The 143,458-nt window shown below is 46.0% G+C and overlaps 3 protein-coding genes and 1 pseudogene across 13 annotated transcripts; 2 read left to right on the top strand and 2 right to left on the bottom strand.

Annotated features, from left to right (window-relative positions):
• The window catches only part of LOC134382473 (small ribosomal subunit protein eS24-like), a 9,619-nt pseudogene extending 6,224 nt beyond the window's left edge, over positions 1 to 3,395 (bottom strand).
• An 18,836-nt stretch (positions 3,396 to 22,231) lies between these two features.
• Positions 22,232 to 39,203, top strand: NAXD (NAD(P)HX dehydratase). Of its 3 annotated transcripts, none has more exons than XM_063102579.1 (10): positions 22,232 to 22,289; positions 24,733 to 24,883; positions 28,877 to 28,922; positions 29,591 to 29,679; positions 31,593 to 31,701; positions 34,491 to 34,541; positions 34,622 to 34,726; positions 35,590 to 35,710; positions 37,176 to 37,296; positions 38,332 to 39,203. In XM_063102579.1, exons 1-10 carry the CDS (start codon positions 22,247 to 22,249, stop codon positions 38,480 to 38,482), a joined length of 987 nt encoding a protein of 328 aa, XP_062958649.1. In that variant the 5' UTR covers positions 22,232 to 22,246; the 3' UTR covers positions 38,483 to 39,203. The 3 variants fall into 3 exon arrangements, with proteins under 3 accessions (XP_062958649.1, XP_062958648.1, XP_062958650.1); XM_063102578.1 differs by having other exon boundaries at positions 22,242 to 22,415; XM_063102580.1 differs by lacking the exon at positions 37,176 to 37,296 and having other exon boundaries at positions 22,242 to 22,415.
• Positions 39,204 to 40,693: 1,490 nt separating this feature from the next.
• Positions 40,694 to 91,671, bottom strand: CARS2 (cysteinyl-tRNA synthetase 2, mitochondrial). Of its 6 annotated transcripts, none has more exons than XM_063102656.1 (16): positions 91,436 to 91,671; positions 91,130 to 91,180; positions 86,538 to 86,655; positions 78,146 to 78,217; positions 77,934 to 78,039; positions 74,987 to 75,070; positions 70,506 to 70,635; positions 66,825 to 66,958; positions 63,320 to 63,387; positions 53,601 to 53,667; positions 46,591 to 46,729; positions 46,091 to 46,214; positions 44,311 to 44,409; positions 41,336 to 41,542; positions 40,998 to 41,076; positions 40,694 to 40,916 (listed from the first exon to the last, which is right to left on the bottom strand). In XM_063102656.1, exons 1-16 carry the CDS (start codon positions 91,639 to 91,641, stop codon positions 40,828 to 40,830), a joined length of 1,773 nt encoding a protein of 590 aa, XP_062958726.1. In that variant the 5' UTR covers positions 91,642 to 91,671; the 3' UTR covers positions 40,694 to 40,827. The 6 variants fall into 6 exon arrangements, with proteins under 6 accessions (XP_062958726.1, XP_062958727.1, XP_062958731.1 ...); XM_063102659.1 differs by having other exon boundaries at positions 40,820 to 40,899; XM_063102658.1 differs by having other exon boundaries at positions 40,880 to 40,920.
• A 4,057-nt stretch (positions 91,672 to 95,728) lies between these two features.
• On the top strand, positions 95,729 to 101,679 carry ING1 (inhibitor of growth family member 1). Of its 4 annotated transcripts, none has more exons than XM_063102615.1 (2): positions 95,729 to 95,764; positions 100,715 to 101,679. In XM_063102615.1, the coding sequence occupies exon 2, from the start codon at positions 100,861 to 100,863 to the stop codon at positions 101,416 to 101,418; it is 558 nt and encodes a 185-aa protein (XP_062958685.1). In that variant the 5' UTR covers positions 95,729 to 95,764; positions 100,715 to 100,860; the 3' UTR covers positions 101,419 to 101,679. The 4 variants fall into 4 exon arrangements, with proteins under 4 accessions (XP_062958685.1, XP_062958682.1, XP_062958684.1 ...); XM_063102612.1 differs by lacking the exon at positions 95,729 to 95,764 and adding an exon at positions 96,660 to 96,862; XM_063102614.1 differs by lacking the exon at positions 95,729 to 95,764 and adding an exon at positions 98,363 to 98,501.
• Positions 101,680 to 143,458: the final 41,779 nt, after the last annotated feature.

The following is a 143,458-nucleotide window of genomic DNA, read 5'->3' as shown; positions in this document are numbered from 1 at the left end:
GAGCTGGGGCTGTGAGGAGAGCGGCTTTTAACTACTGGAAGGGAGAATGAATGGGCTTTGTGGGATCTAAAGGAATGGCAGGGTCCCCTTTGGCTGCCCCATAAAAAGGCTTTGCTACAACACCAAAGTTGGAGATCCACACACGGAGAAATTCTGCAAGCCAGGAAAGAGAGAATTTTACTCTTTGTGGTAGGAGTTGGGAGTTCAGAAACTAGACTTTTGTGACCCACCATTATTTCTCTGGTGTTGGGGATGAGGTGGACTCCCAAATATGTGACTGAAGGAGAAATTTGGGCCTTACTGAGGGACACTCAATATCCCCTGGAGGCCAGCAGGAAAGTAAGGAGAGCAACAGTGTGGGCCTGTGTATCCTCCTAGGAGGGGCTACAAAGGAGGAGGTCATCCACATATTGTATTAAAGTGCTAGAGGTTAGGGGAAGTTCAGATAAGTCTTGAGCTAAGGCCTGGCCAGAAAGTGGGGGCTATCCCAAAACCCCTGAGGTAGTACTGTCCAAGTAAGTTGTTGGGAACAAGGCATGTCAAGATTAGTCCTGTACTAGATGGTGTGTGAGCCATTAGGCTTTATAACCAGAAGGATGAGTGTATTAAAAGGTGAGTGGGTAGGCCGCAAGAGATGACAAGAAAGGAGTTTGTGTACGACAGGTTTTAAGCCTATTATTTGTTTGTTAGCGATGGGTTACTGTGGGACATTAGGGAACAAAGAGGGGTTCAGCAGTTTAACAAGGATGGGAGAATGGTGTGTAGCAATGGAGAGAGAAGAAGCATCCCATACTAGGGATTAATCTTGTCCGAGGGGGAGGGAAGGTGGAAGTCTTAGGGGGCAGGTCTGGGTGTGGACCATAACAGGAGTATTTTAGCTGGAGTTAAAGTGTTTAGGGTAAGATTAGCTTTGAATTTGAAAAGAATGTCCCATCCCAGTAAGGGGGTTGGGCATTGAGGTCTTATTAAAAATTTGTGTGTGAATTGGGTGTGATGTAGGATGCAGGAAAGGGGTTGAGTGATCCATGGGTGGTATTCTGATCCCATGACCCCTATTATTATGATAGAGGACAGGGTTGTTGGTCCTGCATATTAAGGAAGGATAGAGTAAATGGCCCCTGTATCGATGACAAAAGAGATCACCTTACCTGCCTCAAGGTGAGTTACCGTGGGCTCGTGCGTGGTGATCTCTGTGGGGGCCTCAGGCCCTGGGCATCATCAGTCCTCCTCCTGGGCAAAGCCAAGAAGCTCTGGTAGGGATGGCTATGAAGCCAAATGCTGTAGGTTGGGGACTGGGCCACTCCCTCTCTGGTCAGTGGCACAGTCAATCCCCCACTGACCTGGCAGTTTGTAGTGAGGACAGGTTACGACAGGCCCATGCTGAGTGGCACAGTTGACTCCATTTGAAGCAGTTCCTCGGTGGCTCACCCCTAGAGGCAGCTGGCTTTGGAGTATGTGAGCCTTGGATGGCATTAGCCAGGAGCTGGTATTTGGCCTGATCTCTTTTACAGTTTTTTCGAATATCAGGGGCTGATTGGGTAATGAAATGAGAGTGTAAGAGGGCCTTGCCTGCAGGGGAGTGTGGGTCTATATGTGTGTATTTATGTAAAGCCTCAGAGAGGTGGGTTAGGAACTCACTGGGATTTTCAGTGGATCTCTGTGTGATCTCTCTAAGCTTGTTATAACTGACTGACTTGTGAGTAGCCTTTTGGAGGCCATGGAGTAGGTGTGTGATCATATTATCCAGGAGATCCCGATTCCTGTGGCTGGCATGGTAGTCCCAATTTGGGTCCGTGCAAGGAACAGCAATGGCTTCCACAGGCCAACTATTATCTTGAGCATGTACCTGAGCCACCATCCAGACCTGCTCCCTATACATGGACTCTGACAATTCCTTCCATCCCAGCCACTTCATGGAAGGGTTATAAAAAGCCAGAGCTGAGGCGGGATTGTTACCTGACACAGGGGGAGGAGACAGGTTGAGCTGAGGATGAGCATCTGGAGGCCAGGTGCGGGCAAGAGAGAGAAATGTGGAGGGGCTGGTGAAGGATTTGGAGCATATAAAGGTAGTCAAGGTGGCCTGTATGGGTAGCAGACTGAGTAGTCTTACAGATCAGAGGATTGATCCAAGTTTAGAAGGGGAGGTTGAGCATGAGCTAGGAGGATTTGAGATATAGGACAGTTTTGACAGAGAGAAGAATGCGTTCAGAGATAGGAGAGGGCCTGAACATAAAGGAATCTCTACAGCTTTTGTCGTTCCAGTAAGTGTCTAAATTGAGAGTGCCATCTTGTGTCCACTGGGATCCATTGTAATGAGGTGTTCAAGTTTTAATGTCTCCCTGGAGGCTGAGAAATTGGCAAGGAGATGGCTGAGAGGCATAGAGCATGGAGTACAGTAGAAAACCAGAGGTGTATGGAAATTTGGATTGTGAGGATCCCATTTAGAGGGTGAGAAAGGGCAGTCAGTCCTGGTAGCAGAAGCATGCCAACAAAGAGTGTCCTCTTTGGTGTCCACCTTCTTTTTGAGAGGAAAGCCACGATCAGCTAATGAAGCATCCTTCAATAGCTGGGGTGCATGAGAAAAGTTCCTTTGGCCAGGTGCCTGGGCTTCGTAGAGACTGGAGCTGTAGAGAGTAGTCAGGGGAACTCGTAGAGGCAGGACAGACCCACTGACTCACCCTGAATTGAGGCAGGCCGGTGTTGGATGCATTGGTCTGAAATGGCAAAAGTAGAGTCCCAGAGGCACTCAATTTCAGCAGGTCTGGGAAGGGTGGCTGGGAGGCAGCCAATCAACCCAAGACAGAGGAGATCATCTGATGGTCCAGCCAAGACCCATCCTGGGTTTCAGCACCACAATGAAAGAAAGTGAGCTGAGACATTGGGCACTGTTCAAGCTTTATTAAAGGAAAAGAATCTGCTGCGCTGTGCTGAAAGGGGTGGGGGGAGCAGCCCAGGGCTGCCCTGAAAATGGAAGGCAGCACCAGGTGTGGGGGTGGTAGAGCTTATATAGTGTGCCAAGGGCTGGCTGATATCATAAGGGTCATTATGCTCATGTGGAAACTATGCAACCAGTGTGGAGAACTGTGCTCTTGCATAAGCAAAAGGGTTTCTGTTTAAGTCACGAGGCACCTTGTAAAGGGAAGTGGGGAGGGGTTTGGTGCTGGAGTGGAAGACAAGGCCAGCGGCTATTTTGTGCTTATTGTGTGCACAATGGAGCTGGTCACATCCAAAATCCATCAGGCATTCATTTGGTGTGGCCTTGTACATTTGGCTAGTTTTCCCCAAATTTCTGTCTTAGGTAGTGTTGCCTTCCTGAGGTCAAGGACCATTCGTTTCCTCTGAAATAGTTCGTTTGTCACGAACTTCCTGGCCTGGATAGTTACTGTGCCATTCATGATGGCGGCAGATTCTCAGGAAGCCAGGGAGGAAAAGAGTGAAAACTTCAATTAAAATATAACATAGGGGAGATATTTGTCTTTGTGTCAGTTGGAACAAGCTAAAAAGTCACAAACTAAATAAAAGATTAAATATAAGCAAACATATTACTATACTGAACATGTTTCCATAGCTGAGAGAAACATTAAAGTATCTGATCCAAATATTTTATCTTTTGATGATGAAAAACTCTATGACCCAAAAAGTTTAGGTGCCTTTCTCAAATTCTCAAAGCTGAGGAATTAGAACTCTTGCATTGAACTCAAACTAGTGCTTTTTCCTTTATGTTTGGGTTACATAAGAGGTTTTTACTTAAAATGTTGGCCTTCAAAATCTTTAATTGAGATTGGAGCTATCACTTCATTTATTGTTGGTTGGTATGTAATACACAAATGCACACAAAGGCATGCACACACACTCACACACACAGCTGGGTGTTTTGCTTCCTCTCAGCCTAGCTTCCTGTATAGGGGTCAGTAAGGTAAATTCTATGATCTCATGACCATGTTAGTATGGCTTGTTTTGGTAAATGCAGGGAGAATGGGTGGAGACATACTCTCTTGACTTTTATGTAGAAAATGAATAAGAATACCCAACACAGCTCAATGTGCAAATGTAACAAACATGAGAAGTGCCTTAATCATTTAGATTTTGATAGACTTTGTTCCCCAGCCCCATCACACTGACATATGGAGCAGAGGTTGAGGTGACATTGAAGTGTGAAGTTCTCCCGGGGTCACTGCCCACCACCCCTGCATTCGTCCTGTGGTCAAGCAGATCAAAAGAGCATCAGTATTTTAATTGATTATTTTATTTCTACTTTTAAGAAAGATGCTGAGTCATAGCAATCACTTAGCAAATACATGACTTAATTTTATGGGTAACCATATGTAACTTTGTGCTTCTGCATTTCTAATAAGCCTGCAGAGAAACTAAATCTGCCTAAGCCTGACTGGTTTTTCCTTAAGTCTGAAAAAAGATTTTCTGATCTGGAAATAAATTTTATTTTTTCTTCTGGCTATATACCTTAATCAACTTCCTCTTCATTGCAAAGCTAAAAATAATGGGCAAGGTTTTGAAAGAAACTATTCTCAAAAAACGAAGTCTCTTTCTCCCAGCTATCAATGTGCATGGTAAGCAGCTGCTCCCACTAAGGTGATTAAATTAATAGGAATGCAAATTCTTTGTCAGTGTTATGTTAATTCAGTCCCTTACTCAGTGATGATTTCTTCTCTTCAGTTATTCTTCTTAATTCTGCAAATAGATTGTTGCAGCTCTAAATATTTTTCAAATGTTGTGGGTGAATACTAAAAAGCATACTTAGAGGTTTTTTGCAATGCTCTCCAAAGTCTTATTTCACTTTTGGAAGAGGGAGAGAGCTTTGTCCCAGTTGTCTTTCTTGGATCTGTTTCTTAACCTGGCTTGATGCAGATTGACCAAGACAGCTACCTTAAAGAAAATAAAAACCTGGTGGGGCAGGGCAGGAGTTTTCTCTCTTAATATGTAAGCAGCCACATAATGTTTGAAATCCTAAAATATTTTCCATCTGGTCCTCAACAAAAAAGGTTTGTGGGGCTCTGGGCTAGTGCATTGGGGAGGGTCTGGGGAAGGTCAACCCCTGGTCAGTGGAAGTTAGAGCTGATGTAGGGAAACCTGTGGAGTGACCCAGACAGAGAAGAGGCCAGAAGACTGCACAGGACATATATGCATGGGTCCTGCTTCTGGAATGGCCAGGCACTTTCCAGTAGAAGCAAGAAGCTCTTCAGAATTGGAGAACAGGGATGTGTGGGCAAGAGATGGGCTGTAACTGAACAAGGCTTGCAGCCAGATATGCAGCAAACCAGACACTGAGTAGTGGAAAAGAAGTTTTATTCAGAAGGCAGCCAAGCTAGGAGACAGGAGAATAAATCTCAAATCTGCCTCGCTGAAAGTAGGGTAGCAGGGATTTTTATGGGGAAAGGGTTAGGGGTGATGTGGGTTGTGTAGGGCAATGCTTGGACGAGGAATCTGAGGAAGTTCTTCAGTGATCTGCACAAGCACAAACTATCTGCATGCCTCTTCATGGGTCTCACATTCAAAATCTGGTGGCATTAGCATGATCTGGAGGTGGAGTTTGTAGCCCTCTGAAGCTAAAAGGCCACCTATCAGACACTCACACAGGCCCAGAAGAGAGGTCTGTGGGCACAGCCAGTTTGAACTGGCTTGGGTGGGATGAAGCCAACTCCAAGGTCCTGAAGAACATCTTAAGCAAACAACTTGTGATGTTCTTGTCAGAGAATTATCTCAGAAACAGAGCAGAAAGAAGGGTCTTGTGGTCTTGACTTAACTGTTTTGGTTACATGGGGATGAGTGGTTTTATGGGAACAATTTCTTTAATGGACTTCACTAGCAAGGTTAGAAACAAGCTAAAGGGCTGACTGAATGGGTAAAATCACCAGTTTCAGGCCAGAAAGAGGCAGGTTACACACTCATGGTCTCAGTGCAGACCCCAGAACGTACATCTTGTCTTGAGGGCGATCAAAGTCATGGAGGGGGTCATGCTACTTTCCAGTACCCATTCTTCTTGGTTTCCTTATTAGCAGACCCCCATTTAGTTTGCAGTGGCAAGGCACCTGGCAAGAATACTACATTGCCCAGCCTCCCTTGCAGCTAGGAGGTGCCATACAGAACATTTCTGTATTGGGAGATGAACAGAGGCATTGGTGAAACATTTGGAAATGCCCAAGTAGGGAGAGGTCTGAAGAGACCCCAGCTTTCACTCTCACCTTTCTCCTTTTTCCTCCTGGAATGTGGGTAATGTCAGAGTTGGCACAGCCACTTGCAATGAAGAGGAGAAAAGCCCAAAGACAGGGTAGCTGAATGTAAAACAAAGGAGCTCCAGGGCATTATGGGGTGGCAGTGCCAGCCCTGGGGTCCTTGAGGGCATTGTGGGGAGGTGGTACCAGCCCTGGGGTCCCCAAGTTCATTGTGCAGAGGTGGCACCAGCCCTGGGGTACTTAAGATGACTGTGGGGTGGCTATCCCGGTCCGATACTCGTGGTTCTGAACAAAGAATAAAACCCTACTTGGTTAAACCACTTGCATTAGTTTCCTGTGGCTGCCTTAACAAAGTGCCACAAACTTGTGGGCTTGAAAGAACAGAAATGTATTCTCTCACAGCATGGAAAAGTCTGAGATCAAAGTGTTATGGGGGCCATGCTCCCTTGGAAGGTGCCAGGGGAGAGTTTATTCCACGCCTCTCCCTGGGTTCCGGGGGCCCTGGCCATTTCTGGAGTTCCCAGACTCATAGCCGCAGCACCGCAGTCCCTGCCTCTGTCTCCACATGGACCTCTTCCCCCTGCACGTCTTCATGTGGTCTTTCCTCAGGGTGTGTTTGTATCCAAATGTCCCCCTTCTTATAAGGACATCAGTTATACTGAATTAGGGTCCACTCTAATGACCTCATCTTAACTTGGTTAAATCTGCAAAGACCCTGATTCCAAATAAGGTCACATTTGAAGTACTGGGGGTTAGGATTTCAACATATCTTTGTTTGGGGAGCACAATTCAGCCCATAACATCACTGTCATTCAGGTTCTCTGTTACATTCATCAAAAGCCAATCTCTGTCTGATAAGTATACTAACAGGGAGTCACATGGGTTTAAGAAGGCCACAGCCACCACAACCCAGAGCAGACTGTTCATCCATCTCACCTTGAGGCTCCAGACCTATAAGCCACCTGGCGTGCCGCAGGTGACCAAGCACCCTGGTGAATGAATGAATGGGAAGAATACTTGGGCCTCAGTATGGAGGAAGAGGTGGAGGGGGTGAGACTAGTGAGACAGTCCCAACAAAAGGCCATTTCCTGGGACAAGGGCTCGCATGAAGCCAGTGTGGTGCAGCTGCAGGAAGGATGCCGCCTTTCCTCAACCCCCAGGGTGCTCCAAGTCTGGGCCAGTGCCTATCCATAGCTGCTTGGTGTTCTTTGGTGTTGTCAGTTAACTCCATTTTACATGTTTGTAATAGGCACTCCCCCAATACTCCTTCACAGAGGACAGCTATGGCGCGTGGGGATAGCACATGTGTTACCTACCAAATGAAGTCCTGAACTGCAGCCCCTGCAAATTCACCCAGCAGCTCGAGGGGTTCATATTCCCCATCTCCCTCAATTCCCTGTGGCCTCCAGGCTTCAAGGTCACTGGGGGACTAGCCCTGACTGGCTGCTTTGGGTAAAAGGAGTAAAACGTTTGGGTTTTTTTCACCCAAAACTTATGGGTAAAAATTAAATGTGTGAATTAGTGTGTCACAAGGTCAACTGTTAAAATCAAATGGTACTGAGAAAATCCTGACACATGCTACAGCTGGTTACCTAGCTCACAGACCTGTGTGTGAGGGGTCTGATGACCCAGCCTGGCACGTGAGGGGTCTAGTGACCCAGTCTGGCATGTGAGGGGTCTAGGGACCCAGCCTGGAACATGAAGGGTTTGTGATTCAGTCTGGAACGGTCTTAAGGGGTCTGTGGGCTCCAGACCCAGCCCTAGCTCGACAATTTGCCCAGTCGGTGCAGAATTACCGGCAGGTGAAAGAGCCCGACAACTGGCGTGGTCGTGTAGCTTTACAACTGACCTCATGAACAGGATTGAGTGCTACAATGGGCGATGTTGGCAGGATTCCGACATTAGCCTAGGCATAGCTCTGCAGCTGTCAAATTCATAGAGGCAGAAAGTGGAACAGTGAGTGCCAGGGGCAGGGGGAATGGGGAGGTGGTGCTTAATGGGGACAGAGCTTCAGTTTGGGAAGATGAAAAGTCCTGGAGACGGATGGTCGCACCACAGTGTGAATGCACTTAATGCCTCTGGACTGTGCACTTAAAATGGTTAAAATGGTAAAATTTGTTATGCATATTTTAGAATAATAAAAAATAAACAATTAAAAAAATCAAACAATCAAATAGATTGAGTGCCTATTTTGTGCAAGAAAATGTGCTTAATCAACACAAGTCTCACTAAAGGAAACTGGGTGGGGTCTGGTGGACTTCCACCAGGCTCTAAGGGTGGGGTCGGCGTGAGTCCAGTGTGCAGGTGACTGCAGTGGCGAGCTCACACCTGCCAGGTGCAAGTGCTCCTGCAGTTCTGCTGAGTTGAACTGCAGCCAGCATTTTCCCTGCTTTGCCTTTGTGTAAACCTCACAGAAATCTGCAGGTAAAGGACATGTAAATATGCAAGCGGGGTCAGTGTGAAAGGGAGAATGCAGAGGGATTTGGCAAAGAATCAGAACGTTTGGGCAACAGGAGCAGAGCAAGGCCAGGCAGAGGCCTGACAGGGTGCCCTCTTTAGGAGCAAGCTCTTGGCATGGGATGTCTTACCACACACTCAGCCAGGGGAGAGTTATGTAGGAACTTGGACTGAACCATTTCTCATGGAGGGCATCTTCCCACAGACTGTGGGAAAATTACTGGGCACCTCAGGAAATGTGAGCACGCTGCTCTGAGAGGGGGAGGGTGTTCAGGGACTCTGAGAATGGGTCCTAGTGCTGGGAGACTGGGGAGGGATTGGGAGAAGGTTCTGGAAACAGAGCTGGACTCCCATGATAAACCTTATCCCCAGCTATCTATTCCCTGGGATCAGAAGATGCTAATTTTGCTTTTAATGTGCTGTTATGCCTGGTCACGAATGTCCTCATATTGATGATCAGATGCTAATGTTGAGTCAGTCCATGTGACTTCTGCTTGGGCACAGGGTGCTAAAGCTTTGATCACAAAGAAAATTTAAATTGTACAACCAGTTTCTGAATATTGTTTCAGGAGAATGGGATGCCGGGTCTTCCACTCCGAGAGCAGAGCTGAGGCGGTCAGCCAAGCACCAGACCTGCCTCAAAGCCCGAAGCTGGAGGTTGAGGCCCTGCGCAGGCCTGGCCCCAGAAGGAACAGTGAGACCTGGAACCACAACAGCAGAGGAAGATGGATGCGGATGTCCAATCCTCCTCCTAACGGCACACATGGGGAAAGGGAGGGACAGAGGGTTTCAATGACTTGCTTGAGGTCACACATCTTTTTCATTAGCAGAGCCTGGATCAAAACCCACGACCTGTGACTCTAGTTCAGCCTCTTTCTTCTGCCCCCTGCTTGACCTTTTGGATTTTTGTTTGGGTGCTTTCTACCTTTTTATCTATTTTCTACCCTTAGTGGGTGCATTAGTCAGGGTTCTCCAGAGACAGAGAGAGATTTATTTTAAAATATCAACTCTTGCACGTGTAGAGGCTGGCAAGTCCAAAACCCACAGGGCGGACTGCCAGAGTGGAGACCCAGGGAAGAGCAGATGTTGCAGCCCGAGTCTGAAAACAACCCAGAGGTAGAATTCCCTCTTCCTGGCGGGTGGGGCGGTGGTTGCTCTTTTCTCTTAAGACCTTCAACAGATTGGATGAGGCCCACCCCATTAAAAAGGGTCATCTGCTTTACCCAAAGCCTATTAACTTAAATGTAAACCTCATCTAAAAAATACCTTCACAGCAACATTCATATGTGTCTCACCAAATATCTGGGTGCCATATCCTGGATGAACTGACACAAAATTGTCACAGTGTGGGCTCTTCCTTTCTTCCCTCCAACCCAGTCGCAGGGCTTTTATACTTTCTAGCAACAGCTGCTTTTGCAAAGGTGAAGAAATGTTACCCCTCCTGCGAATGATTACCTTAAGAGAGAAGAGTAAGATTTTTAAGATATGATTTAAGAAATATTAGTTGTGAAATTTCAGGCACAAGTAAAAGAGTGAGGGAGGGTGTCTCCCCGGTTGTTTTGCTGCTTTAGTCTTGTTTTGTTTTGTTTTTACTTCAAAGTCAATGTGGATAAACAGCTACTGTAAAAACTAGCCTACAGTGACAACGGACATTGGCATGCCCAGAATGCTATCTCACCAGATTTGAACTAGATTTGAACTAGATTGAACTAGATTTGAAGTTCACAGCTTTCAATGTCACAGGCACTTAGAGGTGTCTGTCTGCTCTCCTGAAGCTGTGTGAAATTCCCCATATTATCTCACCGAAGGCTGCTGCACTTTCAACAGGCAACTTGCTTCTCTGAAAGCAGCCAGCCTCTCTTCTCTTGAGGTGGACTCATTGTAAAGTTACTCCTCTTAAAAGTCCCAAGGGTCTCTCTCTGGAGCTCTCTGTAACCTCCAGTAGTTACAGGTTCACGAAGGACAAACTAAATTCTTAGAGGCCAACAACAGTGTCATGCCGCCCTAGCCCTAAAACAAGAAAGAACGCACAGCCTAGACAATCGAGCAGAGCTGTGTGTGTGTGTGTGTTCTGGATTTGAGGGATGAGGGAGTGGGAACCAGCAAGGAAATAACAGTGACACATTTTAGTTACCATCAACCTTGGCTAGCTTTGAAACAGGTGAATGAGACAGTTTCCTAAGAACCTTGTCTTTTCAAATCAAGTCTAAGTCACAATAACATCAATATCATTAATCAGTGGGGTGCAGAGAGATATTTTAAAAACTTAAGTTATTCTCAGAGTTTATCTTAATCACAACTTAAAACATGTGTCATCATTCTTGAATCTAACTGAAGCTAACTTGGAAATTTTCACTGAAATCTAACAGTAGTGGCTACAGTTCTGGAGGTGGGTGGAGTTGGCATTACGTCTTATTTACCATGTAAGATAGTGAAGTCAGTGTCACCTTTTCTCTCTCTGTCCTCTTTGTCCATGTTCCTCTCATGTGTGCAGTACAAACAGAATGGAGTAATAGCAGGTTTTTATTACAGCAAGGCAGAAACTAGTGCTCATGTTAAGGGATGCCCCAACCCCTACTGACCTTAACATATGCATTCTGCTTCTGTACAAGTCGCTTGCTAAAATAAATGGGAAAATAAACAGAGTAGCATGGCCAACACCATTTTAGGCGGCTCTGCCATTTTAGCCTGAAAAGTCCCTATGGGGAATCCAGGGTGGGGAGGGGCTACAGGGCTACCCACAAAATTAGCTTATGTATCGCTGGCTTGCTTGCATTGGCTAGATTGTGTCAGGTGTGAAAAATTCCCGCCTAGCTAAAAGTAAAAGCTGCGAGAGGTTTCAACTCGGGGCTGAGCTCCTCGATTGGCCTGCATAGCCCTGGCTGCCAGAAATAAACTCTTTTCCTTTTCCTATTACCCGGTTCTCGTGGGCAAATTTCTTTTACCCATCGGATGCTGGCCTTAACATGTGGGGGCTCGTCCTGGATCCCTTAAGCCTCTCGAGAACCGTCCTTTTGGCCCTGGGACTTTTTGGATCTCTAGGGGGGAATTCCTGAAAAGACGTTCTTCAGCCCCAGAGAGACAAACCCCATGGCAGGCACCATTGAATTTGGTGAGTCAACTCCTTGGTTGGGAAAAGGCTAGGCTGGACGCAGCTGTAGACGCCTCTTTCCCTGGATCAAATGAGACGTCGTTCTGATCCGTTGGGACCTTTTTTAGGTTGTTGGGACTTTCATTTTGATTTTAAAATCTTTTATTATATGCATATCGTTTGTTAGTTTCGGTCTGTGTTTAAGTCCTTTTGTTCGTCTAATTTCGTTTTGTGTTTTCTGTTATAAGTGTCATTTTGTGTTGTCTGTTATAAGTGTAGCTTGGCCATTTCAGCTCCACAGGACGTCATGGGACAAGGATCCTCCAGACCAACTGTCCTCCAATGTTTTCTTATGAACTTTAACACCTTCCGAGAGAAGGCTGCAGACTTTGGGGCCTCCATGGACCCTGAAGTCTTGCGAGTCCTTTGTGACATTGATGGCCGACCTTCAGTGTCGCTGGCCATCAGAGGGCTCTCTTAGCCTCCCCTTAGCTCAGGCTGTCAGACGGGTCATCTTCAGAAAACCCGGACACCCTGATCAGATATCTTATATTCTCATTTGGATTGAAATTCTGTCTTACCCTCCTCCTTGGTTAAAAAGATGTTTTCCAGGGTTAAAGAAAAATGCTCAGCACCGAGATACTGCCACCATTCTCCTGATGAAGCTGCGCCCTGATTCTGCCCCTAAGCAAGTTTTATCAACCGCTCCAGAGGAGCCGGACCTGATCCGCTGCTCTCCACCTTAAGCAGAGGACCCCACCCAAGTGTCTAACCCACTTATCTCTCTCCCCCACACAGCTGCTCTGGGGCCTCTTATCATCTCCAGAGTCCCGCCCCACCAGTGTCCCCTCCTTCCTCTGCTTCCCCTTCTTCACCTTCCTCCACTGCTTTCCCTCCTGGACTCTTCCCCTTGCATGAGGCCGCAGGGGCAAACGGCCCTTTTATGGTATATGTTCCCTTTACCACCAGTGATCTTTACAACTGGAAAAACCAGAACCCTTCCTTTTCCGCTGATCCAAATGGTCTCATTTCTCTGCTTGAGTCTGTCTCTTATACTCACCAGCCCACCTGGGATGATTGTCAACAATTGTTACAGACTCTGTTCACTTGTGAGGAATGTGAATGAATCTGCCGAGAGGCCCAACGGACTGTCCTGGGCCCCAATGGTCTCCCCACGGATGACCCTGAGCAATTGGCTGCTGTTTTCCCCACCCGCCACCCCGATTGGGACCCAAATAGTAATAGAGGTAAGGAGGCTCTAGATCGGTTTCACCAGGTCCTGTTACGAGGGGTTCGAGCTGCAGCCCAAAAACCCACAAACCTATCTAAGGTTAGTGAAGTAACCCAACAGCCTGCCAAATCTCCAAGTGCATTCTTAGAGCACCTCCTAGAGACATACCGGATCTATACTCCCACAGACCCGGAAGCACCTGAAAATCAAAGGGCAATTAATTTGGCCTTTGTAACTCAGTCTGCACCCAATATAAAACGGAAGTTGCAGAGATTAGAGGGATTTGAGGGCAAGGTTCTTTCAGAGTTGGTAGAAATAGCCCAAAAGGTTTTTGCAAATTGTGACCCACCTGAAGATAAGCAGCTTAAAAGACTAACTAAGGTTCTGCTGGCCACACAAGGCCAACCCAAGAAACCTCAGGCCCCTAATGGAGCAGTCAACATGGGGGCGAAAAAATGCCCACCATTGGATAAAGCCCAATGTGCCTACTGTAAGAAAAAAGGTCATTGGAAAAAGGCTTGCCCCCGGTTACAGGAAAAGACTAATACTGTGCTTCATTTGGGTGAAGACACAGAAGACTGATGGCGTCAGGGTTCCATGCCCCTTAACCCCCAGGAACCCAGGCTAACTCTTCAAGTAGGGGGCAAACCAGTATCATTTCTGGTGGACATGGGGCTACCTACTCTGTACTGAAAAAAACAGAATTGCCTAGTAATAAGCCCCCCATTGCCATTCAAGGGGCCACAGGAAAAACTAAATTTTGTTCATGGACAGAAGGGCGACTCACTGACTTAGGCAAGAACACAGACACTCATTTGTTCATTTTAATGCCTGCCTGCCCAGTGCCTTTATTGGGCAGAGATTTACTCCGCAAACTGGGAACAACTATCACTTTTAAGTCACAGGCTGCTCCACTAAGCTTGGAGCAACCTGCCACCCTTTTGGTGACACTGCCTTTGTCCAAAGAATATAAGCTCTAGCCAGAACAATTGCAGGAGGATAAAACCTCCAACCACCAAGAATTGCTAGATTATTACATGAAACTTGTGCCCCAGGTCTGGGCTGAGTCTAATCCCCCTGGGCTAGCAAGGCACCAACCTCCAATAGTGGTCCAGCTCATGGCAACTGCCACCCCCATCAGAGTAAAACAATACTCTCTTCTGTTAAAGGCACGACAAGGGATAGAACCTCACATCAATAAATTAAAACAAGAAGGGATACTAGTGCCTTGCAAGTCTAGCTGGAATACTCCCCTGTTACCGGTCCAAAAGCCAGGGACAAATGACTACAGGCCTGTCCAGGACCTCCAGGAAGTCAATAAGAGGGTGGAAACCATCCAGGCAACTGTGCCAAATCCCTATACGTTGTTGAGCCTGGTTAATCCCCTCCATCAGGTTTATACAGTGTTGGATTTAAAGGATGCCTTCTTCAGTCTGCTTCTAGCCAAAATCAGCCAGCCTCTGTTTGCCTTCAAAAGGGAAGCCCCAGATGGAAGCTACTCTGGTCAACTAACATGGACTAGACTGCCCCAAGGATTTAAAAACTCACCTACGCTGTCTGATGAAGCACTGAGCCGAGACCTCCAAGATTTCAAGGTAAAGTGGGGATCAAATATAACACTGTTACAATATGTCAATGACTTGCTATTGGCTGCACCCACCCTGGAGATTTGTAAACAAGCCACAGGGGATTTATTAAAGACCTTACAATACCTAGGATACCGGGTGTCCACTAAAAAGGCCCAATTTTGCTCCCTGATGGTGACATATTTGGGATATATCTTAAGCACAGGGGAAAGGAAATTGTCCCCTGACCACATAACAGCCATCCTAAATATACCAGAGCCAAAGACTAAAAGGCAAATTCAAGAATTCCTAGGAGCCGCAGGATACTGTTGCTTATGGATTCTCAACTTTACTGAAATGGCCCAGCCCCTCTATGAGGCTACTAAGGGACCAGGGGATCAAATTACTTGGACTGAGAGACTCCAATTGGCATTCAACAACATAAAGGCTGCGCTTACGCAGGCTCCAGCCCTGGCACTGCCCAATCTAGAAAAACCTTTTACCTTATTTGTAGCTGAAAACAAGGGCATCGCAAAGGGGGTGCTAACCCAAGATCTAGGGCCATGGAAACGACTGGTGGCTTACCTGTCATGCAAGCTGGACCCAGTGGCCACCGGCTGGCCCACATGCTTACGAGCTACAGCTGCAACTGCACTCCTGGTAAAAGAAACTAATAAGTTAACCTTGGGCCAGCCCCTAAATATTGTTACCTCTCATGGGGTAGAGACTGTACTAAAAATGCCACCAGGAAAATGGATTTCAGATGCAAGGTTAACTCATTACCAGACCCAACTGCTTGGACCCGAACATATTACATTCTCCAACCCGGTTGCCCTAAATCCAGCCACCTTGCTCCCTGACAGTGACCCTGACCGCTGCGTAGTCACACATGATTGCCTTGAAATCTTAGTCGCCTTCCATGGCACCCAACCAGGGTTGCAAGACACTCCTCTTAAGGAGGCGTAGCTCTTTTCACAGATGGCAGCAGCTACATGGTTGACGGACTCAGGTATGCAGGTGCCGCGGTGGTTACTCCTGAACGAGTACTATGGGAAGAAGCTCTCGTGTCCCAGGCCTCAGCCCAGCGGGCAGAACTTATCGCTCTCACAAAGGCCCTTCAGCTTAGTGAAGGTAAGACTGTAAATATCTACACTGACAGTAGATATGCCTTTGCTACTGTACATGTACATGGGGCCCTCTACAAAGAAAGAGGGTTACTCATTTCAGAAGGAAAGACAATTAAAAATGTTCCTGAAATTCTTGCACTATTAGAAGCTATTTGGCTTCCAACCAAGGTTGCAGTTATTCATTGCAAGGCACACCAAAAGGGAACAACTGTAGAAACTCAAGGAAATAACTTTGCTGATAAGACTGCTAAAACAGTGGCACTCCAACCAACTGGGACATCAATCGTAGCACCTTTGCTACCACAACCTCATTTGCCACTAAAACCTGAGTACTCTCCAGAAGACAAGGAAAAGGCTGAAACATCGGGATACCAAAAAAACATAACCACTGGGTGGTATGAATCAAAAGACAAAGCCATATGGCTACCAGAAAAAATGGGTCAACGCTTGGCTAATGAAATTCACCAAGCCACCCATTTAGGGGAAAAAAAGCTATTAGAATTAATTAGACAATCATTTAATTTTAATAATGCATCAAAAATTGTTGAATCATTAACTAACCGATCCCTTGCATGTACTCAAGTAAACTCTAAACAGGTCGCTCATCGATGGTCTGGAGTTTGACAAACAGGTAATACTCCAGGAGAACATTGGGAAGTTGATTTCACTGAAGTTACGCCTGGAAGGTATGGATACAAATACCTGCTTGTATTAGTAGATACATATTCTGGATGGGTCAAGGCATTTTCTACCAAGTCTGAAACAGCCTCTATAGTAGTAAAAAAATTAATCAATGAAATTTTACCCCAGTTTGGGCTACCCACATCCCTCAGGTCAGATAATGGACCTGACTTTACGGCACAAATATCCCAACAATTGGCCAAATGTTTGGGAATAAAATGGAAATTACATTGCACCTACCGCCCTCAAAGTTCAGGACAGGTTGAGCGCATGAACAGAACTTTAAAAGAAACCTTGAGTAAGCTTCATTTAGAAACTGGCGAAAACTGGGTAGACCTCCTTCCCTTTGCACTATTAAGGGTATGAAATTCACCATATAAACAGGGATATACACCTTATGAAATTCTTTTCGGTCGCCCCCCACCCCTATTACCCAGGGTGCCAATGGAGGCTGACCCCAAAAAGCTGCCTGCCCCTATTTTGGGGGAACTTCAAACCCTACAACAGATTTGTTCACAAATCAGAAACAAACTAAATGCTAACGCTTCCCTTCCAAAGCAGGAGCCACCCGGACCCATCCCTCAACCCGGGGACTTGGTGTACATAAAGAAGTTAACTGCCTCGTCCCTCCAGCCCCGCTGGACTGGACCATACCCGGTGAGCCTCAGCACACCCACAGCTGTAAAGGTTGCCGGAAAGGACGCTTGGATACATTGGGCTCACGTCAAACCGGCACTGAACTCAAACCCCAACACCGACTGCTGGAGCGTCCAGACCACCGACCGCCCAACTAAGATAAGACTAAAGAGACTTTAACGTGCTTTTTAAAATTCAACCCCTAAGATAGCAATGATTTGCTATAACTACAACAACAGGGGGGAATGTTAAGGGACGCCCCAACCCCTACTGACCTTAACATATGCATTCTGCTTCTGTACAAGTCGCTTGCTAAAATACATGGGGGAATAAACAGAGTAGCATGGCCAATGCCATTTTAGGCGGCTCTGCCATTTTAGCCTGAAAAGTCCCTATGGGGAATCCAGGGTGGGGAGGGGCTACAGGGCTACCCACAAAATTAGCTTATGTATCGCTGGCTTGCTTACATTGGCTAGATTGTGTCAGGTGCAAAAAATTCCCACCTAGCTAAAAATAAAAGCTGCGAGAGGTTTCAACTCGGGGCTGAGCTCCTCGATTGGCCTGCGTAGCCCTGGCTGCCAGAAATAAACTCTTTTCCTTTTCCTATTACCCGGTTCTCATGGGCAAATTTCTTTTACCCGTCGGACGCTGGCCTTAACACTCACAGAGCACAGGCATTGCACAGTGAGAGTTCTGTGTATGGCATGTTCTTGACAAGTCTTGTTAAAAACTGAAATGGATTCAACAGAAGATGCCTGTTAGTTGTCATTGGCATAACAGAATCCCAGTTGATTTGTGGCTGAGGCCCCAGTGTCTGAACCCTGTGGTCGATTTTCGGGTTTTCATGAGGCCCTTTGATCTTCTGTGTGAAAACATGACCCTTGGGCAATGGTAAGAGGCAGGATACTGTCTCCCCAAGCCCAAGGAAAAATGAAGGGTTCACACTCCTTGCCTCTGCTCTGGTCTTCTCACTCACCTCACCTGGAACCAGTGCACCTGCCATAACTCGATTTGCATGGATCCCAGAGCCCCATGGGAATGAACTTGAAACTGTCCAGAGTTGAGGTTTGCACAATGTATTAGACCATTTCTGCTGTTTATAACACACTGCCTGGAATTGGGTAATTTATAAAAAAACAAACAAACAAAAAAACCACCAAAATTTATTGCTTATAGTTTCAGAGGCTTGGAAGTCCAAGGTCCTGGGAACACATCTGGTGAAGGCCTTGTTGGTGGTGACAGTGATATGGAGGTCTCACATGGCAGAATGGTGGAACTGAGAGAGAGAGAACTTCTTATGAGCTCTTTTAAAGCCCTCCGGACCATGCCCATGACCACCATTAATCCATTCACTAGGGCATTGACCTCACAATCTAATCACCTTTTCAAGGCTCCACCTTTCAATTTCCATGACACGATTTCCCATCCTCATAACAGTGTCACAATAGGGACCAAGCCTCCAACACATTAAACTTTGGGGGGACACAATTCAATCCACTGCAGACAAACACATACAAACATGTCTGATGAGTTAGAGGCAACGACATGGAAGACGCCTGTGGTAGACTGAATTACATCCCCCCAAAACTCACTGAAGCTTGAATTGCATCCCCCAACTTTTATGTATTAGAAACTTGGTCCCCACTGTGACTGTTAAGAGGGTGGGAAATCCTATTATGATAATTGGAAGGTGGAGCCTTGAAGAGGTGATTAGATAGTAGGACTGTGCTGTAGTGAATGGATTAATAATGGTGCTCAAGAGCGTGATTCTGAGGGCTTTAAAAGAAGAGGAGAATCTGTCTGTCTCCTTCTCTCTGCTTCCACCATCTCACAATGTGAGACTCCTGGGTCACTGTCGCCACCACCAGATGGACTTTGGACTTCACAGCCTCAGAAACTGTAAGCAATAAATTTTTCTTTCTTTATAAATCACCCAGTTCCATATATTTTGTTATAAGCAACAGAAACAGACTAATACAACACCAGATTACAGAGGAAAAAAAGGGCATCAGAAAGTCTAATCACCCTAAGTGTAGACAGACTTGGGCACAGTGGGCCCAAGTTCTATGAGTGAGAGGACTCATAGAAGAACCAGGGTAGGTAGTGACCCTGAAAATTCACTACTGACAGATATAGAGGCCATCATAGATTTTTTTAGGTTTACTCAGAACTTTTAATCAGTCTGATTGTTTTTTCCATACGACTTATAAATGCTGAAGTGTGGTATCATCACACGAAAGATGTCATTTCTTAGAAAGTGAAGATGGCCAAAACTTTAAAATGTTATTTTGTTATACAGTTAAAAAACTTTCATTTAACTCTTTATCTTCTCATAAAGTTCCTCTTCCAATTTAACACTTTTTTTTTTTTTCCAGCGGCTGGTCAGTGCAGGGATCCAGACCCTTGGCCTCAGTGTTGTTATTACCATTGCGCTCTAACCTAACTTCTTTTCCTCTACTACTCACACTTAATATGGGCACTCGTTTTTAATAATTTATTCAAGAGCTTTAATGTTGTATTAGTCAGTTTTCTGTTACTTATAACAGAAACCTGATACTGGGTAATTTCTTTGAAAACAAAATATATTTCTTTCAGTTTTGGAGCCTGGGAGGTCCAGCGTCCAGGGGGCACGTCTGGTGAAAGGCTTCTTCTTGATGGGGGCTCTCCACAAAGTCTGTGGTGACCCAGGGAATCACATAGCAAGGGCTGAGCAAGAATGTTTCCACATGCTTCTTCCTTTCCTTATAAAGGCCCCAGTCTACTCCCCGATAATGGGCTGATGAACCATTAACCCATTACTCCATGACTGGATTAATACATTCATGGGGGTAGTCCTCATGATCCAATCACCTCTTATAGGCTTCACCTTTCAAATCACTTTGGGAATTAAGTTCCAGCATGAGCTTTGGAGAGGACACACATTCAAACCATAGCAGATGTCTGTGGTTCATCCAGGAGACCACGTGTGTGAGGAGCTATGGAATGTTGACAGGGACCTTCAGCTGGGGGCTTCCTTGGAAGGCTCCATTCAGAGAAAGCACTGGTCTTATTCATAGATGAGCCATATGGATCCCTGTAGGGCGATTCACGGAAGTCTCAGACGAGTCTTATGTTGCCAAGGACATCCCCCACTGCCGGTCAGAGGCAAAAAGTCCACCACAGCAGAGACATGGTTGTGCACTGGCTTCAGACACTGAGCCTCTAAGTGGCTTTCACTAAAACGCATTTGCTGGAAGAGTTAAGAGGAGTTCAAGGTAACACTTTTAGATATTACCAGCTCTTAAGCACATTATGACTTATTTTATCTGGTCTGTTAGCAGCAGGTGACTTTTGAAGGAGAAACACCTCAGGTGGCCAGTGGAGAAGATCTGAAGTGTGGCTCTGTGAGCTGGTGGTTTGGTAGGGACTCCCGGAGGGAGTGTAAATAATGTCATCTTGCCCTGTAACCAAGGCTCAAAATATCAAACAACCACGGGAAAAGAGGGAACTCAGAGAAACACATGCTACGAAAAAAACCAAAACTGTCTTTTAACATTTCCCGCAACCAAGGCAGTTTTAGATACTGACATAGCTTCAGTCCTGCTCACTCCAACAAGCCAATATGAGTAGTATCTCTGTAAGAGAAAAACACCATGTGAGAACAGAGACACACAAGGACTGCCAGAAGCTAGAAAACACATGAAGGACCCTCCCAGAGCCTTCCGACAGAGCACAGCCCTGCTTACACCTTGATGCTGGGCTGCTGGCCTCCAGAACTGCAAGACGGTACATTTCTGTTGTTTAGACCACCCAGTTTGTGGCACTTTGCTATGACAGCTCTAGCAAGCTAATACAAAAGGCTATTGCCATCATTCAGGCTACCCACGAAAATGGCTTCAAATAGGGGGGTAAGGGAGGTGTGAGAGGCAGTCAGCAACAAGAGAGACATGAGTGAAGTCAGGAAGCCTTCCAGGTGTTTTGGCTTGAGCAGCTGGATTGATGGAGTTGCCACTTACTAGGATGGGGAAGATGGCGGGGAGTTGGGGTAAGTTGGTTTGGGGGTTAATCAGCTGGATATACCAGTCTGGAGTTCAGGGCATTGGAGTGAGCAGGACTGAAGCCATGTTGGGACCTAAAACCTCCTGGGCTGCAAAGGGGTGGGGGTAGGGGCGGGAGAATTTAAAAAATAACATTTTTTTCCCCCTCTCCACTCTTTCTTCCCACTCTCTGCCTTTCTTATCTTGCTTGCTAAATAGGAAAACAAGGCTGAGAAGCTAATCAGTACTTTGCAAAACTAATGTTCTTTCCTTGAGACTCAGAGTTTTGAGGAGACATCAAAGCCAGATGACTGGAAGCTGACCTTGGGTACCAGCCAAATCAACCAGAGCTCTGAGAAGCAAAACCACACAAGACTGCAGATGATTCTGCACTGGAGCAGATCAAAACCGTGCAGCGTCCTGAGATAACAGTGAAGATGAGAACAGAAAGCAGAAGCCTTGGCAAGACCTTGTGCCTGACTCACAGCTCACCCAGCTTGAACCTGTAGGGTTGGAGGAACCACCCAGACCCTGAGATAAAGACGGGAGCAGAAACCAGACGGAACTTTGACGAGACCTTGCACCTGAGACCCTGCATGAAGCCCTCGCTGCTCACGTGCCCCTCCCTTCTGCTTTCCATCTTCCCTCGTTCCATTCCCTCACGTCCCCTTCAGAAACCCCTCAGGAAATGTCAGTTTTGGAGATGGGACAGCCCGCCATCTCCTTCAGCTGAATACACCTGCTTTTCTAACACCAATCATTTGACCTAGGAGTCTTTTTTTTTTTTTTCTTTTTTTAAGAGGGCGGGCAGCCGGACCTCAGTTTGGTAACCAGGGGAGGGGTCCAGCCGGCGACCTAAGTGTTGGACGCAAGGCAGGACACGGGTATATCCGGGCTGCACAGAGCCGTCCTCAGGGCCCTGCACCTGCGCTCTGATGTCCCGCGCCAGCTCTGACAGGTGTTTTGCCAGCAACCTGCTTGCTGATTGGGCAGCGTTCTACCTCCAGCATTTTTCTGTAACACCCCATGCCCCAAAAAGGGCCAATAAAACAAACCCAACACTACACCTCAAGCCATCTTGTCTCCTTCATCCATTTTCAGCAAAACTCCCGGGCTAGAGGCGGGGCCAGGTCGGGTTGGGCATCGTGAGTGTCAATCACCTGGCGCCGAATGTGATTGGTGGAGGGCCGGACCCCGGTGCATGGAGCGCCCCCTTCCGGCGGCGGCGGCGCGGGGTCTGCCGGGAGACCGATGGCCGTCCGTGCGCGCAGCGCGGCCGGGGTCTGCGGGCGAGGTAAGCTCGGCTCCGGCAGCCCCGGGACGGTCGCCCGGGCGGGGCCCGGGGCCGCGGTCGCCGGCGCGGCCCTTGTGGCGCTGATTTCGGCCGCGCTCGCGCTCTACGGGCCGCCGCTGGACACAGGTACCGGCCGAGGGCCGCTTTTCCGGGCGGGCGAGGGCCCCACGCGCGGCCGGGGCGTCGCGGGCGGCGGGCGGACCCCAGCGCGACGCTTCTCCCCGTCGCGGGACTGAACGCCCGGTCCTTTGTCCGCTTCGTCCCCACGCGCCGGCGATCCGGGACCCGCACGGGGCGGTGACGGCTATTTCACCCTCGGTGGCCGGCGGGTTTTCTAATCACAGAGCAGAAAGCTGCTGGCAGTTACGTCACGCCTCCGAGGGAGCTTCAGGGTAACCTGCATTTACTTTCCTCGTGCGTGAATCTTAAAATCTCGTCCCGGAGGGTTCTGGTCCTCACGGGACCCGGACCCGGCCCTGGCGGTAGCACCGCAGCCCCGAAGTGGGATGTGACAGAGGCTCAGTGTGACAGCGAAGGAGGGAAGGAAGTGACTTTCACGTTGTGGGTTGGTGAAGTCGCTGTGCAGGTGATAACGTTTGCACACGTTTTGCCGCAAAATACTAGTTGTATATGAGGTGAAGAAATAGCTCAAAACAGGATTTTCCCACGTGTTTGTTTCTCGGTACTATACAGATTGCTATGTGAATGTAGTGTGAGCTTTTGCACAATCAGAGTATATTTTTCGCTTACAGTAAATGGGATAACACACGAGTATCATAAAGTGTCCAAGCGCAAGTATTACAAACCCATCATCAAAGTCCCTCTAGGCAGGTTAAATTATGGTTTTAAAATACTACGCTTGTCTTTACTAAGACATGTATAGGTATAGCTCAGAGCTGTCTTTGTTGTGGGGGCTGTCCTAGACCCTGTAGGGTACTGAGCAGCATCCCTGGCCTCTAACCCAACAGCAGTGCACATACACAGACACACAACGAATATGACAACCAGAAGTGTCTCTAGACATCGCCATGTTGAGAACCACTAGCAGAGACACATGCATGTAGTTTTAGCGTCTTTCATGAAGCTCATCACGTTTATGCTGTTCAGTAAGTGTGCATGTTGAAAAAACAGTGTATGGTCTTGAAACTCAGGGTGCTGTGTGGGCATGGGGGAAGTTTACTGAATTGATGGAAAGAAAGAGTGGGTTGCTCTGGCAGTTCTGTGCGTCTGTGGCCTGGTGCCACATCCTGAGGGAGGTAGGACTGCAGACGTGTCACCGGGAGCAAAACGTGGCATATGATGACAGACCTCTGGAGCAGAGGGATCAGCCAGCTGTACTTAGCATAGCAATTCTAGCTGTACCTTTTCTTGGCCAAAGGTTTGCAGTGATTCTGTGCCAAGTCTTCATCCTGAATTGCTTTGGAGGCAGGTGAAAAGGTGTTTGGGTTGAAGGTAATTAGTACTGTCTTTTCATCTCGAGCATCTGATATATCAGCTAAGGTAGTGACATCTACTCATTAAAGAAAATTACTTGAATAATTTTGTTGAATAAAAAGTAAAACTGGAAGAGTTAAAAGACAAAGCTGTTTTACCACAAAGAGCTGATTGAGCATTTGGTCTGTAGTGAACTTGTGACATGTCTAGTTTTTCCCAGCTGCTGACATAGTTGGAAGGGTAAAAACGTTGAGTGCCTCGTTTGAAAAAATATTGTTTATATTTGCAGAGATCCTTTAATTCTGGAGAGTATATATGCTTTATTATCTAGTCATACATTAGGCTCTATAGAATATATCAGCCATTTCTGTCCTAGTTTGAGCTGTTTTAAATATTAAGGCAAAATATACACTGCAGAAAGTTTTTCAAGAAATGCTAATTAAAATGTAGGTATTTAGAGACAACTCAGAATGATCAAATTATTTTGAATTGCCACTTTGAACCCAATTTAATATATGTGCTATATTTAGAATGCCATTTCTAAGTTATTTAATGGGTATCCAATTGAATGTTGGAAGGACAGTTGGGAATAGTATGATGAATCTGTCAGACTTTTGAATGTAACAGTATAAGGTAACAGGTGGGATGAAGAGACAAAAGACATAATAAAGAGAAATTGAAATGAAATACGTTAGTTTATTAAGTAATAATGTACTTTTTACTTGATAAATCTTTCTGGAAATTAGGTAGTCTTTTAAAATTTCTGATGCATTTCAAAAATATACTTGGTATATATAGCATGTGTTAGTATTAATGTTGTAATTTTTTTTAACATCATTTGCCTACAGAAATAAATTAAATCATTGGATAAAAATCTGTAGCATTCATATTAAGTCAACTTTGGAGAATGTTTTGGTTAGTGGGATATTTTGCTTAATTCTCTGTTCTTTATGTATATTAATAGATATTTATTTACTGTTCTGAATAATTTCATTTTTCTCTTTTTCAGTTTTAGAAAGAGCATTTTCGCTACATAAAGCACATTCTACAAAGGATATGGAAAATACTTTTCAGTTGGTGAGAAATATTATACCTCCTCTAAGTGCCAAGAAATTCAAAGGGCAAGATGGAAGAATAGGCATAGTTGGAGGATGTCAAGAGTAAGTGGCAGATAAAATGTTAGTATTTAAACAATTGTACTCTACCTACCTACCTATCATCCATTCGTCTGTCTAGTTCGTTTGACCCATTCAAGTAATCATTTCTAAATGTAGTCTGATACAGGTTGAGTATCCCTTACCCGAAGTGCTTGGGACCAGAAGTTTCGGATTCTGGATTTTATTTGATTTTGGAATGTTTGCATTATACTTGCTGGTTGAGCATCCTTAATCCAAAAATTTGAAATACTCCTATGAGCACTTCCTTTGAGTGTCATGTTGGTGTTCAGAAAGTTTTGGATTTTGGAGCATTTTGGATTTTGGAATTTTGGGTTTGGGATGCTCAACCTGTAGGACACTCAGTATTTTTTTAGTGATCAACTTTTGATTAAATTGCAAAAAACTCTGAGCCCTGATGGAATTGTTCACTGGTATGTGTCAGTGTTAAAGTTTTGCTTGTAGTTGGGAGATGACTCTTTTTTCCTATTCTGTACTTCTCTGTATTTGCTAGACTTCATATTGTGTCTTTTATAATCAGTATAAAACACTCAGTAACCTCTTGGCCTACTTTGTCAATTTAAAGATATTGCTGGAAGTCATTTATGAAATTTGATAGATCTGGTTTTATATATTTTGCTGTTGTATTTGTCACATAGAGATTTATATAGCTGGCCCTCTGTATCTGTGGGTTCCCCATCTGTGGATTGTACCAATCTCGGACTGAAAATATTTGGGGGGGAAAAAATTCCACAAAATTTGAATTTGCTGCCTGTTGTTTACTACCTGAATCCCTGAAATGAAGTGATGTGTAGGCATTATACTAGATATTATGAGTAATCTAGAGATGATTTAAAGTATACGGGAGGATATGTGTAGGTTATATGCAAATACTATGCCATTTTATATCTGGGACTTGAGTATCTGTGGATTTTGGTATCTGCGGGGGTCCTGGAACCAACCCCCGCCTTGGATACTGAGGGAAGACTAATTTGTGCTTGTGTGTAAATTATATCTTCTGCCTTTCTAACTGCCTCAATGAATTCTGAATGCATAAGGCAGCCTGTGAGAGACAGCCTGCAAGTGACTTCTGGAACCACTCTGCCCTCTTTAGGTCCTTAGGTAACAGTTGGGCTAAGCATCCCCAGATAAAATCTTAACTATTCGATTAACTGTATATCGAGAGATGTGTTGCTGTTTGTTCTCCTGCCTTCCCTCACAGTTTGTCATTGGGTAGGAATGCTTTGACTTCTTGCAGCATCTTAGGGCAGAGTACATGAGTGATATGCTCTGCGTTGTTGCAGATCCACAGTGTCTTTTGCTGTGGCAGATGTATTGAATTGTTGCATCTTGGCTGACTCTGGGGTTTGTTAGCAGCAGTCATTTTCTTTTGGTAATCTATACATGTGATCAGTTGTCTTCTGGTTTGTGTTTTGCACCTTAAAAGTCTGATGCTCATCTAGTTTGCTTGCATTTCTAAGTAACTTGTCCTTCTTGCTCAGATGTTTGTAAAATTTTCTTTTTCCTTAGAATTCCACAGTTTCTCCAGCATGTGTCCAGTTTTTGTCTTTTCATTAATTTTGCTTAAGACTTGCTGAGCCCTTTGTGTGTGTATGTCTAAGTCTCTCGGGATGAAGGAAGTTTGCCTCTGTTGCTGGTGCTTTACTTTTTGTCTGTTCTTCCCCTCCTACTACCACCCCCCCGCATGTTGGATCCCTGGATCTGTCCTCTGGGCTTTGGCATTTCCCTTTAAGGTTTCCATCTCCTTGTATTTTGCTCTGTTTTAACGTTCTTCCACTTGATCTTTTAAGCTTGAAATCTTCATTCCCACTTTTCCTGAGGTTCATCTCGTCTGTGTCGTTGTGCATCTATCCTACTGCATTGGGCACTCAGCTTGGCCTCTCTCTTTCTGCCCAAGGGTCTCCCTCTCTCCCTTTACCCTTGTTAGGTGTGGTGGGCCTTTCTCTGCTTGCTCCTGGCTTTGTCAGATCTCCAGGGTGGGTGACCCATTGGGTGGTGAAAGACAGCAGCTTCCACTTTTATGAGTCAGCTAGGAGCAACGTGTCCAGGGGACTGAACTCTCAGGCACAGAGAGGCTGCCCTTCTGCCTTTGGGACCCTGGGTTCAAGGGACAGCCTCCCCCACCAGGCCATGCAGGGCCAACAGGCTCACTGGGGCCCTTCAGTCCTTATCCGTGGAGAGAGTTGAAGGAGTCAGGGATATGATTCCTCAAATCCCTGCCTCCTGCCCTATTTTTGGGAAGTCTACATGGGAAGAATGGGCTGTCAGTTTTTCTTTTCAGATAAGTTCAGTAGTGTAGCTCCTTATCCTTTTCTAGGGTATAATTATCTAGCTTAATATGCATGAGTTAGGGGCTGGCTGGTTAGCTCAGTTGGTTGGAGCATGGTACTGGTAACACCGCAGGTCCAGGGTTCAGATCCTCATACCAGCCAGATGTAAAAAAAAAAAAAAGATATGTCAGTTAGCTTTAGGTACTGACCTTTAAAAGAAGAAACATCTTTATTCTGATTATAAGTAATATCTGCTTGTTGTAAAAATTCAACACTGCAGAAATGTGAAAAGTGAAAGTCCCATAGTACCCCACATAACAATAACAACAGCAACAATAATAATAGCAAATTATGGACATGTTTTTAGCCTTCCAGACTTTTTTATGCATGTAACTATTTTTTTTTTTATTTACAAAAACGGGACTGTGTTATATATATACTATTCGGTGATCTGACCTTTTCACTTAACACTATATCATGGATATTTCTCTGTTGGTTCATATAGACCATTTCTTTACAAGTAGATGTATGGTATTTACTATAAGGATGGGCTGTAATTTATTTAGCCAATTCCCTATTGAAGAGCAGTAGGTTACTGCTGTGCTTTTTCTTAATTAAAAATACGGCTGTGCTCAGTTAGTTAGAGCATGGTGTTATAACACCAAGGACAAGGGTTCGGATCCCCACACTGGCCATCTACGAAAAAAACTGACTGTGGATATCCCCATGCGTATATATCCTTTTGTACCAATCTGTTTATTTTCAAGGGATCGATTCGTACAAGAATTTTTATTCAATTAAAATACATATACATTTTAAATTATGGTGAACATTGCTAAGTTGCCCCCCACAGTTGCAGTAGTGTGTACCACCGCCAACACCCTCCCCCCTCGTAAGTATTAGCAGCCTTTGCTAGTCTGGTGGGCAAACTTCCTTGTTGTTTTAATGCATTGTTCTTATTGGTGAGGCTCATCTTCACTTTGTGGGGTGACAGCGTGTGTGTGTTGCCCATTTTGTCCTTTCCTTTACATTTAGGACACTTTGGTAACACCACTTTGCAGGAGAAGGTCATGTGTGTAAAGTGCTCAGTGTTTGTGCCCAGTTGGTTTTACTTTGGTTGGTAAAACCCTTCACTGTTTGGAATGGACGTAAAAGTTGCTCTTCTGATGCCAAGGGCTAGAGCGCTCCTTTCTGCGTTTGAAGTGATGTTAAACCTAGAGTCACTTAGCATGTTGACCCTAACACTGAGAGCAGCTGTTGAGTGTCTGCTGTACTCAGAGCATGCCGGTGGGTGCTGTGGAAGTGACAGTGTAGACAGCGGTGAGGTGGAAGCAGTTGGGAGGGTGCACGGTCTCTTGTTTTTCCTGGGTGGTCCTGTCTGCCTCTGGTGACAGTTCAGCTCTTTACCTGGAACCAGCGTGTTACAGGGAGACTGTGGTCACTTGAGCTGGAGTTTGACTCTCCTGAAATACTACAAAGGTTTTATGTAAAAGATTGACTTTGCTAATTCTGATTCATGGTTATTGAACACTTATTGAGCATCTGCTGGGTGTTGGGTTTGTGTTGTGTGCTTCATGTCTGTATATGTTATTGATAATTAATGTCTGTATTATGTCTCTGAATTTTTATTGATAACCTATTATTATTTATTAATCAAGGTGTGCTTGCCTTATTCTCAGAAGTTTTTGACTCTGAGTATCTTTTTTAGGTACACTGGAGCCCCATATTTTGCAGCAATCTCAGCTCTCAAAGTGGTATGTTTATTTAAAACTTCTTTATTGGGATTTTTCTAGTTGGATTATTTTAATATGATTAAAGCAAATGTTTTCTGATAGAAATCTAAATAACATTTTATGCTAATAATAGGTAATAAAAACACCATTAAATCTAACCTGACTTCCTGTGCAATGACAAAGTAACTTGAATTGAGACTTATTTTTTAAACATTTAAGTTTTATTCATATCACACTTCACCAGAATGATGCTGGGATGCCTCTTTAGGTCCTAGCTTAAGCAATTGATGCTTTTGAAAAATGGCAGTGTCTCAGACGTTTCATCAGGTCCTCATGGCTCAGCAGAGCAGTGACTGTGGAGTGGGTTTGGCTCTGGGGCCATGGCAATTCATGTGAACCATAGGGAGGATGGCCCAGTCCAGCTGGTCTGGTGTTGTGTGGCTCTGGCTCTGAGGTGGCAGCAGAAGTCTGACTTGACTTTCTGGGCATTTTCTTAGGCGCCTTTTCCTTTTCCTAAGCCACTGAGCTGTGACCTAACTACTGTACTTTATGTGTAGTAACTACTGAGTCTCTTGAGTGGTTGGACATCACGTGTCTTGTGCTAGGTGGGTGCTCTTCATGCCTGAAGCCACTGTGCTGCCTGTGGAGTGAGTCCCATGCTGAGTCAGCGTCTTGTGCTTGTTTCTCAGGGTGCAGATTTATCCCACGTGTTCTGTGCCAGGGAGGCCGCGCCTGTGATCAAGTCCTACAGCCCAGAACTGATTGTCCACCCAGTTCTGTGAGTCAGCCCGTGTGAGGGCTTCTCTTTCCTTGCAGCAACTTTGCTCAGTCATGTAGCGTTTACACTGGCACTGAGAGCATCTGTTAAGTGTCTGGGTACTCAGTGTTGGTCAGTGAGTGCTGTCAGAAGGAGTAAGAACACTGTGGTGAGTCCGTTGTTCTGTGGCCAGAATAAGATGAACATGGACAGTTGATACGGTGGGAGAAGAGACCTGGGCACCAGCCTGATGGGCTCCAGACTGGTGGCCATCTTCATGTGTACTCTGTCCCGTCAGGAGTGGCTGGAGAGTCCGAGGTCCAGAGGAGGTCTGTTGCCTTTGTGTGAACAGGGCTGCTTATGGCAGAAAACGGTGGGCCTTTCAGGCAGTAACAAGACCCTTCATGTGTTCTGGGTTTAGTGAGGTCAGCACTGAGCCGAGCAAACTTCTGCTCCTGTGGGGCTCCCCCAGAGCAGTGCTGTGCATAGAACTTCCAGCAGCACAGATAGTGCCTTTCAGGTAAAGCCCTGAGACACATGTGGGGGTGGGGGGTTTCCACACACAGGGAGGAGCCATTACCAAGCTCAGGGTGGGTGCTGTGGATATGTTGGGGTGACCAGAGAGGCTCAGGGCCACAGGCATGGGGTCACGCTAAAATGCACAGAGGAAGGGCAGGGCCCAGTTGGTGTGATAAAAGGCTCATCCCACTACTGTGGGGGATGGGCTCTTGGGGCTGGGCTAGAGGCTCTTGTAAGGATCCTGGTGTGATAGGTAAGTGGTCCAGTCAGAATGGCAAGAAGGGATCTGATTCTGGGTATATTTGGAAAGTAGAGCCCCAGGATTTGCTGGCAGATTGGATGGAAAAGGCAAGTGGACCAGATGCCACTATGAGTTTGGTCTGAGTGAGTTGTCATTTAATGTGATGGGAAGTGGGGGGTAGATTTGAGTGGGGATGAAGATCAGGATTTGGGTTTGGGGGGTGTTTTTGGTTGCCTGCTATACGCCCAAGTGGACATGGCTAGTAGGTGTTAGATAGGAGTGGAGCATCAGAGAAGGCCTCGACTTGGGAGTCATTAGGTGTGGATGGTGTTTAAAGCCAGGAGCTGAGGACGAGGTGAAGGAGTGAGAGTAGGCAGGGGTCCCACACTCAGATGGCTGGGAGCAGAGTGAAAGCAGGAGGGGTGTTCCAGAGTCGAGTGATGCAGCGATCTGCAGACAGTTCTAGAAGGGCCCAAGCCACTGTAGGTTAGCTCAAGATGAGGACTGGTGGGAGCACAGGGCACACAAGCCTTACAGAGCAGGTTCTAAGAGTCTAAGAGCAGAGGCTGGACAGCAGGGTGGGGTGGAAACCAGCAGAACTCTGTCTTACTCTGAACGAGGGCATCATCAGTGCTACGACGGGGTCAGTCGCTTGAGTCTTAGATAACTTGTCAGGTGTGTCTTTGTTTATAAGTATACAGAATATCCTTTATACCTACAAGTATATGTGGTGGAAACAAAACTGGTTAATTTTAGAGGACGAAGATAATTTTGATATTAGCCATAGTGTCTTATTGTATCTTATTTTAAATGTTGAAAGATAGGTATCCAAACTGGGACATTAAAAAAAAAGTAAACCAGTTTATGGAGATTAAGATAGATAAATGCAGTGTGGGGTCTGGATTGGATCCTAGAATGGGAAAAGGACATGGGTGGGAACCGGTGAAATCTGAGAAATTAATTAATAGTATTGAACCAGTGTTTACTTCTTACTTGTGATAATCTGGGTATGTGAGATGTTGACATGAGGAGAGGCGGGGGAAATGTATGTGAGAACTTTCTGTACTGTTTTTGCAAATTTTCTGTAAGTCTAAATTACTTTTTAAAAATAAAATGTTTTAAAAAGTAAATAAATGTTTAAGCATACCTTTCTGTTCTTCTTTTCCTTGCTTAGTGACAGCCCTGATGCCGTTCATGAGGTGGAAAAGTGGCTCCCTCGATTGCATGTCCTTGTCATAGGACCTGGCTTAGGTAGAGATGACACTCTTTTAGAAAACATCAAGGTAACGTATGTGATTTCTGAACACGCCTTTCACAAAAGACTTAACTCTTAAACATCTCATTCAGGAAATGGGAGAACTCTTGCAGATACCTCTCTTCTATGTGTCTCCCACTGCTTTGGATTTAAAAGTTTTCTTTAATAAAAATTCTCTAAACAAAGAAAAGGAGAGCACTGTGGAGACTGGGAAGGCAGTGACAAGAAAGACGCTGACTGATGTCCATGGGGAGCTGGGAGGTACCCTGCCGGGAGCTATGAGCCTCCCGACCGGAAAGCATGGGGGGTGGGCAGCTGTGGGTTCCTTTCAGAAGAGCGAGCTGAGAGAAGAGCAAGTGGTTAGGGAGCCAGCAGTGCACATTCAGGGCAGGTAATCTGAGCGACAGTCAAACACAGTGGAACAGTAGCTCCAGGTGACACAGCACACAGAGGCCTGTAGGAGTCTCATGTTTTCCAGGGGACATGGAATTAGCATGAGGGTGCAAGTCGTTTGTCAGGCAGCACTGTTCAGAACTTTGAACGTCTTTACCGCTTGCCGAGAAGAGGTGGTCAAGGTTCAGGAGTGCTATAGCCTTCACTAGTGTGTCCAGGGGGAGGAGCTGTCAGGGGAATCCCATTGTAAACAGCAGATCTGCCCAGTGGCCTGTGCTGCTCTGTGCAGGCTTTCCGTCTGGGGGTGCAGAGTGCATTGATTGGCCTCTGCACAGCAGGGGTGCAGCCTCTATATGTAACAGAAGATCTGCTGGTGGTGATCATGCCACTTTTCTGGATGGTTTGTAGAGGCCAAGGGGATTTCCTGCCAGGATGGAGCCATAATGTTTGGTCCTGAAAAGCCTCATGACGATGGCAGTTAACCTTTGGCCCCGCATGTTGATAACAGAGTGGGGCTCACAACACATCTTTTGACATCTCATACCCTCATCCTTTGACACCCTTAAGGTCCTTGATTCTTAGATCTTGGCGAATATTTATTGCTCCATATCTTGGTGTGGGTATAGATAGGTCTGACTTCTGTACTGGCAACTACAAGATTCAGGCTGGGGCATCCTCAGTAGGAGCCTGTGAGGCAGTAGGATTCAGTCAGAGCTGATCATGCCACCTGCGGTGTGATCGGGCACAGAGACGTCAGGTCCAACTGTAGTCTGCTTCAAGAAACCATTAGAGTTTTGGGGAACACAGTGGGGATGGAGGCGTCCGTAGGTCTGTAGCTGCAAGGCAACCCCGAGTTGAGGCTTGCCTGCCTGCCCCTCCTGTGAGACTACCCGACGGAGTCTGCCCTGCACAGCAGCCCTTCCCGGCAGTCCTGCTTCCTGAGGTGCTGAAATAAGAGGTGATGATTACAGGGTGGAAAAATGAAAACAAGAGGGATCAGACGAATTTAAGGTGAAAAAAGCTAGAGTTCTCTGTGCTTTAGGTACTTTTCTCCGTAAATTTAGGTTCATAATTTAAAAATTTATACCTTAGGAAAAAATACTCTCTACAATGTGGAAATGTGAGGGATGGGAAGTGAGGGTGTGCCCCACTGCTCTTCTAGCCCAGACTCCAGAGGTCACATTTGGAATTTTATTTTTGATTCTTTTCACTGCCGTGCATGTAAAATAGCATTCACAGCCACACGGCTTACTAGCGTTTATTGAGCGTTTCCCATGTTCCAGCTGGTGCAGACCTGCATTCTGCTGCCCCCTTACCAGCTCCCTGCCCAGTCCTGGCATGTAGCAGCACTTAATGGGTGTTTTCTGAGCGAGCTCATTATCTGATGTAGTCTTGAAAACAACCCTACAGAAGTCTGTTCTTGCCCTCGTTTTTCAAATGAATCCCAGAGAAATTAAATTATATCCCCAAGGTGGTCTTATAGCAAGTAAGTTGCTGAGGTGGTGTTTATCTTTTTCTTTTAAAAAACAACATTATTGAGGTACAATTTACCAGTCATGCAAATCACCCATTTAAAGTATACAATTGAGTGGTTTCTAGTATATTCATGGAGTTGTGCAACCATCAGCACAACTGATTTTAGAACATTTTCTCACCCCAAAAAGAAACCCCATACCCATTAGCATTTGCTCCCTGTTCCCCTTAATCTTCCCAGCCTCTGGCAGCCACTGATCTACTTTTGTCTGCTTGGATTTGCCTGTTCTGGACTCGTATGCGTGGGATCATACAATGTGTGCTGTGCTTGACTGTTTTATTCACTCAGCATCATTTCATATTCATAGTTCTTCCACATTGTAGCACGTATCAGACCTTCGTTCCTTTTTATGTCTGTTTAATATTCTATTGTACGGATAGACCACATTTGGTTTGAGTCATTAGATGGACAGTTGGTTTGTTTTCTCTTCTTGGCTATTACGAATAATGCTGCTGTGATCGTTCCTTTATGTTCCTTTTCATATAGACATGTGTTCTCATTTCTCTTGGGTGTATGGTGGGGAGTGGGATTCTCATTTGGAGGAACTGCCACTGTTTTCCGTGGTGGCTGCACTGTTTACCTTCCCGCTGGCAGCGTGTGGAGGTTCTGATTCTTTACATCGTCCCCAGCTCTTGTTAGTGTCTGTCATTTTAATTAGTAGCCATCCCAGTTGGTGTGCAGTGGTGTCTATTGAGGTTTTGGTTTATGTTTTCCTACTGGTTAATGACGTTGGGCATCTTTTCATGTGCCTCTTAAAGGCTCCAACTCTCACTACCCTTACATTTGGCAGTTAAATTGTAACGTGAGTTTTGGAGGTGACAGACATTTAAAATTTAAACCATGGCAGAAGTGATGGCCTTGTTGCTCAGCGTAGTTTTCTTTCCTGGCAGGGCATTTTGGAAGCATCAAAGGCCAGGGGTATCCCCATCGTTGTGGACGCAGTGAGTATGGCCTCTCCTCTTCTCACGGCTCGGGGCCCTCGGAGGCCTGTCTAGTGAGTGCACATCCTTGTTCTCTGCAGGATGGCCTGTGGCTGGTTACTCAGCAGCCAGCCCTTATCCAAGGCTACAAGAATGCTGTTCTAACTCCCAACCACGTGGAGTTTGGCAGACTGCACAAAGCTGTGGTGAGTTATGTGCCACCCAAAAGGGGGGATGCAAGCCCCTTGTCCTGAGCAGGGAGCGAGGGATGGCTCTGTGGTTCTGCCTAGCTCATTCCTGTGGACACATCTCTGCAGGGACACAGACTTGCAAGACAGTGGATACGTTTCACATAGATTCCAAGATGCACTTTTAAAAAAATTTTGGCGGTTGGCCAGTACAGGGATCTGAACACTTGACCTTGGCATTACAACACTGTGCTCTAACCAGTGGAGCTGATCATTTAGCCCCCCAAGATGCACATTTTTCACATGCTAACGTGTGACCTTACGTTTCATGGTGTATCTTTTAGATGAGTGCATCACTGATTGGATGATGTGGTGGGCTTGGAGCAGGCAGGGGCTGTGGGGTCAGCCAGCCCCTCCTGCTGTGTCCTCTGGCAGGTCACTTCCTGGTCCTGCCCTGTCTATTTCTCAAATGTGGACTGTGGTAGCATCTGCTTCATAAAGTGTGTGAGGACGAAATGAATGTAAAGCTCTGAGTCCTTACATAAGTGTCCCATAGTGTCCTGTAAGTGTCAGCTCTCACTAGTATTTGGATGTGTGTGACTTCTGCAACCCTTTTAGAACCCAGCCTGGGGTAGTATTCCTTTCCCTTTGTCTCTCCAGGTAGAGCACAGGCTCTAGAGCAAGCACCAGTGTCCGCTCCGCTTGGAGGACTTGCTACAGGTGATGCCTTGGGCCTCCTACCTTCTTTCCTTTAGCAGATGCCCAGGGGCACCTTTAGACAGATAGGACAGGGCTCTTCATCCTGTCATGTGCGTAGCGGGCTATTTTTACATGTCTAAGGCAGGCTTTGGTTTTTCTGGAGTTGTCTTGCTATGTCGTAGCTCGGAGGTCCTGTGGACAGTGCTGATCAACGTGCAACTGTGCTGAGTCTCAGCCAGGCCCTGGGGAACGTGACTGTGGTCCGGAAAGGAGAGCACGACATGATCTCTGATGGCCAACAGGGTGAGTGGTGGCTTTCTTCTGCCTCAGTCCACTCAGGGCCAGTGGGTGGGTGCCATTTCAGCCCTGGGTCAGTCATTTCCATGTGTGTCAGCGCCTATCGGTCAGCACCCGCTTGGTCAGTGTGGCCACGCCAGGTGCAGGCCCCAGATGGTCTCTGTGCACACATGCGTTCACTGTGTTCATCACAAAGGGACTTCCTGATGACCTTGTCAACCACAACTTCTTGAAAGTTCATATTTGTTTCACTTCTCACTATTTTGCACAGGGAAGTGATAGTGTTGAGAGAGATGTTTCAAGCCTTAATTCCTGGTTGTAGACCATACCCATTGGCTAGGTTTCCGTAAATGATTTATAAGCAGCAGCCCAGTGGGAACGTGCCCGCAACAACAGGAGATGCTGGTCCCGGGCCAGGGTCCCCACCTGCTGCCTCTGTTTGCCTGTGGCTTCCATACAGTTATTTGAATATTTTACTGCACTTTGTTCTATTTTATAAAAATTCTGGAAAGTGAGCTGACAGTAGTAGTGGATCACTGGGTGCTGAATGTGGTGAGTCCCATTCCCACAGGATCCTGTGGACTGCTCAGCAGGACAGTGAGAGCAGAGCCAGGTGCTGAGAGCCGGCGTCCACGCCATCCCCCCAGCAGAGGCACAGCTGAAGACACATGGAAGTCCTCCCTCCATTCAGATCTGCTCACAGCACACCACGGAGATAATACAAGGGACTCCTAACAAGAAATAGAGTTGCCTAGGAGATACCTGAAATCAGCACAAGGGAGTGTGAAGGCATATGTGGGCATGCGTGTGTACACGTGCACACTCAAATACAACCTCATCAGCACAGTCAGTGCTGTCAAGTTCACACACAGCTGGGGCCAGGAAGTGCAGCTGAGTGTCCTCGGAGGGACTCTGAGTCCTTTGAAATGAGCTTCTGTTACTACCGGAAAGCTTTCTCTGACTCTTACACCTTCACAGAAAGTAACACCTGATTTTCAAAACGTTTTCCAAAGAAAGAAAATTCTAACATGCTCGGGCATAAATGAATTTATGATGGTTAGCAGAGGCCTCTGCTCAGGGTGGTGCTGAATGCTGTTGGCAGGCCACATAAGGACAACTTCAAAGTGTGAGATATAGAATAGGGCCATCGTCCTGGGAGCTGGGCCTCAGGAGTCAGGAGGACCAAGGTGTCACTGTGACATTCTTAGCTGTGCTCCTCTGGAGCTTGTCCTCAGTGGCTCTGGTAGTTGTAGGTGGCTCCACTGGCCATCTCACACAGGCTGTCCTGGGGCTGCCTAGCCTCTGTGTGCCTGATTTTCCTCTCCCCTAAAACAGAGGCTGCCTCAAATCCTTGCTAGGACCAAGCAGGGAAGAACCGTAGGTGGTATAGAGTGCGCATTGAGGAGATGTGTAGCAGAGCACTGGTGACCATGCTCATGTCTGCCCCAACCTCTGCTCTGTCTCTGCACAGTGCTTGTATGCAGCCACAAAGGCAGCAACCGCAGGTGTGGTGGGCAAGGAGACCTCCTGTCGGGCTCCCTGGGTGTCCTGGTGCACTGGGCACTCCTGGCTGGACCTGAGAAAACAAATGGGTATGACTACATCTTCGTTTGTCCTACGAATCATTTCATTTTGTAAGCTATTTCAGTAGCTTACGCATTTGAGAAGTAGTCCCTTGAAACATTCCAAATGAACTCTCAGTGTTACATCAGAGACATCCCAGGGCAGAGGCTAGTCCTCTCCACAGAAGCTTCTATAGGCCCCGTCCCCAGCAGTTGCTGCGGATGGGGCCTGGGGCATCAGTGGTCTTCAGAGCTCTCCAGTTAATTCTCATGTGTAGCTAAGGTCGAGAACACCTTCTAGCAAATTCAGTGCTTTACCCTGTACAACAGGCTGAAGGTGTGGCTTCCTCAGACATTGGTCTTTAAAGATGTGAATTGTCTTTAAGAGGCAGTGGAATTCTAAGATACGGGCTCTAGGCCTGGTTCTGTTGTCAGAGAACTCTGTGAACTAAGGCAGTTCCTGTACCCCTGTGAGCCTCAGTTTCTCTTCTGTAGACCCATCATGGTACCTGTAAGTTATGGCCACTCATGCTGGGTTGGTACACCCCAGCCTCTAGAAGGTGAGCTTGTCCAGCAGCCTTCCCTACCACCTATTGGGACGGTGACGTCTCAGCACACCTGAACACGAGCACCAGTGCCATGGATTTAAACTGGGCGTGTCCCATGGATTTGAAAGCCACAGGGCGGAGTCTCATGTTAACTCCACTAAGAAAAGGTACAGAGGGCTGTTCCATTTTCTCCCTGTCCTCCCCAGGATATGTGGCATTGGTAGCCAGAGTCTGTGTTCTCAGACCTCAGACATCCCTCCACATCCTGGAAGGAGTGAAGAGCACTGTGACATTACACATGACCTGAAGCACGTCTGCTCTTGACCATGGCCCTCTGTCAGGCCTGTCAGTATCCGAGTGGGAGTGGTTATTACAGCTGTGATAAAGCCACCTTCTCCCCAGACATACCAGGCTTGCAATTGCCAAGTTGGGGTCCCAAGGCTAAAACAGGAGTCAGAATCAGAGCCTGCAACGGCGTGTCCCCAGCGGCTGCTTGCTGACGCCTCTTCCCTTCCAGGTTCAGCCCTCTCATGGTGGCCGCATTCGGCGCCTGCTCTCTCACAAGGCAGTGTAACCAGCAAGCCTTCCAGAAGCACGGCCGCGCCACCACCGCCACCGACATGATCGCTGAGGTGGGAGCCGCATTCAGCAAACTCTTTGAACCCTGAGCCAGCGCAAGCAGGAAGAAAAGAGGCACTAGTGAAGGAGGAAACTGCACTTGTAGTGGGAAAACCCACTTCCACACAGGGGTCTGTGAGGTTGTTTTAAGTCTAGCATAAATTGGTTGAAGCAGAGAATTTAAGAATTTGGAATATAGCACTTTTTGGGTAAACTAACATGTAGTTGGTGTTATGATGACACTAAACAAAGTATTCCTGAACTTTGTATAGTTTCTCAGCACTGACTGGTAAGAAAAAAGTGAGGAGAATCCCATGAGAATGAAAAATTCTTCCAGCAGCTCAACTGAATTTCTTGTCTTACTCCAAGATCAGCAGATTTGTTTTTAGTCTGTACTTATTTCTTCTCCTCTCTCTACTGATGTGCACATTTTTCTTTGTATGGATAGTTTTCTTAGAGTGGCCTGAGGTTTCCTTGTTCTCTGGTTGTTTCTCTGGCTTGTCTGGTTCCCTGAACAGTCTCTCACCCTTGCTCATGGCTCTTGGGGGACGTCCTGATCAGACACTGCCCCACCTGGATTCTGCTCTTTAAAACTAGTTGTCAACTTTCAAGATTGTTTAAAAAATGGTTGCTGCTGTTATTTCACATCTAACTCTAGAAGCTTCACTATCTACATGTGAACTTTTCTGCAAAACCTGTGCCATGGACATTTTTCCTTTGGAGAACTACATTTAAATCCTGGTAACTATTAAAATATTTGGTTTATTTAAATGTAGAGTTTTGTATTGTTTTCTTAAACAGCTAAAATCCACCTTTCAACTGTCCTAAGTTAGGATATTATCGGATACTAGGGATATAAAAATACATAATACTATCCACCTGTCTATCTGTTATCTATCACCAGTGCTTTCCAATATTGCTACGATGAAGTAATTTGAAAAGTAAGCCTGAAACAGCCACTTCTTTCCATAGGAAATAAAATTTAGCGAAGTCACAGGGACCATTCTTATGTTTTCTGTTAAGTTTTTGCTCTGAAGTGGTACAGAATCCCTTGCTTAAAGGAGAGATGGGGAGTACATCCAAGCAGTTGGGGACTGGTATTTTTTTAATGGTATTTAATGGTATTTATTTAATGGTATTTTTTCTTCCCTGTTCTTTTACAAACTTGCGTGTACTCACTAGCTCCAGGTGAAGACATGCTCTGTGACCAGGGTAGCAATGTGCAAGTGTTTGGGTGGTCAGGTGAGGTGGCAGGCCATCAGGGGGACAGTCTGCCTCCCCAGCACTGCACGGCCCTGTTGGCATGTCTTGTTGTAAGGAGCTCCTGGGAATCTTCCCTCTGCCCTAATTGGCGTGGAAGGTAACTTCTGGATGGGTTTTTCATTTGTGGAGCAGGATGCCAGTGGCTGCAGCGTTGTGAAGTTTGCATGATACAGTAAACCAGGCCATGCCATCATACCTGTTGCCAGCCCGACAGTAACAGAGAGGAGCAGAGGCCTGGCCCAGGATCTGCCACCTAGGAAGTCAGGGCCACCTGTGTACTGCCTGTTGGTGTGACTGCTGTGGTGCCCATCCCGTTACGAAGGTGAGGAAGTGGAGAGCAAGGCCAGGCACTTTCTGGAGGCCACTGCATGCTGCAGCCCTCCCGCCCGTTCACAGGAGTCCTGCCTGTGTCACACCTCCCTGGGTCTTGCACTCCTGACTCCTCCAGAACTAGCCTTTCTCGGCCACAGCCCAAGCCCATTGCCACCCTGCCTAGACCAAGAAAGTCGGGTGGTGCTTGTACGGCTGTCAGGGTAAGGACTGTTGCAGCTTGGCTCAGGCCATGCCCTATGCCGTTCTATGGTGAACATTACTACCTTTGCCACCAGAGAGACAAGTATAGAGGATATCATGGGATAGGGGGTCTCCACGATGAGCACTGCCGAGCATTTGCAATATGGGGCGTTACCCTGTGCTTTAGACCCAGCAGGGCCACAGCCACATCCCAGGCAACCTCCCAGGGCTACTGCCCACAGGGCCACCCTCCTGACCCTCCTCCAGGCCAGTGCAGGCGGCCTCTGTGGGCTCATGCTGTTCTCTGTTCTTCCTGTGCTGGCCGGTCCTTGGGTTCAGGGGCCACTGGTTTCCTCACTCACAAGAGTGCTGGCTGACTTGACTTCTCTGAATACTAGCCATGATTTTACCAAGCTGAACGTCGAGGCTGTGGCCATTGGTACTATAAAGAAATTAATTTGGGCATAATTATTAACAGACACCAGTGGGATAGTATTGGTTTGCTTTATTTTCACATTGACTGAACAGCCACAATAGGAAACTTTAATATAAAGTTCTTAGCATAGGAGAGCGCAGAAGCTGTGTTGTGAGCCTGGGGGTCTGTGGCGTTACTCCATCCTCAGGTCCCCAGCTTTGGGTCTTTTGTCCTTTGATCCAGCAGTTCCCACGTGGATATGGTACTGCTTCTATCCTGGAGACAGAGAGATCCTGACTGAGGGGATACCACGTTGCCCAGGGGCTGCCAGGCAAAATGGGGCAGGTTCAGAGGGTGGAGTCCAGCTTGCTGACCTGGCCCTACACGAAGCAGCTGGATGCTGAGCGGGACACTGCTACCTCTGACACAGGCCAGAGGCTGCTCCAGTGCGACCTGGGGAGGAGAGACAGGCTGCGCAGAACCCGGACCTCACTGTCCCATGCTGCTGAGCCTCAGTGTCCCTTCTGGCTCTGGCACACCCTTCCTCCATGTCCCTCCGAATCTGCCATGGGGCAGGGTTCTCTACTCAAAAGTATGGGCATATCTGGGATGCCTGGGCCTCTGGTGGCCCTGCATTTCTGCAGCACCTGTTGACTTACACAGCTGCTTGGGGTAAGGGCCCGGTGTCCCCAGCCTGGGTGGCAGTGCTCACCTTAATGCTGACACCATGGGCAGCGAGGTCCTGGCGCAGGATGTCACATGCCTCCAGCAGGGGCTGCCTCTCGGGCAGCAGCTGCCGCCGGGCCTCCCCAGTGGCCTCTGGTGTGGCCAGCGCATACTGTCGGACCTTCAGCCGGAACCGCACCAGCTCGTCCACCACGCTGTGTAGCGTGGCCGTGCTGCTGTCTCCTGCAACACACTGAACACAGGCACAGTGGCTTACTGCCCCTGGCAACAGCCCGAGATCTACCCAGCCCAAGTCTTTCCCTGACTCCCTAAAGCTGGGCCCTTTTGAGTGGAGACTGGGCAGTGGCCAGTCTCCACTGTCCTTGGCTCTATTTGTTGTCCAAGCAAAGCTGACCAGCACCCCCCCCCCCACCACAGGAGCTGGGAGGAGGGCCTGGGAGGGCACACCACCTCTTCCTCCATGCAGGTGCTCCCCGGGCCCAAGACCCAGCCCAGGTGCTGGCTGAGGGTGCAGACCCCAGGCCCCACCAAGGCCTCCAGGGCCTCTCAGAATGCTGCTCCACAGGTGTCACCATCACCAGAAGATGTTTCTTTATCGTCTGGTTCACCAAGGAAAGTATAGAAGTCAGTCTAAGCCTTATGGACTAATGAAAACAAGCACTCATATATCCACTATAGGCAAACACTTAAAACAGTGTAGATGTCCCATAGGATCTGCTGTGTGAACACGTACAAACAGACACCAAGTTTCAACTGAATAGTCTGAGGCCAGCAACCTCAGCATCCAGCTGGATGGATAACTGCCGACTAACGTGGTATCCCAGGCGACCAGGATCTGCAGGAAGCCTCCCCTCTCCAAGGGTTCTTCTTCCCACCATGGACAACGGTCCTAGTGGTGGCTCACGGGGGACAGCTGTGACTATTCGGCATGTTCACGTACATAAAATAAGCAGAACCCATGATATTTTGCAACTTTGGGGTCAAACACCTTCAACTTCACACAATCCTCAATTATTGCTTGCATAATAAAAAATAATTTTTGTTGTCACAAAAATGTGGGCCCAGACATCAACCCTTAAGGCTGGGGGAAGGTGAATGAGCTATTTTTAACAAGGGCCAACCACAACTTGGCCAAATATCTCTTTTCTTACTTAACTGCAGACTCTGGAAAGCCACATCTAAAAATTAATACACACACTGCAAAAACCCGGTCATCTCAGATCAATAAAGACTTTTGTATAAACTGGCTAAGAGATCCCAGACTGCTCAGAAAAGGAAATTAAGTCCACCAGGTAACCAACAGGTATACAAATGAGCCAAACTTGGAAACTACCATGAAGATACTGCAGTTCTCTGTTAAGAGTGAGAGAAATTCACAATAGTGAGGTCCCAAGAGATGCACTCAGCTCACGGGCACAGAGGGGCAGCCTGGGGCCAGGAGCCTGGCCACCTCGGTGCCAGGCAGCTGAGCTGAGATGGCAGCCCTGTCGAAGCAGCCACACCATGCCAAGCACCCAAGGGCAGCAGAGGAAACTCCAGTGGCTGTATAGGCATTGACACAGGTAGGCAGGGACTGCAGAGTGGCTGGGACGAGTGGGCAATTCCAGCTCACGTCGGTGGGGGACTGCATATGCACAGCCCAGGCCTTTCCATGTGAATTCAAGAAAAACATGCATATAGAATGTTTCTTTAAAATGGCTATTTGAGCCTCTCCTTACCCCTTCCTGAACGGTGCTACAGCTGTCAAGTATAGTGGAGAGAGGTGGGTGCCTGCATGGAGGACAGTCGGTGTGGAGTGAAGAGAAAGAAGAGGGGTCCCTTCGTGGGACCTCTGAGCCCCAAGAGGTGTGTGTGCAGAGAGAGGGACAGCCCAATGCAGGTGGCAGAGCCCCAGGGGGTGAGGAGTGTGCAGGCATTGAGGGTGGTAGACTCAGTCTGGCAGAGGCAGGAGGGCGTCTGCACAGGGGAGACGGCTGCACGGGAACAACCAAGTGAAGCCGGAGGATCTGGAAGGCAGGATGCTGCCTGAGACAGAGGGAGCCCCTGCCGGAAGAGGGACACGAGGATGACCCCTTGTGGGCCTGCAATTGAGGTGTCGGTGGTAACCTCTAGGTTTCCATCAGTGTAAATACAAGTGTGCGTGTGTGTGCAGGGCAGGGGTGTGCTCACACACAATGCCCCCCTCGCCAGGGCCCTGCGAGCCTGGCGCGGTCTGCACGCTGCCATCTCTGGTAACATGTTGCCTCTGACCAGTGCTGCCTCCTAGCTCCGCTCCAGAGAGCCAAGTGCCTCATGCTGGGGGTTCCACGAGGACGTCCAGAGAATGATGAGACATGTTGGGGACAAAGGGGACAGCTCCAAGGGGCTCCCACCAGCCATGGGACAATAAAGCAGTAGTGACGGGCTTAATGATTGAGTAGTGCAGGGAACTTCAAGTCCCCATGGATGCAAGTGAGGGAGACGAGCATCTGGCATGGACTGGGGTGTCCTCGGGTACAGAGGCGTCTCCCCCAAATGCTCTTCAGTTAAGAGGGAAGAAGAGGAAGGCAGAGAGAAGCTGGCGGCCTGACCTTGACTATGTGCTCCACGTGAGCATGACAGAGGTGGACAGACGGATGGCGTGCCCCGGTAGGACCCGTGGGGCAAGCACGCGCGCCTTCCAAAACTTCCCACCAGACGCAGAGCCTGACCCCAGCCACGAGGCAACACCAGACAGACCCAAACCAGCGCCTTCCACAGCGACTGGCCTGCGCCAGGCTCGGGAAGGCCAAGGGAGATGGGGCACGTCCCAGGGTGGAACGCAGGAGCAGAATCGCTCCAATTCCAGTTGATAAAGATGAGCTCCAAGTGAGTCTGTTCTTCAAGGAACATAAAATTTTTAACCACGTAAATAAATTAATTTGCCATTACACTTATCTAAATGAACATTTAAAGAGGATAAAGGCTATCATACCAAACGTGTAGGAAATTCCAGAATTAAGCATTTAAGAGAGGACGTACCTGTCGATTTGTCGGAGAAATTCCAACGGTCTCAAAAAACTCTTCAACGTAGGAGACGATGGCACCAAATACAGCTGGACTTCTCGGACCATGAGGTTCCTGGAAGAAGTTACCCGACGTCAAAGAACAAAGACGCCCGTGGATCACACCTTTTGGCCTTTTCTTTTAGCTTCTGTGGAGCAAGGACACTAGCTCTTACTGGCAAGCCTCCTGTGCCTCAGTTTACCCATCTGTAATGTGGGGACAGCAGTACCTCTGTCACCAGGCCCTTGTAGGTTGGCGTGACAACAGGATGCCGTGCGTGGGGCACGGTACGGTATGGAGGGAGCAAGCGGGAACTGGGCTGGATTTCTTTTTTTCGGGGGTGGCTGGCCGGTACGCGGAGCTGAACCCTTGACCTTGGTGGTGTAACACCATGCTCCAACCAATGGGCTGGGTTTCAGAGTCACAATAGAAAATGAAGAAATCCTGAAACGTGTGGTGCATGTCAGTCGACAAGTGCAGAGACCCTCATGTGTCACGACCTTAGTTCCTGGTGCCCCGGGAACTGCACAGGTTGGAACAGAAAACTGCAGGCGCTGGTGCCTTCCCTCGCCCTGACCTCCTCTCTAATCGCCTGAGAGCTGGGCGGGCAGCCTGGCATGTGGGTGCAGTGACCAAAGGAGGCCAGGGGACAGCGCAGGGAAGGCCACAGTGGGCGGGAAGAGCCCCTGTGCTGGAACAATCCTGGCCACCTTCGGTGCTGGACAGCACATTCCTGCATAGCTGCGACTAAAATATCCATTCCCTTCAGTTACCACCCAGGCTGGCTCAGATGAGACCGCCCCAATGGTCGTCTGCGGTATTCGGATCAAAGGCCCCTTGTCCAGGCCTGGACCCTGCTGGCCTGGCTGCCCAGAACCTCCCAGAAGGTTGTTAACAACGCAGCCTCCTGCCTCACCTGCTGGAGACCCTGAGCAGGGTCACGCCTGGGAACCCGAGCTCTAAAATCCAGAACCGATATGGTCAAGGATGGGGCCCTCACTGAGATGCTGAATAATAACAGAGGAAGGCCCTGTTCTAGAACCTACAAGTGACACTAAAGGTACGAGAGGTGCCCGGATGGCCTCAGTGAGGTCTTTGCAGCTGCCTCAGCTTCTCAGATCGTGAAGTCACATGGCGTCCCAGGATGTGGCAGGAAACCCTCAGAAGCGTGCATGGGAACAAGACTGCGCTTACCCCAGATGCCGTCGGTGACCCTTGGCTCCAGGCTCAGGCCCCTGCATGCTCAGTGATGTCAGGACACGGGCTCAGAGGGCACAATACATGCACTGGGGTAAGCAGATCTCTCTTAAAAGGTCACATATGAAACCTCTAAGAAAGGGCCACGAGGAGTGGCTAAATGAAAGTGGTTTCTCTGAGGGTCACCCTCGGCCTCTTAGAGCTACAGTGCTGCCAAGGGATCCTTCTCTGGGTGGCCCTGAGGCCCCAGACCCACAGCCTCCCCCCATCTCATGTCTCAGCAACCAACCCAGACTCCCCCAAGTTCCTCCGAGCCAACGGGAGGTCACGTAGTGTGGAGTGGCCAGCAGGCGCCCTGATGCTGCCTGGCGTGACCGCTCAGGTGCTCTGCCCTCCCCCTACCTGCCCTCCTGACGGGTCTGCCAGGCCAGCAGGGCGGGCCATGCCGCAAGAGGCAGGGCGCTCCAGGAGCTCGGGGGGCCTGTCGGCGGAGGCCCACTCCAGAGACAACACCAGCCAAGCAGCCCGACCCCTGTCTGCTGTGTGTCCTTGGAGGTACCTTGGTAGCCACTCTGAGCTGCCGGTTCCCGTGGTGCACGAGGTCCAGGATGGCACGGATCACCCTAGGTGTGTCAAAGTCATCGGCCAGTGCTGCCCTCACGGCCCCCTTGGTGTTGGTGAGTCTGGGGGAAAGTGAGGAGAGAAATGACCGCTCAGGCAAGGGGAGCTCGACAGGGAGCCACCACCAGCCTCCCATGACCCCTGCTGACCTGTGCCCCGCCCTCCCCTGCCACACTCGTTTCTTGGCAGTTCTAACGTGCCCCCCAACTTGTGAGTCTCTCTTTACCCAACACTAATGACACCAAGCCCCTCTGCTCAGTTGGCCAGCCCAGTCCAGCCACCTCCACCATTGACAACCTTCACAGCCCCCCATGAAGGCGGGGTCCCCTCAACTCCTGCCCCATGAGGCCGCTACGCGGGTGAGGGGGGAGCCCATGACCTCCGTGTAAGGTCCCCGTCTCCCCACGACAGGCTCGCGCAGGTGGGCGCACCTCTTACCTCTCCCACAGCTCGGCCTCTGCGACGCAGCCGCAGGCCAGCTGCCCCCTCATGTAGGCGCGGGCATCCTCGACGAAGGAGGCGAGCCCCAGCAGGAGGCGCTGGGCCTCGAGCATGGAGCTGTCGCTGTAGTCGATGGCTGTGCAGGGAGAGACGGTCACTGAGGGGCAGCTGCTGAGCAGGCCTGTGCCCAGGACCGCCAGGGCCCTCACAGGCCTGTCCCCAGCCCACACCTCCCTGTGGCCACCAGACACAGACCACAGGGTCTGTCCTAGCTCAAATGTCACCCACCCCAGAAGAGCAAGGTAGCCCTCTGGCCGAGGGGGCTCATTTCCACTGACGGATGGACATATGAACAGACAGAACAGCTGACTCTGGGAAGAGGGACAGACCCTGCCCTGGGGCCCAAGCCGCTCCAAGGAAACATGCCCCCTGATGTGACAAGGATGTTGAGCTCAGCAGTCCAGGGACAGAGAGGACGGGTGGTCACCAAACTCAAGGTGCTCGAATGTGTGAAAACAGGTCTAAAGCAGCTCTCCTGGGTCACAGGGTCACCACGGCGGACACAGGCCACAGCTGGACAAAGGGGCAGGACATGGCACCAGCAGTGTCAGTGTCCTGGGGCTGCTGTAACAAAGCAGCACAGACTGGACGGCCTGAACCACATACATTTATTCTCCCACAGTTCTGGAGACCAGAAGTCTGAAGTCTGGCAGGACCACATGCCCTCCGGAGAGCCTGGCAGGCTCCCTCTTGCCTTGTGGGCTTCTGGTGGCCGCAGGCATCACTCCAGTCTCGGCCTGCCAGTCTCAGCCTGCACGGTCATGTGGCTGTCTTCCTTGTTTCTGTGAGGTCTTCTCTTCATGTGGTGGTCTCTTGTGTGTCTGTGTCCAAATCTCCCTCTTCTTGTAGGATGCCAGTGCTATTGGTTTAGGGCCCACCCCAATGACCTCATCTCCACTACTCACATCCGCGAAGACCCTACCTCCAAATAAGGTCACACTCACAGGGACCAGGGGTCAGGACTTGGACACAGATTGTTTGGGGACCCAGTTCAACCCACAACAGGTGCTGCAGACAGCTGGGACAGGAGGAAGTCCCTGCCGTGACAGAGCTGCAGGAGCCTCTCAGAATGTGAGGACAGAGAAGTGAGGCTGTCCCTTTGGCCTCCTCCCGGCTGGGGACGACCTGGCCCCAGTCAAGGACAGCGTCATCCTCCCTCCCTTCTGGCAGCCTCACAAGATCACCTGTGCCACCCTCCAAAGGAACCAAGCCTCCTGCCCCCATGACAGGTGTAACCCTCCTGTCAAAAGACTGCTGTTGGGGCACCTGTTCCACTGATGAATGAGAGAAATCCTGGGTGTGGGCAACGAGGCGGAGTCAGCTCCAGCATTCTTAGGAGAGCCGGTGGCGGGTGCGAGTGGGAGACAGAGCTGCGTGGCTGACAGTGAGTGGGGGGGGAGTGGAAGCGTGGCGACAGCCACAGTCCAGGTCGGAACAAAAGTTTCACCCACAGAAAACTTGTGAGTGGGGGAAGGGGTGAAGCCCTGCCAGCTACGAGCTGTGCCGTGGGCACCATGGCAGGACTGGGCTCTGTACCCTGCCTGCTGGCATAGATCCTGCCCCCATAACTGCCCTGGAGCAAGTGACCAGGCCTTCTTGTCCCCCAGTGTCCCCGAGCACACAATGAGAGTATCAACAGCGTCCCCTCCCACAGACAGGGAAGCCTGGTGAGGGGATGTGTGTGAAGCCCAGGCCAGCGGCCAGCCCGTGGTAGCTGTCACCATCATCATCATGCTGAGGGGTGCTTTGTAAAGACTCTGGCAATGTTGGACATCCCAAATTTCAGTTTAAAGGAAAAAGGAAATGGTAACGTGATGCAAAAGAATATTAAGCATAAATTAATATAAATCCCAGAATTATATGGGGAGAAACCCAAAAGAGATGCAAAAAAGAATTATTCCCCCTAAACCTACTGTTAAGAGAGAAGTTCATGAAATTACTAACCAAATTTAAGCATTGTATTTTAAGGCTGAGTGATGAACAAACACATAGTATCTCTTCCTTATACAGGACTTCACTGATACTGACTTTCCAGGTGTCTTCGAGCAGAGACATGAGAGGCCTTGACAGCGGCTCCTTAGCAACAACCAGGGACCTCGCTCCCAGGCAGGGGGACACCAGCAACGGAACCCACAGAGGACCAGGGACCTCGCTCCCAGGCAGGGGGGCACCAGGAACGGAACCCACAGAGGACCAGGGACCTCGCTCCCAGGCAGGGGGACACCAGCAACGGAACCCACAGAGGACCAGGGACCTTGCTCCCAGGCAGGGGGGCACCAGGAACGGAACCCACAGAGGACCAGGGACCTCGCTCCCAGGCAGGGGGGCACCAGGAACGGAACCCACAGAGGACCAGGGACCTTGCTCCCAGGCAGGGGGGCACCAGGAACGGAACCCACAGAGGACCAGGGACCTCGCTCCCAGGCAGGGGGACACCAGCAACGGAACCCACAGAGGACCAGGGACCTTGCTCCCAGGCAGGGGGGCACCAGGAACGGAACCCACAGAGGACCAGGGACCTCGCTTCCAGGCAGGGGCGCACCAGGAATGGAAACCACATTCAACAGTGGTTTCCTGGTGCTGGCACAGCACATTTCAAATCACCTTCAAGAAAGTGAGGTACCATAATGACTGAAATCTCAGTGTCAGCTGGAGTTCAGATAAATCATCACAAAACAAAGAATTTGGAGTTAATGAGCTATATTCAGGCTACCTGCAATGGAGATTATCTCAGAGATGTTACATAAAAACAACTACTGAGGACTCTGGAAGTCAATGCTTCTCCCCTAAGACTCAAAAAATGTGGAGAAAGAAAAGAATGAGGACACGGATGACCGTATCATCTGTTTCCATCCTGTCGGCAAACGCCTGAGTTTGCAAGTGGGACCTGGTCTTTGCACTCCATACCAGTATGTGTCTTTAAGAATATAAATGATCACAGTAAATACTTCTAGTTTTTAAAAATGTTTTTAACATCAAATGAACTTACAGGTTAGATGAGGTGGCCCCTGTGGTTCATACAGTGACTGCAGTGACGTGCCGACTCTCAATTTCTGCATTGTCTGTCATGTCTTTATCTCTGTAGCCGCACACGTGAAAACCCACTGTCCCGCAGCTATGCCGGGGCCTCTGGGGACAGGGCATCGAGCAACATATTCAGAGTCCTCAGAGGAGGAGGAGCTGCCGACCCACTGGCGCCGGGCACCCGGGCAGCGCCCAGCTGGAGGCTCCTGCTGGATGTCACTCAAGCAACTGAGAAGTGTGTGCTGGGCTGGCCGAGGGACGTGCCAAGGGGCTGAGCCGACCAGCCAGGGAAACAAGTGACTGAAGTCCACTGAAATGGGATAAGCTGGGGAGAGGAAGAGATTCGTCCCCTGATGGGAGGTATGGCTTTCAGATTCCCGGGTCTCCTGATAAGTCAGCATTTAATCGTCTCACCCACAGAGTAACTGCTGATGAACACTTTGAATGAGCGTTCCTCACACTAAGTGCGCAAGGGGCTGGTGAGTGTCCCTCATGTTATCTAAAATGAGGACCAGTGTTTTTTGTTTTATGTGTGTTTTTTTTGTAATTTCTAATTTACTGCACTTTTTGATATATAACACATAAGAATGAATTATTTCACAATGATCACGCATACTAGGATATCGACGATGTCAGCCTGTTACAAATCTCTAAACCTTTACTCTAATTTCTGTGCCTGCTCTGTTTCAGGTGGTAACAAACCGTTCCCAGGCTGGCTGGGGTCCACAGATGAGGAGCTCAGGATTACACAGCGCTTTGAAAAACAAAAAAAGAGCCTATCTGGACTCAAACCAAAAGTTACACCCTGATGTGCCTAAAAGTATTGGTTTAGCACGAGAATTCCAAAATCAGACATGGATTCAAGCTGGGGAGCAACATGACGAAAATTGCCCTCAAGATTCTCCGGTGACCTCTGTACAAGTTTTCCACCTATTTTTCAAAATCCAATTTCAGTTTTTGCTTTGGAAAGCTTGACTCAAAAGAGAAAAACCCAGAAACCCACAATGCAACCTGACAAAGCTTAAAATAAAAATAAAGTTGCCAGGACTGATAGGGTTACTGTGAAGTCTCTAACTGGAAGACCTGTAAAGATAAAATTACCATTGTTGACACAGCAAGGACAGGATCCCAGACAGGGAGAGGCAGACTCCCTGCGGGCAGAGGTGAGGGGACAGCATATTCCAAACAGAAAATTCCAGGACATCAATTTATAGATGGGAAAAAAGGGGCAGGGAAGCCAAAGTGGCTTTTCCAGAGTGTTGATGCAGCACAGTGTAGATCAGGATCGGAATCTCCTGCTGCCGCCTGTGGCGGTCAGTCTGCTTCATGAGCTTTTAGAACAGGCTGAGGCTTGGAAGGAAGCTGAGGCAGCAGGGGGCGGCCAAGGCCCCCCGTGGCCACTTCTGACCTTTGTGAGTCTGACTCATGTACGTCCAGGGGAGGGGTCCTGCGTGGGAGACCACATCCTCCCGCTCTGCTATTCAGGGATGGATCAGTGTTTCCCTAAATCCCACGGTGGCAGATTAAGTGTCCTGTGCCCCAATCCCACTCAAAATTCCCACAAGAAATGAGTTCCCAAAGCAGCTGCCCAGGCTTGAGAGAGCCTATTTCAGACCAAACTTTGCACTCACAGTTCAAAAGGAACTGCACACAGGCAGAGATCAAAGCAGTAACGCAGGCCCTGCCCCAGTCACCCACCATCTACGACAAGGCAGAACAGGGGCCTCGAAGGCTGAGAAGCCACAGGGAAGGGCTGGGCCCCCAATAGCCTTTAGAGGACCAGGACCACTGGCCACGAGGGAGGAATGAGCAGAGCCAGGAGGGAGCCCTGATCCTGGACCATGCGCGTGTGCATAAAATCCGCCCACGAGTCCCTGAGCTGCTGTCTCCCTCCTCCAGCAACACAGCCCCACGGAACGGTGAATTCCTCCATCCATTCACCTCTGAACCCTTGCCTCACAGGGACAGCTGGGCTGTGCCAATCGCCCGTAAATGCACACCGTGCACGGACATGTTGCAGGACACAAACATTTGCATCAGGACTGCTTGGGACGCCTCTGGCACTCCAGTGAGCACAAGTCCCCACCTGGTGGGGAGAGAACCTGGGTAGCAAGGCCAGACGCAGATGTGGACAGCCCCGGCTGCGGGTCTGAGCAGAGATGCGCTGTTCACAGTGTCCCTGTCCTGCCTGTGTCTCGCCAGCCCTTGGCTCTCGTCTCCATATACACTGGCGGCCGCCCAGGATTTGGACACAGGCTCTGGGCCTTGCTCGCACCCACATGTCCCAGGAGCAGAGACGTGTGGGATGGCCGTGTGGCGTCCTGGCTGAACGGTGGAGGTGGCGCGCCCTTGTCTCCCCACAGAGCCTCTGCACCCAGGGCGCACTTAGAAAACACCCGCTGACGGGAATGGTGATCGATGAACAACACGTAAAGGGAGCTGCCATGTGCAGGTACTGTGCCCAGGGCTGATGAGGCCATAGAAGGAATAAAAGGCTAAGCCCTGCCTTCGAGAACTTGTCACAGAGCCAGGAGGCAGGATCCGCTCACCCTAAAATGTCCTGGCAATGCAGCTGCAGTGCCAAATGGCCTGTGACCAGTGCTAAAGAAACTCAAGGAACAGAGGCTATGTGTGTCTATGCCAACTCTGATTGTGTTTGTGTGTTCACGTCTGTGTGTCAACTGTGTGAGCCTGTAGATGACCAGTGTGTAGGTGTCCTCGTGACCCTCAGCTGGAGCAGATGGGGCTGTGCTGGGCCCCAGGCCAGGTGAGGGTCTGTTGGGCACAGAAGAGGAGAGGAGCCCCTTGGAGAGGAGCCCCACGAGAAGGACAGGGGGGTGGGCCTGGCCAAAGGCCTGTGCGTGGAACAGCTCACACTGTTGGGCCGGGTCACACCATGGGTGACCTGGAACTCGGTCATGACTTGGCTGCAAACCCCAGCCCCAGCCCTGTTGCCTTCAGAGAAGTGGGAAGTGATCATGCGGGGGCAGCGATGGTGCAAGGTGGGGACAAGAAGGCAGAGGGGAGTCTGAAAAGGCCGCAGCCTGGGGACACTGGGCGTCAGTGCAGTGGCAGAAGCGGCAGTTGCCCACAAGGCAGTGGCCTCAGGTAAGACGTAAAAAGAATGAAGAAGGGCGCTGTGCGGTGAGGACGTGCGCTGCGGCCAGGTGGATGCGCAGAGACTTCCCCACCCAGCTGTGGCCTGCCACCGGCACACGCAAGCACCAGCCGCTAAGGGCTTCCCCTTCTCTCTCTCCACACCTCAGCGAGAAGGGCTGTGACAGGAAGCCGTGCATCACTGGTGTGGAGGGAACACCCGCGCCAGCCCCAGGAAGAGACGGACCACACAAGTGACAGCAGCACTCGCTACGAGAAGACCATCCTGCCCTGCTCCCACACCCAGCGCAGGTGAGGGGCTGGTGAGCACTCAGGCCCAGGACGGGCACAGCCCGCCCCACCACCTGCCCCATCACCCGGGGACGCGGACCCGCTCCTCGCCAGTGCTAGCAGATGCGGGAGGCCTTACTGCCATTAGGGGGTCAGCCTGACAGGGCAGAGCCTGGTATCCCCAGGGCAGAGGCAATGGTGCAGCTCGGCGGAATCTGGCCGTCACTCTTCCAGGAGACCCCACCCGGGTGGAAGACCCCGCCCGGCTGCAGGCTGCTCTCGAAGCAGGAAGCCGAGGCCCCACGTGCTCTGGAGGCAGCTTCTGGAGTCTCCAGCTGGGCCGGGCCCAGCGCAGAAGCTGCGCTTCCTAAGAATGGAGCCCGAGCCTGAAGGCACAGAAGCAGCCACACCAACGAGATGACACAGATTATTTGGCCCATATTTTGCTATCCCCAAATACTGTCAGAATGATTCTTTTCCAAGACATGAGTAAATATGGTGGTCGTGAGACCTGAGAAGCGACGTGTCCAGCTCACCTGACCGGTAGCTGCTCTGCATGCAGAAAAGCCGGAAGACGTCGGGGGAAAACGTCTGGAGGAAGTCCTAAGGAAGACAGGAATAAGCAGTTACGACGCTTTTCTTTACGTTTTGTATCACTCAGACACTATATTATTGTCTACAATTATGGAGCTAATCTCACTTTTGAAAAAACCAGGAATGTTTATGAAATGGCTAAATATCTCCAAACTCTCACAATTACCACTGTTTCCCCTGGTGATTTCCCTCACTTAATTTTCTTTGTTCAATCTCTGTATTTGTGGGAAAAACCAAAAGAAAGCCCATTTGCCCTGAAATTCCTGTTTTGATCTGTTCTGTCATCCTCGGGAGCTCTTCAATATGTGGCTCACACATATGGCAGGGACAAAACCAGGGGACTCCAGGTGGCCTGAGGACCTGTCAGAGCGACACTGTACACGGGGAGGGACACAGGAGGTGGAGACACCCAGCACCTGGCGGCGTGTGAGGGAAGGAAACTTGCCAGGAAGAGCTTGGCCGGGGCTCAGGGTCAGAACAAGCCGACATCCGAGTTCAGCGTCACACTGAGGAGCGTGGGGCCAGCTCACCGCACCGGTGCCTCGGTTCTAAGTACACACTAAGTCTGTGTCTTGAAGAATAAACCATCCTGCCTCTGATTAGACACAGGTACACTAAGAACCCAACTAGAATCATCTCACAGATGACAGACCCTTTTTGGAACATCTGAACACAGAGTGGGGACTTCTGCATTAGCAAGGGTAACATGGGAAACTTAGCAGAGCTACCTAGAGGTGAGCCACAGACTGGGCCAGTGTTCCACAAGACCTGTGTATGTGGTGGCTGCTGTCAGGTTCTGGCAGTCACTTTAGACAGGTGAGAGAAAGGGTGGGAGGAAAAGCAGGAAAGGCTTGCCCAACTAGGGGCTTCAGACGTGGCCCCAGGAAAGCAAGTGCGAGCTCCCACTTGATGCCCTGCCAGGGACACTCTCAGACGACAGGACACAGGTAAAGGGCCTGTCTCGACACATGGCACGCATGGCGCATCACATTGCACCAGCTGAGATGGCAGTAAGTGAGCACGCAGGCTGGCTCACCGGCGGCCCACACCCACACTGTGCCCGCTCACCCTCTTCCTGGGGGTGTGGACCGCGGGTGAGCCAGCCCGCGTGCTCACTTACTGCCATCTCAGCTGGTGCAATGTGATGCACCATGCGTGCCATGTGTTGAGACAGCCTGGCATCCTCACTGGCACAGGACACAGTGCTGAGAAGGCTGCCAGGAGGGTGGCTGAGTCATGGCAGCCCGTTCCAAATACTCTATCAGGACACACAATACTGTGTCCTGTTCCGACACCTGTGCTGAACAACCCGCCAAGAGCAAACAAAGCGAAGAGCTGGAGGGGCAGGAGGGGCTGCTGTCCCTACTCCAGGGCTGCGGCACAGCCTCCTGCCGGGGATGGGGGACGTCTCTGCGGGCTGCTGAGTTGGGGAAAGCGCCCCACTGGATTCCTTGGGCTCAGTCCTCTCAGAGGACAAGGGGTTCTGCCTGCCTTCCCCAGGGGGCCGCACCCCCACCCCGCATTCCACCATCTGCGGGTGCCTGAGGCCATGGGGGTCACTCTCATTCAGGGACGGCATTAACTGGGAAGCTGGGCCAATCCCCTGACTCAGGCTCTCAACTGGGGTCCACAGGGACAGCTGGGGGGAAGGACTACAAAGCTGGCTGCTTAAACTGTCACGTACTTGTTTTCACTACCCTCTTGCTGAAATGTGCCATTTGCTTCCATGGTCAACGTGAGCAACAAACCACAGCAGGGCTGTCAGAGGCTGGACCTTTGTCACACAAGCAGTCACAGATGTTTTCCTGTTGCAGGTACCGCCCATGGCCGCCACTTATTTGAGGGGGTGGCAGCAATCCGACCTCCTGCTGAACGTTAACTAACGCACTGAGTGACACGGTGCGCGACACCCCTGCCCCAGTATGGCCTCTGCCTCTGTGGTCCCACACACTTCGTCTTACATATTTAAAAACATTAAGCTGTAAGGAAGGGTCCGCAGGCTTCCCCAAGCTGCTGGGGGTCTACGTGGGGAGTGGCTGGGGGTGTGCGCGCCAGCGGGGGAGCAGCCCTGTCCAATCCAGCCTTCACCTTTGTCAGTAAGGACACTGCCATTTCCATTTCTGTCTGTCCATGTCCCGTGTGCTTCTTCCCAGATTGTGAAAAAAGAAATATTTCTTGCTCCCTCCAAAGTGTCTGTGAACATTTCTGCGGTTCTGATTAACACACACGTGCAGCCACGTCCTGCTTTGTCCCATTCAAGTGGCTTCCTGTTACAGTCTCCACACGCCATTGTAGAAGCACACAGCTCTAAATGCCATGCCGTGTCCCGAGTTCATACACAAATGGAATAACCAGAGAGGTGACTCACGCTATTACAAGGCTTTATCGTTTACAAAATGCTAAGATAAAACATACTATAATCATTACCTGTCCTGTTATGGTGACCAAAAACCAAGACTTAGAGAGTGGAAAACCAGACTGCTGAGGTCACCAGCTGCACGCAGACTCCAAACCCGGCGCTCTCACGCCCAGGTCCTTCCTGTGTCTTGGCTTGCCCGCCCCCTCCCCCACTGCGGTAGGACGAGTGTTCCCAGGTGCAGCTGCAGGGCTGCGTCTCCCAGTTACAATGCTTCTGGGAGAGGCTCTGGTCTGCTGCGCCCCGGGAAACATGCAGAGCAAGAGTTCTGGGTCTGGGTTTCCGGCAGGAGAAAAGGCGGCACCCAGTGACTACCCTGTGCACAGAGGGCCTTGCCAGTACCCTCTCCGGCTTTTCTCTTAATTATGAGTTATTTCCTTGGAATTCATTCCCCAGCACGGACTACAACACGCTTCACAGCTTGTTACGTGCTGCCTTACGTTGGCCGCCTTCGTTTCTGACCTGGGAAACGCTGTATCAGTAGACCCACTCCCCAACCCATGCCACCAGGTGAGTTGTTTTGCTTCCTATAGATCGTTGCCGGATGTTTGGCACGGACAGGCAGAGTCCACAGGAGCAGAGGGTGTGCATGCCCTCCTGTGACCGGCTGTCCGCCGTTCCTCGCACAGCCTGTACCCACCTGACCACTGGTCCGGCAGAAACTAGTACGGCTGCTCCGGCCTCTAGGTGTTCGTGCCTACTTTGAATCAGATACCTTTTCCTCCTCTACTGACTTGCTGCTCATACTTGCTGCATTTGGTTACAAAATTTTGAAACTGTAATATTAGAGATATTTTATCTCTGCCATTCTCTAGTTTTTCTAGAAGAAATCTTTCTTCCTTTCAGAATTGGGATAAATTGAACATTTTATATTTTCCGGGCAACTCTATTCTTTACTTCATTCCAAAAAGGACTTCAGGTGGCTTTATTTAAAAGATTATTCCTTCTATTCATGTGAACTCATTAAGAATGGGCCCCTGTGTGTGTTCACAAACCTAAATTAATAGTCCTCTGAAACCTCAACAACGTTAAGGGGGCTTATTGTCCCCACTCTGGGGGCACTGCTGTAGTTAGTTGCAGTAGTTCAAATAGAAATCTGGAATCTAATCTTTCTACAGCATTTGGTTTCTCCTATAGCGTTTGTTAATAATAACATCAAAAGAGGTGGAAACATCACTTCATCGTATAGCGTTGGGACAAACGTGAAAAGAGCTCGCACTTTGAGGGTGTTCATGGACATTAATTTTTCAATGTGTTCCTGCTCTGTGCCTGCTGATAGCGCTAAGTTTCCCTGCTACTCAGGTTCCACCAAACAATCTGGCCACGGCTCCCTGAGAGGCCATCTGTGCTGACCTGTGTAAGCCTGTGCTGGAAGGATCTTGGAGGGAGTTAAGTGACCTCCTGGGAACTCAGGCTGAAGGAACTTTGCCCAGGTTGCCATCAGGCGGTGACAGCAACAAGCCCTGAAGCGGCCATGAGCTTACAGGGTAAAGGCTTCAGGCCTGCAGGAAACCAGCAGGTGGACTGGCTGGCAGGCGGGACACTACCCATGACATCCTCGAACATTAGGGTTCAGCAGGAGAGGGTGCACCAGGAGCCTCTCTCCTGGGCCAGACCCTCACTCCCTCATGCGTCGCATAATGTCCCCTGCACATGGACCTCATGCTCAGTAACTAGAAAAGCTTGGTTTTGAGTCCTTACCTGAGCTCCAGAGGTGAGCTCTTTCCACACTGACTCAGTCTCTGACAGGCAGAGAGAGTCAAGAATTTTCCTCAGACTGTTTTAAACTCCTACCAGTGGTCTCCAAAACAATGAGAACTGGTGGGGAAACTTTCTTCTGCTAGAAACCAGGAAATTGACAAATATTGTTAACATGTGGAGCAATATCTTACCCCCAAAGAACTGTGGGCCAAGGGCAGGTGCAGGCCAGCCAATAAATACAATACAATAAAAACAGCCAATAAATACATACAAGCAAATTCAACTAGCTAATAAACAAAGAGACAAATTTAAAATCTAGTTGCCATTCTTCACCAAATTAACAAGGAAAACGTTAACCTGATTACAGTTCTTCTAATCTGATGTTGGAAGAGCCCTGGGAAGTGGACATTTCCACATGCTGCCAGTGGAACATAACTTATTGCTAAATTACCAGAGATCGAACGCAAAATGTTTTGTGCATTTGTCCTCTGATGAGCAATTCTACCTCAAGGTGTTTATCCTAAATTACTAACCATTAGATGTGCATAGATATTTAGCTCAAGGATACGCATCACAGCAACACTGACTACAGAATACAGGTCGCTTACACAAGTCCACAAACAGCGAAATAAATCACGGTATATCACTACCATGAGCCACTAAGTGGTCATCAAAAGTAATGCAGACCTGGCAATGAAAATTTGAAATGCACACACCCAGTAGAAAACTTGATATAACTTAAATGACCATTAACAGATGACTGTTTAAATTAAGGTACACCCATACTACTGAGGCATTCAAAAGAATGAAAACTCCACATGATAGAAAACTGACTAATCTGAAGGCCATTAAGTGAATAAAGCAAGAGGAAGACAGGGCTACCACTTGAGTGCAAAGAAAAAACTGAGAAGTTCACTTACAGAGAGACATAAGCACACGCGCACACACATGCTGCTTCCAAGAGGCTGGCAGCAGGGGAGCATGACCGGGTGGGAGACACGTCACTTCTGTAATCAGGTTAAAACATTACTTAAATCATTGCAGGGAAAAAGGCAATACACATACTCTACTGCCTCATGTACAAGAAAGAGGGGAGATAAGAATTTATACACATATTGGCTTATTTTGTAAAACAAAACACTGGAGGGATAATCCAGAAACAAACAGAACCCACAGTTATCTACAGGGGTAGAGGTTGCGGTGCACAGGCCAGGGTCAGGGCGTGCCTTCTCCAGGCTCCGCTCTGGAGTTGACGACTGAACCCTGCATGCCTGTTATGTATTTGGAAGATAAAAGTAAACAGAAAAGGGGAAGACATGCCGTCAAATAGGAAACAAACTTAATGAACGAACCTCCTGATAAACGGAGGGTAAAGAAAACCACTGAGAAACCACCGTCCTCTGACTTGCGTGTATGCTCTGAGCACATAACCTTAGTGGGATATATTCTAAGAGAAAAAGGAACACAAGCCCGAACAGGCAAATCCACGGAAAGAGAAAGCAGAGGAAGGGGGATGAGATGTCGCTGCTGACCGGTGTGGGAATCTGTCTGGGGAGGTGAGACTGTCCTTTGACCGTGGTGGCACGTGCACACTGCAGACACGCTACAAACCACTGAGCGATGCGATTTCAAAGGGTGCATTCTATGTCAATAAAGCTATTATTTAAAAAAGAGATGAAATGAAATCTTGAACTTTACTCAATAGTTTTACTCTTAATAGTAATACTGGTACTAAAATTTTAAACTTGTTTAGTGTGTATTTCAAGATAAAGCAAAAAGTCATAAGGAAATAAGGAAATAAGTTATAAGGAAATAAGATTTTTCATAAAAGGGGAAGAAGAGCTAAAACAAAAAATCCCTGCGATATTAAATTTTATCTGGATACATAAAAATGAACTCAAATAATATCTTTTTTATGCATGGTTTGTCTGTCTCCCCCTGTGGAAGAGTCCCCTGAAGGGGCCTAGAAACAATGTCGCTCCAGTAGCAATCACCATGCCGAGATTCTGGCTTCAAAACTCCCTTTCCCCGCAGGGGCAGTGGCCGCGGGGGCCGCGGGGATCCTCGTGGAAGCAGAAGCGCAGAAGCGGCAGGTCTGGGCAGGAAGCACAGCGAGGCCGGGCGGGCAGCACCGCCACGCCCAGGCCAGGAGGCCACGCCCAGGCCAGGAGGCCACGCCCAGGCCAGGAGGCCACGCCCAGGCCAGGAGGCCACGCCCAGGCCAGGAGGCCACGCCCAGGCCAGGAGGCCACGCCCACGACCGGAGGGCGCCAGAGAGCCCTCCCGTTCCACGTTCGGGGTGGTGTCACCACCAAAAAGAAAAATGACTGAGTTGGTAGTACACTAAATAAATAGGCGCCCTCAACTCTGCAGTAACACTAAAAACAGGGAGAGACAGCAAAGACAGACAAAACCCCTTTCTTTAAAGAAGAATGCCAACTAATAAACGTAGAGGTGAGGAATTGGACAACCAGGACTTCGCAATAACCAGTGAAGTACGTGGAGGTGAAGCCTCCAAAACCACAGGGTGGAAGGCGGTTGGGGAACAGGATACCTCGTGGCCTATCACCTCGCAGATTCCTAATATCCATGAAAAGGAAATAAAACTACGGTAAGAGATCTGGTGGCCAGCCCTTAACCAAGTGGCCCAATTGCCATCACTAACAGCAGGGCAGTCTGACCCCATGGCCCCCAGAGGGACACTGTGTGACATCCGCAGCGTCACCCATGACGTGTTCCTCCACCTGAACCAATCAAGCCTTCAACCCTCACTTCCAGTTAAAGGAAATAACAGGGGACAGAAAAAAAAAAATTGAGACAAATCTCAAATGTGGGATGTTCAACACATCCGACTTAAAAAAGTCAGAGTCGTAGAAAAAATAAAAGCGGAGAGACTGCTGTAGATTAGAAACCTAAAAAGAACAATGAAGCATTCAGACATAAAGGAATGAAGCTCTGACACACATTACAATACGGGTGAGCCTTGAGGACATTATGCCGAGTGAAATAAGCCAGTCACATGAGAACAAATTCTGCAGGATTCCACTTCTATGAGAGCTAGAGTCGTCAAAATCATGGAAACAGAAGAGGGTTGTTGCCAGGGGCTGGGGGAGGGGAAAATGGGAAGCTGCTCACTGGTACAGAGTGGGTTTGCAAGATGAGGAAGGTCTGGAGGTCTGTGGCACAACAATGTGAACACACTGACCTGTAGTGGGTTAGAAATCTTGATTCTCCTTTGATCTTAGAATAGGATTTTTAGGTAATGAATGAATGAGCCAAAAGTTTCTTGAATAGGGGACAAAAGTCCACAGATGAGGTTGGCAAAAGCCATCTAATCAATTCTAATCACTGTTTAGGGATGGAATTGTGTAGTTTGACTGTTTTAGGTTGCTGGTTTGATTCCGGCTTTAATGACTATTGACTATTTAACCTACTGATTGTTCTTGAGATATGTTAAGGAAACTGCTTGAATGCTGTTTAATTATGCTAAGGAAATTGCTATAGGAAGTATGTGGAAAAGAAAATGTTTACTAAGGACAAGGTTTTTGTTGGTGAATTAACCTAGCTTTTTACAAATTACATTCTGGAATGTCACATTGTTAATTTACTGCTGTCACTACCTTTACACCGCCTGTCCTTATGTCCTTCTTTGATGATTGAATCAACTGATTTTTCTTGTGAAACTTCCTTGTCTTGTCAATAAAAAGAAAGGCTGATTTCGGATTGGGGCTGCTCCCCTGATGGGTGGCAGTCCCTGCAGGCCTCATTGATTGTATTTTGAGCAAATTCTTTCTTTCTGTTTTTTCCATCTCGGTTACACAGAGGAACGCGTAACACTTACCACTACCGAACTGTACACTGAAATGGTTAAGATGGTAAATCTTATGTTCTGTGTTTCTTACCACCTTAAAAAAAAGCCTAAAGAGACGCAATATCCAAATGCAACACGTGAACCTTAATCAGATCCTGTTTGTTTGTTTGTTTTTAAATAAAGCTATAGAAACAATTTGGGGGACAAATGGAGAAACTGGAATTTGGACTAGATAATATTAAGAAATTATTGCTCACTTTTAGGGTGTTAGATTCGGTAGGAAAGCACACTTGTTTTGGGGCACTGTGTGAGGAATAGAGAAGGATAACAATGCCCACAAGGCATTTTTCCTAAGGGTTCAGCAAGAAGCACGTACACACAGCCACGTGTGCACTCACCACCCATGGCTACAGACCCCGCAGCCAACGGGACCACAGTCCAGCACCCCAGAATGTGCCTCAGGTTTATGGATTGTTTTGAGATAAATGTCACCAGGAACCAGCGAATGCAAGAAAAGCTCCAACAGGACACGAGTTTTCCTTTTGTTAAGGGATTTCCACATGTGGAAGGCGTCTCCCTCTCCTGAACCAGGAAGACTACGACTCCCACCAACTTCTAATGGAGATTCAAATCTGCGTAACAAACTCACTAAACAACCTTGTTTAGGCTTCTTTTCCTGCTCACCTGCCCATAACGTGCCCCCCCTCCTCAAGTCCAAACTCCCTTTTCTTGTTTAGCCTAAAATGGTGTTTGAAGCCAGGTTCTCACCACTCCCTGGGGTGACTCACTGCTTGGGACCCCATGTGCTCTTGTGTGATGCACATGTTAACAGATTTCTGTTTTCCTCTTGGTGATCTCTTTGGCTGGTCTAATTGACAGCCCCTATCGGAGAACCTAAGATGGGTGTAGGCAAAAAATTATTTTCCTCCCTGTGCAGCAAACGTAGCACAATAATTACAAATGCTGGACCTACGTGGCGGTGCACGAACGCTCTTTCAACTTTTCTGTGGGTGTGAAGATTTTCCTGGGATAAAATGAAAAATTCTATTTGAGAAAAGTCTATAACATTATTTTGTACAGAACAGTCCCCTTTTGGTTTATTCTAAATCTGATGGGAACAGCTTTCAGTGGTTGAGTATTTAGGTGATAAAGGTCTGGTTCCTATCCCTGTCAATTTATCTTGCAGTTAAAATTAAATGTGGCTTTAGAGACAGGCCCAAAGACACTGGAGGATATCGCTCACACCATTTTAATGTGTCCTCCCGTTAGTGCGCCTGTTTTCTGCTCACATGGAACTCGTGTCCCATCTTCATCGTGGCAGCACAAGGACACTCTCCAGGCTGGTGCAGAAGCCGGCAACTCTGAGCTCACTGAGGGGAAGCAGCAGAAACCAAACACAAAAATCCCAAAGGCAGGGCAGGGGGAGGCTGCTGGGGAGCGAAGGGACTTAGCGAGTGCCACCCGGGAGAGAAAACTGCACTAAAAGGGAAGGCGAAGGTGCAGACCTTTGGGACGCAGAAAGAGAAAGGGAAGGTCCAGCAAGAAAGCCAGGACAGAACACAGCAGGAGGCAGCGCCTGAACACTGCACAGGCACACTCGGGAGGAACCACAACCTAGCCCAGGGTGGGAGGAGCAAGGCAGGGGACGCTGGGCACCAGACTGTGTGGCCCTCGCCCCACGTGGGACAGGCTCGGGGTGCGGTCAGCAGCTCAGAAGTTATAAAAGCAGTTACCTTAATAGTGATGTAGTTTTTTAATGATTTGGACATTTTTTCTTCCTTGCCTTTCACGTGCAAATGGCCTGAAAAAAAACAAAAGCATTCATTCTAACTGGGTGAGCAGAAAGAGACTCTCAGGCCATCAGAGGGTAAGAGGCCAAAGCTGGTGCTTCCCACACTGGACCCTGGAGCCACAGGGCTGGGTCTGCAGGTGGCCTTGGGACACCTCGGAAACTGCATCTGATAACACGTATGTGCCCGTGCACATATGCATACACGCTGCCCCCAGATCGGCACCCATGCACAGCCCTCCAGGAAGATGCAGCCAAACTTATGTTTGTCGTACAGCCTCTGGAGCTGCGGGGGGACGAAGATGCGGGTACCCCTGGCTGACTCAGATCTCAGACAAGAATCCACAGCCGTGACTCTGACCGCAGTGGTTCGTTTCTTCCCCTTTCCTGTGATTCAGAAACACTGATTTAATTGACTAAACACCTGAAGAAATGACCAACCTCTCATTTGACAAATCAGGCTCAGGACAACAAAGCCTGTTTACGGCCGTTCAGAATCACAGAGCTGGGCTTGCAGGCCTCTAAGTACGATGAACAGATTTTCTGTGGCAGCTGCTTTCACAGGTGTACCAAGACCTCGGCACCACGTCACCCCATGTATGTGACAGACCAAAGGAAAACCAAACCCACTCAGGGACTTCTAAATCTGAGCCTGGAATTCTTGCTGGACTGTATTTTCACAAGGTTTATCTCCAAGGGAGAGCCCTTCTGTTTCTAATAGAAGATTCTTTCTCTTTTTTGACACAACTTCAAATATAAGCGTGCTCCAAGGCTGATCTTTCTGAAAAATGGTTAAAATGTGGCTTCCAACAAGAGATATTACCTTGAATATGTAATTCTATATAATATGTCATAGACACCATGATAATTAAAAATTTTTTTCAGATAATAATTAATTTAATTAATCGTGATAAAGGCCGTGACAGAGAGTGCGTGGAGAAGTGCCTGGCTGGAATATGGTGTATCAGGGGTGCAGCCTGTGGGGTCAGGAAGAACTTTGCAGAGTAACGCTACTAAGGAGAATGGACTTGATATAAATTTTTCTTGAGCATTGAGGGAAAAATGGTTTCAAAATAAGGAGACTAGTTTTTGGTATTTTTTGTGTTTGTTTTTGGCAAAGAATTCTCATTTTTAAAAAGGACCAGGTCAGATGCACTGAGTTCAACCTGGATTCCAACAGCTGTACCTGTGTTGTTGCCCTCTTTTCCTTCCTGTTTCTTTTTTGCTTCCATTCTCATTTTTTGTCTTTCTTTCCCCATTTTTTTTCATAGTAATCTCAATTTACAGATTTTTAATTTTTTTTCAAATTTTTAAAAACTGACAGTATCTGGAAAATGAAACACATCTGCTATGATTACGTCTTCCCGAATTCAGATGTTAAAATCCTAACCTCCAAAGTGATGGTATTAGGAAGTGGAGCTTCGGGAGGTGATCAAGTCATGATGGCAGGACTCTCATAAATGGGATTAGTGCCCATAGGGTCCCAGAGAGCTGCCCTGTCCCTTCCACCATGTGAGGACACAGCGAGAAGATGCCGTCTGTGAACCAGAAGCCTCACCAGGCTTCGGCCACAGGGGCAGCTTGCTCTTGCACTACTCAGCCTCCACAACGGTGAGCAGCAAGCTTCCATGGTCTGTAAGCCACCCAGTTCATGGTATTTTGTCACAGCAGCCTGAATGGATGAAGACGACATCTGACACTTAGCTCTCTCTTCCGTCCATTTGCTGCAGGAGGAAGGGCTAACTCTCCCGTGTCAGGAGGCACCACTGTGCTTCCAGGATGGGGGCAAACTGGTATGAAGGAAATTCCTGCTGCCTTAGTAGGTGACAAAAATCATTTAAAAAACAGCTCCAACCCCCCCTTTTCCATCCCACATTTAAAGGTGGACAGCGCCTGCCACGGTCGCGATCCCCTCTGCCGCACTACTGGCTGGCCGGGCTGGGGACATCTGCTCACAGTGGCTGTTGAGGGCACTCTTTCTGACTCCTGTAGCCACAGTTCGCTATGGAGCTCAAGAGAATCCACGAGGGGCAGTAAGGTGTCTGCAGAGGGATCATTTCTAGAACCTCAGACAGTTCGGGGGCGATGGCTTGCTGGAACCTGAGACAGGACACCATCACCTGCACTATGGACGGCAGTGCTTCACAACCTCCAGGTGGCTGAGCACGCCGACTCTCAGGGACACAATTCTCTGGCCCAGGCAGAGGGAGAGACTCCTCTCCATGAGATCTCGAGTGGGGCACGTGGCTGAGGAACTGAACCCCGGGTTCCCCAGGAGTTGTTTTTGCCACTCTGCTGGCTAGCAGTGTGCACTTCCCCACAGGCACCAGCAGCACATGGAAGGGAGCTCATGTGACTTCCCGCCTCCTGCTCAGGGAATCCACCGAGTGAGTCATGTTGCTGGCCAAGATGAAGTGGATTTCGGGTGCTAGTGAGTTCTATGCAGGGAAATGACATGGAACACTAGACAATGGCTCCTAAGTCCACAAACACCATCCAGCCAGTTTTGTCTCTGCTTTATTTATTTTTAGACAAGTTGAAGGTACTGCAGAAAGAGCTGGTCCTTCCAGAGACCTGGGGCACTAGGAGAGCTAAATGTGACAACAGTCCCCCGATTACCCAGGGTGAGCTCGGGTGTAAAGAAAACGCTGTCATAAGTGCACGTCAGGGCAAGCAGCCTCATGAAGAAGCCAAGTGAATCCTACTGCAGAGTATAAAACTACAGAGGCTCTGCATTTAACATCACCGTGCTGGCACAACCCAATCTCCCAATTCAAGGACTTTAAGAAATGGCATTTACTAATTCCCTGTATTTTAGATGTTGATGTTTGCAAACCACAACCCTATCACTACTAAACACTCTATCCTTCTTCATCTCAAATACCTAAGCTGTCTGTTCCAAAACGGTAATAATTTTAGCCTCATGACTTTTATCAAAACTTGGACCTGTGAATCTTCCTGTGCGTCAAAGTGAATTCCAAAACTGCTATGCTCGAGGTAGTGCTTACTGTACAGTGTTGTATCTCCTTCCAAAAACAGACAGCTGGTGTTCATCAGTTATGGTTTTTGAATAGTGAAATAGAAGGCAATACATTAGAAGATGACAGATATGTCTGGTGACAATATGATAGCTTAAAAATGGCATATTCATAATTATCCTTACATTATACTTTCGAAATTCCACCTTAATAATTTTATTTGAAAGAAACTTGTATAGAACAGTACTCTAAAGCACTTTCCATATTCTAGCCAGTTCCGAAAAGGTGTACTCATTCATCCAATGCAAAGCAGCTCACGTCCAAATGACTAAAATTCAAACATAATTTAAGATACAAATCCCTTTCTTCATCTATTAACTGATCTTTGCATTTCCAAATGTAACAGTTTTGCCAATAAAGACAGAATTGACAAAATGGAAAGAGAACAAATCAGGTGAAGTCATTACTCACCAGCGTGCAGGAAGTAATTTCCCCACTGCCTGCACTGATGAAAGACCTCACACTGCGCAATCTCGTTTTCATGGTGCGGAAAAGCTAAATCTATCCCACCCGAGTGGATGTCCAGTTGGCTCCCGAACACCATGCTGCAAGAGACAGTGTGGCACAGCAGTGAAGACACCCAATCAGACAGCACATTTCTCCCAGCTTATGTCTGATCCTTCCAGCCCTTATTACGCAATGAATAAATGGATCTCAATTTTAAATCAATTTGCATAGCAATTTAATTGATTCAAATGAAAATAAAAATCCTATTTTTACTTTATCATAAAATCCCTAATTCATAGCTTTTCTTCCTATTGAAGAAACATAATTCTTTGCTCCAGAAACAACATATGGTTTTTAAAAAACATACCAAAAGTAAAAAAAGGTAATTTTGTAAGTAGAGTTTAACAGTTTCCCAGCGTTGGGCCGAGCCCGTGGCGCACTCGGGAGAGTGCAGTGCTGGGAGCGCAGCAACGCTCCCGCCGCGTTCTTGACAAGAGAGAGAACTATAAAATCCTGAGGATTTTTCACCTGGCTTTGGAACATTTAGCTATTTAATGGTCATGTATGACTAATAAGGTGACAGGATTCATAGCACACATTTTGGCCGCTGCCATTTCTACTATGCTGCTACGCAACGCGTTCTGGGAAGAGCTAGTGTTGTACAAATCTGCACGTGAAAATGAAAGGGCTGATGGGGGAGTGAGGCTGGGAGCTCAGAGCCATCACCACACACGGGGTCAGGCTGCTCAAGACAAGGCAGGCGGCCCAGGCCTACCTGCAGCACTCTGGGGACCTTGGTGCAGGGGAAGGGCTGCCACACAGGCCCGGGCAGTGCCATGACCTGGACTCTGAGTGCAGGGGACCCAAGGGCTGGGGTGCAGACACATGTGGACTTTCTTATAATGGTTAAAGACAGAAGTTTGCAAAGGCACCGCAACCTAGCCAAGGTCCCTTCCCACCCCAACCCCGCACAGGGAAGAGCCACATGGTGGCACTGAGCTGGATTCGCAAAGCACATGGCAGAGGTGCCATGCCAGGCGCTAGGAGGGAAATTCAAATGCTGTGAGGGAGACAGTGAGCTGGGAGGACCAGTGCCTCATTTGTATTCATAATGAGCAATTCATTTTCACAACCATCCAAAGCACATATGGTGATGTTAAGATTTAACACAAATAAACGGTGGGGCCATGGTGTTCATTAATTAGGCTCACTATTTTAAAATAAAAAGCTGACAAGAAATAATAGTATATTTTCATTATTTAGATTTTTCAATAAAAATAAAACATTTAATGGTAAAATTACACTTGAAACTTACTAAATATTTTCTAAATGCTTAAAAGAAGTTATTTGAATCTAAAAACTAAATATCTTTTCACAACCCAATTTATATCCCACAGTCTTTGCTGTTAACAACTATTTATAAACACACAGATGTAGTAACAGTATGACTGTGGGCTGGATGTTTGTTTGTTCTTAATGAAAAGTTAGTCCTATGCTACACACTAACAGAGTTAATCGTTAGCATGGAGCACGTTATGTTATGCGCTTATACAGGTACGAAGGAGGCCTTCCTACCTGGTGGAATGGGATAAACATACGCAGGGCTGAAAACTAAACCAGTCTGGGGTGAGCAGACGGAGCACGGTGCTCCTGCAATGCTCTCACAAGAGATGATTACCCTACACCAGCAGACACCGCCGCCGAACACACACACCAGATACAACGACCCATGTCAGCACAACTAGATTTGTCGATCTTAAAATTTTTGGTATAACTAGTGGTTTGAAATGTCCACTTTAATCATACTTTATTATGTTTCTAATTTTTAAAACTGCTCACTGCAATAAATATCTGCCATGAACTGACTAAGAAAATCCATAATCATATTTTAAAAACTCTCACTTCTGCAAACAGGTAACATATACACAAAGTTACTCACTGTGGATATTTATAACAGTAAAATATTGGGAACTACCTAAATGCTCATCCATCGGATACAGGCTAAATAAACGACAGTCTAATGACACAATGCAGCACCGTGTAGCCAAGAAACAAAGGATGATGAACCCAGTGACAGATGTATGAGGGGTCTTCAAAAAATTCATGGAAAATGCATACTATGAAAAAAACTACGCATGGATTGCAAACTTTTTTTGCACCAAAATACACTTGTACTAACTTGTTATAATGTGTTTCAACAGGACCTAGTTTGATGCACTAAGAAGGATAAGACATCAGTTTGGGAAAAGGCCCTATCAGAGCAGCATGAATTCTGCTACAGCTGAAGCAAGAACAAACATCAAATTGATGGTAAAGCCTGGGTGGAAAAATAGTGAAGTCACTGATGCTTTACAGAACGTATATGGGGACAATGCCCCAAAGAAATCAGCAGTTTGCAAATGGATGACTTGTTTTAAGAAGGGACGGGACGATGTTGAAGGTGAAGCCTGCAGCGGCAGACCACCCACATCAATTTGCGAGGAAAAACAATAATCTTGTTTGTGCCCTAATTGAAGAGGACCAACGATTAACAGTAGAAACAATGGTCAACACCAGACATTTCAGTGGGTTCAGTTCACACAATTCTGAGTGACAAATAAAGTTGAGCAAACCTTCTACTTGATGGGAGCCAAAACTGTTGCTCCCAGATCAGCTGCAGACAAGAGCAGAGCTTTCGATGAAAATTTTAAACAGGTGGGATCAAGATCTGAAGCATTTCTTTGAAGTGCTGTAAGAGGACATGAAACGTGGCTTTACCAGTACAATCCTGAAGACAAAGCACAATCAAAGCCACGGCTACCAAGAGGTGCAAGTGGTCCAGTCAGAGCAAGAGTGGACCCGTCAAGAGCAAAGGTCCTAACTTTTTTGGGATGTTCAAGGCATTTCAGAGGGCTAAAGAATGGTAACATCTGCTTATTATGAGTGTTTTGAGAATGTAAGCGAAAACTTTAGCAGAAAAATACTCAGGGAAAGCTTCCCCAGAATCCTTCTCCACCACAACCAGGCTCCTGCTCATTCCTCTCATCAAACAAGGTCAACTGTGAGAGTTTTGATGGCACATCATTAGGCATCCACCTTGGTGGATTAGTCCTGATTTGGCTCGTTCTGACTTCTTTTTCTTAAAAGACACCCATTTTTCTTCAGTTAATAACATAAAAAAGACTATATTGACATGGTTAAATTCCCAGGACCCTCAGTTCTTTAGGGATAGGCTAAATGGCTGGTATCATCACTTATGAAAGCATCTTGAACTTGAAGAAACTAATGTTGAGAAATAAAGTTTATAGTTTTTATTTTTATCTTTTCTATTTTTCCACAAACTTTTTGAAGTCCCCGCAGATAGCAATTCTCAGGTTATACTGTTAAGTGAAAAAAGAGTACAGAGGAGCATATATGGTAATGCTGCCTTTGGTATGCCCCTACTGCCCCCAACTCTGCGCTGGTGTGCGGGGAGCTAAACGTGTCCTGGGTGTGGTCATTTCCATTTGCACAGCTGGTCACAGTCCAGTGGAATCTCTTCCCAAACAACCTGCTTTGGGGGTGTCAGTGTCCAGACCAAACCTGCTCATGTCTTCTGATGACCAAACCAGGCACTGCCTGAGCATCCATCCGCACAGAACACACAAGGACTCCAACAAGCCTTACCTTGCGATGGCAGAGCACTCGATGTGCCAGCCGGGCCTTCCATTTCCCCAGGGAGAGGCCCAAAACACCTCCTGGGGCTTGGCTGCCTTCCACAGGGCAAAGTCGCTGGCATGTCGTTTGTCAGAATCAGCTGCCAAGAACAAACAGTTAATCAGCAGGGGATCTAAAGCAGTCAAACCCACAGACCGTCACAAACCATGATGCAGGAAGCACACCCCCAAGACTCTGTCCTTCTGTAACCTCACGTTTTCTCATTAGCACAGTTTTCTTTCCCTGCGTGACGGACAGAAGGACTACCAGATACGTTCATCCCAAAGATGCCAGAGCATGAGGTCCATGTGCAGGGAGGCCAGTGGGACAGAAGGGGCAGGATTTCAAGTACAGAGTGATGCTGTTTTCCAAGGGGTACCCTGCACCGAGCCTTCTCAGTTGTTCTAATCTGTCTTAGGAGAAAGCTCCACTTAGCAGTAACCGAGTTTCAAAGAAATTTTTCCCCAAAAAGATAACAATCATATAGAGTGAAAAGGAAGTTACCAAAGAGGATCAGTCACACTCCTGGAGAAGAAAACTCAGAAGAGGAAGATTAAATGATGTGTTCACAGTTATGCAATAAGACAATACCAGGCTCTCTCTGTTCCAGAATGAAGAAAACTGAGGCCCTCGTAGAACTCTCAGAATGTACTATACATGATCTTTAAAGGGCTTCCTGCCCCATTTTAGCAAATCCTACAGATAACCTTGGTCCTAGACTAAGTGCTGGATGTTAATATCCACAACACCACCACTGGCTATCATGAGGCTGTCACTGCTTACAAACAGTGCACACAGCAACAGGAAGGAGGACCTGTAGGTCAGCTTGAATGCTCTTACACGTACCAAGCATAACACGCAGCCCAGAAAGTGCACGAGACAAGCGCGAGCACAGAGTGACAACAGCGCATGGCCCGCCAAGGGAGGAAGATGCCACGGCCCAGCTTCGCACAGTTAGTGCAGGCGGGGTCAGCAGGAACGGACAGGAATCCAGCAAGTGAGCAGAGAAGAGGACAGCTAGCCATGCTGCAGGAACAGGACCGCCTGGACAGAGGCCACATGAGACTGCTTGTTGTGAAAAGGAACACACCCCAATATGAGTATGCTCTACAGTAAAACCGCCATTCCCTAAAGCACACCTTGTTTTCCACATTTCTACATGCAGTAAACAGTCCCTTTCCTGCGTGCCGGATTAGAATGCAGATATGCAGCAGCAGCTGCCCTGCAGGACTGCCTGGACGAGGTGACCAGCTTCTCCTGGGCTTCTTCAACACACTTTTGGAGCTCCTTTGTGGAAACAGCCTTTGAATAGTTTCAATGGAGGTAAATTCCCTTGAAAAGGAAGGTCTGCAGGGCGGCTGCCCGGTTGGGCCAGGTGAACAGGGCCAGGTGACCGATCTGTGCTCAGCAAGATCTTCTGCACAGTCTGACCAGGGCAGGTGGACTCCATGTGTGCAAGGCCCCAGACACCCTCTGCCTGTGGGCACTGATGTCAGCATTTCCTCAAACTCTGATAAATTTAAAGATGTTGAATGTCCCTGGTGCAGATGCTGATACCTTTCCTGGGCTGGGCTGTACAGGGCATGTTTTCATGACTAGTGAAATAACTGGACTTTAAAGAAAAAGAAAATAAGTCTCTGGACAGCCAAGCAAATGGAACAGTTCATGCATAATGCATGAAATATTAGAGAATTGTCACTTTTTAATAACAATGCCTTATGCTGGGAGAAAATGGGGTGATATATTTAAGATACATAAGGACAAAAAAATGGAACCAAGGATTTTATATCCAGCCAAACTGACTTTCAAGTAAAAAGGCAGCACACTGTTATAAAGGGCAAAAGTTCAGGGAATATTGTTCCCAAGAAAGGGTTCTTGCTTCAGAAACTGCAGGGGAATGAGCTGCAGGAAATAAACGGTCAGGGAGCAGTGGACACGGGCACCGGCGAGAGCGGAGGCTGGACGGGGCGTGCGGGGCAGCACCATGGGCGGAGGATGTTCTACGGGCAGACACAGGGAACCATGCTCACAGCACAGGAAGAGGGGACGGCATGTGTGAAGGAAACTTCGAACTATGTCAGCCCTCGTGGAGGGGCTGCAGGACAGGGGTGTGGGAAAAAGCACATGGGTGTCCACTGGATAACTGATCACATCTGCGTCCCTAAAGACCAGGACTCGCCACTTGGGGAAAGTGAGCTGCAAATATGAGACAGAAGCGGGTAGGTGAACGTGCAGGCCTGAATGTGATAATCAGTATGACCTGATGTACCATCTTATCTTACACAGAGATGCATGAATGTTTACTTAGTCCCTCTGTCCACTGAAAAGGCCTGCAGAACAGTGACTGATGACAACAGTGACTAACTGCAGGAAGGACCATCCTTGGTGCCCACAGTGTTCTTGAAATACCCTTTCCCACCAAAAGAAAAGCAGGGCTTCTTGGAGAAATGGCTTACTCCAAGACTTTGGCCATATCAAATGGTGGGAGAAAACTGCAGAACAGAGCAGGGCTTGCTTAGAGGACTGGAGCCAACCTAAAGATGCTCCCCTGGAGAAAGGGGGACAACTCGAGGACCAGTGAGGACAGCAGTGGCAACAAACTGAGACACAGCACATGTGTTTAAGTCCACCAGCTCCTAAGTATGGGGAAAAATACCCGATGGCCACCTCCAGAGGATGATCTGGAGACTAAGTCTTTATTTTGAAAGTTGATACATAAAGAAAAGTCCAGAGCATTTGTCCTGTCTCTCCTATACAAACCACACCCCTGGGCAACCACACGACCATCTGCCTACACAGAAGCACTCCCATGGAAAAGCAGAGAAGAAAGGACAGGACCAGGATGCCATCCTTGCACAGCCACTCTTGCGTTACGGACCTGAGCCTAGAACAGCGAGCTCTACTATACAGAGACAGGCCATCTGTGAAGCAGCCTTCCCCAGAAACTCAGAACTGACAAAGCCTCTAGATTAAATGTCCACTTTGCAAAAACACCCAGGACAGAGGAGAGTGGTATATACCACCACAAGCCCAGAATCAGCAAAATGCCAACTGAGAAAACTCTGAGACATGAGACGTTCCTTCTTCAAGTAAATTGCAATGAAAGAGAGTGGGGCACAAACATACAGATTAAAAGCATTCTAGACAACATAAAAACATAAACCAGCGAAGGCTAAGCTACATCTGGGGACACACATTTGGGTAGTAACACGGCTCAGAGAGGTGAACTTGTGACCATGGGACACTGGTCGCTCCCAGGGACTGGTGGGAGAGTTGGCGGCTGGGATGGGGCAGGGGGTCCACTGCCACTGTCTCCTCTTGCTGGGGCTCACCACAGGGGCTCCACCTGACAAAATTCACTGATCTGGCATTTCTTATGTCATTTTGGTTGTTGAGTTTTTACAATAATTTTTAAAGTTTAAAAAAAAACACTATTGCTTCTAAAATAATATACACCAAGGCATTAAATTTTTTCATTGTGTGTAAGAATGAGTGGTTTTTATTATCTTTGTTTTGCAGAATTCTATTTCCTAATTTTGTACCATTATTTATATGTTGCTTTTGAATATGAAAATAATTCTAATTTTAAAAAGTATTGCTGCAAGGATATGGAGTGACAAGAGCTCTGGTTCACTGCAGCAGGGATGCTGAACTGTGTAGCTACAGGACAGTTTGGTGGTTCTTACAAAACTAAACACTCTTACTGTACGATCCAGCAATCACACTCCTTGGAATCTTCTCAAAGGAGTTGGAAATTTACATCCACACAAAAACTTGCACATGGATGTTAACAGAAGTTTTATTCATAACTGCTGAAACCTGGAAGCAGCCAAGACGCCCTTCAGCGCGTGAAGGAATAAACAAGCTGAGGGAGCATCCAGACAATGGAATTTTATTCAGTGCTAAAAAGACATGAGCTGTCAAGCCACGGAAAGACACGGAGGAACCTCGAATGCCTATTAGCAGGTGAAAGAAGCCAATCTGAAAAGGCTACGTACTGTATGATTCCAACTACATGACCTTCTGGAAAAGACAAAACCATGAAGACAAATAGTATCCTTCTAAAATTACTTTTAAAGTAGCTCTACATATTTATACATGATAAAATATGTGTGTGCATTTAATACAACACCAAGACCTAGAAGAGGGTTAAAGTATGATACCGCATGTATGCATGTTCCCATACTCAAAGAACATGCGGGAAGAAACCAGGAGACTGGGGAGCAGGGAAGAGGCCGGAACGGAGGTGGCGGGGTGGGACAGGAAGACGTTTCACTTCTGTTCGAGCTTTATGCTCCACAGGTTTTGTCATGTCAAAGAAAACAAATTAAATTTAAAACATGGCTAAGATCAGCAGATGGCCACTGCCTGAGCGAGTGGGGGTCCCGACCCTGGAACCTGGGACGCCAGGCAGAGGTTCGGGGCCATGGGGCTGGGCTGGGTCAACCCACCTGGCTCTCCAGCTGGACCTGGGACCACGCTGACCAGCCTGCCGTACTCGTCTCCTCTAGACTGCAGGTCGAAGTAGACATTGCCTGTTTCACAAAGGGAATTATGAATTCATCGCCTCTCAGTCTGGAACACCAGCACCTGTACAAGCTTAGCATCTAAGAAGAAATCAGAATTTAAATGCAGAACATGGCATTTGGCCTTCATGTGGCCCCTTCTACTATGCTTTTAAGCAGGAATTAAAAACAATACATACATATTATAGAAGTATGCATTTGGACACATCAGGAACATACCAATGTGAAAACACACACGTAAGTTCTTTGTAAAATATTGAGACAATTCTTTTTAATCAGAAAAAGAGAAAAACAAGTGCTATCACTGACCCTTATTCAGCTCTTGGGCTTTATGTTACACACCAATTAACAAAGACACTATTTCTTAATCCAGGTATCTTCTGAGACTACCTTTTCACTTAGATTAAAAACAGCATCTGCACACTGGATGCACTCAGAGGCTGTTCTTTTGCTGAGATCCTTTGGTCCACGTTTTCAAAGGGTCAGAGACAGTCTCCCAGAGACCACACAAAGCTGGGCTGACCCTGGCCACTCTGGTTATTAAGTTAAGGCAGTTCTGTTGAGCTGAGGAGGACACTATCGAGAAGAACAACCCCTGCTCCCCTGGGGACACAGCCCCCAGCTGCTGAGGATTTGAGCCATTATCAACATCACAGATCTGCATTCCCAAACGGGCCCCACCAACCACGTTTAACTCAGGCATCACTACAGCCCAAGCAGGGGTGTGATTTTTAACCTTTACAAGTCATTGATTTTTAACCTTCACATTCTTTTTACGAATGCAGTTACTAATTCGTGTCTATACCATCCCTACTGGGAACACTGGTCCTGAAAACAGGCTATTTTAAGAACAAGGAAGCTTTGTGACTGGCCAACACAGGCGGCACCCAGGCACCTGCGGTGGCCTCAGCTCGTTCGGGATCGTACGGGCTTCTCCAGCACCACAGCCACCGGTGGGAGGGAAACAGACAGAGAGAATCAGGTAACCAGTACCTGATCCAAACCCTGCGGCGTCCCTCCTGGTCACTGGGAGTTAGTTACTGAGCTGGAGTTAGGTACCGGGAATGGCCCAGAGGAAGCAGAAGAGCCCCTCACTGCCTGAAGGGCTGCTTTCCACAAAGTCAGGATGCAAGAGCACCCTAAAATGCTTCGGCAGAAGAGAGGAGCTGCCCCCTCACACAGGAAACACTGTCCCTAGACTTTACGTCATCAATTTGCTGAACAAACTGTTTTTCACAAATAGTTCAAAGATCAAATGATCAGCCAAGCCCTTGTGGAGCCATCACAAAGTCCAAATTTCCGGAGTTTGAGTGAATGTAAGGATATTTTGAATTAATTATATTTATATTATCACTACAAATTTACAATAAAACATAGTAATAAAACAATGAAGCAAACAGCACTCATTTGCAATGCATGTTAAAGTGAGAAAACCCCAAAACACCTCATGAGTTTATTTTCTAAAGCGGAACTGCAGGCTTGCAGGTCTCATTTCAAGTTACACGACGGCAGGAAAATAATCCCTGTGTTTTCTGGAGTAAACTCCAGTTCAGTCACCTAAGCCCTTTAAAAAAAGTTTTCCTTGAAACAAAATCTAGATCTACCAAATCAGGTAAAGCAAAAAAGTAGCACTTCCATCTGCACAGGCCACAGAGGGAGGGCACATCGTATTCTCCCGGAGCTCTTCGGAGGACCCGGGGGAAGGCACTTGGAAGCTGTGGACAGTGTCAGCAGAGTGCTTTCTACTTTGCAACAAGCATTTAAATACCTGCATATCCGCAGCCCTGGGCTGGGTTCTCTAAGGGTTATTCAATAAAAGCAAAGGGTTTTATAGCCTGAGAATTTGCAATCTAGATATGGCAAAATATGAACACACGAACTATCAAGCGGAGGCGGCACAGAATTGGCTACCAACTGGTATAGTACAAACATCAAAACTGAGAAAGTTCACTTCAGTTACGGCTGGGAAAGAAAACTTCATGGGAAAGATCAGTTTTCGGTTAGGGTTTGCAGGATACTTAGGATTTAGATTTAGAAAGAAAGACTGGACAGGGGGTGGCACAGCTGAATTCAAGACTCAGTCACAGAAGGAACAAAAAGCCAGGATGCCAGCCTCACCTGGGGGCCACCAGGCAAAGAGAAGTCCCTTAAAACCAACAAAACTGACCCAGCTGGTCTCTTGAAAAAGTCCACGAGGGGAAAAAGTGAGGAGACTGTTGTAGATTAAAAGAGACTAAAGAGACATAACCACACACAACAAAAACCCTTGATTAGATTATGATGGGGGAGGGGTTCAGCCAGAAAAGAAATTAGGAGGACAACAGGGAGGGGACGTGAGATACTATTAGGGAATTATTAGTTGTCTTTGGTCTGATAATGACATGGGTTCCTTTTGGTCAGAAATGCACGGGACATGTTGAGGGACTCACATGTTAAAACAGCAGTAACTTAATAAAGAAGGACGCGCCCACACAGGGATGAACGACTGGAGCTGACCTCTAACAAGAAGGCAGTGGGTCTCCAGAGGTCCTGCTTTTGCCCCCAGCTTTTTCTTAGGAAAACTGCTAAACAGAGTTGGAAGATGGCTACCATGAACACCTGCACACCCTCCACCAGGAGTCCACGACTGCTACTGAGACGAGCTCTCCAGGTGTTCACCACTTCCTGTGACTGCGGAACATATTTTTAGAAAGAACTGACTCAAGTTAAGCAGAGACACCTACTTCAGAAAACCCCACAACATTTTCGCTGCAGGAACCACATCAAAACAGTAAAACATTCGGCACATTCCAAGAACTCATAAATACATGTCCAGTTTCTCAAAACCCCATCAGTGCCACCCAATGATCAGTCTCAAGGATGGAAACCCTACCTTTCGCTGTTGAATATGCATGCCCTCGAGCAATTATTCCTTCAATGAAAGAAATGATCCGAGGAATATTTTCAGTTACCCTCATGTACACGGTGGGTGGGAGAACCTGGAAGAAAGCAGAGGAGACGCAACTGCTTCCATCATTCCCAAGCCATGGCTTTCACGGATCAAGCTTGTCATCCTTGTGTCAGGAAAACCGACCACACGCTTACCTTCAAGGCTGCCATGTCTTGCTTAAAATCTTCCTCATAAAGACTGGCGAGAGAAGCAGGTGAAATACTCATCTGCAGAGGAGAAAACAAGCATACTCCTAAGTCTGCAGTATACACAGCAGAACCTCACAGAAGCAGCAGCCACGGCACGACACCCAGGGCACCCCCACTTCTCCCGGCATCTCCACAGACGGGCCGGGCCGTGTGGAGCCTCAGTGCGCCACTGCCCCTCCGGAAAGGGGGCGTTAACTTTAGGTCTTAAACTTACAGCAGCAGCTTAGCTCATCGAAAAAGATTATTAACCTTGTTTTCTAGTTAGACAGAAACAAGGAAGAAACAGTCATGATATCCATTACATAATAAAAAACAAACCAAAACACCTCCACTTTTCTAGACAATGGCAAAATCAATCTAGTCTGCATAATAACAGGAAACTTGAGTTTCTATCTTATCCCTTACCCCTCACAAGGAAAAAAAAAGTCAAAAATACATTAAAAAGGCAATCTCTAAAGAAATATTTTGAAAGTAATTTAACACCCTGAAACAGCAAATTTAATGGGGTATTAAATCCCTCAGGTCCCTTGGCTGGGATTCTGGAGATGAGTAAGACCCAAAGCAGGACAAATTCTGAACACAGGTGCACATGGGGACACATATCTACAGCTCTGCTGCTTCTCAAAGGACATGGGACACAAAACTAGGCTCATTTGTGTGATTTACTACTATCCAACAGAAATCCCGCTGTGAACAGATGCACAATACATGGAAAAGTTCTGAAACGGAACCAGGTTTCATCCTTGGTGACCTTCCACAAGCCACCCACAAGCCACACGATTCAGCCAGCATGTACAAAGCACCTACCATGTGCCACGCTCCCTTCCGACCTGCGCTACATGCAACCCTGTGAAATAGGTCTCCCATTTAATGGGCGAAGTTCTTCTCCAGAATATGAAAAAGCTTTCTCAAGAAAAATGCCACACGTGGGGCTGGTTGGCCAACCATGCACCTGAGGCCCACGTTCCTCCTGGCCCTGGGCACTAAGACGGTACAGTCACCCCAGAAACCACGACCAACGAATGCTCACTGAAGAGAAATCTGGTGAATGACTCGTTGCTACTCAGGTGTCTTTTTAGCTTCGTGGTCTTGGGCAAATCAACAAACTAAACCTTTCAGCTTTCGGTTACCTTGCAATGTGGAGATGATACCACCTAATAATCCCTCTTAGACAGCTATGAAGATTCAATGCATATACCAGCAAAACAACTTTGTAAAAGGAAGATGCTACATTAATACCACTGTTCAAGAGATAAAAGACATAGCAGCTAGCTGGTGCTTCAATACATATCAGTCCCCTTCCTGGGGTATAGCTTTGTAGGAAAACAGATCTTTTAAGAAAGAAATCAGTTAACTTACATCTATCCAGAGGACAAAAGACCAAACAAAAAAGTCTAAAACTGCAACGTCTTCTTGCAGCTTTGGAAGTTTCAAATACTATACCATTTTGGACCTAAAGATCAGCAGGTTGCTTTTGTTTATCCATCTTTATTTTTCTGCACAGGTAATTCATTCCCAGGAGAATCCAAGTGACATAAATTGGTGCTGGAAGCGGCTTCCCTCCCAGAAGAAAAACACTGTGACCAGTGCGTCACAAGCACTGTGGTTATATGGGATTCGTGTCTTTTTCTCGAAATCCCCAAGTGTGGCCCATTCCACACCCTGCTCTGCACTCCTGCTTCCTTCCCAGCAACACGTAGCACCCCAGGAAACCTGTGTTGCACACGCAAGGCTGCCTCAGCCTTTTCAAAGTCTGCCTGTATTCCATCTTCTAGGTGCATCATGTCCAAATGTGCATTCCCATCTTTGCTGTGACAGGCACAACTGTGCACTGTGCACACATCGCTTCACACTGGTTGGTCTGAGCACGTTTCTGAGCTGCACAGGAAGCTGCTGGGTCAAAGAGCACAAGCACGTGTATACTGCAGGCTCCTGCCAAATTGCCTTCCTCGGACGCGTGCCAGTCTACACCTGATGGCAGCACCTGAGGGCAACTGCTTCCCTCCACCCTCACCCAGTGTTAACAACAGCTGACACATGCTTTTCGTTACAATTTAATTCTCAGCTCTCCTATTTTTACTGAGTTTGAACATCTTCTTGTGTACAGGAACCATGTGTATTAAATGATCTGTAATTCCACGTGCCCGTTTTTCTATTGAGTTGTGGGTCTTTTTCCTATCAATTTGTAGGAAGTATTTTTACATTAATTAACCTTTTATCTCTGACATAAATTTCAATTTTTTTCATAATGTTTCAATTTTATGTTTATTTCATGGCATGTAGAAAATTTCATTTCTATATTTAGCACAATCTTTTACATTTCTGAATCTTTTCCCATAAATGGCTCCAGGTTTGCAAACAAACTTAGGAAAGCCTTCCCCAGTATGAGGCTATATACAAGTGCCCTGGAGTTTCTTCTCGTAATTTGTGGTTCCATTTCTTTTATATTTAAATCTTGATCTGCCTTGAATTTGGGTGTGAGGCATATACCCAACTTTCATTTATTTTTTTCTCCAGATGGCTACCCAACTATCAACACAGTCAACGTAATCCATCTTTCCCCCACTGATTTGAAATGCCATCTTTTATCATAAACCAAATTCCTGTTATTTGTTGTGCATATTTCTGGACTTGCTAGTGTGTTCCCTTATCTGTTCAGTCACGTTCTGTACAATGTTTCATTTCTACAGCCTTTACAGAGACAGAAAGCAGATCAGTGGACGCTTGGGAGTGGGGAGGGGCAGGAGTGGGAATGACAGCGGGCAAAGGACACTTAGCAGGTGACGGGTGGATGTGTCCCTGGGGAATCCCGTGCCAACATGTGCCACACCATGTGCTTTGTGAACATTATATGCAATCCACTGTAGGTCAGTTCTACCCCAACAAAGCTACGCAAAAAAAACCAAAAACTTTCCTACAGCTTTTAAAATATGTTTCAGTATTCGGCAGGGTTACGCCCTCTTCAATATTCTTCTTTTACAGACTTTTCCTATTCTTGCTTTTTTTGCTGTTCTCCATGAACTTTAGAATTAATTTATCTAGTTCTGGAGGGAATAATCATACATACGAGGTCACTTCAAAAAGTTCGTGGAATAACTGAATTAAGGATAACACAAATCTTTGCATGAATTTCTTGAATTTTTTGAAGTACCTTCATACATATGAACACACACACACACGCACACGTTTAAATTGCTCACCAAGTGTAACATTCCCCAAACAAACAGCTCTCCCTCTTCTACTCTGGCTTCTCTGGCTCAAACAGCACCACTGTTGTCCACAGACATCATGGAAGACCATGAACTGCAGATGGACACCAATCTATGCTGCTGGTGTTGGGACAGGAAAATCACACTCTGAAAGTCAAATTACTAAATTTAATTTTTAAGCAGAGACCTTACCACGTATTGGGACAGAACCGTTCTCTCTCACTCGCATAGAACAAACCACAGGAGACAGGTGCTAGAATGCGTGCCTGGTCCTCATTATTTCAGATTATGTTCAGGTTCCCCTCATTACTGTAAATCCTTTCACATGAGCTCTCTGCCCAGTAGGGAACCCCACTGGGCCAGGCCCTCAGTACTCAGACTGAGTGTCCAAGCTTTCCTGAACTTTCCACCTTGTTCCCAGAAAGCCAAGACAATGCAGGCCTGTGTCCTGAGGCACAGAAAGAGGAACTTTAGCTGGAATCACTCTGAGACATTGATTATCATTTGTCTTAACATAAAATGTCACTATGCAAATATATCACACCTCTTTTAATTCCTACCCCAGACTTGTTAAAAACTCCTGTGGTTTTTATCTCTGACAAAGTATAAAATTGTGCCAAAAATTAAAGTCAAGGGAGCGATTCAGGAAGTGTAATATTATAATTTCAAATATTTTAAAAACAAGTCTTGGAGCAGATGGCATGAAACATATCACCATCATCAAGAAAGCCCGCATTAGAAGCAACCCAAACGTGCACGCATGCGAGAATGGATTATGAAAACGCGGTCTGTCTGTACAGTGAGGTATTACTCGGCTCATGGAATTCTGACACATGCTACAGTGTGGATGGACCTGGGAGACATCACGCTATGTGAAAGAGGACAAATCGTGCAGGACTCCACTTCTCGGAGGTACCTAGAGTCTTCAGATCCAGAGACATAAAGTAGAACGGTGCGTGCCAGGGTGTGGGCGCGCGGGGGGTGAGTGGTCGACAGGGACAGAGCTTGAGTGTGGACCATAAAAGAGTTCTGGAGGTGATGGTTGTGATGGCTGCACAACCGTGTGGACGTGCTTGATGCTGATGAAGTGCATGCTGAAAAGTGGTTAAGTGGTACATTCCATGTTATAAAAAATGGCAAAAAAAATTTTAATCCTACCTTCAAAAAAAAGCTTATATTAGATAAAGATAGCTTTTTTTGCTAAATACTAAAAAACAGACGTCTTCATAACTATGGTTTCACATACATGCCATGTCATAGTGAAGTAAGACACTATGTTGAGAACAGAAGCTACTCAACGCCACGTCAGGATCTTCTTCATATTCTAACCATTACAGCATCTTAAAAAGTCGACAGCCAGGGCATCCGTGAAATGACACCTCACCTCCCTGTGTCCCCAGGGCTGGCTGCCTCCTCGCTCCTCAAGTCCTCTCCTCCTAGACCCTGGTTCTTCCTCCACTTCTCTGATGGCCATGCTCCTGCCCCTTCTCCTCTTGTCTCCTCCAAGATATCCTTCTGGTATCCCAGTTCCTGCCTCTCTCCCCGAGGCCTCCTTTTCTTTCCCACCGGGCCCCCCAGAGCTCGCCTAGCCTCTTGGCCTCCGCTGGCTGCGTGCTGTCAGCTGCCTGCCACCAGGACGCTGGGACCCACTTTGCCACCTCCGATGCTGAAGATCCACAAAAGGCCTGAATTTGCCAGCTGCCTACCCTCCAGATTCTGGCTGCCTACTGGCAGATCAAAGTGCTAGACTTCCCATGCCTCTACCCCAGCCTGCATCTCCAAATACCAGCTCCCTCCATGTGGCCCTGCACTCACTCTCAACCCCAGACACAGGCCACTGCCTTCTACATCCAGCCCACCAGACCCTCCACTGTTGTCGACCAGTACCCAAGGGGAGATGGTGGGAAATGAAGAGACACACTTTATGGGGACAGGAAGACCTTACAGGATGCTGACCTGTAAGGCATCCTAGTTTATTTTAGGTTCCTTTTTATAAGCCAGTGAAAATAACAAATCATACTGATTAAATCAGTTATGTCTGGTACCAAGCTATTTATAGAACATTTTCAGCTGCCATGGGACCTGAAGGTTCATAGCTAACTACTTATCAACAAAATAAGAACATAAGTTTCTCATTTACAAAGCTTCCAGGGTCCTGGGTTCAATCAAAGGTCAGGCCTCGAGAGGGGAGAGAAGGGGGAAGTAGCCAAAAGGGATGCCAGCCTTGCTGGCTCCCCAGAATAGCAAGGACTTTGTCAGCTTGCTATTTAGTACCTCACACTCCACTGCTAGGGTGAGGATGTGAGGAAATACATTTAAGCTGGAACCAACACTCTGCACTGCCAATAATTTCTCTCAACAATCTGACTTTAAGAAAAGTGACGAGACATAAAATAAACCCTTCCCCTCCTTTGACCTAGTAGTTCCACTTCGGGAAATATGTATACAGCAGCACTGTTTTTAACAGTTAGAAACAATACAAATAGTCAACAATCAGGGAGCAGCTACGTGAACTGCTCAATAGCCACACACAATGGGATGCTATCTAGTTATTAAAAAAACAAATCAGTAGAAGATAGGAAGACAGTTCCCTCAGATAGAATTTTCTCCAAGGACTTCTCACACTATTCCCTGAACCAACCTGTTGATTTGACAATGACAAAGTTAAACCTCCTTTCAGACAGGCAGGGTGTGCTGGGAGGATGGAAGGAGGAAGGGAAGCCACAGGAACAGACAGATGCAGCAATTCAAACCTCACTGACTTAAAATGAACACATATACACACACTTCAAAAAATTCATGGAATGACTGTATTATTTTTTAATTCTATTTTTTCACAACTTTTTGGAAGTACGCTCGTGTACATGTGTACGTGTGTGTGTATATGTATCTTTTTAAGAAATCCAGTCAATTTGTTTAAAAAGCATCACTACAGTTTGAATGTCTATCCTCCCTAGAACTCAAGCTGAAATCTAATTGCCATTGTAACAGTATTAAGAAGCAAGCATTTAGGAGGTGATCAGGCCACGGGAGCTCCACCCTCATGGGTGGGTTTGATGCCTTAGTAAAAGGGCCTTGCCACGGTTTCCTTCCCTTCTCGGCCCCTCCCCACCCGCCATGGGATGAAGCAGCAGAAGGCCCTCGCAGGGTCCAGTGCCTTGGCACTGGGCTTCCCAGCCTCTAGAACTGTGAGCCAACACACTTCTGTTCTTTACAAATCACCCAGTCTCTGGTGTTCTGCTACAGCAGCACACACAGTTTATGACAAATGCCTTCTGATTAACCAGGCTTCAAAAAAGTACATTGGAAAACGAAATGAGAAAGTGTGCTTTGAATGTTTCAGAGAGCTGCCTATCAGGATGCCCAGCAGGTGCTGGCCACAAATAGCAATGAGAACAGGCACAGGATGTTGCCAGCTGCTGATGCTGGGTGATGGGTACACGGGACTCATTATGTAATTCTCCCGACTTCACATGTGTTTGAAAATGTCCACCATAATAAATGTTTGACAAAAAGCAATGTTAAATGGCAAAAGATCACAAGACTGCATGTAATGATGACTGTTCACATCAAAATTAGGTCAGCTGTACTTAAACTCCTTCATCAAATTCAAGAAGAGGAAATATGAAGCCAGTCATCCTGAGTGATATGTAAGTGATTAGACTGTTCGCGTATTATACTCTAACACTGAATCATGACAACGTGCAAAAACATTCAGAGAGGACGGTGATTAGAAAAAGTGCCTTAACAGCGACCAATGGCGAGAGATACCTCAAGACAGGATGTTGGGCAAAGAGCAACGTTTGCTTAGTGTAATTTTTCTTAGAAAACACCTCTTCACCAAAAGGCAAAGGCAAAGGGTCCCACAGAGCCTCTCTGGCAGGGCAATGTGCAGGCAGCTAGGCCCTAGCCAGCTGGGGAGCCTAGGGAGGTGCCCCAACGTCCCATCCACCTACTCTGAAGGTCTGTGCCACCTGGAGACTGGCTAGCCTTCGACACTCTTCTGTAAAATGGGAAAACACCCAACGGATGCAGGTTGAGGGTCACCCTATGAAATGAAAGTCTTATAATCTCTGTGACTGTCAAGTACACAAGACAGGAACAGTGTGAGGATGCAGGAACTGCTGCAGACTGAGGAGACTGAGGGGACTTAAGAGACACAACAGAGACTCAGGATCCTGAAGGGCTCCTGGATGAGAAAGGAAGAAGAGGTGCAGCTGGGACTGATGGCAACACCTGGCTGGCCTGCAGGCCGGTGGCTGCGTTATCCATTCAAACATGTTGCACCCATGCCCAGTCCTGACGGGAGATGCCCTGCGGTGAGGTGACTGTCCTCATTCCTGAAGATGCACAACGGAATATGTAGGGAGGATGAGGCAGCATGCTGGGAAAAGTCTATGCACAGAGAGCAGATGACGGCGCAAGCACGATAACGTGACTGCAGCCAGGAAAGCAGGCAGAGTGGCGCAGGAGTGCTTCGTACTGTTCTTGCAATTTTTCCGTAGAATGGAAATTATTTCCAATTTTTTAAAAAATCTCAAATAAAACATGTTTTATAAAAGCACAATAAAGGGGTGGCTGGTTAGTTCACTTGGTGAGAGCACGGTGCTGATAACACCAAGGTCAAGGGTTCAGGGTTTGTATCCAAAACTAACAGCACAGTCAGGTCTGCTCTGCCTAGCACACAGGGTTCCTCTGAGACTCAGCACAAAAGCACTTTTGAAGCCATCAAGAAACACAGAAATAAAAGCATCCTTAGCAGAAATACAAATATGTCCAAGGACAAGGAGCAGGGGCTGGACTCCTGCGGTAAAGAGACAGCACGTTACTGCCCCGGCAGGCTGAGCCGGCCAGGCAGCGGCTGGAGGTCCAGGCCAGTGGCTGGAGGTCCAGGCCAGGACAGCAGCACAGGATGAGGCAGAATTCAACACATCTCAGCGCCCTTCACCAGGATGGCCACGCCTACTCTGATGACAGTCACTGTCTCATTCATTTGACTACACTCTCTGGGCCAGGTATGGATAATAAGATGTGAGAACAACTTGTAAGATACAAATAAGACAGCTGTCAGGTGGGGTGAGAACAATAATCAATCGAGTTATCAATATACGTAAATCTTCAATGCTTACCTCATTGGCTCTTTTGATTATTTTATCATCCACGTCTGTAATACCCATCACCATGACTATGTCGCATCCAAAAACCTTAGTTAGGATTCTGCGAATTATATCAAATCTAACATAGGAGCTGAAAGAAAAAAAAATGTTAGAACATTTTTAATACACAAAGTCATCATTATCATTACCTTTTAAATGCATTATATTTTAACATGCTGTTATATAACTTCAACTGTGTAATATAATTGACAGTTCAAGTGAAGCCAGTAAAGGAAAAGCCTTTACTGACTGGCCCACCGTCTTCCTGCCCACAGATCCCCATGAGAAAGGTAATGTGTCAATGTCAGGACATAACATTAGCATCTTCATTTTAGAGCTGTTGTTTAAGTGAGTTTACATCTATTGAACTGTATAAAAGTTCACTCACAATACAGTATGATACAATACCCAGCAGACCTGATTGTGCTTTGTTTGTCTATCTGTTTTGGATCCGAACCCAAACCTTTGACCATGGGTTATCACTAGGGAGGTTAAACTACTGAGAGCTTTTACCATTTCTGTTCATGTTCTAGAAAAAATCTAATTTTTCACTATGACAAAATAGAAACAAGAAAATAATAACAAATCAAGACAGGCACAAGGGGCTGGCCAGATAGCTCAGCTGGTTAGAGTGCAGCCTTATGACACCAAAGTCATGGGCTCAGATCCCCGTTTGGCCAGCTGCCAAAAAAAAAAAAGGTATGATCCTATCAAAGCTCTATAAGATTACTACTAAGAATGTATACCCTACAGTGGAACGTTAAAATGCCAGCTTATTTATATACTACCCTGGGGTAACTCAGACTTTTAAAACCAAAAGGGTTTAAAGTACATTTAAAATCTCATGCATCTATTTTCACATAATAGCAATGCTAAAATTCATGGTCAGCTAGTTTCATGCTCATCTGTCATTCATGTGACCTCTCTAAATCTGAGTTCATAAAATCATTTTCCCTGGGGAAAAATAATCCTAACCATGTCGTTATGTCACTTTAACCTCCCACAAGTACCCACCCCAAACACAGCTGAGGCCAAATCTCAATTCTAGTGACAAGACTATCTCTGAAACTCCTTGCCAAGATATTTAACCTCTTAAAGCCTGTCTCCTAATTTACAAATGAGGCCAAATTCCACTAACTCACAGGAATGCTGGGCATCATCTCAGTGCCTGTGCAGCACTAATTCTGGAAACACACACTAGTATACCATTATCACCACTATGTCCTTAATCAGTCTCGAGTTGGGAAAGATTCTACAAGAAATGAGATTTCAAGGAAAAGATTAAGAGGAACTTAAAAGAAAACAAGAGTCGAGTCACATATTTGGCCCAGAGGAGCTTGGGCTGCGTCCCAGGACTGCTGTGGGAAGCGTGGGGCTGCTCGGCAGGGCTTCAGGTCTTGAGCAACTCGAGGCTCTGCGGGGCAGCAGGGGGCTGCGACCACAGTGGCCATACCACACACCCAGCCCCACAGGTACCAGGCAGCCAGTCAGACGAACCCAGCATCAGCTTCCTCTGTGACTCCACTGTAAACTTCAGTGTGACCGTCAGCCAGGCTCTTTCTGCTCTAGGTCCCTGCTTTCCCAAGCGATCAGGAGACGGTGCTCATCTGGATGACTGCTAAGATTATTCTTACAGCTGAGTTTTCATTCAAAATGCTCCAATATCACTCAATCTACTATGAGATAAAATCTAAACGCTTCAGGCCAGATAACGCAGCCCCCTTGCCAATCTGGCCCCAACCAACCCCTCCTTTTCCCTATTCCTCTCCTATTAGAACCAAACTGGCTTATTTGGTTTCCGCAAATAGCATTTGTGCCCCTTTGCCAACCTCTCCTGTTAAAAGTTAGAGGCCACTTTCCAGGGCGTCTCTTTCTACTGCACTGAGCCCTACCCATCCTGTGAGTTTTCTTCAAATTCTGCCCTTATGCAGCAGGTGCTGTGCTCACCCCTGCCCTGCCAGAGCTGAAATAATTAAGTCATAATGATGAAATTAAATTATTAGGCAAATAACCACTGAAGCAGTTGCAGAACTAAGACAACCGTGGAAAGGATGGGGAAGGGACGACACTGTGAGAGTGTGAAGCAGGGCAGAGGCGGGCAGGGAAGCCTCTGCAAGCCGGGGACAGTCCAGGCCAGCAAAGGGCTGCATGGTTCCTGGCCAGGCTGAAAGAAGGACAGTCCAGGTGAGAGTCCCAGCTCGTGCCAGCCCCTCAGAAAGCTCGGCATGGACAGAGCTTATAGCATTCATTCAGCTGTGCACTTAAGACCTGGACTCTTTTCTATATTTGTAAGGGCAAATACAGGTTAAAACTGTAAGGCTTGATTCTCTTAGATGAAAATAAGAGAAAAGACACCGCCTCTTTGTCTTTTAGAATTTCTTTCTTAGTCCTTTTTGAATACATGTAAATCTTTGAAATGGCTAAATAAGCATCTTGCCAGTCTCACAACTCAGGAAATTTTCAAGACTTGGGAACCATCTCTGAAATGTAATCGAGGGAGATAATGCCCCGTTACACAATGTCCTATTTTCTATTTTAGTACATTTCTGTTGCATATAACAAAATACCTGTAACTGTGTGATTTGTAAGAAAATAAAATTTTATTGTTTATAGTTTCTGAGGCTGGGAAGTCCAAAGTCCAGGGAACACATCTGGTGAGGGTCTTCTTTGGTGGTGGTTTTACAATAATGTAGGGGTCTCTACATGACAGAAAATGATGGAGCAGAGAGAGACTCTCACATGCTCTCCTTTTTAAAGCCCTCAGAACCACGCCCACAACCACCACTAAACCATCAACTTAATCACCTCTTCAAGGCCCTATCTTTCAATTACCATAATAGGATTTCCCACAAACTACAGTGAGGATTAAGCTTCTAATATATGAACTTTGAGGGACAAAATTCAATCAATCCACAGCTTATGTAACTCTTTTAAATGGTTAAATAAGCTTCTTGCCAGTCTCACAACTCAGGAAATTTTCATGACCTGGGAACCGTCTCTGATATATAACAGAGGAAGACAACACCGCGTTACCCAGTGTCCTAGGAGGAGATGGGTCTAATTTGTCATGTGATTTCAAATAACAAAACCCACTTAAAGTAATGGGTTGCGCTATGGTCTGAATACTTGTTTCCCCCAAATTCATGTGCTGAAATCCTAACCCCCAAGGTGATGGTATTAGGAGATGGGGCCATTGAGGGTGATTAGGTTATGGGGACAGAGAGCTCATGAATGGGATTAGTGCCCTTATAAAAGAGGCCCCAGAGAGACCCTCGACCCTTCCACTACTTAAATACACTGAGAAAAGCGAAAATACCATCTATGAACCAACAAGTGGGCTCTCAGCAGATACCAAAGCTGCCAGTGCCTTGATTTTGTACTTCCCAGCCTTCAGAACAATGAGAAATACATTTGTGGTTTATAAGCCTCCCAGTTTATGATATTTTGTTACAGCAGCCCAGATGGACTAACACAGGTTGTATCCACAAAGCTCCATAAAAGATTAAGATTTCTTTCTGCTTTTGCAATCATTTTAGCTCATCCCATTCTGGTTTAAAGCTTATTCAATAACAAAATTGTTTTCTTTCTCGTCTACCTTTGCAGAGAGGTTTTCTGGGTTGGGAGGAGATTCTGTTTTTAATATTTCTCCAGCATATTTTACACTTCAATAAAGAAGTCAAAATATGCTTTTAAAAATTAACAGTAAGTCCAAAGTAAAAGGGAAAAAAAAGAATCCTACACCACTTTATACTGTTATAACAAAACACAAAAAGGGTTCAGATCTTGCTTGGTGCTGTATAATTTTTTTTTAAGTGTACAGAGTAAACGTAACTTTTACTTTTAGTCTATGAACAATACCAAGTTTAAAAATGTACACGAGGACACACAAAACATGAGGAAAAGTGGTAATTCTGACAAATGCAGGAGGCAGTACAGCTCATGGTTAAGAGGTCAGGAGAGCAAGCACTTGGCAGTCAGGTACATCCAGCTCTACCCAGCTCACACTTCCTAGACGTGTAACCTTGGGAAGGTTACTTATCTTTAGTAAGCCCTACGACAGGTCACAGGTCAGGCACTGTGGTAAGCAGCACTTTGTGGCATTTCTTCATGGAACTGTTGTGAAGGCTCAAAAAGACGGATCATCTCCATCTCAAAGAGGAGGAAACCAGGATTAAAAGCAATAGAGTGACCTGTACACGGCTGGGAAGCTAATAAATGGTGGAGACCAGAAATGGGTCCCAGCCAGCCGGATGCCAGGGTCCCTGGAAGGCCTCCTGATCTCACTAAACCCAGCAGGAAACACCTAATTCCAAACCGGGTCCCTTTTCACTGCTCCACCTTCCCTCCCTGAGTTTCCTCAGTGCAAGATGGGCGTAAGCGCTCAAAACTGCCACAAGAACCAATGAGACTGGAACGCAAGCGCTTCCCACAATGCCAGGAATGGAGTAATTACTCGGCATCCTTAAGTTACCGCTTGAGGGATGAAAATAAAAACTGCACAAAGCCTACTCTTTCCAAAATAAATGACCCCCTGAAGGGTGAAAATTGAAATCCAGGAAACTCACCAAGCATGGCCAAGGTGCGCGTGATCGTACACAGTCGGTCCACAGCTATACCTGGGAACAGAGTTAAAATCCGTCACGTGAAACCTATCTGCAAGGACGGGCACTCGGTTCTCAGTGACACTCATCGTGCGATCACGTTCGGGGGAATGGCCCGTGCACGAGCCCCGCTGTCCTCAAGAGCGCCCTCCGGCGCCCCCGTCAGACTCCGGCCCGCGGGAGCCCAGCCGCTCGGAGCAGCGCAAAGCCCCGTCCCCGACGCGCGGAATCCCCCGCGGCCCGCGCCCCGCCAGCCTCGCGCACACGCACCAGGAGGCGGCCTCCGCGCGCGCCACCACCAGAGGGTCCTTCCTCCCGGTGCGGGTATTGTACACCTGCACGCCCGTGTCCCGGCCCTCGGGCCGCACCCAGGCCCGCGCGCGCCCCCCGCTCGCCGCCCGGCCCGCGGGACCACCGAGCCCGCCCTGCGCGAGGCCCAGCGCGGCGGCCAGGCAGGGCCCGCGCGTCCACAGCATGCTCGCGGCCGGGGACAGGGACGCAGACGCGGACGGGGACCGAGCCGGGAACGCGCCCGCGCAGAGGCAGCGCGAGCTTCCGACGCCCCGCCCCGCCCGAGACCACGCCCCGGTGATGCCCCGCCCCTCCCGGAAGAGGCCGTCGGGCGGTGGCGCCCCTGGGCGGCGGGGGTTGGGGACGCGGCGCGAGGCGATCGGGAGCGGGGAAGCCGGGGCCGGGGGCCGGGCCGCTGTGGGCGCGTGTCCTTATTAGCGCAGGTCGTGACGGGGGCGGTTGCTACGGTGCAAAAGTCTCGTCTGCACTCCCGCACTCTTGAGGTCTCCAGATGAAAAACCAAAGCTAGGCGACCACCTTTTCATCGAGTACGTGTAGCAGGAAAACATTCTGAAAGTTGCTTTCAAATTATCGCGACAAAGCGCTCCTACTGGCATCTTGCAAAACGTGTAAAAAAAAAAAAAAATCCCTTTTGCTTTTGCGGTCCTCGCATCAGCACAGTGGTTCCTCAGTTCTTTTTTTTAGTTTTCTTTAGTGTTTTACCGAAAGGCAAAGGATTCAGTAGAGTCAAACAAGTGAACTCCTAGAGGACTTAAAGATGTTTCCCAAGATCCTGGAGTCCACCTCTGCGATTCCGTTTCAAGCTGACCTGTGGTCCAACGTAGACTAGTGGATAAGGCTAACATGTCAGGACCTGTGGTTGAGACCTAGGAGACCCTGTACATCAACGCCGAGTACTCAGGCTCCCTAACCGTGACTACTCTGAATGCTGGAGCATTATCATTGCCTCACCGCCAGGGCAGGACTTGGGTCCGTGCTATTTTTTTAACTGTCTCTTGTTTCTAGTGCAATGCGTATGTGTCTCTGCCTGAGTACTTTGAACTTCTCACTGTACCCTGCATTATATTCAGAAAAGGGTTCGTTGAAGGTTACTGAGTTAGTTCCTTATGAAATCCACCCACTGTACAGGAAGAAATTTGGGCAGTAAAATACCTGAAAAAGGAAACTGATTCAGATATTGGATGTGCCAGTAAAAAATGAAAATGAACAAAAAGCTCGGTGCAATCCGTGAGAACACGCGGAATTCAAGAAAAAAGCTACAGCAGAAGTTTTGAAAACTTTTAAGAACACTGAAGACCAAATACTGCACGCGAATCTGAATAGCTAGCATATTTGGTTATATAAAGTCATGACTTTTAAATTAACAATGGTATCTTCTGTCTTCAGAAAACTAGTCACGTAATGTTGTATTCAGCCTTGACTGGCAGCAATTCTACTCTTTCTTAAGGCTTTTGGGAATCATCAAAACAATGATAGCATAACCCATTATTTAATGATGATTGAAAATACGATTCCTTTTTCATATTAAATATTTTCAAGTTGAATATAGAGGTGAAGTAAAAGTGACTGGGAAGATTTAAAGAGAATCCTGTTAATTTGAAGTCACTTCCCTCCCAATTATTTAATGATTCTAAAGTATCATAAATGCCATTTTTTAGTCTTTAATGACAGCAATAACCAAATGTAGTTCTCAGCATTACATTTTCTTTCAAGTCAAAATCTTGTAAATCCAAAGTAGAGTAGATAACAGTAACACATTGTTTAGGGACTTTCAAGTTTAAGATGAGTTAATATCTATTTTCCGAGCACCTCAAAACATAAAGAATTGTATGTTCTTCTCATTTTACTAGGTTTGAACATCTCCAGTTAAACTAGAAATATAAATTTAGAAAAAAATTAATATCTATTTTTGCAGTACCAGTACAAACAGCATAACTGAAAAAGCCAAGATTCCTCAATGTATATTCAACATTAAGCATTTTCCTTAGTGGCACAGTTAAAATGTATGATTACAGTTAATTGTTTTAACTACTGGTCTTCTGAACTTGTTCAGAAAACCACTGTAAAGCCATTAAAAAAAATATTTTCTGACTTCTTAGCTCAAGAGGTGGATTAAATGTTTTGTGTAATGTAAACTCCTTATTCACTTCTGCATCCACAGCGCACAGGACAGTATCCGGCACCTGGGAGGCCCTCCTCAACACATCTTGTTGAATGAATAAGATGCCCTTTTGTCTGTGAAGTTCATGAACAAGAGAAGAATGAAATTATTCAGATAGTATTGTCATTTTTTTTTTTTTTTTTTTAAAGATGACCGGTAAGGGGATCTTAACCCTTGACTTGGTGTTGTCAGCACCACGCTCACCCAATGAGCAAACCGGCCATCCCTATATAGGATCCGAACCCGGGGCCTTGGTGTTATCAGCACCGCACTCTCCCGAGTGAGCCACAGGCCGGCCCATCATTTTTTTTTTTTAAACAGTAACCTAGGTCAAGGTCCAACTTGATTATCTTTGAAAGTAGTAAGTTATTTGTAACCTTTCTTTTTGAGTTCAAATAAATACTATCCATCCAACAGCCAATAAATGCTAGGATTAAAAGAACCTGTCTGTTGCTACTGTATTTTTAAATTGCTTACATGCTCTTTGAGGAAAAGGGATCATTTTTCTTATTCAGTCTTGTACTCTCTCTCTACATCTTATTCCACGTAATGTTTGTTTCCACATGTCACAGTGTTAGTCTTTCGTGCAGACTAGTGGCCAATAAATTCTATTGTAGAAATGAAACTTTACTCATTTGCTTTTAACTGGGCCAAGCCTGGAAAAAGTGTGAATCTCTGAGTAAAACCACAACCACTTCTCCAAATATCAAAGTGACCGTTCTCCTGATGTGGGAGTGACATGAGGGAGCTTAAGAGCCAAGAAAGACTGAATCCGTGAATTTCAAGGTGTCAACAACATTCGCTGTTGATCAGCGCCGCAACGTTCCGATGTGAGCAATCCAACTCGCAATACACAACAGCTCAATCTGGTCTCATTTGCTGTACTGACACCCACTTCACAAAACACCCTACAGGTCGTGGGGAGCGGCACCAGTGCGGTTAATAATCTATAAGTACTGGATTAATCCGAAATTCCACTGGACTGCACAGAATACTTTTTAAAAATCGCAAATGGTTTCCGATGTCACAGTGTTTCCTCGAACGTTCCACATCTGAAGACCAGACTATGTGCCCCTTTAAGCCGAAATTACATGTACAACAGGATACACCTGGGAGATACAAGCTGAAATCCGACGCCGTGTAAACTAAAAGAGGATAAAAGCGGAGAATCGCCGGGGCTGGGGTCGAGCTTCCTTCGCAGAACACGGCGCTCAGCACCACTGCCCGGCTCTCCGGGAAAGCCACGGTCGGCTGAGAAGAGCTTAAAAAGGGCGACGAGGCAGCCCGCTCCAGCGGGCGGGTAAGAGACCGTGCAAACCGGGGAAACAGGGGCAGCCAGCGTGGAAAGCGAAGCTCTCTGGACTACCCCGGAGAACACCTCGTAGCGGCAGCGGGGGAAGGCCGGCCGGGATGCGGCAGCCGGGTCCGTAGGGGACAATGGCGGGAACGCCGGCCGCGGACATAAGAGCGAGGCCATGCCTGGGGGCGGAGCCTCAGCCGGAAGAGGCGGGACCTGGCTCGGGGCCCGTCGTCTAGACAACAAGCTCGCGCTGCGCCGCGGCTCTTCAGAAGGCCCTCAATCCGGGAGTTTCGGGCGGGAGAGGAGCTGTGGGGGAGGGGAGGGACTCCGGGTCCCGCCGGCCGCGCGCCGCCTCACTTCTGGTGGGCTTTCCTCGTGGGGGGAGCGGACTGACGGCGGACTGCAGGCATAGGACGGGAAAAGGGCAGGGGCCCAGGGAAGGCGTCGATGTCGCTTCCCGCCTTCTACTGGGGCTCGGCCCTGGGGAGCGGCTTCCCTCTCGGGCCCTTTGTCTCCAAGCCGTTCCAAACTGAGCTCCAGGAGGCGACACAAAGGGAGGGCGGTGGCGAACGGCGCAGGCGTGGGGGCCGCCGAGACTGCCGGGAGCGGTGGTCCGGCGGCGGAATGGCAGCTCTCCTCCCGCGCGGACCCGCGGCCGCGGCTCGGGGCCGCCCTGCCGCACCCGTGCGCCTGCGCCACCACTTCCTGCCTAGCCTCGGCCCGCCTTCTCCTTCCGCCTCCTGTAGGACCTGGGTTTCTAGTAGTAGGAGCCTGAGAGGTGGTGTCCGCGGGTGCCTGCTTCGCCTTCGTCCTGATTGGCCTCCAGGTGAGGGCGGCAAGCGGATTGGTTACCGGGGCTGCCAGTTCCGTTCCGGGCCTTACTTATACCGCGCTGCGGGGCGGGGACGAGGAGAGTGACAGGTTGAGGAGAGGGAGGTGGCGGTCAGTATGTGCTTCGGTCTCGTAGCGGCGGTCCCGCGGCCCGCTCGGTCCTGGGCGGGTCCTCAGCTGAGCGGGCCGTCATCCCGCGTCTCCCGGCGGGCGTGCGGTGCCGCCCAACAGGCTCTGCCACCAAGTGCCAAACTCCTAGTAAAGTTTGCGCCTCGCCCGCCGCCCCTTCCCGGCGGCCCCGCCGCTGTCCCCTCCACGACCCTCTCCCCCTGCGAAAGTGACAGGCAAGGCCACGCCCCCGCGCGGCCCGGCTGCGGGCCCCGCCACCCCCGGGCCGGGGATGGTGAGGGGCGTGAATGCGGCGGGGGCGGAGCCGCCGCCGGCGGGGGCGAAGGGGGGCTCGGCGCATGCGCGCTGCGCGGCGGGGCTGAATGTTTCCCAAGTGTTTGAAACTGGTATTTGGGTTTTCCACGTTGGACAAGTGCGGCGCGGCGGCGGCGGTGGCGCGCGCCCCTTCCCGCTGCTGCTCCGCTGCTCTCCCCTCCCCGGCCCGGCGGGCGAGTGGGCGGCGGCGGCCGCGGCGTTCGGCTCTCTCTCCCCGCCGGTGTGTGCGCGCTCGTACGCGCGGCCCCCCGCGCCCGCCCCGCCGCCCGGTTGGGGGCCTGCGCGGCCGGCCGGGGCGTGCGCCCGGGGAGCCACCGCCACCGCGGCCCGCGCCCGCCGGCGCCGGGGTCCCCGCGGCCCCGGAGGCAGCGCGGCGGGCTCGGCAGATGTAGCCGGCGGGGGGGCGCCGGGAGAGTGCGAGCTTTGCATTTTGCAGCGCTGTTCTTTGAGGGGGGCGGGGGGTGGAGGAAGCGGAAAGCCGCGCCGAGCCGCCGGGGACCTCCGGGGTGAACCATGTTGAGTCCTGCCAACGGGGAGCAGACCCACCTGGTGAACTACGTGGAGGACTACCTGGACTCCATCGAGTCTCTGCCTTTCGACCTGCAGAGAAACGTCTCGCTGATGCGGGAGATCGACGCCAAATACCAAGGTACGGCCGGGGATGGATGGGCGGGGGCGGCCGCTGCCATCCCGCGGGTCCGGGCGCCGCGGGCCGGGCCGGTCCTGCCGTGGACGGGGGCAGCGGCCGGCCCCGCAGCGGCGGGAACAAAAGGTCTGGAGCGCCGCGGGTTCGCCGAGGTCCTTGCTGCAGAGCCCGGGACACGGAGGAGGAAGGAGGCAGAGCGGTCTCGCTGCAGGGCTGCGCGACCACAGCGCTCTTTGTAGTGAAGTGACGAGGCGGGGGCTGCGGGGGAGGGGGCGGCGGGGTTCCGCCGTGTCCTCTAGGAGGGGCGCAGACCGCGGCGCGAGGAGGAGGGATGTGCCGGCGCCCAGCGCGGTGGGGCGCAGGGACGCGGCTGCGGGCAGGGGCCGCTGGAGGAGGTCGGCTGCGGCTGGGGTCCCCGCGGACCTCCCCCGGCCCCTCAGTGCCACCCCCCACCCAGTCCTGGATCCGAGTGTTACATAAAGTCCGGGGCAGAGCTGCGCTCGGTGGGGGCCGGCCGCCCCTGCCCCCGCCCCCGCCCAGCCCCTCCGGCCTTCCCCTGGCGCTGGACGCGGAGCGGGGGCCGCCGCGGGGGGCGACGCCGCCGGGGGTAGTTTTCGGAGGACGAGGGCTTTGCCGTGTGTGCAGTGGGGAAGGGAAGTGGGCAGCGGAGGCGAGGCGGGCAAGGCGCCCATCAGCGCTGCGCTCGGGGGGCGCGGGCAGGCGGCAGGTGAGAGGACCTGTGGGTCCTGCTCTGCAGACCCGCCGCCCCATGTCCGAGTGGAGGGTTCGTGTCCGCCGGGAATTGCTGGCTGTTGCAGAAACTTTCCTGCGAGGGCAGGCACGGCATTAGGGGTTCTGTTTTGAACGTGGATCGCCGCTCAGAGTTTACTCATGTTTACAGGGCTACGCAGCAGGGAAACGGAAGAGTGGGGAGGAGGAGGCAATCGGCCCCTCGCCCCAAAATAACACCGAGTACCCCTCCCGGAAAAGCGCCCCTGCGCGCTCTACCAGAGACGCAGCTTCGCATCGACTTTTATAGGAAGCTCGTTAGCATATTGCAGAACGTCCCGCCTCAGCCTCCCTACAATTGGCCATGACGTCCCCCGTGGAATGTCCTTATCGGTTTGCTGCGGAGCGATTGGTTGCTGCGCCGGGTGAGGGCGGGCCTTGGCAGTGACTGGCACGGGTTTGTGTTTCCGCTGCCTTCTTTTTTGAAGAGAGGCTGGGTAGAGGGGGGAGGCCTAGTGAATTTGAATGTCTTCGAGTCGCCCGGCCTCCGGCCTCGGATTGGCCCTTGGCCTTGCTGGGGCGGGTCGTTCTCTCGAGCCCTGCGCTGTGATTGGATGCTTCTCTGGCCTCCGCCCTCAGGCCCTGAGACCCTATAGGCGGTGGCTCTGTGGGCGGGGCTCTCCCCTCGCTGGCCCCCTTCCCATTGGCGGGAGTCGCGGTCAGCACCTCCCCGGCTCCTCTGTCTCCGGAGCCTGGCCACTTCCGGCCGCGGAGCCCTGGCGGCGGCCGGGAGCTTGTACCACACCGTGCCATGGGCATCCGTCCGGCACGGCGACCAGGGAGACCGGCCCGCATAGGGTCCCGGCCACCTCTCCGCTGCCCCGAGCGTGCGGTCGCGCGAGGTCAGGAAAACGTGAGTCACCGCGGGCGTGTCCTCGCTTGGAGCCCGGGCTCGAAGGCTGGTAGAAGAGCGCCGTGCAGGGATGCGGGTCCGGGTCGCAGCTTCCACATCGTGGCGAGCCCGGACGTCCGCGCCCCTCGCGGCGGTGACCCGACCGGAGCTGCACGGCGAGGCGCGCGGCATGGTCCTCGGAGACTTGGCCTCTGTTGTCGCAGAGCTGCTGGACTCGGCGGCGTCTCTGTCCGTCCGCGTCGGTCGCGGAGTGGCCCGTGCGGGGGACTGTGAGGTCGGCTTGCCTCTTCGAGTGACCCTCGAGGTCGCTCGAGTTGATTCCGAACGTTGTTAAGGTTCCCCCGCGCAGGGAACGCTCTTCACTTCCGCGCAGCCCACTGTAAAATCAAAACGCGTCTGAACTGCGGGGTTCGCATTAGGTGTCACCGCGTCTCGTTCGGCTCCTGGAGCCCTTCCACGGTGCCCTGGCCCGTGCAGTGTCGCCGCCCTGCTGTGCACGGCTGCACCTGCAGCGCTGCACACAGTACTCGGCTCGGCTCACCTGAGAAACGCATGCCATTGCGTAGGTGACAGAATTACTTCTCGGTAATTTTGTGACGAGGTTTCCTTTTTGTCTCCCTTTCCCACAAGTGAGGCTTCGCCTGATGCAGAAGCAGCTGTAATGTTTCTTACTACATTTTAAATTAGCGGTGCGACAGCATCGTTCTTTTCTCTGAAATGCCAGCGTTGTTTTTAGAAATTTTATTACTGATGAAACCAAATGATACCGTCACGTAACTTGTAATCCGTTTAAAAATAAATGGCACAAACCCATATTTTAACGTCTATGATAAATAAGCTGGATAAATTGATGGTACTTTAGTAAGTTGAGCAAAGCTTATTTTCAGAATTACTGTGAGAGACTAAGAGACCGTGATATTTCTCCCTTCTGGTGGCAGACGGTCTGCATTGTTCCTCTAGAAAATATTTTCAGCGCTGTCTTTAATTTGAGAATATAGCCTAGAAAGTAATACTTATCCTCTAGGTAAGCTTCAGTGTCGGCCTGAGTTTCTGCGATTACTATATTGTTAGGTTTATGTCTCGTGACTATTTGGAGATAAGATCTGGAAAATGTTAACATTTTGCACACACACACACACACACACCCTTTCCCACACATTTCTTCCTAGTCGGAGAGTATACTTGTTTTAAGAGACCAACAAAGGGTTTCAGAATAAAAATCTGTTTGAGAAAAATAACTCTGGGAAGTTCCGTGTATTTAAAAAGGCTTTTGGCAAGAATATTTACCTTCCTATTTGTATTAGATTATTTAACAGCTATTATTTCTTCAGAAATTGCCTAATTACATTTGCCAAGTTACATTTCAAAATCACATACATATAACCTACCCAGGAAGTTCTAACTTTAATACTGAGGGTTTTTCATTCATTTTGTTAATGATTTAAAATCTGACTTTTATAGATGTAAAGAGGTTATTTTAAGCAGTAGATGCAAAAGTAAAATCCACCACTTTTGTTTTAAAGCAAGGGTAGGATTTTTGGATTATTGTGACCAAACCATTCTTATTTTCAGTAACAGAGGAATAACATGCTAGAATGAACATGAACTGACCGATGAACTGAGGGCCTCAGTGACTGAGTATTCTGGACCTTGGCCTTTTAACCCCAGTCTTTAAACTATAGAGAGCCATTATATAAATTTATATAGATTCTCTAATTTAGTGAGGCATTCTAGATCTTGGTACATTAAAATTAAGCGAATAAAGGCCTTTATATTATTAGAAAAGTATTTGAATAAAAATGATGGAAAGATAGGGCATAATCATTAATTTAATAGAAAATAAAAGTTTGGGCCCAAGCACTTTATCTAAATCTGAACTTTTCCCCTTAATTACCTGTCTCAGGAGTATTTTTCACCTGTACTTCAGAACTGCACACAGAGTTCCTTTGAATACTTCAAGTGGCACTTTGCTAAATGGGAGCTGTGTTGGCCTTTGTATTTAGTTCCAGAATTTTTTTTCAATGGGAAAATAAACGTCCTCTATAAAGGCCTATGAGTGGCACACTTTTTATATTGAGAAGCCCTGCCTTGGTCGTTTCTGTCCTTTGCAATCGCTTTTTTATAGAGTAGAGAGTTAGTCTTATTTAATCAGTGTGGATTTCTTCACTCATGGTACAGCATGGATGTGTAACTCATGTTGTTTTCATCTATAGACATCCTGAAGGAACTGGATGAATATTATGAGAGGTTTAAGCGTGAGACGGACGGCGCGCAGAAGAGGCGAGTGTTGCACTGCATTCAGAGGGCCCTGATCCGCAGCCAGGAACTGGGCGATGAGAAGATCCAGATTGTGAGCCAGATGGTGGAGCTGGTTGAGAACCGGACCAGACAAGTGGACAGTCACGTGGAGCTCTTTGAGGCACATCAGGAGATCAACGACACCACTGGCAACAGCGGCAAGGCTGGCCAAGATAAGTCGAAGAATGAGACAATCTCGCAGGCAGAAAAGCCCAATAACAAGAGGTCTCGGCGACAGCGCAACAATGAGAATCGAGAGAATGCTTCTAATAATCACGACCACGACGACATCACCTCAGGAACGCCCAAGGAGAAGAAAGCGAAAACCTCCAAGAAGAAGAAACGCTCCAAGGCCAAAGCAGAGAGGGAAGCGTCCCCCACAGACCTCCCCATCGACCCCAATGAGCCAACGTACTGTCTGTGCAATCAGGTCTCCTATGGAGAAATGATAGGCTGCGACAACGACGAGTGTCCCATCGAGTGGTTCCACTTCTCGTGCGTGGGACTCAACCATAAACCCAAGGGCAAGTGGTACTGTCCCAAATGTCGTGGGGAGAATGAGAAAACAATGGACAAAGCGCTGGAGAAGTCCAAAAAGGAGAGGGCGTACAACAGGTAGTTTGTGGACGTGTGTTAACAGTGAGGAGGAGAAGTAACCCAGTGTATTTATTACAGTGCCACCTTTGTTGAGGTGTACGGATTGTACAGTGTATATTTTTAAAGAATGTTAGAAAAGGAGCCATTCCTTTTACAGGGATGGCAGTGATTCTCTTTGCCTTTTGTTTTCATTGGTACACATGTGTAACAAGAAAGTGGTCTGTGGATCAACATTTTAGAAACTGCAAATATAGGCGTGAATTAAACACTGAAGTGAATCTCAGACTGATTTCCTTTTTTGGGGGGAGGGGAGGTGACTTGGAAGCAACCTAACATATTAAATGTGGAAAGAAAAGATTTAGCTATTTTATTTTAGTAAAAATAATGTCACTAATTAGCCAGGTTGGTAAAAATACAGCCTATAGCAAATTTGTTTCTTGCTACCATAATGTATTTCCATTTTACAACTCAATAACAAAAGTTGATAGTTCAAAGATTATTTTTTAAAAAGGTAAATGGTTAAATTTTACATGATAATTATTTTATGTACTGGCCCATTCCCCAAATGGCCATTTTTAAATTATTGGGTACATTTTAATGAAATTGAACAGAATTGGTCTAATCATGGAAGTTCAAATCACACTTCTCAATCACAAATCATAGCGTAGCCATCATTAATTTATATAAGGTGTATAGATGTACATTTCCAAGTGAACTTGCACTTACTGTATTATAATTACAAGTGCAGCCAGCTGCTGTTGTGAAACCAAGGTGCACTTCCTGCTGCATGTATGAGAGTTGTGCAGATGTGATGTCAAGAAATAAATGAAACTTGGCCAGTTTGTTAATCTAGCAGTATGTTTGATTTTGACATAACTAATTTTTAAATTTTTGTCTTAAAAACTTATACACCAGCAGTTTAGACAAAGCCTTAAGCAGATTTTGTATTATTGTTCTCAATATTAATAATGAAGTAGAAGTTGCCTAATTGCCAGCAAATAAATGTCAAAAAAGAATATACATTTAGACCAGGGTCAGAAAATTACTGCCCACCTGTCAGTTCCAGCCCGCCACCTATTTTTGTATGGCCTGTGAGCTAAGAATGGTCTTTATGTATTTAAACAATTAAAAAAAAGAATCATTTTATGACACATGAAAACTATATGAAGTCCAAATTTTAGTGTACATGAATAAAGTTTTATTGGAATACAGCCATGCTTATTTGCTTATGTATTGACTTTGGCTGCTTTTGTAAAACTGCAGAGTTGAGTAGTTGTGACCGAGACCATCTGGCCCAAGAAGCCAAAATTATTTTCTTCCTGGTCCTATGCAGAAATAGTTTGCCAATCTCTAATTCAGACTAGCATGTAGCATTGATGATCTGTGTCCTTAACTGCCCACATATTGAAAGGGTCGGTGAAGTTTTCAATTCTAAGTGATAGATGGTTTTCTTTAATACAAACATGCTAATTTCTCTCCATAGTCTGTTTCACAGCGATATGAAGCTCCCACAAAGAAGATTTGAGTAATGGCACTACAATCTAAGTATCTATATGGCACGTATGAGTGTCTATTACAAGTTAAACAGTAAATTGTTTTCTGATTGTTTACTTCTAGTGAACAGTTATTGAGAACTTTATTTGTGCCAGTTATATTCCCTGTTTTACAGTGAATTTCCATTATAGAGGGTTACTTAGTAGAGAAGTGCAAATTTGTAGTTGGTCATACATTAAGATGAACTTTTTGCATTTCAATACCTGCAAATAGATGTTTACTTTCCAGCAAAACTTCAGAGCATTTAAGAATCTTGAGTATTTAAATTTGATTTACCTAGACAAATAATAAACAAAAAATTTACTATATGAAAATAAGTTAGAGAATTAAAATACTTGATAAAAATCCAATGGCAATAAAAACAGTTTAAAGAATCTTTGCTTATATAAAACTGCTAGTTTTTCACTTCTGTTTTAATGGGAGCTGATGTGAAAATTGTGAGAGTGAAGATTCAGTGGAACACAGCTGCGAACACTGGCTTTCTTCACGGTTGTTTGGTTTGGTGTAGACAGCCATGTCGTGGAGAGAGACATTGCTGTGTTTGAACCCCATCTTTGTCCTGTAGGGGTTTGGTCTTGACTAAATTGCTTAGCTCTTGGTCCATAGTCCTTCACTTTTAAAATACCTGTTTCATACAGGGTGGTTCTAAGAAATAATTGAGGTTAAGTGAATAAGGGAGTGGTATGTAGTTATAAAATGTTGGGGTTTTTTTTGTTTTTTGGGTTTTTTTCTTTTTAGCTTTAATGAAATTTCTAATAAGGACAATGGCTAGTCATTTTTTCCTCTTAAAAAGTGTGCCACATTACAGAGTCAAATTTTGTTGGATTTGGCAGGCTTAAATCACTTGTTAATTCCAGTGGACAATAAAAAATTTCACAGAGAAGTACTTAGAGCAATCAAGATTTAGGATTTATGTCATGCTTAGGTACAGTAGAAAGATCCTGGTAACCCTGGGTAAGTACTGAAAATGGGACTGAATTCTTTCTGAAAAATAAGCTAGTAAAAAGTTTTCAAATGTACAACAGTTGCTTGTATTTAGACATTGAGTACATATTTGTTGCATAATAACCAAGTCATTACAATTCAGATAAAGGGTCTAAAATGTTTCCATCATGATGTTATACTTTAGGAAACCTGATAGGTTAAATTAAGGGTTTACTGAGCAGTGGTGGTGGTCCAGGGGGTGGGGCTGGGGGGCGTGGAGTCCCCTAGGTGCTGAGAGGGGATGCTGCAGCATCACAGTGGCCAGCCTGCAGGGACTTATCCTTCCGGTGACTTGGACATGGGCCTTGATTCTTTCCAGTGGGGGCAGAGCTGTGGAAGTTGTTTTGATAACTGAGAAGAGGGTACTTTAAAAAGTTTGTGGAAAGATTTGTATCATCTTTCAATTCTATTTTTCCACGGACTTTTCGAAGTACCCTCGTATCAGCGATTGCCAGTGTTGAAGTAATGAAGCATTTATCAAAGTAAAAGCCATTCCATACTACTATGTACTTTTTTAGAAGGTAGGTGTTTAGTTGAAACATCCTCTTGTAGCTCACACTCACATAGTGTTCCAGGTAAATGTATTAAAATATTAAACAGATTTTAGGCAAAATGATTAAAAACTTTTCGTCTATGCACTTTTAAAAACACTGCTACCGGCCAGGCACCAAAACAAAAAACAAAGCACAAAATGCGATGTGCTCTTGCAGAAGGTCTACTTTTCTCATTTGTTCAGTCTGAAAGAACTTATGACTCTGGAATCACTGCATATACGGAACAGGGTTTTACGGGCATTGCCTGCCTGCCTGCCTTTCTGTTTTAGCTTATGATCCATTCCTCTCCAGTCTTGGTGTCCAGTTTGTTTTCGACAGTTGGGAAGGTAGACTTTTGGATTATTTTAATCTAGAAAAATTGCTGGTCAGTGCCTGCTTTTCTTGAGGCCCCCCTGTCCTCTCATTGCCTCACATTCTGAACTTCATGGAAGTTCTGGAAGATAATGGTGAATGGAAGGAGACGAAAGAACAGACAGGTGTCCTGTTGCTAAATCAACATCACCTCCTGAGGGTTTTTTTATGAGAGACAGAGCTTCAGAATATTCATTTTAACGGGCCGGCCCCGTGGCTCACTCGGGAGAGTGCGGTGCTGGGAGCGCAGCGGCGCTCCCACTGCGGGTTCGGATCCTATATAGGGATGGCCTGTGCGCTCACTGGCTGAGCGCGGTGCGGGCAACACCACACCAAGGGTTACAATCCCCTTACCGGTCACAAAAACAAACAAACAAAAGAATATTCATTTTAACTATTCAGTTTTTCCCTCACAAACCAGACACGCTGGTGTGCTGTAACCCCATTCCCCAGCAAGGATGGCAGCAAGGGCGTGGTTGGGATGAAGAAAAGCACTGGGTCACTTCTCTTTCCTGCTGTACATACTTTGTGTTACCTGATTTCCTTTATAAACATACAATTGGTATTTTCCCAACCTAAAATTCCAATTTAAAAAGAAGTCACCACAAACTAAGTGATAGGTTAAACCTTGATTTGTGCCATTCAGTGCTCCATTAAAGTAGAAGTTTTCTATTAAACAAGTGCTTATCTAAGCAAGCCAACCTGAAATAAAGGTATTTGCTGGCATATATGAACCACAGCCCCCATTTATTATCTCCTATCTGCCAGACACCGTGCCTTGTATGCTTTATGTTAAATCTTTGTAACAACCTCACCACGAAGGTGCTGTTCCTCCTGGCGAGGGTGCTGAGACTCAGGTGAGGGCCTTGATGTGCACATGGCCACACATGCACCTGCCTTCACACCTGCACCCTTTGCCACCGCCATGCACTGGGAGACCTGGCGCTGCTTGCTCCTGTTCCCTGATCATGTAGCATGCCAGGAGTGGCACCAACTGTCCCACGGAGATGATCAGCTCTACCCTCTCCCAGCCCTGTGGGGTGGGGAATTATTCGTTTTGTGACAGAAAACCAAAGAAGATGGTAGAAACTGGTGTGGTCTCATAGTAGTAGAGCTGCAATAGGACAGTTGGAGCCTGTAGTCTTAATTTCTGGGCTTTTTTGCTTGTATAAAAGGATCTTCAAGAGCCATGATACCTGTGCTAGCAAGTTACACCTACCTGATTTTTCTCCAGGTAAACCAGGACATTGTCATCGCCAGTTTCCTGTTATGCCCTATGGTTAAGTTTCAGGACTGTCATCTACCCACAAGATTTTAAGCAATTTACCAGGAGCAGCATGCTGTCTTAGAATTAGCATGGGATTTGAAGTCAGAAGGTTTGAATCAGGACTAGCTCATCACATACAATCTAACCTCAGGGAAGTCACTTTTCTCAGCCCAATGTTCTCATAAGCAAAGTAAGGATGTGATAATGCACATCCCATGTTAGGAAGATCAACCTCACTAATGTCTGAAGGTACTTCATAAATGCTAAGGTACCTTACAAGTAATGATATGAGTAATATTTGTGGTCAGTTGTCAATTATTTTACTTTAACAGATATAGAAAAAATGGAATTAGGATGCTGTGTAGGTGAAGAGAATCAAGTCCAGCCTCAGCGTAAAGTGGTCACTTCCTGTTTCATACTGCATGAGGAAGAAGTCCTACAGCTGCTTTTCTCTAGATGATACCAATTCTCTTTGTAGAAAACAAGTAGGGAAATAGAATGTTTATTTTTAACAGCAATCAAAACCTATTAAACTTCTTGTTGATTCACCTGTTGACTGAATTTGAAGGTAGGCAGAAAATGTAGTTTAATCTCCTCAATGTACAGGTGAGGAAACAGACCCAAAATGAAGTCACTTATTCCAGGACACTCAGCAAGTTGGCGGTGTGGCTCCCTGAGGAGATGGAGTGTTGTCACTGCAGGCCAGCACCCCGCCACTGTGCCAGCCTGCTCTGGGAAGGCATCACACATTGAGGTGCTTGTCATGGGAAGCCACAGGCCTTTAATAAGTACATGTTGGATAAATAATGGCTCCAAGAATTGACACTGAAAAATGAGATGTTTTTGTTTCTAACTTCCAAACCAGTTGTAAAAATACACCTGAAAGGGAATTTCAAACGGATTTGTGTGAAGGGACTATTTTTAGGATGACTGTATAGGTCAATAGAAATGTAGTATCTCTAAATGATTACTATTTGAGACATTAATGTAGTTAGATTTTAATCACCCATTTAATATTTCCTACTATGAAATTTTATAAACACAAATGCAAAAAATTGTTTGTAGGGTTTGTTAACAACATATCCATGTGAAGTATGCATAAAGCAAATGTATTTCACAGGGCCTGGTTTTCCAAAGCCTTGCAGTTTCAAATATTGACCTTGCAAAGGACAGGAAATTTTCCTCAGGCTATATAGTCTCTGTTGTAAGATAAAGAATTCTAACAGCAAGGTTGCTGGCTCAGACAGGTTACTGATTGATATGTAAAGATACTGGGAAATTGCTGTAAGAAGAAAATGCTTGCTAAAATCAAGCTTTTGTTGCAAATTGCATTATGGAATATGACCTTGCCTGTCTTACTGAACGTTATCAGCTTCTATTGTTAAACTTGTTAAATTGTACTTAACAAAAACCCCACCTATGTTCTCTTCCTGGAACTTCCTCATCTGGAGAATAAATGCAGGAAGAGAACCCCAATTCGTGGTTAATTTCCCAAATGGAAGGAATGCCTCTATTTTGAGGGTTCTGGAAGATTAACCCCTTCTCGGGGCTTCTCACTGCTCAGAAGAGACGGGCTTTGAGTAATCTTTGGCGGCTCCATCACCCAGGGGAAAAGGGGTGACAAATCCATGGGAGGCAAAGCAACATATCCATTTACAAAGATGTCCAGAAATGGTTTGCTGTCTCCCAAGTTCATTTATTTCACATGATAAATTACTTGATAAATATTTCTGCTTTCTATATATTGTATATAAGCATCTTTTGGTTGCAAGTAACAGTAATTGATTCTGATTATGCCTTAAGCAAAGACAGGAAAAATAAGTCCTGTTACCAGCCTTCACAGCCAGAGCAGCAGTGGGACACAGCAGCAAAGATCTCTCTCTGTGTATGCACGTATCGAGAAACGGTCTGGCCCAGGTGAAGACAGACCCATTTGGTGTTAGCTCTGGCCAAGGGGGCAGATGGCATGTTAGACACTGAGCTGCTGGAATCTGTCCTGGACAGTCAGGTACTATGTTTGGAGTAAACCTTTCCATTTTTAAAATTCTCCTTGCCCTGGTACATGCCACGTTTAAAGTGGATACTTCTACTGCCTCTATGGCAACCAGATTGGATCTGGCTTCATTCTTTCCCCATTAATTGGGATGTGCTCAGGGAATGGAAATTAATGTTTATATTTTAAGGTGAGTAAAAATTAGGTGGGGGAGGGAAAATTATAATTATTTCATGGTCAATATGCATGATTTTCAAAATATTTCTGATTCTTTACATTATTGATCTGCTCCATAAACATGGAAAATTAGAAGTTGACTCACAGTGAAATACTTTCACGACACAAAGATTGTCAATAAAATATCAGTTAGTTGAAGGTAAAAATACACAAGATGAACTTCCCGGGCATTTTTTACAGCTTGTCGTTTAATGTGAAGGCTGATGAGGAGCATTTTGCTTTGCAAATTTTGAAACCTTACTTCTGCACAAAACATAGAAAGCTATTTCTTTAGTAAATGCCAAGTCGAATGTTTAGAATGAAAAGCAGTTGAGAGTCCAGTGTACAAAAGTGAAAACTGGATTGAGCTGCAGGAGGAAAGGATGAAAATTGATGTGTGAGGATAATTATGAAAGTTTTGGGGGCTTACTGCATATTACTCTATATTTTAAAAGTGATCTAGAAAGTTCCATGTAAATTAAGCACGTTATTATCATTTACGAAGCTTTGACAGGACATCAGTGTGATGCAAATCTTGGATGCGGTTGCAGTTCCTGCCACTGAGGTGGTGATGCAACCTAATTTTTGAAAAATATAAGACAATCAAATAGAACATAGGAGAGCAAATTTAATCCCAGCAAAAATTTAAAGTGACAGTATTACTGTAATTACTCAGCTATGTCTGGAGGAAGCAAAATACATGCACAGGTCTACTGATTTTATTTCCTCTTATATTTCTGTAAGGTTACTTTGTAGTATGACTCATGATGATTTTATTTATATATTTTTAATATCTGGTATAGGAAAGAAGCTAATGACTGACATTTCCAGCTTTGCTGGTGAAGTAATGACATTGGAGCGTTCATGGGATAAAAGATTGTTCCTTTACCAAGGGCATTACATTCCCCTCTTCAGATGGGGCGGCTTGGAGTCTTTTCATTGTTGAGGGTGCCAGGCGGATGTCCCCACACGCAGGCAAAGCAGAGGGTCACCCATGGCAGTAAAGATCTGAATAACGCATCAAATAGGGAACACTAGACCTGGTAGCTCAGTCTTATAGATGCCATGAAAACTTCTGACCAATATGGTGGGCTGAGCTCGCCCCCATACTGGTAAAAATGCTGAATTAAATATAGGGAAAGGAAAAGTACACACCCATGTGCCAAAGCAAAGGACATGGGAGCAGAAAAAGTGCTCATGTGACTGAGGCCGGTCCATCAAATGCCCACCATGATGGCCACAGGAGCACGTGTGCTGATGGAAGGAGCCCCGTGCCAATCACCGCTGTCCTTCCTGGGGCTCTTCTGCAGCCACCAGCAAAATTACTTTTTGTCTTCCTATTGGGCTGGTGGTCTGTGAGGACTTAGGTCTGGGGCTTCTGGTGGTCGTCTTACCCACCAGGTAGAGAGAGTCTGCCTGGAAAATTTAGAGAAATATGTGATGGCATCGTTGGAACCCCTGACACCTTAAGAACCCCTGGAACTGTCACTAAATCCATTTGTTCTTAAGCCACTTCACCTTGGGTTTGTATGCTAACCAATTCAGCTACCACCTCTACCTCCCAATCCTGCTAACTTCCCCAAGACAGCAGCTAGCGACAGTTGGTGGGTATCTGTCTTCATGATCCCTTTCTATGAAGTGGTACACACCTCCACGGTGGTCTTAAAATGTGCACAGATGTCACACTCCTCTCACCAAAGGGTGGGTCCTGGATTCCCATCCAACCGTGGATGAGCCTTCTGCTCACCTTAACGAGAAGAATGCGGGGGGCATGACATCATAAGGCAGGGTTAGGCAGGCCATAGCTTCTGACCGATCCCTTCCTCTCTAGGGACGTTCACTCTTGGAACACTGCCACCTGGAAAGGCCACACAGGTGTCCCGGCCACCAGACACGTGAGTGAGTGAACCTGCAGGTGATACCTGCCCCAGCCCCAGCTGACACCAAGTGGAGCAGAGGCAAGCTGTCCCCACCCAGCCCTGCCCAAGGTACAGATTCACAAGCAAATTAAATGGCATTGTGTTAAGCCATTATTAAATTTGGGAGTAGATTTTTATATCACAGTAGATAACCAGAACAATATCTATGCAAAAATACAGTTTTGCTTTGTACATAAATGGAATCATACCCTGGATCTTCAACAAGCTATATTTATTTCCTATGTAACACTTTGCCCTGGAGATCTTTCCTTATAAATACATAAAGAATAATTTACATATTATTAACTACTGCAAACAATTATAGCCTGCAAATATAGAATAATTTATTTAACCATTTCTCTACGATCAACAACTAAATTGTTTCAAATTTTTCTTTGTGGCAAATTGTTCTGAGATGAATATCTTTGTATTGGTTTCATCATGAACATGTATATTTCTTTGTGATAGAAACATAGAAATGACATTTTAGTAAAAAAGTTTTCATGCTTTGTCTTTTTGCCAAATTGCCAGAAAAGGCTGCACCCCTTTTCACTTCCACCAACAGCATGTGAGAGTATTTCCTTCCCTTGTCTTCATTATTACTGGATATTCACCAGATAGAAATTTCTCCTGCCTTGAGAAAAAAAAAAATTATAGATGGTTATATAATATGTTACATTTACTACTTGAAATATTACATATTATATACATATTATACAATAACATATATACATGTATGTATTTAAGTATGTGTAATCTGCACTTTCCTTGTTTCTAGTGACTTTGTGCAACTTTTCAGGTGTATATTGGCCATTTTTATTTATTCTAAAATTATTCATTTTCCCATTGCTTTGTTATGCAAAAATTTTCTCCATCTATTATTTTATATTTGTTTATGGTATCTTTTCCACCCTAAGATTATATTCTCCCATATTCTTTTTTGTTTTGGGGGGCTGGCCAGTATGGGGATCTGAACCCTTAGGCCTTACTGTTATGACACCAAGCTGTAACCAACTGAGCCACCTGGCCAGACCTCCTATAGTCTTTACTTTTTTGTTTTACTTTACATTTTTTCAAATACCTCCTTTATACATCTGTAATTTATTTTGTTTTTTAGAGTGGGACATTATTGTTTTCAGGAAGTGGGATCATTCTATTTTTTTTTTTTTTAAATTTTTTTTATTTATTTTGTTTTTTTGTTTTTGGTGGCTGGCCAGTATGGGGACCTGAACCTGGACCTTGGTGCTCTCAACACCACACTCTCCCAACTGAGCAACTGGCCAGCCTTGTCCTGCTGTGGTGTCAGGATTATACGAACCTTATTACTCAGGTTTAAATGTGCTCCCCCAAAAGCATGTGTTTGAAACCTAGTCTCTGGTGCAACAGTGTTGAGAGGTGGGGGCCTAACAGGAAGTGTTTAGGTCACAAGGGTGGAATGGATTAACGCTGATTATGAAAGGCTCCAGGCTGTAAGTTCCATCTCTTGTGCGCTCTCTCACCCTCTTTGCTATTCCTCCATAAGAAGATGCAGCAAGAAGGCCCTTACCAAGCACAGCCCTCAGTCTTGGACTTCCCAGCCTCCAGAACCATGAGCCAGATAAATTTCTGTTCATTTTAAATTACCCAGTCTGTGGCGTTCTGATATAGAAGCACAAAATGACTAAGACACTTATGTAGCAAGTTTTAAAGGCTTACCTCTTTTTTTATGCTCTGGAAGCATCTATATAACATAGGAGTTATTTGTCCCTTGAAGATTTGTTAGAAATAACTGGGCAAACAATAATTTTAGTAGCATTTGGTTACCTTTCAATTCCTTCTGTCAAGAATTCCTATCTCTTCTTGACTCAGTTTTATCATTTTCTATGTTCTATATTCTATTTTCCATGAAAGTAATCTTTCTTATCTAGGTTTTAAAAATTATTGGCCTACTGTTGAAGATGCCAACTTATTTCTCTATCTCCTTGATGACTATGGTTGTATCATCTTTCTCATTTTTAATGTTATTTATTGTATCTTGTCTCTTATTTCTTAAATCAATTTGTTGAATACTAGTCTATTTCATTGGTCTTTTCCAAAAGCCAGTGTCTGGCTTTATTGATCAAATCTGTATTTTTTATTTTATTGTTTTCTTCTATTATCAATCTAACTTTATTCTTTATTTCATTTTTTTTCATAGTTTCGAGTTAAAAGCTCAGTGCTTTTTCAGTCTTTCTGGTTTTTCAATAAATAAATTTAATGCTATAAAATTTTATCCAAATATTCTTCTGTTTCCATACTGCATATTTATAATATCATTCATTTTTAATAGCCTATTTTTTCAATTTTATATTTTCTTTGATTGTATATTTACTTAGATGTATGTTTTAAATTTTTCATAGGTATTAATAATCTATTCCAGCTATCCTTTTAATTTTTTCACTGATTTTATGTACTGTGGCCAGAGAATGTGGTCTATATGATTTCTGCTTTTCAGAAATTCTTTAGTTGCTCTGATGTTCTTGTACATGGCAATCTACTATTATTTAGACTTTGTGTGTCCACTCATCTGTTTAATCTGTCAATTTGTGAGGAAGGTGTACAGGTGGCACTTTGTATTCAGGAGTTACACATCCATGGATACAGAGTGACTTCTATATTGTGTCAGTTTAAATAAGGGACTTGAACATCCACAAATTTTCATATCTGCAGTGGTCTTGGAACAAATCTCCCATGGATACATTTTAGTTAATTTTCGTGATGTGCCTAGAATCATTTTTTTGCACGTGGATGTTGAGTTGTTCCAGCAACATTTGTTAAAAATACTATCTCTGCTACATTACTGCTTTTGCTCCTTTGTCAAAGATCAATTGACTATATTTATGATGGTCTATTTCTGAGCTCTGTATTCTGTTCCATTGATCTTTTTGTCTGTTCTTTCAACAATATCACACAGTCTTGGTTACTATAGCTTTTTATTCAGTTTTGAAATTGGGTGCTTCAACTTTGTTCTTTTGTTGGCTATTCTGGGTCTTTTACCCCTTCATATGAATGTTAGAATCAATTGTTTGATATCAAGAAAATAATTTGCTGGGATTTTGATTGGAATTGTGTTGAATCTGTAGATCAAGTTGGGAAGAATTGACATCTTGAAAATATTGAGAGTTCCTATTCATGAACATGGGATATCTCTCCATTTATTTAGTTCTTCTTTGGTATCTTTCATTAGTATATTGTAGTTTTTCTCATAAATCTTTCATTTTTTTTTAGATTTATACCTTAAAATTTCATATTTGGGGGATGATAATGTAAATGGTACTATGTCTTTAATTTCAAATTCCACTTGTCTATTGCTGGTATATAGTAAAGTGACTGACTTTTGCATATTAACCTTCTATCCCGCAACTTTGCTGTAATTGCTTATTGGTTCCAGGAGTGTTTGTGTGTGTATTAATTTTTCCCCCTGATTTTCTACATAGATGATCAAGTCATCTGCAAACAAAGTTTTATTTCTTTGTTCCCAATCTGTATACCTTTTTTTCCTTTTCTTATCTTATTGCATTTGGGCTTCTAGTACAATGTTGAAAAGCAGTGTACAGAAAGGACGTACTTGCCTTGTTCCTAATTTTAGTGAGAAAGTTTTGAGTTTCTCACCATTAAGTAAATATTTGCTGTAGATTTTCTGTAGATGTTCTTTATCATGTTGAGGAAGTTCCCCTTTATTCCTAGTTTGCTGAGAGTTTTTTTTAATCATAAATGAGTATTGGATTTTACCAAATACTTTTTCTCCATCTATTGGTATGAATCTTTTTAAAATCATTTTTTATTATTGATTTTTAACTTATTTGTGTTATGGCTAGAAGATGTTCATCTGTATGATGCCAACCTTTGGAACATTTTTAAGATTGGCTTTTGTTTTAGAAGGTGTAGAATTAAAAAAAATATTTAATCTATACTTAAAAAGAATGCCTTCTTTAATCATTGAATATCAGTAAAGTTCCCAGCAAGAAACTGAAATGTACTTAATTGAAGATAATTTATTTTTATTTGTTTACTTAAAAAATTTTTTTTATTGATTGTGAATATTCATGAGACACAAAGCTGATTGTCACCACTCGTGCCCATGATGTAAGGGTCAGATTCATACTGGAAGCATACCCAGTACCACAAATTGCATTTGTACCCTGTGTTCCCACCCAACTATCCCCAGCCTCCCTCCCCCTCCCTTCTCCCCACACTTTGTCATGCAAGGAATGTTCTCTCCCTCTCCAAGTCCACCATACTACTGTGATCTTTCTTTCCTTGTTTCTTTCTCTCTTAGCTCCCTCATATGAGTGAGTACATGCGGTATTTATCCCTCTGTGCTTTGCTTATTTCACTCAACATAAGTTTCTCCAGACTCATCCATGTTGTCGCAAATGGGAGTATTTCATTCTTTTTTATGGCAGAGTAGTATTCCATGGTGTATGTATGTATGTATATATATACGTATATATATATACACCACAATTTCCTTATCCAGTCATCCATCATTGAACATTTTTGTTGGTTCTGTGTCTTGGCTATTCTAAACAGAGCTGCAACGAACATAGGAGTGCAGATATCCTTTCACCATGATGATTTCCATTCCTCTGGGTATATACCCAGAAGTGCAATTTAATTAGTGATTATTAACAGAGCTATTGGGAGAATTTGGGTAGCCAATAAGGGATGTGGAGGCTCTGAGGCACTACAGCTGTAGGAAGATGGCCCCAACCTTAGGACTGAAGTCAATGGAGAAGGAAACAATGTTATTAGGGCCTGATAAGAGCTGGGACTGTGGAGTTGTGTCTTAGTCCCATAACAAAATACCTTAGGGCAATTTATAAACAACAAAAATTTTTATTGCTCATAATTCTGCAGTCAGGAAGTCTAAGATCAAGGCACCAGCAGATTTGGTGTCCAGTGAGGACCTATTCCTCATAGATGGCACCTTCTATGGGTCTTCACATGGTGGGAGGGTGAATGAGCTCCCTCAGGCCTATTTTATGAGAGCTGATCCCATACATCAGGGTAGAGCTCTCATGATCTAATTAACTCCCAGTGCTCCACTTCTTAATACCATCACCTGGGGTTAGATTTCAATATATGAATTTTGGGAGAACACAGACATTCAGACCACAGGAGGTAGGATCCACTTGGTGGGAGCTATAGTTATAGAGAGACATAGTAATTCCAGAGTTGTATTGCTGAAGCAGGCAGGAAGAGGGGAATGTATTTTTCCCTTATATTCCTCCACTCTCTGATCATTTACTTGTGACTCCCCTTGGCTGATTTAAATTTGGAAGCAGAACTTAAGGAAGTCTGGGTGATGCCATTGGTGTAGTTAGCCCTCCAAGACATAGAACATGGTGAGGAAGGACAGACAATGGATCTGGAATCGAGGAACAGAAGATAACCAGCAAGTGTACAAGTTTCCCATATATACATTGGATCAAATTTGTTTTTTAAGCTGTTCAAATACTTTATATCTTTACTACCTCAGGGGTGGGAGAGGCTTGGTCTATCATTTATTGAGAGATGTAAAAATTTCTCACTATTGTGTATTTGTTAATTTTTCTCTGTTTTATTTTTAATGTGTGCTTTTTATTCTTAAGACTATGTTATTAGGTGCATACAAGTGCAGAATTGTTATATTTTCTTCCTTGAATTGAGCCTTTTTATCATTATGTGGTGAACCTATTTATCTTCAGTAATTTTTTGCCTTAAAGTTTACATCTTCTGATATTAATATTAGTAGTTGACTTTCTTTCAATTTTTGTTTTTTCTATTATATGCTTTAACATCCTTTTCTTGCTAGTATTTCTCTGTCTTCCTGTTTTAGATATGTCTCCACTTAACTGTATATAGCTACATTTTCTTTCTTTTTAAAAATACATTCTGGTGTTCTTTGTCTTTTAATTTGAGAATTTGGCTCATTTACATTTGCTGTGATTTCTGATTTGTATTTAGGTACTACCGTATTATTGCATACTATTTGTCCTGCCTTTTCCATTTCTTTTTTTCTTTCTTTCTTAACATGTCAAATGTCCAATCAGGAAAACAGAAAATACCTTGTGTATTTCATATGCAGGAGGATTATTATTATCCCTCCTACTTTTGAATCCCCACCAAAGCCTTCCATTGGCAGAATTTAACAGAAAATCAAATAGCAAGGAGTTTGGCTTCCCACTCTGGTAGCAGAGGAGAGTGTAGAAGAATGAGTGTAGAGCCAAACAAATACTATTCAGCACTCCACTTTATTTCAAAATTTTGTATATGTTTCATTATTCAATTTTTATTGTTTGAAAGTTATATATGCTCTGTGTTCTTTTTATAATTACCCTATCTATTTAACTTACATACCTAGCAAGACCTGAAGTTAATGAGTATTTTTACCACCTCCCTTAACATTATAAAGACCAATTTGTATGCATTGTTATTTGGTATTTTGGAATTATTTTTCCCTCACAAATTAGACATTATTACTATTATTACTGCTTATAGAGTTGATATTTGTTTAGGCTTGCATTTACACTTACTAATATCTTTGCTTACCATGGCTTTTTGCATATTAGAAGTTCTATATGGGATTTTTTTTTTCTGCCTTAAGTATGGATTTTAAAGTTTCTTATAATGAAAATCTGTCAGTTTACTCTTTAAAATCCAACCTAAAAGTATGTATATTTTTGTAAAGTAGTTGTTTGGGCAAAGAATGCTAGAGTGATAGATTTTTTTCTCTCAACATTCTTAGAGGATCTTCCACTAACTTTTGTGTTCTGTTGCTGCTATGAAGAAGCCAATAGTTCATTTATTTCCCTTCTTTTGTAGTGATCTGTTTTTTCTTTCTGGCAGTTTTTAAGAGCTAATTTTCTTTTGAATTCTGTAATGTTCCTTTGATCTGTCTAGTTTTGCTTTGTTTTAAAATTTTTCTTAGGATCCACTGGGCTTCATTGATCTGAAGATTGGTAGCTTTCAACAGCGTTAGAAAATACTCATCTGTTGTTTTTTGTAATTGGCTTCTCCCACATTCTCTTTGTTATCACCATCTGGAACTCCAGTTACATACAGATTATAATTCTCATTCTATTCTTCATTCTCTTGATCTCATTTTCAAGTATATTTTCTTTCTTTGTCTCTACTCATTGCATTCTAGATCATTTCTTTGGTTCTGTCTTCCAGATCATGAATTATTTTGTCAGTAATATCTAATCTGTTCGTTTGGTACACTGATCTTTAAACTTTAATTATATTTTTAATTTTTAAAAATTTTCTTGATTATTTTAAAGATTTCCTTGTTCTTTGATCATACTGTTGAGTTTTTCTTATTTTTAAATCATATTAAACATAGTTATTCTGTAATCTTGATATTTCTAATTTCTGAGTCTTTGAGGATTTTATTTTGCCATCTGTCTGATTCTCAGTTATAGTATCTTGTTTCCTTGTATGTTTTGCAATTTTGTTTATTCATTTACTTATGTATTTTTTTATTGTAAGCAGCTAATATCTTTGGATTTTATCTGTAGGAATTCTTAATGCCTCTGTTGCAGGTGAGTTCTTTCATTGGGAATTTGCTTTTACTTCTACCAACTGCCTAAGGTCACTAACAACCTGGAAACCAAATCAAGTTACCTCAACTTGGGTTTTTCAAACCATACAACAACTAGTGTAAATTGAGACCATAAACACACATGAAAGCTGGCTTGTGTTTTCAAATTTCCCACCTTCACAATATTGAGAAAGACAACTTTCTTTCTTGTTCTACATGGCAAATTTATGTCTCATTTCTCTTCCATCAAAGTAAAGTTTCAGCTTTATGAGAATAGGCTACTGCTAGACTTTCCAGCTGGAGCAGGCTGTGGGCCAGAACCCTCCAAGCATGTTGCCCAGCCTTTGTGAGCCATGAGAGAGGGTGGGAAGCTTTCCTTAGGCTGTACCTCCTCCACATCCCCTCTGCACTGGGGCCTCATACAGCCCTCTGGGAAGACGCCAAAGAGCTGCAACTTTGGCCTAATATGAAGGACGTTTTTGGTGCTAACAAGGATTTCTGTTTCCACTAAGGTTTTAGCCTCTGTGGAGTTTTTTTCTAATATCATGCCATCTCAGCAGTGTGTTTAAAAAACATACTTTAACATATTAATCACTTCAATCTGAGTGTTATTCAGGATATCTAGACTGCCATATTGTTTGAAATAGCAGACTCTTATCAACTCCCTTCTGCTTATTAAATATCGAGTTCCTAGAGACCAGGGACCATGATTCATTCATTTTTATATCCTAGCACCTGACACACATTAGTGTTTGCACAGAAATTATTATTTGAATTAGTGCCAAAAACAATAATTTCAAGTTCAAGTAATTGGTTTGAAATTCCAGGTACAATCAAAGCAATTTCCTTTCTGAGAATTCTCAAGGCCTTAATGCCATGGTGTAGATTTGAGAACTCCTTGGGAAGTTGGTTATCCACATGAGTGATCTGTTTTAATCAAATTAACTGGGAAGTTGCCCGATTGTGCTTTAATTGGAATTACATGGATTCACTCCACTAGAACAGTAGAGAAGTTTAGGTTGTAGGTAAATTGTGCAAGTATATGAATCAGATTGCAAAGGTTTAGAAAAATATACTGGGCATAAAAATTTTTCCATTTCTGCTACTTTCCAATGATATTTCACATTTTACCCTTGGTGTTGACATTTTCTGTGATCATTGGATTATCCCATTTATCCATTCGTTTGTGATTCAGCATGTATCAAGCGTGTATATCATATGCACTGTGCTAAATGCTAGGTTGTATGGTTTGAATGTGTCCCACTAATTTTGTGTGTTGTAAACTCAATCCTTAAATCATATGTTGATTGGAGGTGGGGCCTTTGGAAGGTAATTAGGATTACATAAGGACAATAGGGTGGGGCCCCCATAGTGGGATTGGTGGCTTTATAACAAGAGAAAGAGCCCTGAGCTGATCGCACACTCTTGCCCTCTTGCTGTGTGATGCCCTGTACCATGTTTTAATGCAGCAAGAAGGCCCTCACCAGATGCTGACACCATACCTTTAGACTTCTCAGACCCCAGAACTGTGAGAAATAAGTATATTTTAAAAAATAAATTATCTGGTCTGTGGTATTCTGTTATAGGAACAGAAAACAGATTAAGACAAAGGGGTTACAAAGGAAGGCATATTCCCTGCCTTCAGTGCTCAGGGACTGATGTTAATAATCACAATACATTAAAAAATGAACAACAATAGAAGCACGCAGTGGACACAGCAGAGCATGAAGGAGAGAGAGAGTGAGCCGCTGTGTTTAGGAGCAGCCGGGAAGTTTCCACAAGAGGGGAGACTCCTGTGCCGAACCTGGAATAAAGAGGGGTTTTTATCAGGCAGGTGGTGAGGACCCAGGGGGCAGCAAACAGTGTCTGGCCCGGCCCCCCACTCAGCATCCCAGGTGCACCCCTGCAATGGGCAAGGCTTCTCAGTGCTCAGGCATGCTCAGATTTTCTTGGCCCCTTGGGAACTCCCAATTTTTCCTGACTATTTCCCAGGACTGTGTGCACTGGCCCTTCCCAGGTGACAGTTCCTTAACAAAATGACCTCACCTCCTGTCTCCCTCTCCCTGGACAACGTGAGCATTTTAAAATGCCTCTGGCCCTAATGTTCTTTCCTCCCTTACTTCCTCCTCCCTCTCTTTCTTAGTATTCTACAGAATTTTAATTTATTCCTGCTAAAGCTCTCTTCTTAGGAGCACTACATTGAAATTTAACGTTCTAAATAAATGCAAATTCAAATTGCTCTTGTTTCTACTTGGAAATGTAAGTGATAAAATTGAATACAAACCAAGAGAAAACACAAACAAAATGTCCAGTTTAAAGTGTCTTCAACTATTAACACTTATCCTTTCCTTCATGAGCATGCTGCTTCTGTTTTTATTTATCCATCCTCTTTCTTCAACTTCTGTTTCTTTCATTCTGAATTTAAATGCAGGCTGCATATTTTTTTCATTAATTATTATAGTTTTTTAGTAGAATCTAAAATACAGGGTGCCCCCCCAGGAGCCACCCAAAATTATACATTAGGGGGCAAGAAGAATGTATTAGAACTAATAATTACAATTTATTGTTCATCTTATCCTTTAAAAGTTGTATTTGCATATTTTGTAATATATATGTTAGTATGCTTCATGTACATAATTTATAAATTAATTTCCCTGTACTAAGGGTGCATGCTCAAACATTACTTGCTGATGGAGTGGACTGGTTTATGTAATCCTTTTCTCAAGTAAAATTCTGGTTCTAGGGAGTATTCTACCAGGCAAGTGCCCATTTCCTAATTCTCTCAGAAGTTCTTCCTAACATAAGATTTAAAGGGATGGAAAATAGGAATCATAAAGATTAGCTAATCATAGTCTTAGCCTGATAATGCTTTGTTCTGTGATAAAAGTTTTGCTTTCTTTTTGAATTTATTTTCTAATGCCAAGAGTTTCTGAACTGCTTAGTAAAGACAGAGGTTCCTAGGAGGTTGGGAAGGAGATATTTTGAGAAAAGCATGAATTGGCAGTTTCCCCCTCGAATCACATTAGATGAGCATCTAGTGATGTGAACTCCATGTGGCCTCAGAACCTCAGGGTCTTTCCTGACTACCTGACCTGAGGGGCAAAGCTTTTCTTTGCTCTGCTAACTGGTTCTGCCTAACCCAGTGCCCATTTGAAAACTCACTCATATGTTGGAGATAAAAGAAGTGAGCACATAGAAGTAGAGTAGAATGGGTGCTACTAGAGGCTTGGAGCAGGGAGGGGGAGAGGTTGGTTAATGGATACAGAATTACAGCTAGATAGAAAGAATAAGTTCTCATATTCCATAGCAGTGCAGGGGGCCAATGATTAACAGCAATTTATTGTGGCTGGAAGGGAGGAGTTCAGATGTTCTCATCACAAAGAAATTGTGGAGTAACATTTATAAAGCAAATGTAATATGTGGACCATACTAACATTTATAAAGCAAATGTATTTCACAGGGCCTAACTTTATAAAATTCCGCATAGAAATGTTAAGCTTGCGAAAGACAGGAAACTTTCCCCAGGCTAAAGTCTCTGTTGTAGATAAAGAATTGTAACACAGCAAAATTGCTGACTCTAAGGGCAGATGTCCTTGGTGCAGCCAAACCTAATGATTGTTGCCATGACAATTATCTCATTGTTCTTTTGTAACCACCTATGTTCTATGTTCCTTTTCTGTAACTTTCTGGCCTGGAGAATAAATACTGAGAGAAGCCCCTAGTTCGGTGTTATTTTCTGAGTAGGAATGCCTCTTTCTTGAGGGTTCCTGGAAATTAACCCCTTTGGGGCTTCTCACTGTTCAGAAGAAATGGGACTTGAGTAATCCTTTGTGTCTCCATCACCCTGGGAAGAAATGATAAATATTTGTAGTGATGGATATTCTCATTGGTCTTTTGATCATCACAGTGTATACATGTATTGAAATGTTACTCTGTACTCCATAAATATGTACAATTATTACGTGTTAGTTAAAAAATTAAAATTAAAAAATGTCTATACCGTCATTTCATGGACTTAGAAGTTTTCAAATCCCGCTTCTTAAAAAAAAGTTTGCACAATTTTATTTATTTATTCAAAATATTTTAATATTTATTCGTACATATTTATGGAGTTTGAACAATTTTGAAGCCTGGTTTGTTTTTCTTTGCCAATTCAGTGAAAAGTGCCCTACAGTATTTTATAAGTTTAATTTCAAATCTAATCTCTTTATTATGTGTACTTGATTCATAATTCAAAATTAATTTCATGGCTCCTGATAATATTCTAGTGTTGGTAATGTAGGTTCCTCACTTTATGTGAAGAGTAGTGTGCTTCTGTGTGCCAAGAATCTTTTGAAGTTCTGGAAAGGGTTACTAAAACTCTGTTCATAGTATTCCTCAAATATACTCAACACTGAGACGCCTGCTTAAGGCCATCACCCTACTGTTCCACGGAAAGGACTTCTTAGAATCTTGGCCCTTTGATGATGGTTTGAAATTCATACTGAATTAATAAAATTTGGCTACTTAATTCAGGTGACTTTCCAACATAAGTAATTCCTAAATAAGTTTTTGGGTCTTTGAAACATGGCTTGAATATTTGCAAGTTTTATATTTTACAAGTAAGAAAGTGTGGCCGCCCAAGACTTGGTGAACTCTAAAGGCATCCGTGGCTCCCAGGTGTCCCCATCCCCCTTCCTCTTTCCTCCCGTACCCCTTGCAAACACCCCGGGGGCCAGCACTCCTCTGGGAAGCAGGTCCTTGGCTTTCCACTGCCTGTGAGGTCCTCTGCTCTCCTCCTGCCCTTGGCTGGGTCCTGCAAAGTTGCTGCAGTTTTTCAGTCAACCACTTGTTCACAGCCCAGCAATGGGGGCCCCATGCTGGGTAGGAAGGAGTGGTCCTGACAGAGGGCTCAGAGGCTGGGAAAGCTGGCTCTAGTCCCCATAGCTAGACAGGCCGTGGCTCTTCCTCTAGATCCACTCAGGAGGTAGTTTGTGAGGCCCTTCTGCAGCATGGTGTCCGGAACCACCTACAGGACCTCTGCCACTTCCCAGCTGGGCTCCTTACCAAAGACTTGGAGATTTAACCTGAAAATGAGTTAAATAATGAATAAAAACACCTGCCACACTTAGTCTAATAGGGCTACTGTGAAAACTAATTGAAAAAGATATGAACAAATGCACCTTGTGAGTTATAAAGGTTATCATCTCAAGTTGTTGTTATTGTTCACATTAGAATCCTTACTCCAGCTAATTGTTTGTTAGGTCCCAATGCTTGGTTGTTTGGGTGGCACCTGACCACGGGCTGTTCTGTGAGTTGACCAGCTTCTGGGCATTCACTTTTTACTGTCTCCTGGTTCTCCAGGTGCCCAGAGTGGGGAATTCGAGCATCGTGGACCATCTTGGTGGCATCCACCCAAACCTACCATCTCTGAGCAGCACCAGTCCACACCCTGGGGCCTGTCTCTCCCTTCCCAACCCTCTGCCCATGCTGAAAAACTCCTCATTCTTAACATCTTTTCCTTATGGTCTTACTTTTGGATTTTTCACCCAAAATAGTAACTTAAGTGCAGTGGATTTCTATATCAGAGAACCAACAAATACAGAAAACAAACAGTAAATCAGAAAGAAAGGAATGAAAGACACCTAAGACAACCAAACAATAATCAATAAAATGCTAGGAATAAATCAACACTTTTCAATAACAACTCTTAATGTAAAAGGCTTAAATTCCCCAATCAAAAGACACAGACTGGCTGACTGGATTAAAACGGAGGACCCAACTATATGCTGCCTTCAAGAGACCCACCTCACCCACAAAGACTCACAAAGACTACAAGTGAAAGGAAGGAAAAAGATTTACCATACAAACAGAAATGAAAAACGAGCTGGATTAGCTATTCTTATATCTGATAAAATAGATTTTAAACTAAAAACCATAAAAAGAGACAACAAGGGACACTATGTATTGATAAAAGGATTGATCCATCAAGAAGACAAAACAAGGGCTGGCCCCGTGGCGCACTCGGGAGAGTGCAGCACTTGGGAGCGCAGTGGCACTCCCGCCACGGGTTCGGATCCTATATAAGGATGGCCGGTGCGCTCACTGGCTGAGCGCAGTGCGGGCGACACCAAGCCAAGGGTTGCAATCCCCTTACCGGTCACAAAAAAGGACAAAAAAAAAAAAAAAAAAAGACATAGCAATCATAAATATATACGCACCCAATGTCGGAGCAGCCAGATTTATAAAACAAACTATGAGACCTAAAAAAGGAAATAGGCACTAATACCATAATAGCAGGGGAACTGAACACCCCACTGTCAATATTGGACAGATCATCTAGGCAAAGAATCAGCAGAGAAACACAAGATCTAAACAATACTCTAGACCAATTGGACTTGGCAGATATCTACAGAACATTCCATCCAACAGCCTCAGAGTATTCATTCTTCTCATTAGCACATGGACCATTCTCCAGGATAGATCACATATTAGGTCACAAATCAAGTCTCAAAAAATTCAAACAAATTGGAATTATCCCATGTATTTTCTCAGACCACAATGGATTAAAATTAGAAATCAATAACAAATGAAATTCTGGAAACTAGACAAACACATGGAAATTAAACAGCATTCTACTTAATGACATATGGGTCCAAGAGGAAATCAAGCAGGAAATCAAAAAATTTATTGAAACTAACGAAAATAATGACACATCATACCAAAACCTGTGGGATACTGCAAAAGCAGTAGTAAGGGGGAAATTTATTGCATTAAATGCTCACTTCAGAAGAATAGAAAGATGGCAAGTGAACAACCTAACACTTCACCTTAAAGAACTAGAAAAACAAGAACAATCCAAACGTAAAGTTAGCAGACGGAAAGAAATCATTAAGATCAGAGCAGAACTTAATGAAATTGAAACCCAAAAAAACAATACAAAAGACCAATGAATCAAAAGTTGGCTTTTTGAAAAGATAAATAAAATCAACAAACCTTTAGCACAGCTAACTAAGAAAAAAAGAGAAGACTCAAATAACAAAAATTAGAAATGAAAAAGGTAATATTACAACTGATACCTCAGAAATACAAGATATCATTAGTGACTACTATAAACAACCATATGCCAACAAATTTGAAAATCTGGAGGAAATGAATAAATTTATGGACACACACAAACTACCAAAAGTGAGCCAAGATGATGTAGAAAATCTGAACAGACCAATAACAATAAAGGAGATTGAAGCTGTTATCAGAAGGCTCCCAACAAAGAAAAGCCCAGGACCAGATGCATTCCCAGCAGAATTCTACCAGACATTCTAAGAGGAATTAACACCAATTCCCTACAAACTATTCCAAAAGATTGAAACAGAAGCAATTCTTCCAAACTCATTCTATGAAGCAAACATCACCCTGATACCAAAACCAGGTAAAGATACAACCAAAAAAGAAAACTACAGGCTGATTTCTTTGATGAATATAGATGCAAAAATCCTCACTAAAATACTAGCAAACAGAATACAGCAACACATATGTAAAATTATTCACCACAATCAAGTGGGAAGCAAGGTTGGTTCAACATATGCAAATCAATAAATGTGATACACCATATTAATAAAATCAAACACAAGGACCATATGATCATCTCTATAGATGCTGAAAAAGCATTTGATAAAATTCAACATTCATTCATGACAAAGACCCTCTATATGTTAGGTATAGATGGAAAGTATCTCAACATAATAAAAGCCATATATGATAAACCCACTGCCAATATCATCCTGAATGGGGAAAAGCTGAAAGCTTTTCCTTTAAGAACAGGAACTAGACAAGGATGCCCACTCTCACCACTCCTATTCAACATAGTGTTGGAAGTACTAGCCAGAGCAATCAGAGAAGAGAAGGAAATAAAGGGCATCCAAATTGTAAAAGATGAAGTCAAACTGTCCCCCTTTGCAGATGACGTGATCCTATATATTGAACAGCCTAAAGCCTCTACAAAAAAACTCTTGGAGTTGATAAATGATTTCAGCACAGTAGCAGGATACAAAATCAACACACAAAAATCAGTAGCATTTCTATTCTCCAATAGTGAACATTCAGAAAGGGAAATCAAGAAAGCTTGCCCATTTACAATAGCCACCAAAAAAATAAAATACTTAGGAATTGAGTTAACCAAGGATGTGAAAAATCTCTATAATGAGAACTACAAACCACTGCCAAGAGAAATTAGAGAGATTACAAGAAGATAGAAAGATATCTCATGCTCTTGGATTGGAAGAATCAACATAGTGAAAATGTCCATACTACCCAAAGTGATCTACAGATTCAATGCAATACCCATCAAAATTCCAAAGACATTTTTCTCAGAAATGGAAAAAACTATCCAGACATTTATATGGAATAACAAAAGACCATGCATAGCCAACGCAATTCTGAGCAAAAAAAAATAAAGCTGGAGGCATAGTATTACCTGACTTTAAACTATACTGCAAAGCTATAATAACCAAAACACTATGGTACTGGCATAAAAACAGACACACTGATCAATGGAATAGAATAGAGAATCCAGAAATCAACCCACACACCTACAGCCATCTGATCTTTGACAAAGGCACCAAGCCTATACACTGGGGAAGAGACTGCCTCTTTAGCAAATGGTGCTGGGAGAACTGGCTATCAATATACAGGAGAATGAAATTAGACCCATACATTTCACCGTACACTAAAGTCAACTCAAAATGGATTAAAGAATTTAATATACACCCTGAAACAATAAAACTTCTTAAAGAAAACATAGGAGAAACACTTCAGGAAGCAGGACTGGACACAGACTTCATGAATATGATCCCAAACGCACGGGCAACCAAAGGAAAAATAAACAAATGGGATTATATCAAACTAAAAAGCTTCTGCACAGCAAAGGAAACAATTAACAGAGTTAAAAGACAATGAACAGAGTGGGAGAAAACATTTGCAAAATATACATCTGACAAAGGATTAATATCCAGAATATACAAGGAACTGAAACAACTTTACAAGAAAGAAACAAGCAACCCAATTAAAAAATGGGCAAAAGAACTAAACAGGCATTTCTCTAAGGTAGATATACGAATGGCCAACAGACATATGAAAAAATGCTCAACATCACTCAGCATTCAGGAAATGCAAATCAAAACCACACTGAGATACCATCTCACCCCAGTTAAGATGGCTAAAATCCAAAAGACTCTGAACGATAAATGCTGGTGAGGTTGTGGAGGAAAAGGAACTCTCATACATTATTGGTGGGACTGTAAAATGGTGCAGCCTCTATGGAAAAAGGTATGGAGGTTCCTCAAACAATTGCAAATAGATCTACCATATGACCCAGCTAAATATACCCTGAGGAATGGAAGTCATCAAGTCGAAGTTATACCTGTTACCCAGTGTTCATCGCAGCACTATTTACAATAGCTAAGAGTTGGAACCAGCCCAAATGTCCATCATCAGATGAGTGGATACGGAAATTGTGGTATATCTACACAATGGAAGACTACTCAGATATAAAAAAGAATGAAATACTGCCATTTGCAATGACATGGATGGACCTAGAGAGAATTATATTAAGTGAAACAAGTCAGGTGCAGAAAGAGAAATATCACATGTTCTCACTTATTGGTGTGAGCTAAAAATAAATAAATAAACACACACACACACACACACACACAAAACTGGGGGGGGTGAAGAAGACATAACAATTGCAATTCCTTGAAGTTGATATGACAAGCAAACAGAAAGGACATTGTTGGGAGGGAGGGGGGAGAGAGAAGAGGGAGGGAGGTTTCAGTAATGGGCCTCAATAATCAACCACATTGTATATCGACAAAATAAAATAAAATAATAAATAAATAAATAAATAAATAAATAAATAAATAAAAAGAAAAAAAAAATGAAAATGGGGGAGAGGATATGACCTTTCATTGGTCTTTAAATGACCCTACATCAGCTTCTTCAAACCTTGGATTTCAAGCAACCCTGGGTCACCTGGATTCATTGTTAGCCAAATCCTTTGCTAGAATTCTATCTTAACAAGCTCAGAGAAACTTCCCAGTTTCTTTGTGAAGTTACCTCCTCCTCTGATGGAGGGACTGTAAATACAAGTACACATTCTTCTCAGCAGCACATGGAACATTCTCTAGGTCACAAAACAAATCTGAACAAATTCAAAAAAATTGAAATAATGTCAACTACTTTGTCTGACCATAACAGAATAAAACTAGAAATCAACAACAGAAGGGACACTAGAAACCATACAAGTACATGGAAATTAAACAACATGCTCCTAAACAATGAATGGGACAAAGAAGAAATCAAAAAGGAAATCAAAACATTCCTGGAGACAAATGAAAATGAAAACACAACATACCAGTAATAGTATACAGCAAAAGCAGTTCTAAGAGGGAAGTTTAGCAATAAATGCCTACATCAAAAAAGGAGAAATACTTCAAATAAACAATGTAGTGTCACACCTCAAGGAACTAGAAAAACAACAACAAACCAAATCTAAAATAAGTAGAAGGAGAGAAATAACAAAGATCAGAGGAGAAATAAATCAATTAAAGATTTAAAAACAGTACAAAAGATCAATAAAACAAAGAGTTGATTTTTCAAAAAGATAAACAAAATTGATAAACCTTTAGCTAGATTAATAGGGAAAAAAAAGAGAGGATACTCAAATAAATCAGAAATGAAAAAGGAGATATTATAACTGATACCACAGAAACACAAAGGATTATAAGTGACTACTATGAAACACTATATGCAAACAAACTGGAAAATCTAGAAGAAATGGATAAATTCATGGGCATACAACTTAACAAAGTTGGATCATGAAGAACTATAAAATCTAAAATAAAAAGTCTCCCAACAAAGAAAATCTTTGGACCGGATACCTTTGCTGCTGAATTCTACCAAACATTTAAAGAACTCATATCAACTTTTCTCAAACTCTTCCAAAAAACTGAAGAGGAGGGAATACTTCTTAATTCATTCTACAGGGCCAGCATTACCCTCATACCAAAACTGGAAAAAGATACAAAAAAAAGAAAACTACAGACCAATGTCCCTAATGAACACAGACATGAAGATCCTCAACAAAATACTAGCAAACAGAATCCAGCAACACATTAAAAAGACCGTACACCGTGATCAAGTGGGATTTATCCCAGGGATGCCAGAACGCTTCAACATATGCAAATCTATAAATGTGATACATTACATCAACAGAATGAAGGAAAAAAACCGTATGATTATCTCAATAGACAGAAGAAGCGTTTGATAAAATCCAACACCATTTCATGATAAAAATACTCGACAAACTAGGTATAGAAGAAATATGCCTCAACACAATAAAGGCCATATATGATAAGCCCACAGCTAATATCACACTGAATGGACAAGAACTGGAGGCTTTTCCTTTAAGATCTGGAACACGACAAAGATGGCCACTTTCCCCACTCTTATTCAACATAGTACTGGAAGTTTTAGCCAGTGCAGGAAGACAAGAGAAAGTGATAAAGGGCATCTGCACTGGAAAGGAGGAAGTCAAAGTATCCCTATTTGCAGATGACATGATCCTATATGTAGGAAACCCTAAAGACTCCACCAAAAAATTGCTAGAACCAATAAATGAATTCGATATAGTGGCAGGATACAAAATCAGCACAAAAAATCTATAGCCTTCCTGTATGCTAATAATGAAATAACTGAAGAAGAAATCAAGAAAGTAATCCCTTTCACAATAGCTACCAAAAAAAAAAAAAAATACCTAGGAGTAACTTTAACCAAGGAGGTGAAAGGCCTCTACAATGATAAGCTTACAACATTGGTGAGAAAAGTTGAAGACACAAATAAATGGAAAATATCCCATGTTTATGGGTTGAAAGAATTAACATCATCAAAATGTCCATGTTACCCAGAGAAATCTACACATTCAATGCAATTCCTATGAAAATACTAATGACATTCTTCCCAAAAAAATAGAAAAAATGATCTTAAAATTTGTACGGATCCATGAATGACCCTGTATAACTAAAGCAATCTTGAGCAAAAATAACAAAGCTGGAAGCTTCACACTCCCTGACTTCAAAATATACGATAAAGCTATAGTAACCAAAACAGCATGGTACTGCCATAAAAATAGACAAATAGACCAATGGAACAGAATAGAGAGTCCAGAAATAAACCCACACACGTATTGCCAATTGATTTGTGACAAAGGTGCCAGAAATATACAGTGGGGAACAGGACAGCTTCTTCAATAAATGGTGCTGGAAAACTGGATATCCACATGCAGAATATTAAATCTAGACAGCTACCTCTCACCATACACAAAAATCAACTCAAAATGGATTAAAGACCTAAGTTTAAGACCCCCAAATTATGAAACTACTAGAAGAAATCATAGGGAAACACTACATAAAATGGGAGTGGGCAGTGCTTGTTTGAGTGAGACTGCAAAGGCATGGGCAATTAAAGCAAAAATACACAAATGGTACTACATCAAACTAAAAAACTTCTGCACAGCAAGGAACACTGTCAACAAAGTGAACAGACAACCTATAGAATGGGAGAAAGTGTTTGCAAACTACATATCAGACAAGGGGATAATATCCAGAATATATAAGGGACTCAATTCAACAGCAAAAAATCAACCCAATTTCTAATATGAACAAAGGAACTGAACAGACATTTCTCCAAAGAAGATATACCAATGGCCAACAAGCACATGAAAAAACGCTCAAAATCACTAATCATCAGGGAAATGCAAATTAAAACCACAAGACATCATCTCATCCCAGCTGTTATCAACAAAACAGAAAATAATAAATGTGGCAAGGATGCAGAGAAAATGGAACCCTCCTACATTGCTGGTGAGAATGTAAATTGGTACAGCTATTGTGGAAAATGGTATGGAGGTCCCTCAGAAAACTAAAAATAAATCTACCTTATGACCCAGGCATCCCACCACTGGGTGTACACCCAAAGGAAATGAAATCAGTGTATCAAAAGGACAGTAATCTGTGCATAAAAAACAAACTGAAATCCTTCTCTGGGTTTTATGAGAGGAGATTCAGACAGATGGGGTTGTCTCTAATATTCTCAGCTCAGCAGAGAATTAAAATTACTTAAGAGACTTAAACCTTCAGTTTGCTGGAGGTCTCTCTTAACCTGTGTCCTTAATTTTAATTTTTTCTTATTGACCAGATTTCTGAGACCTTTTCAATTCTGGAAACTCTTCCTCTAATCCCCTAATGCTCCACGGGTCCTGGTGTAAATGTTTCTGCCCTTCCTCCTGGTTGAGAAGGCTCCCAGGGGGGAAACAGAAGTGCCATCATCATGTAGACCCGGAGACAATCCCTCCTACACACTTGGACGTTCGTCTGTGATGATCTCCCAATGTGCGATGACGAGCACATTCCCATGAAATTTCATTTAATGGGTGATCCACGGCATTGGTGAAGATGGAAAGAGAAAAGAAATTACCTGCTGGATCTAACCCCCAAGAGAACAGCCAGCTATGTACAGGTAGATTCTCACTAAGCTCATTTTTAAATGATTTTTTTATTTTTTTGGCAGCTGGCTGGTACACAAAATAGGTTTTAAATTTTTGGATAGCTTTAGATTTACAGAAAAGAGGCAAAGACAGTGCTGAGAGTCCTTGAAGAGGCCACCCCCACTCCCCTATTGTTAACATCTTTTAAAACAAGCAGTTCTCATAGAGGTAGAGAGTAGAGTAATGGTTACCAGAGGCTGGGAGGGGAGATGGGCCGTGGGAGGAGGAGTGGGGACTAACGGGTACAAAACTGTGCTGTCTACTCAAGTGAATCATCGTGCAGTGCACGCATGTATTGAAACAACACACTGTACCGCTCAAGTACGTACAAGTGAATGTTCAAGTAAAATTAAAAAATAAAAATAAAAAATAAATGAAATGTGCAGAAAAAATAGAAACAAACTAAACAGGTAATAATAGGGAAATGAAGTAAACGTTTGCACTTCACTGGGTAATGGGAGTACTACTGTACATATGAAAATACACATACTCTAGAATTTTTTTAAGTGGCAAAACAATATGTAAACATTTTAGTTTCAAGATGTAATTTTCAATTTTTGTGTCCATCTCTCTTTTCTTCTGAAGACCAATGTAAATGACCAAAGAAAAATGGACTGAAACGTGAGGGTGACTCCCATGGAGAAACCACCCTCCGTGTGGGATGCGCTCAGGCTGAAATCAGGGACGCGCGCTGAGCAAGCGTGGCTCGTGCCCCAGGGAACGTGTGCAGCTCAAATCAGCACTCTCAGGGACGCAGAAGGCAGGTTTCTCATGCCAAAACAGGAGCAGGTAGTCATGAACAAATTTTCACAAAGTTTCACATGAAGTGTGGTCCAGTAGTTCTGCTTCTAGGAATTTATGCTGTAGATATACCCAAACATTATGTGCAACAGGGAAATATTTAATGCAACGTAAATGTCCATACATTGAAATAATATGCAGTCATAATAACAAAAAGAATGCAGGAAATCCTTGTTTACTGGCATGAAAAACGCTAAGATTAACTGCTACGTGAAAAAAGCAAGTGCGGAACACTGTGAGTCATTCCAAACGAATAGAAGCAAACCTGTGATGTGTGTGTACATGTTTTTGTGTAACGGGAATGTCAGCATGTAACTGTTTTTTGGTTTTGTTTTTTTTTTACATTTTCGGTTATAATCCAGTGCCATGCTTTTTACTGCTCAGAGTGTTCCAGCTCTGACCACTGGGCACTTTTTCAGGTGGGCCCCTGGGTCCCTTTGACACACCCCATCCTGTGGTTTTGGTTTTCTGAGTATGTCCTTACTTTCTGGCACTACCAGATATTCCAGACTCATCCGTCCTTCCCCAGGTCCAGACCTAGAATCAACCATTTTCCTAGGGAGCCCTGATTCTTTTTGTTAGAGTGTGATATTTAGAAACCAAGATCTGGGTGCTAGGTGTGCTTGTGGTTACTGTCAGCACTGCTTCTCTGCTAGGAGTGCTTGGTGTGACTGTGGGTGCTTGCGTGCTAGGTGCTCGGGGTGCTTGTGGCTACTGGGTCAGCACTGATTCTATACCTTCTTAGCAAACGAAGCTAGGAAATATAGGTATGTTTACTAACCCACGTGTAAACATTCATCTATAATATAATAAATCTATAATTTCTGCATCTACATGCTTGTATGTCTATTAAACAGAGCATGAGTCCGTGCTGACATAAAGAAATAATTGAATAAATAAATAAAGGGGGAGAGGGATAGGGAATCTTGACAGAGGAATTCCAAATTGCATATGTAGATACTCCCCCCTGCAGGAGGTGTAGCTGAATCGTCACCCGACTCCACCTGGGGAGTTGGCTGCACTCAGCAGCTTGCTCCTGAAGAAAGGTCATGGAAAGGGCGAAGTGGCAGCTCTGCAGAGAGAGGTCTGCGGCCAGGTTACCGTGACCAGCGATGGGCCATGCTGAACCCGGAGGTGACGTAGTGAGAGAACACCCCACCTCTCGGGCTCTTCCAAGAAACCTTCATCTAAACACAGGCAAGCACCAGAGAAGCCCACGTGGAGGGACATCCTACAAGTCCCTGACCAGCATCCTCAAAACTGTCAACATCGTGGAAGACGGGGAAAGACTAAAGAATTGCCATTGACCAGAGGACACCAAGGGATGTGGTGACACATGCCATGTGGGGTCCTAGATCGGACCTCAGAAGAGAGAAAGGACATTCACAGAGAAACTGAATCCAGATTCAACCTGGAGTTCGGTTAATAGTCATGTACCAACATGCATCTCTTACTTTTGACAAATGTACTGTGGTTATGAAAGATGTTCACACGTGGAGAAGCTGGGGGAAGAGTGTGTGGATTTCTCCTGTCTTTGCAACTTTTCTGTTAAATCTAAAATTATTGCAAAATAAAAATTACTTAAAAAGGTAAATCTTCGTTTTAGACAACGTTGAATTCAGAGTAAAAATAATTAAACAAGGGAGAGAAAGGCACTTGGTAACTCCAGTGGGAGTCATGTCCAGTCAGGATATGTCAGTTATCGATGTTAATGAACTAAAAACCCAGCAGCAGCTTCCCCTGGGTCAGTGTCGGGGCTCGGCCAGCCTGGCCAGCGTGTTCTGAGGGGCCAGACTAAGGACCGGCCGGTGCAGTTAGTGCACTGGTGGGGTTAGGGGCTGGGAATTCAGCTGGGGCCACCAGCAAAGTTGGCTGGGTTGGGGCTGGGGAGGACGTCAGTGTAGCTGGGCCAGCAAGCCTGATGCCAAAGAGATGGTCTGAATGGGGGGGAGGCTTGTCACACAGGGGAACCGAGCCAATAAGTCAATGTACTAAGGGTGTTCAGGGCCATATTTCCAACTCCCAGAGAAGGAATACGAATATCAAGGAGGAGAGTTTAGGTGATCTCTGCTGTGTTGAGTGAGAATCGGTAATATCAATGTGAACATGGTTTTTAACTTGTGCAGATAGGGAATAGACACACGCGTGCAAGTGCACACACGTCCCAGCTCTGCCCGCGGAGAGGGCCCAGAACCCGCAGCATCTCATAGCAGCCAGCACACCGGGACAGGATGCACCGAGAAGGGCACAGCATCGCTTTTGTGGGTTTCTTACCAAAATGCATAACCTGAATATAATCATGAGGAAATACCAGACAAACCCAGATTTAGCATGCTACAGGGTAGCTGGGCTGTCCTCTCTAAAAATATCAAGGTCATTGAAGACAAGGAAAGACTGAGGAAGTGGTCTGGCCTGAAGGAGACTCAAGAGACGTGGCAAGTCGGGGGGACCCAGGTGGGATCCTCTCCTCAGGGACGTTTTTGGGAAAATTTGTGGCATCTGGATGGAGCCTGAGGGTCAGCTGGCGGAACTGCAGCAGTGTTAAGTTCCAGATTTCGCTGGTTGAGCTGCGGTTATGTGGGAGAGTGACCTTATTTTTAGGAAAGACTAGTTAAGTACTTAGGGATAGTAGGACATCATGTCTGCAACTCACGCTCAAATGGTTCAGAAAATAAAATGCAGGTAGAGAACTGGAAAAAGGGAATAAGGCAAATACGGGAAGATAGTAATGACCGGGGCATCAAGGTGAAGCGGGACTGAGATGCTGCATTGTTGCAGCCTTTCTATTAGTTTGAAGTCATTTCGAAATGAAAAGTTTGTAAAAGGCATTAAGCGTATAACATAAAAACTTTAAGAGATACAAGGAGAAATTGAAATACAACAGGGGTCTTAAATTCGCCTCTTATCCCCGCAAGATCAAGTAGACAGGAGAGGACGTAATAAAGAAAGACGCGGTGGTCCTGGGCAGCGTGACCGGTGGGGCAGGCCCAGCCGCCGTCTGTCCAGCTGCGTCCTGACCCAGATTACGCCTTCTTTTCTCCGCTCCACTGAGGAGTCAAAATGTGGTTAGATTGTATACTTGTCCACAAAGAAAACCTCAGTGGAGTAAGTCTAGTTGATCACTGTTTATTTCAGTGAGCAGATGCAGCTTTAATAAACAGCCATAAAGATCAGCTCTACCAACCAGTGCGGGCAACGTAAGTTTCTGGGCTCTGCATGGTTTTTTTTTGCCTTTTGACTCTTTTGTCTCTGGAGTAATGTGGAAATGGCTAGTCACATGTTTATCCAAAAGCAATTTTATTTCAAGCTGCTCTTTAGATCTTCATTGGTGTAAAGTCTCAGATTGTTCTCAGAGAAAATTTCACATTAAGTACTTTGGAACCGTGCTGGCAATTTAATTGTCATTCATTTTCATTTTTGTGTTGATGTTTCTATTGTGGCTGCTTTTGAGAGTTTTTAAAAAGTGCATTTGCTGGTTCTTTCCTTTTAAACATTTTAAAATATAGTATTGATCATTTTTCTATAAAAGTAAAAGTTTTCTTTGCCTTTTTCTTTTCTTTTCTAAAATGGTCTAACCGTATGTTATTTTTATAATGAGAGAGAAACAATAAATGTTATTTGTTAAGTCATTTTCTTAATCTTTTGTAAATTCATCAGTTACAAGGCGAATTTGTAGGAAACTGAGGGACAGGGAGGTGAGATGATTTGAACAAAGGAACCTGAGAGCGAGAAGACTTTCCTGGCAGGTAGTGGCCATCGGGGCGGTCTTGCCAACTCCCAGCCTCCCGCAGGTTCCTGGTCACTTTCCGTTTCTTCAGGAGCCGTGTGTGCTTTGCTGTGGGGCGGGACTGCTCTCTAGGGTGGGGCTGGGGAGCAGACATGAAGACACACGGAGCACCTTGCAGCAAATCATTGCTTTTTTTCAACCTTTCAAAATGGGTTAAGAATCAATTTAGAGTTACTCTCATGGGAAAAGGTTAATAGAAATTTTAATGAAAAATTTGACATTGACGGGATTGCAACTCCACGGCTTTGAATTTTGAAGCAAAGCCTTTTCCCGTAAGACCAGAGGTCTCAGGTTAGTGGCTGTCCAAACTCAGAGATGGAAAAGTGGCCGTGGAGCCAGGCTGCATTGCTCCCTGGATGCCACCTAAACAGAGCACGGCAGAGGAAAAATTAAAGGTCACGTGTCCCTGAATACCAGAGGCAGACGTTTCATACATCGTTACAACCTGAGACTTTCCGAAGGTCACCTCTGCAGGACGTTTCATGAATCCTGGGCTTCGCATAATAGCCCAGCCGTGCCCGATGCTTCTGTATGAACTACCTTTCTTCAGGAAATGTGGCGTGACTCGGTTGGCCTCACTTTCTCCTCCCGTATCCCGGCTTGCACGTCAGGACGGCAGGGAGACAGCCCGGGTGGGGACAGCCAGCGCTTGTCCCTGCTGCCCGACTGCCAAGTCCGAGCTCCCACAGGCCGGCCAGCCCTCAGTGGTGCAGGGAACTCGGTTTTCCTTCCTGCCAGCTAGTGGGTCTCCCAGAGGCTGGAGGGAAGCAGAGCTGCTGAGTGCTCGTCCCGCTTTCTCATGACCCAAGCATCGACATCCCCCTGCCTGGCCTAACCGCCTCTCCCCAGGGTGCATGTGGGCACAGGGGCTCTCGCCCACGCCGACATCACCCTCCACGCCACTTTCTGCTCCTCCAGAGGCCACAGCTCAGCTCCCCTTGCTGCCTGGTGTTCATGAGCCACTGTCCCTCTTGCCGTGTGGCTGCTGTCCCCACTCAGGCATCCGAGGAGAGGCAAACACAGAGAGGAAGGCCCTGGCCCTTTCCTTCCCCAACCCTTGATTCCACCCAGCACCACTGTGGAAGGCAGGGCCAGACGGGAGGCCCCTCGAGAGGACACAGTCCTTGTGGAGAATTAAACGACGCGTGTAAGGCTGGCTGAGACGCTGTGGAGGAGGAAATGGTGGTCTTCAGGGGCAAAAGTGCCTGGTATTTTCTGGCATCCTGATCCTGAGTATGCAGATGTCAAGAGAAGCAACTCACGTTGGGCTCAAGCTCGGTTAGTGCCAGCCATGAGGTTAGGGTTGAGTCTCGGGGAGTTTAAAAGCCAAGGCGGGCCACTCAGGAGAAAGTCTCCCTGGGGTACGTTGAGGGGAGTGGCGGGTCCTGGGGACAGGGAGGGCATCGCGTCCAACAGCCGGGAGGGTGAGGGGGCAGTCGTGGTCTGAGTCACTGAATGAGGGCGTTTTGTCCCCTCTGTGTGGTGGGGCTGCAAGGAGAGAGGACAGTGAGGGACAAAGTCATGTCAGGGAGCTGGATATTGGGGGGGCTGGGTCAGAGGCTGATGGAAATGAAGCAGGACAAGGATGGACAAAGAAGGAACACAGGAGGATTGTGCAGGGAAGCACAGGGGAGCCTCGTCAGTGTCTCGGGGAAGCTGACACTTCACATGTCGTCTGCGGGTCTTTGGAGCGCACTGTACTTTGTGGTGTCATCTGCTTCTGGGGGCTCTCGAAAGAGCCTCAGAACCAGTTTAAGGTCTTCTCTTGGGGTGGATTTCTATTTGGAGAGGAAGTCTTTTATTTTTTAAATTGTGGAACATGAACCCAAGATTGCACTTCTTGTGGTTTTGCTGTGGTATTGGCGATCACAAGGCCAGGAGGAGAAGGTCATTAGGAAGTTAGCTGAACGTGCCCACCAAAAGTGCCCACCTTCTGGTCCCCTCTACCTGTGAATGTTCCCTTCTGTGTCAAAAGGACTTTGCAGATGTGATTAAGTCGAGGGTCCCAAGATGGAGAGATTTTGCTGGATTGCCTGGGTGGGCCCTACATGTAATTGCCGGGGTCCTCGGGTGAGGGACAGAAGCCAAAGGAGGAAGCAGCAAGTGGGATGTGTAATGATAGAGGTGAGAAGAAGAGGAACACAGGGAAGGAGCCACGAGCCAGGAGGGCAGGTGGCCTCGAGAAGCGAGAACAGGCAAGAAAAGGCGTCCTTTCCTGGAGCCTCCAAAGGAACTGGCCCTGCTGACACCTGGACATACGTTAGCCCCATGAAGCTGATTTCACTCTAGTGGCCTCCAGAACTGTTGGGAAATAAATTTGAATTATTTTAGGCCACTAAGTTGTGGGAATGTGCTACAGCAGCCACAGGAAACCCATACAGGAGGACAGCACTGGGTCCCTTCCATGTGGGTTCAGGATCAGTCTTTTGGTGGTGCCTCGTCCAGAAGACTGGGCCTCTGACCTGAATGTCACACGAAGGCTGCAGTGGGATGTCTGGGAAAGGCAGACTTGACCTGCTGGTGACAAGTGTGGGTGTGCTTTATAAGAATGTGGAGGTACTTAAGGATATAATTGGATCAGAATTGAGTCTCCTAAGGCGCAGGAGGAGTAAGGATTGTCACTGGCTGAAGGTAACCATTTCATAAGGGGTAGTCCACGCTGACTGAGGGGAAGACCAGGGAATCACTGGGGCTAAAGGCAAGGCTTTGGGTCAAGGCAAGTGGAGTTCCTCGGAGTCTGGCAAGCTGGCACTTAAGGGCAGAGCCGTGCTTGTGCGTGGAAGTACTTGCATAACCTAACTGGGGACGTGAGTTTCTCCATTGCGAGAGAGAAACGAGACTCCCCTGGTGGGAACATTCTTTCTAGCAGCAGCTTAGCTACGTGGCAGCAGTAGCTTGTTTGCAGGGAAAAGCTTCTCCCATCTTGAAAATGTGCAGGCTGGGACCAGAGTATTTGCATTCCCAGAGACTTCAGGAGTTGAGTACAATTCTTTTGCCCTTGGACACAGGGACCAGGGGACTGGCTGTCATCTTGCTTCATCTTTACGTCTTGACCAGGGCTGTGTTTCTGGGGGTGGGGCAAGTCGAGGTTACCTGCCCTAGCCATGTTTGAGAAGGAGACCTGTACGATTTCCTGTGCTGTGATGCGTAATCTTTTTTTTTTTTTTTTTTTTTAAGTGATGTGTAATCTTGCAGAGGCCATGGCCTGAATTTCAGGTGAGGGACCTAGGAGAGACCAAGCAGCTGTCTGGGTGCCCAAACCCCATCGGAGTGGGGAAAATAGCCAGTCTGTTTCCAAGGAGCCCGTTCAGCCTCAGGAGCCAGCAGTCATTACGCTTTAGGTCCCCCACGTAGGGCTTCTGTCTCTGAAGGAGACGGAGCAGGGGCTGCGTGCGGGCGGCTGGGAAGGGCCGTCTTGGCGTGGCTGTCAGCGGGGCTTTCCTGGAGCTTCAGGTGCTGGGGAGAACTTTGATTTGAGAACAGCTGACTCCTTAAGTAGCAGTACGTCCTCTTGCAAGTTAGCAATTTGGGTTCCATTAAAAATTTTTTTTTTATTGTGGTAAAATGTACATAACATAAAATTTAACGTTTTAACCACCTTTAAGCATACTGTTCAGTGGCACCCACATTGTTGTGTAACCATCCCGTCCCCGCCATTGTCTCCAGAGCTTTTTCATCTTCTCAACGTGAAGCTCTGACCCCATTAGACACCCACTCCCCATCCCCCTCCCCAGCCCCTGGCAGCCCCGTTCTACTTTCTGTCTTTAGAAATTTGACTACTTCTAGGGACCTCACGTAAGCGGAATCATAAAGTGTTTGTCCTTTAGTGACTGGGTTATTTCACTTAGTGTAAGGTCTTCAAGATTCATCTGTATTGTAGCGTGTACTGGAATTTCCTTCCTTTTTAAGGCTGAGTAATGTGCCATTGTACGTGTGCACGTGTGTCTGCTGATGGACACGGGGCCTGCTTCCACCTCTGGCTGTTGTGAATAGTGCCACTGTGCACATGGTGTACGTGTTCCTGTTTGAGTCCCTGCTTTCAATTCTTTTTTGGTCCCCTTTGTGGTGGCTGTCCCTGGCACTGTCACAAATCCTTTGTTTCTGCAGCATACCAGAATCACGTAGGACTGCACATGTACCTGCTGTCTGAATAAACGCTGGCTCTCCTATCCTGTGCTAGTGTGCGACTTCAGGTCACTTCAGCCACTCGGGCTGATTTAGCCTCCAGAGCTGGCACTCAATGGGGTGTTGAAGGTGTCAGAGTGTACCCTGTTGGAACTGCAGCTTCGAATGCCTGAGGCAAGAGCCTTCTGGGGTTGGGGTGAGAGAGAGCAGGAGACCTCGTGAAGGAGCGGCGGTCCAAGGTCGCTCCTCGGAGGGAAGGGGCAGAGGGGCTCCAGCGAGGCTCGGTGGTGAATAGTGACGTGAGGATTTCATAGCAAGTGAGCCTGGAAGCAGAAGAGCGCTGGCCTCTCAGGTCTGAACCGCACGGGGGCCACCAAGGGCAAGGGGACGACTGAGAACTGGCGGCAGCAGTACCTGCACACAATAGGAGGCAAGTGCCCATGCCACTAGCCCAAGGCTGGACCCAGCAGGCCCTGGGCACCGCTGCGCTTCTGGGGAGGACCACTGACGTGTGTCCTTCCCTGTCATTCGCGGAAAGGCACACAGGTAATGAGTGATTGGGGGGAAAAGAGGATAGAGAGCATTTGAGACTTGAAATGTAGACGTGGAAGGAGAGTCCCCGTCAAGGGATTCAGTGACAGTCCTTAGTCATGCATATGAGGAAGAGGAAATAGGGGGAGGTCAGGGATCTGGTCTGGCAGCGGCCAGTTTTATTTATTTATTTCATCACACGTGCTTATGGGGTACAGTTTGTTGTTTCAATACATGCATGTATTGTACAGTGATCCAACGAGAAGAGTTAGCACATCTGTCATCTAAACATTCCTCATTTCTTTGTGGTTATAACATTCAAGATCCTCTTTTCCGGTATCTTGAAATGTGCGATACAATATTATTAGCTACTGTCACCCTAGGGCACCAGAACTTATCCTTCCTGTCTAACAGTGACTTTGCAACTTCGTACCAGTCTACCTACCTTTCCCTTCCCCTCCCCCTGCCAAGTAGGCAATTTTAGAAACCCTCTGGGTTGTTGTTTAGGCTCAGGGACAGGGGACTTGGAGGTGGTAATTCATTTAGGGAATAAACTTTCCCCTCAGGGGAGACACGGTGTCCTGGGGAACACACTGGAAGGCTGCATAGTTGCATTTTGTCCTTGCGGGAGAGAGCTTGACGTGGTACTGGGTGTGGACCCCCTGCTCTCAAAACCAGAGCACAGCGGGGATGGTCATCTACACACAGACAAGGACAGGGCTTCAGGGAATGCTAAACCCCTGAGGTTTGCACTTAGGGTCCTGGAGAAATAAAGAGGGGCTCGTAAACCCCTGAGCTGTGAAAGCCCGTCTGCGCTGCTGATTTCCCATGTGACGGCCAAAGGTGCTGTGAGTTGGGCGAAGGCGCCGAAGACCTCCGAACACGGCTCAGTGACTGCGGGCTGCGCGGGGCTGCGCGGGGCAGAGGCCGGCATGGGGTCGATGTTGGCAACTAGGGGAGACCTGGGTTTGACTAGTTTGCTTATTGTTGACAAATGTGGGACTAGCCAGTGTCCCTTGCCATTTGGCTTCTTTATTGGGAAGATGGTGGTGTTTCAGGGACGAGGTTTGGGGATGAAGAACCCCTTGTTAGGGAGGCCTTGAATTATAATTTGAGAGGCTGTCGTGACCATCTTGGGAGTGCGTGGATGGGGCTCGACCTGTGTTGGGAGTTTGGGGGGGCGGGTAAGCAGCCCAGAGGGAGTCAGATACCTTAGTTGACATAGCTTGTACTCGAGAGTTGAAAGGGGGTTCAGGGGCTGTGAATAGGAGCAAGAAACAGTGGGAGGTCAGTGAGAGGCACTCAAGGACAAAGGTGCACAGAAGTCAGGGCCTCAGGGCTGGCCCCGGCCTGGAGTGGAGGATAGTGATGTTCCTGTTGAAAGCGACTCTCCTCCCAGGAGGTCTGCCCAGCGCAGTGGAGCTGCCCAGAAAGCTGTGGGGGGTTGTGAGGGATCCTGGTGAGAAAGAAAGAGATTTAGATCAAGCCAGGCTGTGCAGGAGGCTACCAAATATGGTGTCTACTGCACGGTGGCCAGAAAATGTGAGGTGCTACCGGTAAGAGCACCAGGAAGAGGGTGGGTGGCCACTGCTGGGGTGTTATTTCCCTTTGTGTGTTGAGTGAGTTGTGGACATTGTGAGGGTCCCATGGAGAAAATTAACGGGGGAGATGGATTTTTAGACTCTTGTTCCCTTAAGCATTTTAAAGCCAGACTATCCAGAGTCCAGTATCCCCTTTGTTGGCAATATCTGCAAGCATCGCTCTCGGTGGGGAATCAGAGGGAACAGACTGCCCAGGCTTGTGAAGCTGTTAGATTGCACCGTATTTAGCTTGCACTGCACTTACCTGGCTTTTTCTGCAGTGGAGTCCTCATGGCATTGCCCAGGCATATGTATTTCAGAGACAGGGGCATTTTGCCAATCTGCAGTATGTTTTTGGATAACATCTCTAATTACTGCTGTAAGCCATTAATGAAGCTAGTGACCAAGGCAGAAGCTTCTCGGGTGTCCAAAGTAGTCCCTCCAAACACTGTCTCCTTTATGTCTGTAGCCGGAGATGAATTCATCTCTTTGTGGCCTGCAGTCTTGTATCTTCAACCAATCAGTTTTTGCAGGAAGACAGTGGGGATGGACTGTGCCTCCCCCCTGTGGTTTTAGCCCGTAGGCCTCAGGGTGCTCTGATTTCATGAAGGTCCTTATGAAGAATGGCCTATTTGTCTTTCAAACCATAAAGCAGCATCTCCAGAGCCCACTAGCAGATGAACACGTTGATAAAAAACCTATGCGCACGGGAGAACATGCCCTGAGGACTGGTCTACATTGATTACTAGATTCTTCCCTGTTCAGTGGGGTCCAGAAACAGTAGCGTGTAAATCTGAGTGGGAACGAGGGGTGGAGACCATGTGCGGGGCGCTCAGGTCACTGACCTTCCATCCCGATGCGGAAGGACCGGGCATGGGTCAGGATGGAGACCAGGGGCCGGGTGGGTCAGTGCAGGTGGGAGGGGTGCAGAGGAGGGAGAGCTGAGAGGACAAAGGGAAGAGGTTGAGTCAGGAATCAAAGGACTGCTCAAAAAGAAAAGCCCAGGCCCGGAGGGCTCATCCCTGGGCGCTATCAAATATTCAGAGAAGAATTAGTACCAATACTTTACAAACTCTTCCAAAACATAGAGGAGAAAGACACACCTGCCCCCTCATTCTAGGAGGCCACTATTACCCCATACCGAAACCAGACGACTATGCCACAGGAAGAGAAAAGTGCAAACCGGTACCTCTTATGCAGGTGGACACAAACGTCCTCGACAAAACACCAGTGGAAGCTGAGCGTCTCTCGTGTCCTGTGGACGCCAGCAATTCTGCCCCA

This window comes from Cynocephalus volans, chromosome 7, assembly GCF_027409185.1.
Source record: "Cynocephalus volans isolate mCynVol1 chromosome 7, mCynVol1.pri, whole genome shotgun sequence".
Taxonomy (NCBI): domain Eukaryota; kingdom Metazoa; phylum Chordata; class Mammalia; order Dermoptera; family Cynocephalidae; genus Cynocephalus; species Cynocephalus volans.
Note: the sequence above shows the minus strand (reverse complement) of the source record. Positions and strands in the feature narration are given on the sequence as shown.

Excerpts from the sequence above, each read along its gene's own strand:
- NAXD (XM_063102578.1), top strand. The coding sequence starts at position 22,247 with ATGGCCGTCCGTGCGCGCAGCGCGGCCGGGGTCTGCGGGCGAGGTAAG. Across the intron at positions 22,416-24,732 it reads CGGGCCGCCGCTGGACACAG|TTTTAGAAAGAGCATTTTCG; the intron begins GTACCGGCCGAG and ends TCTCTTTTTCAG. Across the intron at positions 34,542-34,621 it reads TCCCCATCGTTGTGGACGCA|GATGGCCTGTGGCTGGTTAC; the intron begins GTGAGTATGGCC and ends TGTTCTCTGCAG.
- CARS2 (XM_063102656.1), bottom strand. The coding sequence starts at position 91,641 with ATGCTGTGGACGCGCGGGCCCTGCCTGGCCGCCGCGCTGGGCCTCGCG. Across the intron at positions 78,218-86,537 it reads TAATCAAAAGAGCCAATGAG|ATGAGTATTTCACCTGCTTC; the intron begins GTAAGCATTGAA and ends TCTCCTCTGCAG. Across the intron at positions 44,410-46,090 it reads AGCTCAGAGTGGCTACCAAG|GAACCTCATGGTCCGAGAAG; the intron begins GTACCTCCAAGG and ends AACTTCTTCCAG.
- ING1 (XM_063102612.1), top strand. The coding sequence starts at position 96,727 with ATGTTGAGTCCTGCCAACGGGGAGCAGACCCACCTGGTGAACTACGTG. Across the intron at positions 96,863-100,714 it reads GATCGACGCCAAATACCAAG|ACATCCTGAAGGAACTGGAT; the intron begins GTACGGCCGGGG and ends TTTCATCTATAG.